General features: G+C 36.9%; 7 protein-coding genes and 1 long non-coding RNA gene across 16 annotated transcripts; 5 read left to right on the plus strand and 3 right to left on the minus strand.

The window, feature by feature from the left end:
- Positions 1–711: 711 nt before the first annotated feature.
- LOC140154085 (serine/threonine-protein kinase Nek7-like) lies at positions 712–18,453 on the plus strand (the record flags this gene model as incomplete). The annotated part of the gene is made up of 7 exons (XM_072176694.1): positions 712–776; positions 9,983–11,030; positions 11,549–11,596; positions 14,578–14,625; positions 15,876–15,917; positions 16,736–16,813; positions 18,272–18,453. Coding segments are annotated over exons 2-7 (1,215 nt in total), but the record flags the coding sequence as incomplete, so codon positions are not given.
- Positions 18,454–37,531: 19,078 nt separating this feature from the next.
- LOC140155267 (serine/threonine-protein kinase Nek7-like) lies at positions 37,532–43,534 on the plus strand. 3 transcript variants are annotated; one of them, XM_072178025.1, is made up of 4 exons: positions 37,532–38,509; positions 39,585–39,632; positions 40,764–40,829; positions 42,107–43,534. In XM_072178025.1, the coding sequence occupies exons 1-4, from the start codon at positions 37,678–37,680 to the stop codon at positions 42,406–42,408; spliced, it is 1,248 nt and encodes a 415-aa protein (XP_072034126.1). In that variant the 5' UTR covers positions 37,532–37,677; the 3' UTR covers positions 42,409–43,534. The 3 variants fall into 3 exon arrangements, with proteins under 3 accessions (XP_072034126.1, XP_072034127.1, XP_072034128.1); XM_072178026.1 differs by having other exon boundaries at positions 40,764–40,820; XM_072178027.1 differs by lacking the exon at positions 40,764–40,829.
- A 1,141-nt stretch (positions 43,535–44,675) lies between these two features.
- LOC140155268 (uncharacterized) lies at positions 44,676–47,864 on the plus strand. The gene is made up of 2 exons (XR_011859365.1): positions 44,676–45,031; positions 45,102–47,864. It is a non-coding gene; the product is annotated as an uncharacterized lncRNA (long non-coding RNA).
- A 6,392-nt stretch (positions 47,865–54,256) lies between these two features.
- LOC140155269 (uncharacterized) lies at positions 54,257–69,763 on the plus strand. Of its 6 annotated transcripts, none has more exons than XM_072178031.1 (5): positions 54,257–54,653; positions 57,512–57,643; positions 59,923–60,048; positions 63,641–66,195; positions 67,070–69,763. In XM_072178031.1, the coding sequence occupies exons 1-5, from the start codon at positions 54,542–54,544 to the stop codon at positions 67,403–67,405; spliced, it is 3,261 nt and encodes a 1,086-aa protein (XP_072034132.1). In that variant the 5' UTR covers positions 54,257–54,541; the 3' UTR covers positions 67,406–69,763. The 6 variants fall into 6 exon arrangements, with proteins under 6 accessions (XP_072034132.1, XP_072034133.1, XP_072034130.1 ...); XM_072178029.1 differs by having other exon boundaries at positions 54,258–54,653; positions 59,920–60,048; XM_072178030.1 differs by having other exon boundaries at positions 54,259–54,653; positions 57,515–57,643; positions 59,920–60,048.
- LOC140155270 (uncharacterized) lies at positions 69,652–77,642 on the minus strand. 2 transcript variants are annotated; one of them, XM_072178036.1, is made up of 3 exons: positions 77,277–77,642; positions 72,512–75,027; positions 69,652–71,570 (listed from the first exon to the last, which is right to left on the minus strand). In XM_072178036.1, the coding sequence occupies exons 1-3, from the start codon at positions 77,362–77,364 to the stop codon at positions 71,226–71,228; spliced, it is 2,949 nt and encodes a 982-aa protein (XP_072034137.1). In that variant the 5' UTR covers positions 77,365–77,642; the 3' UTR covers positions 69,652–71,225. The 2 variants fall into 2 exon arrangements, with proteins under 2 accessions (XP_072034137.1, XP_072034136.1); XM_072178035.1 differs by having other exon boundaries at positions 77,271–77,642.
- A 348-nt stretch (positions 77,643–77,990) lies between these two features.
- LOC140155271 (uncharacterized) lies at positions 77,991–93,995 on the plus strand. The gene is made up of 9 exons (XM_072178037.1): positions 77,991–78,532; positions 80,527–80,606; positions 83,029–83,157; positions 84,287–84,425; positions 86,764–86,930; positions 87,764–87,896; positions 88,949–89,276; positions 89,582–89,914; positions 92,008–93,995. The coding sequence occupies exons 1-9, from the start codon at positions 78,520–78,522 to the stop codon at positions 92,369–92,371; spliced, it is 1,686 nt and encodes a 561-aa protein (XP_072034138.1). The 5' UTR covers positions 77,991–78,519; the 3' UTR covers positions 92,372–93,995.
- On the minus strand, positions 84,481–86,194 carry LOC140154086 (uncharacterized). The gene is made up of 2 exons (XM_072176695.1): positions 85,325–86,194; positions 84,481–85,200 (listed from the first exon to the last, which is right to left on the minus strand). Exons 1-2 carry the CDS (start codon positions 85,550–85,552, stop codon positions 84,481–84,483), a joined length of 948 nt encoding a protein of 315 aa, XP_072032796.1. The 5' UTR covers positions 85,553–86,194.
- A 2,569-nt stretch (positions 93,996–96,564) lies between the features above and the next one.
- Positions 96,565–114,375, minus strand: LOC140155273 (uncharacterized). The gene is made up of 9 exons (XM_072178038.1): positions 114,237–114,375; positions 110,847–111,024; positions 110,012–110,317; positions 107,585–107,670; positions 105,718–105,776; positions 104,885–105,015; positions 102,018–102,085; positions 101,306–101,367; positions 96,565–100,520 (listed from the first exon to the last, which is right to left on the minus strand). Exons 2-9 carry the CDS (start codon positions 110,981–110,983, stop codon positions 100,335–100,337), a joined length of 1,035 nt encoding a protein of 344 aa, XP_072034139.1. The 5' UTR covers positions 110,984–111,024; positions 114,237–114,375; the 3' UTR covers positions 96,565–100,334.
- Between the last annotated feature and the right edge of the window lie 13,628 nt (positions 114,376–128,003).

Raw genomic sequence — 128,003 nt, forward strand, 5'->3', positions numbered from 1 at the left:
TAAGGCGCGGAGCGCACCAAAACTTGAGGGCGAAGAAAGTGTGTTAAGAAGGAGCGCGTAAAAGTTTTTGCATAGATTGTACGCACATTTTGATTGTGAAGATAAAGAATGCTTGCGCAGCGCGCGATGATTTGAAGTCACCAGCTGCAGCCCTCAATAATTCTATAACCCCCCTATTTTGGGTGTTAAAAAAATTATAACCCCCCTATTTTGGGCCTGAAAATTCTTCAGTATGACCCCCCCTTCCGAAGAAAATGCCAGCCCCTAAACACACTATCTGCGGTCCAGGCGGGCTGCGGTCATACCGTAAGTTTTGCCCGAAGTTTTGTCTGTTTTGACTCCTGATCCTACATTTATAGGCCTCCTTTTTTAGTCATCAAATATTTTATGACCCCTTTTCAAAAATTTATGACCCCCAGAATATTTGGGACCCACTCCCCTTCTGAAGAAAATGCATGCCAGAGTAGGAATTTTCCGGGGGAGGGGGGAAATTCCATGCCCGGATTCCATGAAAAGTAATGGACAAGTTAAAATTGCCTGAGTAATTGCTGGATTTTGACATGACGTCATTCTCTAGGATAAATCCCTTCAATATTACATGATTACGGGATCTTGACACCGTTACCAAAAGTGTCTTTACAAAAGCACCACTGTGTTGAGGCCCAAAGAACTCAGGTTTGCCAAGGCAAAGGGAATTCCCGTACAACATCATGTACGTACGCCTTGGTAGGGAAATGAGAACCGAATAGGCCCATATCTTTTGGTAAAATTTACAGGTAAGCAACCTCAGTTTTAAGTTTCAAATTAATTAAAATCATTAAGTGATAGTACAGATTGAAAATTGCAGGAAAATTGTTCTGGAATTGTAGTAACTCCTGAGTGGATGCAATTGAAGCTTCCTTGTCCACGTCAGGTTTTTGTTCATGTGTTTGGCATTGTTTTGGTTCCGAATTTGGCATTATCAGCAGTTTTATTATTTTTGATCCTCCCTTCGACATGTTCGAGTTTCATGTCTTAAAAAAGAAACCAAAAATATATGTTAAAACTCATCAGCTAAAAATTACCATGGCATCTGGAGTTATATTGTTAGCTATTGTTATGTACATGATATGGTACATCCAAATTGACCATGTTGACTACTATAGACGGAAACAAGACACTTCGCACCCTTTCAATTTCGGACCCGTGCACTTTCGCCCCTTTCAATTTCGCACCCGTGCACTTTCGCCCCCCTTTTTAAACCGGGGGTAATGTGCTGCTGTTGATTGATGATGCACGATCGATCGCTTCAACTCCCGGCGGTACAGTGGGGTGTTGTATGTGTATAGTATTGGTTGACTGTTGAGTGTTGATTGTCTGTGTTTGCAGTGCTGGGTCCAGCGTGTACAAAAGCAAATAGTATGTTGACCGGGATGTTGATGGACTCTCCGGTTCGATTGAATGTAATAGGTCTATATTATTACAATATATTAAATGGGCTTCGACTGAAGATTGGTATTCATTATGTTTTTGACTTGTTATTTTATTTAAATACTTAATAGGCCTGAATAGGATTGAATGTAATAGGTCTATATTATTACAATATATTAAATGGGCTTCGACTGAAGATTGGTATTCATTTTGTTTTTGACTTGTTATTTTATTTTACTTAATAGGCCTATTCAATTTAATTTAATTTTTATTTTATTTTAGGCCTATTTTTTATTATTATTATTATTATTATTATTATTATTATTATTATTATTATTATTATTATTATTATCTTTATTATTATTATTATTATTATTATTATCATTATTATTATAATCTTTTTATTATTATTATTATTATTATTATTATTATTATTATTATTATTATTATTATTATTATTGTTATATTATTATTATTATTAGAATTATGTTACCTTATTAGTTATTATTTATTTATTTATTTGTTTAAATTATTTATGCCTTACAAAATTTATATAGGGCCTAATATTGATATGGCCAAAAATTATAATTTATAATTTTATCCCATCTTTATGTTGCCGAATTGATCTTCTTTGACATGAAACTAATGGAAAAAAATATTTGGCAAATTTCTCAAAGACAAATGCTTATTACATGCAAAACAAACTCCTGTAGCAGCTTTGCGATAATGCTGTGCTGACTTTCGCCCCTTTCTTCACCGCAATTATTAGCTGCCACCCACGCCGAAAGCTACCGGTGTAACATGGGTTCAATTAATGCAATGGTAGCCTACTAGCCGACGGTGACTAGGCAGTAGCACGCATTATTCGTCCCAGAACACACCCGTACCGGATCGATTGCTTGACAAGTCCCCGGGACACTCGGCCGCGTAGTAATGAATTGACTTACGCGAAAGCGCCGGGTATGGTGTTGGTTCAATCAATGGTACCGTAAACAGACACGCTAAAAGTGCCATATGCCTAGTGACGACGATCGATTGCTTGACAAGCCCGGGCCCGCGCCGGTATAAACTTGTCAAGAAATACATGCATACAAAGATATTTATTTACGAACAATATGTTACGATTGCACATTGAGAAATATTACAATTGCATCCATATTCTTTGCCAAATATAAAATATTGTTAATCAGGAAAGTTTTCTGTTCGTTTTAATAAGAAATGTAAATAATGAACCAAATGTTTTAACTTTTATGTCTTTTAATGAATGATGTATTTTGTCTGTGTTCTTAATTAATTTAATATATATATTTCTACAAGTGTTACGTAAATTGTATAAAACAAAGAAATGTGAATACTTTATGACTTTTAATGAATTTTGATATACTTGATGTATGATTTTTTGATGTTTATGTTTTTAAAAAATTCTTACATATATAGGGCCTATGTATAATTCTACAAATTGTTATGTATATTGTTTTTATGACACAGGGCCCCTGTAATAGCAGATTTATCTGAAGGGTAACCCTGTATAAATATGGTTTTAATAAATAAAATAAATATAATTATTTGTGGAAAAATGCTATCCAATTCTGCATTGTAAATGATTGACATTAAATATTTATATGTTCATGATTCATTTTGTTTACTGGCCTGTCAATCACGGACTCATTATGACAATGCTTTATTAACACCACGGCACATCTTACGTGGTATCTTAATCCGCTAAATATGCCGACAATGTTAAGGCGGGATCAAGCGGAACTCGAAGATGTCAATAATGTAATAGCAGAGAAGATTTTCTCTGGTAATAGCATCTATTTCTTAGATATTAAAGCCATAATGTACGATCTTATAATATGAAATTGGTTAATTTTTTTCAAACCTGATTTTTTTTGGGCATATTTGTAATGTTTACATGCCCCAACTTGCACCTAAATGGAATCAGCCAATTTGTTGTCTTTGTAGGTCAACAGAGCAAAGTTCGACATATTATCATAATTTAAAAATTATGATAATATGTCCACCCATAGAACTGCGTGTTAAATGGTCAAAATAACCAGTGGAGTTTCTTGTACTTTACCTTGTTATTTCAACCTAAAATGGACAGCAACCCTTCTCGTCAGTTAGTGTAAGAAAGAAAGAAGAAAGATATTAGTTGAATAAAGAATAACAAAATCAAAATTTGACGGAAATCGTACATTAAGGCTTTAATAAAAAGATCGTGTAAAGGGGATGACTTTCTTTCTTTATTTTTCTTTTCTTTTTCGTTTTTATAGTGCCTTTTTTTCTTTTCTTTTTATCAAGAAAGCTGATTTGTCTTTTGAAACCTGTCTTGTTTTTGGATGTTACTGCACATAATAATTTATTTCTATCAATTATATTTGTTCAGTTCATTTTAATTTCTTTGGATTTAGTTTTTTTTTCTTCTTTTTTTTCTTCTTTTTTCCCCTTTTTTTCCCTTTCTTTCTTTCGTTCTTTCTTTCTTTCTTTCTTTCTTTTTCTGTTTTTCTTCTTTCTTTCTTCTTTCTTTCTTTGCTTTTCTTTCTTTCATCTTTCTTTCTTACACTTACACATTAAAGTATTTATTTTGGAATCAACTTAGCTACAAATATTATGAATTGCAACTAAACACAGAAACGCATGCATTAAAACACAGAAATATATCACAAATGAAATTCAGATTTAAACGTGATCTTATATAGTCGTACAAACCCATCCGCTCCCCCCCACATACCCCACACGCACCCCACACATCATATATACACCCACACATACACCCCTACCCCCATATACACAAAAATGTGAACACTGAACACAAATCAGCTAAAGATATAGTTGTTACATCATGTCAAAAACAAGTTAATGCTATACTGAAGATAGATGTAGTTTATCTTTTTACATATCCATGCGCGTATTTTTGGGGGGGGGCTTTGGGGGCGCCAGCCCCCCGGGGTAAAAGCAGGGGGCGGCGAAAATGAAGGGGCGGCGGAAGAAGAAGGCGGCAAAAACAGGGCGGCAAAAACGAAGGCGGTAAAATGAATTAGTAAACAAAAAAGGCGGCAAATATTGAAAAAATGGTACTATACATCGAAATGTGGTGCTTTTTGGCGCCCGCTTGAAACCGTTTTTTTTTTTTTTTTTTTTTTTTTTTTTTTTTTTTTTTTAATTTGCTCTTCACTTTTTCAAACGACCGAGAAAAAAATTGGGTCAACCTTTTCGGGGCTGTTGAGGAAGGGGCGGCAAAATTGAATTTTCTTCAGCCCCCCGGGGTTGGCGCGGCCACGGTACGCCACTGATATCGTAACGTACATGCGGTTTACAATTAAATTAAAACTCATTTTTCTTTTCTCTTATTTATATGTTCACGACTCATTTTGTTTTTTTCTTAATTTCTGCAACTGGCCTGTCAATCACGGACTCATTATGACAATGCTTTATTAACACCACGGCACATCTTACGTGGTATCTTAATCCGCTAATATGCCGACAATTTTAAGGCGGTATGTTTGAACTCGAAGATGTGAATAATGTAATATAGCATCTATTTCTTAGATAATAAAGATCGTGTAAAGGAGATGAAATTATTTCTTTCTTTATTTTTCTTTTCTTTTTCTTTTTTTTTTTCTTTTTTATAGTGCCTTTTTTATTCTTTTTTTTAATCAAGAAAGCTGCTTTGTCTTTTGAAACCTGTTTTGTTTTTGGATGTTGCTGCACATAATAAACAGTTTTAAACAATTAATTTATTTCTATCAATTCGATTTGTTCAGTTCATCTTAATTTCTTTGGATTTTGTTTTTCCTTTCCTTTTCTTTCTTTCTTTCCTTTCTTTCTTTTTTCGTTTGCATGATCAGGCTATAGGGGTCCGACGCATAAATGACATCTATCTTAAAGGAGTATTTCGTGATCCTAGTAATCATCTTTTTATGACATACATTTTCAGTAGACATGGTAGGTAGATATGCTTGAAAAAATCTTATTCCCAAAATTTCAGTTGATTCCGATTTTGCCTTTATGAGTTAGGCATGACTATGTGTATTACACTGCTCCACAGGCCACTGGTGTGTAATTCAAAATTGATTAAAATTTTTGCTAGACTAATTAATCTGCAAGAATTTTTTGGACATAAACATTATGTAGCCAGAGGTTTCCAGTGGTATAAAAATCTCAACTTTTTTGAGGGGATGATGCTGTGGATCACGAAATGCCCTTTTAAATAATTGCTTCCTTGTTTTTATTAGTATTATTATGTTTCTTTCTTTATTATATCATGTTTATGTTTCGTTTCTCTATGTCATTCTTTCCTAGATTTTTGCCTATTAGGCCTATATGCGTGTACATCATATTTCTTCATTGACTTCTAGCAAACACCACAACTCTAAATATACATAATTATTTCTGAAAAAATTGTGCAATCTGATTCTGATTTGTAAATGATTGACAGTTATCATAATTCGTTGTTTTTTAAAATTTCTGTAACTTGCCTGTCAATCACGGACTAATTATGAAGATTAATTTAAACACCACGGCACACCTTATTACTGAATATTATTATTATTATCATTATTATTATCATTGTTATTATTTATCATTGTTATTCTTCTTCTTATTATTATTATTATCATCATCATCATCATATTATTATTATTATCATATTTATATTATTAAATTAACTTTGTTTATATTATTATCATTATTATTATTATTATTATTATTATTATTATTATTATGATTATTATTATTGTTATTATTATTATTATTATTATTATCATATTATTATTATTATTATTATCATCATCATATTATATTATTAAATTAACTTTGTTTATATGTTTTGTGTTACTCCTCCATTGGATGTTGTGTCATACTTTCATTGTTTTTAATTTTAGCCATTGCTTGTTGACACTTGTATCCTTTTGGATCCATCCTTTGGTCGTCAGTTGGAACAAATTTTCCCTGTTTTTATACATATTATAATTAATAATTAAATATAAATTTATTATTATTACTATTTATTATTATTACTATTTTTATCATTGAATTCTAATTATTTCATTATTTTGGGTAAGCCTGCTGCTAAAATATCTGGCCTGTAATATATACTGAGAAAAAAATCGTTCCTCTATTTTGTTATAGAGTATCCTTTCTGGCCTTCCGTGCCGGGGTTAGCATGACTTAGTAAGTGCATGCCCGACGGCCCTACTATAAACATACTACGCCGCACCGCCGAGTTCAAGCAATCGATCGTGCATCAATCAACAGCAGCACAATACACGCGGTATAAAAAGGGGCGAAAGTGCACGGTGCGAAATAGAAAGGGGGCGAAAGTGCACGGGTCCGAAATTGAAAGGGTGCGAACCGTCCAGCATTCCTATAGACTACTACTAGACTGCGGAACTCAGTCCTCAATGATAGTCAGTCATTTATCTTTTGGTCGTTATATGACTATCATTTGAGGGACTGAGTTGTTATAATACATCTTCCGAGGTGCAATTTCAGACAATAGCTGGGGATTAGTTGGGCAGAGGTTATCAATTGAATCCTTTCATCATGACCACTGAAGCATAGTCAAGTCTGCCAAGGACACTCGGCATGAATTGAAAGACCATGTCAACTCTCGACAAAAGAATGCATGCATGTCAGGTCATACGACATCAATTTGGTGTTTGTTATGACACCAATTTGGTGTTTGTTATGCTCCTCGAAATTAGTACCTTACAGTCTATGTCTGGTTGACTACCAGCCGTGCCGGTACGCAAAGTTGTGATTTGAAAATGGGCCAAAAATTAGGGGTTCATTCATATATTTTCATGACTAAACGGTTGTTTATGCCCGAGGGCCGCTTGCGGCCCGAAGGCATAAATAACCGTTTAGTCATGAAAATATATGAATGAACCCCGTTCATACATACCTGAACATTTTGTGATTCTTATTTCATCAAAATAATAACAAAAAACTACCAGTAACATTATTAAAAAACACGATTTTCATGCATTTTCCCTACCCGGCGATCTCACATCCGGGATACCGGGCATAAACGCTGTTTATGCCCGGCTCTCGACCAATCACGCGCGCTGTTATATAGCGTGTATGTATGAACATGCAATTTTGTATGTTTTCTTTGGTGGCAAAATTTTACACATTCCTACACCTCAATGGTACCTCAATGGCAGGGTCCCCGTCGGGTCCATCCCACCTGAAATGTGAAATGATGCGGCCTTGGTGGAGATTTTAAACTGCATTCCATCACCCGTGTTACTGTTACTAGTACGGTGTTACACATAGACAAAAGTACACCCATCGAATGTGTGTCATCGGCCCTCAGAAACACACATACAGGCATAGAGTTCTGCAGTAGCATGTTTTGTTGACATTTTTTATATTTTTTTATATATATTTTTTTTTAAACATTTTTTTTTGTACTGTTTACTTCATTTGACAAAACTAATCCCATGCAATCTTAATGTTACGGTATGCAATCAAGTTTACTGCCAGTCTTACAATGAGGTAGAAAGTCACTGAATCATGCCATTCAAGTACCAATAATATTGATTACTTCAAGTGGCCTGCTGTTATGACCAGAAATGACCTGTGTGATTTTCATGTTATTTTGTAATAAACAAAACCATGTTTTCCTTGATTTTGGTATGAAATTGAGCAAATAGAATTCAATGTCTTGTCAATTTGGAGTTATAATTTAAGGGCAACTAAAACTGATATTAGGTAAGTTTTATCTGTTTGGAATCTGTATTGCCTGTTCTGAGGGAATTAATGCAATGTAAACAAACCCACCCATGGCTGATGTGGTGGACATTGTGTAGTGCTTTTCAGTACCCTGTTTTCCAATCCATGTAAGACAAAAGAGTGATGAAAGTTTACAACACAATACGATATAAAATTGATTTTTAAGCAGCTTTAATCCACCCAATTGAGCGGTCACAACACCAGTTTGGTGCAGAGGGGACCTCGTTGGGTTCGTCTATAGGCAGGTTTGATGTACGCTACGGGTCACTAGAGGCACAACAACAATATTGGAGCATGTGAAAATGAAATATCACCCACAGAGTGCTAGTATTCCTTACAAAGCATGGGTTTGAATGACGCGCCAAAGATTCACAGAGGATGATAATAGTTTTTAGTTAATTATAAAGTTCTTTGCCAAGACCAAAGGAAAAACTTACGTTTTTCTGCTGACAGTTTCGCCAGAAACCTTCTGGCTTTCTCAAAGCGATTGATGTTGTTATTGATCCATCTGCTTGGAGCGGGAATCCCGGCCGGATGTTATTGTTTTACCGGAAGTACTCCTGTCTCCAACGTTGGTCTTGAGCAGAGGATCAAAGATGTGGCTCAGAAAGAATGTCCCCCCGTCTCTGTTTACATATGAGGAAGAACAGGAGGGGAAAATCCCGTTCCTGGACACCATGATCGTCAGAAAGCCGGACAATACCGTGAAATTACTTTTGTATAGAAAAAAGACCCACACGGATCAATATCTGTCATACTCTTCGCACCACCCCTTGCATCAAAAAATTAGGTGTTATCATGACGCTGCTTGATAGAGGTGAGAAAATAATCACAGAGGAAGACGATAAGATCGCGGAAGAAAATCATATCAGAAAAGTGCTAGTAGCGTGCGGATACCCTAACTGGACCATAGACTAAAGTAAAATCACAAAGAGCTAACAAGGTCAAAAACAAGCCAAACAAGAAAGACAAATCTAATACGGACAAGAGCAAAGGTAGCATTGTAATTCCTTATATGGCGGGAGTCTCTGAAAAAATTAGTCGTATTATGAGAAAACACAACGTCTCAACGGCCATGAAACCCCATACAACCATCAGAAATGTGCTCGTTCATCCAAAGGACAAACAAGACAAAGAAAAAACAGCGAACTTGTACCGAAATTAATAAATCAGCCATCACAGATCACGTGTCAAGGGCTAACCATTTTAAATAGACTGGGACAGCTCATCAATCCTTGATAGGGAAGAAAACCGCAGGCACGATGGGTCAAGGAATCAGTATGGATTCGCAAGAGAGGAGACAACACCATGAACAGAGACGAGGGGACATTCTTTCTGAGCCACATCTTTGATCCTCTGCTCAAGACCAACGTTGGAGACAGGAGTACTTCTGGTAAAACAATAACATCCGGCCGGGATTCCCGCTCCAAGCAGATGGATCAATAACCACATCAATCGCTTTGAGAAAGCCAGAAGGTTTCTGGCGAAACTGTCAGCAGAAAAACGTAAGTTTTTCCTTTGGTCTTGGCAAAGAACTTTAATTAACTGTTTTTAAAATCAACAGACCTGATGAACCTCTTCAGTCAGATGATAATAGTTTGTTTGTCCTCCAGCGTCACATGACTGACTCTCAATGCAGGTCATTTTTATCAACCTTTTAAAACCTTTTGTGCAAGCTCCAGAAAGATCAAATGGTAAGAGTTTTGCTACCAACCAGTTGTACCAGTCCCCAAACATGTTTGTAATATGCAGGAGTGTAGAGCACCCTTTCTACTAAACTTACAAAATAAATTATAAATTGCTTGTCTACTTATAATTTTTTTTTTAACAGATCAAAGTAAGTTGGAGAATATAATGAGGACAACTATGTAGTGAGACCTGGATTGAAGAAAGTGGACATAATGGGTACCAATAATTTCAATACATTAGGAATCCAATTGGTTTGCATTGTTATGTAGCACATCTTATGTACATGCAATGGTACTTGTATAATATATTTATATTGGTATAAATCATTAAGATTTAATTAAAGATCCGCCGCTTCTTGGTGCAATTTAGTAACATGGCAGAAATGGTCAGAGATAGTTTTCTTTTTGCCCCAAATGATGTTGAACTGCAGGAAGAAATCGGCAAGGGGACGTACTCGCGTGTGTTTGCAGCTGCCTACAAGAATTCATCAGGCCAAAGGTGTAACGCAGCTGCTAAGAAAGTTAGAACTAGTTCCATGCAGCACAGAGAGATCCAAACAATGCAACAACTTGATCACACGAATATCATCAAATTTTACGGGGTGTATATTGTTGGGGAGATGGATGAAACATACATTCTTATGGAACTTGCAGAAAGAAAGGACCTGCGTTGCTTTCTCAATGGGTATCGAGTAGAAAAGCCTAACCCGGTGCGACTACCTCAGGGGCTAGTGTGGAAGTGGGTTACCGAAGCCGCTTCTGCTCTTGAATACCTTCATGCGTTGCATCAAAGTCATCGCGATATCAAATCCTTGAATTATTTAGTCATGTCTGATTTTACACTGAAGCTAGGGGATTTGGGACTCACCAAGAAACTGTTTCACACCGCTAATACAAAAGGTGGTGGGACATGTCAGTGGATGGCTCCTGAAGTAATATCCAAGCAGCTGAGATCACCAAAATCAGACGTCTTCTCCTTTGGAATAGTTGTATGGGAGACTGTCACGACAGATATTCCATTCTTCAGTATCAAGGGTGACTTTAAAATAATGAGGGCTATATGTGATGGAAAGCGGCCAGAAATTCCTGACGATTGTCCGAGTGAACTACGACATCTTATGCAGTGTTGTTGGGAGGCAGATTACAATAAGAGGCCTACAATGGAAGAAATTTGTGCAGCTCTAAAGCCATGTGAGTAGTTAACATTGCAGCAATTTAGATTTTTAAAATTTTGATGCTGTTAAAGAAGAGAAAACAAAAAGGATTAAACTTGTGTATTGAGTATTGAGCCAATTCCTAACATAAAAACAGAGCCAATATCAGCGCCGCCAAATTTAGACGCAAAAGGATTGTGACAGTATTCTTCAAGCGATCAAAAGTCATAACTGTAGTGTGGAGTTGATGAATTATGATGAATATGTAAAATCATATTTATTACCAGTCCAACACTGAGTATGAATATGAATAATATACATTGTATTTATATGAATATAATAATATAATTATATGAATATATAAATGCAACACTTTAATCACTTTGCTGTTTTAAAAGTTGGTTATTAAATATTCTTAAAAGAGAGTTAGATTAAACTTCAGCAGATAAAATGTCTTCCTTGTATTAGCTTAATTTCAAAATTCAAATTGCCTGACTTATCCTCAATGATGCAGGTTACAGGTTAATAACCAATTGATTTTTGTTTTGTTTTCAGGTATAGCTGGCAAGCCAGTATTTTCACCAGCAGATGTGAACCTTGAAGGTAAGTTTTATTCAAGGGTTGAATTACACATGCTCAAGTACAAAATAATCAAACATAGATTTGCAAAATATTTATGTACATGTAAGAGGCAAAGGTTGTGCCATATACATGTAGCAATATATGCTGACAGGCCAAAGTGGTAAGTGCCCATCCCATTTTCCTTGTTATTTTGATCAAACTCATCCGTGTAATTTCTTTTCAGGTTCGACACTCTTGCATACAATGACTCTGTTTAACTTTCTAACACTCTATGTCGGCACCCATTGATACACCTGTTGGAGGAATAAGGCTTTGTCAAATAAGTGCACAATGGCACAATCATGAGTCCAAGTCTGAATGTATCTCTATGTCACTTTGCCTTTGTTTATGTATCTACAATCCACAAAAAAAAGGTTGGCACACTTTGCCTGTCTTTTGGTATATCTCTTCCCCCGCTCCCCCAATTCAATGTTGGACTAAGCCATGTTGTCAACAGGTCCGTGAGACCCTCCAACATTGAAAGATGGGGAGTGGGGAAGGGTGAGATACTAGAAACCACAGTTGTGTTTGACCAAACACGAATATCTATGCCCGTGGCCCACACTCTCTCTAACACCCCACCAGACCATCACTCTCTTATACTCCACCAGACACTCACTCGCTCTAAAACACCACCAGACTGGACCACACTCCCTCTAATACCCCACCAGACCCGCACTCTCTCTTATACTCCACCAGACACTCACTCGCTCTAAAACACCATCAGGCTGACCCTTACTCTCTCTAATGCCCCACCAGACCCCCACTCTCTCTTATACTCCACCAGACACTCACACGCTCTAAAACACCAACAGGCTGACCCATACTCTCTCTAATACCCCACTAAGCCTTCACTCTCTCTTGTACTCCACTATACACTCACTCTCTCTAAACCACCACCAGGCTGACCCATACTCTCTCTAATACCCTACCAAGCCTTCACTCTCTCTTATACCTCATCAGACCATCAAAAACACCACCAGATTGGACCACATTCTCTCTAATACCCCACCAGACCCTCTCTCTTATACTCCACCAGACACTCACTCGCTCTAAAACACCACCAGGCTGACCCAAACTCTCTCTAATACCCCACCAGACCCTCACTCTCTCTTATACGCCACCAGACACTCACTCGCTCTAAAACACCACCAGGCTGACCCAAACTCTCTCTAATACCCCACCCAGCCATCACTCTCTCTTATACTCCACCAGACACTCACTCGCTCTAAAACACCAACAGGCTGACCCATACTCTCTCTAATACCCCTCCAAGCCTTCACTCTCTCTTATACTCCACCAGACATTCACTCGCTCTAAAACACCACCAGGCTGGCCCAAACTCGCTCTAATACCCCACCAAGCCTTCACTCTCTCTTATACTCCACCAGACACTCACTCGCTCTAAAACACCACCAGGCTGACCCCAACTCTCTCTAATACCCCACCCAGCCATCACTCTCTCTTATACTCCACCAGACACTCACTCGCTCTAAAACACCAACAGGCTGACCCATACTCTCTCTAATACCCCAACAAGCCTTCACTCTCTCTTATACTCCACCAGACACTCACTCGCTCTAAAACACCACCAGGCTGGCCCAAACTCTCTCTAATACCCCACCAAGCCTTCACTCTCTCTTATACTCCACCAGACACTCACTCGCTCTAAAACACCACCAGGCTGACCCCAACTCTCTCTAATACCCCACCCAGCCATCACTCTCTCTTATACTCCACCAGACACTCACTAGCTCTAAAACACCCCCAGATTGGCGCACACTCTCTCTAATACCTCACCAGACCCTCACTCTCTCTTATAATCCACCAGACACTCACTCGCTCTAAAACACCACCAGGCTGGCCCAAACTCTCTCTAATACCCCCACCAAGCCATCACTCTCTCTTATACTCCATCAGACCTTCACTCTCTCTGAAACACCACCAGACTGGAGAATACCCCTTTAATCCCAAAACATTGTGTCCCTTTAAGCGGTTAACCTCTTAACCCCATTATGCGTCTTGGACGTATATTTGAAGCCTTCATCATTGCAAATACAGGTAGCTACCAAAATGCTACCTATTGCGATACACTGTGTTAACCGGTCGTACCTATTTTGCTTTTTAAAGCAAATGAACTTTGACCTCTGGGGTTGCGGCTAGCATAGCATACTTCTAGGGTCATAGGCCATCATTGTTCCAAGTATGAACCCTGAGGGCGCTATAGTAGTTGAGCTAGAGCTGTTTGAAATTTTACACATATTGCCCCCTGTAGCCCATGACCTTTGACCTTTGGTAATAGGGGGGAGTCTGTACTTCACATATATAGCATGCATGTTTCCCTCGCCTCCCCAATTTTAATAGGGCACGCATTTCCATTGTTTAGTGCAAGTGTGCCAACTATTAATTTCGCGGATTGTAGACAGTAGCTAGATCAAAATCAGACCATGTTTTCCCATGAACCCCAGCAGGGGTGTAGCAAGTGGATGGACAGGGTGGATGTGGTCCAGGGGGCCAGAGGGTTCAGGGGCCCCTAGTAAAAGCGAAAATGCAATGAGGGGGGATAATACTTTAATAGAAAGAAAGAAAGATGTTAAAAGGGCCCTGCACTGCTCCTTGTCCATGGCCCCCAAGACCCTTGCTATATGCCACAGTCCCCCAGGACTGGGTGTATACACAACCAGGTATTGATCTGATCAGGATTGGCTGTGAATACTCTGACATGATCTGCTCCACATGCATTAAGTTACCTTCTCTTTTTCAAGGAGTAAATTTCCTATCTTCAATGTATACAAAAGATGCATTCAACGATTTTGAACTGGGATATTCTTCTGGAAAAAAATCATCAAACTGTTTTTTAAAGATTGCATGTTCAACGTAGGCCATTGCATGTAATAACCCGATCCTCATAGTTTTTGAAAGCATTTACTACCTGTTCTTTTTGTGTGTGTTTGTTGTTACAGTGAAAACTACTATGGGCCCACCAGCAGCATCAGGAACACACGGTACTAGTAAGCAAATGTCTTTTTTAATATTCATATTATACATGTACCAGTAAGATGTGTATGCTGAGAGAGGTAGTGTTTCCTTGGAAGATACTCTCACTTGATGATTGACAACACATTCACACACTCTCACTCTATTTTTTTAATTACATCATTTTAGTACTTGAACCTGTGATTATCATCTCTCTTCTGCAGTCATTTGTTAAATGTTTCATCCATGGAGTCTACATTCCTTGACAAAATGTGTTTGATCAATCAATGTGTTTTTGAAGCTTTAAATGGCCTCACAGTTACTATGGAATTCACTTGTGAAATGTGCAGCTTAAACCCATTCTTATTCCTCTCCAATCAATGTTTGTTACTTCCATGACAGCAGAAACAAAATGTCATGATTCAACATTGAAGTAAGGGGTTGGACCAATGACAAACCACAAGTTCAAAGTGATCCAACAATGTTGGATTTCTACATGGGCCAGGATCTAGAAGTTTGTTTCTTGTTTGAACCTGTAGTACTGAAGATTCAATGGTTAAAAGGCCAATAAAAGTGGATTCCTTGTTTCCCAAATTATATTTAAAAAAATGATTGAGTAGGTCACTATTTCATTATTCGATAGATAAATATGTGATGTATCATGTAATCATGCAAAATTAGTCAGAAGTCGGGAAATATTGATCTTGAGATATAGCCAAACAAAGGAAATATTTCCTTTTGTTACCTTTTGTTTTGGAAAGTATCATATCTTTTAAACTAGTTGTCTAATTTCAAAGCGGTTTGCTGCAAAATATAGTTTGCAGATGCTTGTTACAATCCAACAAGAAACTGAAAATTGAATATGACAGACTCAGACTGATTTTGTTTTATCACACCATATATGTTCATACTTTCATAATATTTGTCACTGGAACTCGCATACATGTACATCCAGCAAAATAGAGCCCATCAAGAAGTACCTTGCATGACCGATCACAATTACCTGTGCAAAATCGTCAATTGATTGAACGTACCATGCAGTGAAGGTCTACAGAGGTGATAATAATAAAATGTAAACATATCAATGCAGACAATTATAATTAGCAGACAGCGATTTTTTTTGCTGATAGTCTACTCTTATGCCCATTTGAGTATCAAGTAATGAAATTGATTGAGAATTTATTCTGACCAGAGAAACTTGCATTCAACTTCCATTAGCCCAAGTCTAATAAATAGTTACTGTATTATTTCTAAGTACTTGTATTTATATACATTTTTTTTTCAGATTCTTTGATGATGGACTTGGGGACTGGATCTGCTATCCAAGGTAATTTTGATGTGCCAGACAAATGTAAATGATTGCTTGCTTGATTTGCTTGAAAAAAAAAAAGCAACCCCAAAACATCTAGTTTTATATAAAAATTAAATATTTCCTCCGTATCTGCAACTTAATATATTGTGGATTTTTTGTATATAAGTTGAATTAGACTTAGAGTAGAGAGTCAAGGCTCACAATTAACACTATAGTAAAACTGCCATTTTGAATTGTCAGGAATAGGGACCAAAATGAGTATATATCTGAAACCTTTGCAATGCTCAAGTTCAAAGATACCAATCAAAGTTCAACAAACAGCTATGGCCTAATGTTGAAGTTGTTTTATTAGTTTCTTTATAGCATGAACATTGCAAAGTTCTACATTGATGAGGGTGGGAGGTGTTTTTTTTAACTGTATGTAAAATTAGCATTGTTAGTAGTTTTCTGTCTTTTCCAACAGTGCTTGTTGGAAAGGAGGAGGCCGTTTTCTTTTTTTCGTAATTTTGGGTTTATACTGGGGGAGGGGCAAGAGTTCTGACTGGGGGCATTTCCCCTCCAATGCCCCCCAGGTGCCACTACTGGCTCTAAACATTTTTATGTTTTGGGGAATTTTAGGGGGAAGTACCCGATCTTGTCTGTGGAATGGATCCGCCCCTGATCAGGTCAATTAGACTCTCATTTGCGCATGTGTTTTTTCGAGTGATGCCTTTAAGAAGAATCACTCTTGCTCCTCTTCAAAAGACAGTGCCTGCATTGTAATGTGCTGCTACTGAGTTGTAACAGCTGGAACTGTTGAACTGTATGTAATTTCTGATATTTGATATTCCCAGATGTTCACATGATGACACAAAGTCCTTGTGCTTCAAGAGAGCAAATAGATGGAGGGGGCGACACTCTACCTGGAGCAGGTGAGTTAAGCTATACTGGCAAGGTTAAAATTAATATAATGCAGCCTTTGAAACTTGATTTCCTGTTGCCAGTCACTTTTTTCAGCTCAAAAAGTCATAACGAGACAACTTTTTCCTTACTCATTATTATTCATAAGCAATACTTTGGGCGCCACCCATACATGTACATAATGCTAAAGTAAGCAAAATGAATAGGGGATCACCGAAGACTGAATTGTGTATTCTCTGCTTCTGAAATAATTTTGCGGCCTGTTTTCACTTCGAAGAACACTGAAATATTTAGAAAACTTTTTACAAAAAAAGTACAATTTTACCAAGTAATGATTCTTGGTTGACAAACATGGGCGAATTTTCATAACATGTGCAAGGGACAGGAAACAGGAAATCAAGTTTCAAAGGCCTAGTGAACAAAGTTGACCCTCCATGGTGTTAAATGGGCTGTAATGTTGGCAATCCTGTGTGTCCTACAAGAACCTCCCCATATACACCATAGAAAGCTAGGATTTTGTAGATAGTTCATGCATTGAGTGATAAATTATCTGGCTACAAAGAAGCAGTAACATGTTGTTTTTAATCTGTAAACATTAATATGTAGGTTAATATGCTTGTCCAGCATTTCGGATTCAAGTAATACATACCTCACAACCCATCTTGGTGGATTCATGAAGAGCACAAATTTAATATGTCATTGCACGGTATGGGTTATGAGCACTAAATGTGAAATAAAAGGGCAAAACAAGTCAAGTTTTAGTGAAGTACTTAAATACACCGATGCCTACAGTCTGTCCACATAGAAGAACAAAGTAAATAGACCTCGGAAACTGAGGGTATGAGAATAATTATTTCAGTGCAATGCTTCTTTGGCGCGCCAATTGCTGCGCGATTTGTACTTGCCGAGCGCACCACGCTCTTTACGCGTCGAATCGCGTTCATGTGTGACGCAAAGCATCGACCCCCGATGCCACAGATTTGGTTTGTACTTCTATGTGGACAGACTGTATACTATCATACTGTAGGTTCACATTCATGGATATGTTGAAGGAAATTGAGGTTAAAAGTGTTTGGTTTTCATTCTTTGCCTTTATTTATCCACACAGATTACGACCTTTAAAAATACCCAAAATGGACTATTGCAGTTGAAATCCACACACCCTCAATGGAAGACATGTTTTTAATATCCAGACAGGGAGTCACGTGGCCATTCAGGTAATCCAATTTGAAAGTCACACTCCCTGTGTATGAGATTAAAGTCATGTCATCTATAGGTGGTAATGGATTTCAAATGAATCACCCCAATTGTAAAGCTGAACTACAACAGAAAGTATGACTTCAATCCAGTATAACTTTTGAAAAGAGTGCAGTATTTTTACTCGCTGTAAAATGAGGCCTTGTGGGGTTTCACAGCATGTATGTACATCACCTGTGTTGCAATATAAAGTGTTATATACTTTCTTGTAGCTTCTATGCCAGGCCCACTTACTAGCCATCCATCCACAAGCCGGTCCATAAGTCATGTATCACTAGGAGACCAAACACCTATACAGATGCCTGTACAAGATACACTAGCACCTGGAGATTCAATTGACTTGGGACAGCATCAACAACAGCTGCAGCAGCAGCAGTTTCAACAGCAGCTACAGCAACAGCAACAACAGCTACAACAGCAACAGCAGCAGCAACAACATCAGCAACATCCGTTTGGATTCTCTTCATTAGCATCGCAAGGTTTGTCTTTGTTTTATTTTATTGTTAGTTACCAAACTAAATTTTAAGATGTCTTACTCAAAATTTCTAGAGAAAATGGAGATAAAAGAAAAAAACACACTATTAATATCATCTGCAGACCTGCCAACTGTCCCTCGATTTTGAGACGTCCCTCATTTTGAGGGACTGTCCCTCATTTGGGGTTTTCCAAAGTGAAAAAGAGGGTCAGTCCTGCTTTCTGAAAATTTCAGTGATGGCAAATTTAAATGTAAGAATACATGTACCAGAAAATGATGCAAATTTCACTTTAAAATTTTGCTATAGCATTCACTTTAGTCTATTATTTTGATAAATTAAGACCTGCAAAACCTTCCCTGAATTCTGAAAGTATTGCACACCTCAAGTCTTTGACTTTGTTGGTACCTGGTTTATGTACATGTACAAGGTTTTGGCCTCAATGTCCCTCTTGCTGACTTTGTTAGGCTGGCAGGTCTGCATCTGCAGTGGTGATTTATAAAAAAATGAGGTATTTTAAACTTATTTATAAGTTTTTCTGTGTAATTGATGTTTGTTGCTAGTTGTTTGCCCAGCCTTGTAAATATGACCTACCTTAATTTTAGATGTATGACATCAGAAAGTATGACTTTCAATCCTGTGCAACTTTTTAATGGGAGTTCAGTATTTATACTTTCTGGAAAATGATGTCTTGAGGGGGTTTTGCAGTATCTACTTACATTATAGATCACCAGTGTTCAGGTGATGCAAATGAGCTTTTTGATCATCAGAACACATGTGATCAAAAACGTCATTGTTTTGAGAGAACAGTTGATGAAGGTCATCTCCATTGGGGAGCTAGTCTCCATTGGGGCTAGCAAACATCTAACAAAAAAATGGGATACTCTAACATTATTATACCATTCAGCAAATTACTTTAGCGGTGTCCGTCTGCCCTGTCTGATTTCAACGTAAAAAGAACAAGGTCACACGTTGCTACGCAGCTTGACCAGCGAATGAGATGCAGATATGATGATGATATGATTCAATTAGCCAATCAGAATACCACTTCCGTATACGCCATAAACTGTGTCAAATTTACAGACTGCTGAAGTTCTCTGCTGAAAACTATAACACTGATTTCACACATTGGAAAGATCAGGAGTTTGATTATTTCACTGGTGAAGATATTAACATCACATATGATGCGATCAAGCAAAATCAGTCGGAACTCGGAAATATTAAATTTTCAGCTTCTTATAAGTAAGAGGCATTTACAAAGCTGCATTTTGCAGAAAACCCTATTGAAATTGAACAACCAGTTCCAAAGATATGAGCAATTTAAGAGTTTCCAAAACAAAAGGGAAATAAAAGGAAATATATCCTTTGTTTGGCTATATCTTGATCGCATCACATATATATTGAGATAAGAGCTAATGAAAAATGAAATTTTGACTTTATTATTCTGACTTTTTTGATAAAACATTGATCAATTTTATTTGAATTCTTTAACAGAAAGAAGAGTTTCGGCATCAATAGAAGATGTACTGAGTGACTTGTTCTTGTTAGATCTAGCCAAAGAGATTGGCCCTGAATACATGCAGTTAGGAATCTACTTAGGGCTTTCTTATCAACGTGTCGATCGCTTCAAGAATGAGAATCATAGCATTGCAGATGCTATATTCAAACTGTTAATTCATTGGAGACAGAAACAGGACAGAACACGGGGAACTGCAGCAGTTGTTGAGTCACTTGCACTGGCTTTGATTCAATCTGATAGGCACGACCTTGCAGAAAAGGTCAGAAGTCTACCTGTATAATTCAAGTGTTTACCTTGTCATTTATGGTGATGACATAGTTTAAGCTATAAAATTGAGACCAGGACATAGCTGGTCAGTGATGAGCAGTTGAAGGCCGATGCAGCCTGTCACTCAGAAGACCCGGTAGTTAAACAGGGATGTAAGTTTTCTGTATTTTTACAGAATTCAGGTTTTTTTGTAGTCAAGATTTACGCAATTTCTTTTATTTTCAGCCCATTTTGGGCTTTTTAGCCCGAATTTACGCGCTTTTTCCGTATTTTCCGTAATTTTTCTTCAGGATTACTTACATCTCTGGTTAAAAGACCTGCTATTCAGAAAACCCATTATTCAGAAGGCCCGCTAGTCAGAATTTTCTGAATAGTGGGCTTTTTGTTAAGTTTTTTATGTAAAAGAGATTTTTTCCTGACTGGCGAGCTGTATCCAACCCTAACCCTAAACCCTCTAACCCTAACCCTGCAAAGGGCCCGTTAATCAGAAGGCCAGCTACTCAGAAAATATTTTCTGAGCAGCGGGCCTTCTGATTAACAGGTTTTCTGATTAGCGGGTCTTCTGGTTAGCGGGTCATTTAAAAAAAAACAAGCCTGCTATTCAGAATTTGATGTTTTTTTTTTTGAATAGTGGGCCCTCTGAGTAACGGGTCTTCTGAGTGACGGTTGCCCCCCTGTTGAAGGCATGTGTGCCTTTTCAAAGTAAATGACTGAAGGGTACTTTCCCAAAACTTACTCAGTATGCCACCACTGTGTACCTCACAGAAGAGTGACTATATGTCACAATTTTAAGGTAAAATGTAACTACTATTATAGTGACTGTATTCCATAGGAGCATGGTCGTTCAGCAGTCTAAGACTTCAACTCATGATCACAAGGTAGCTTGGGTACCGACTTGATTGGGTACCGACTTGATTCAATGCCGGGAAGGTAACATACTCGCTGTGGAGGAGGTGTGGCGATCCCCTCATAGCAATATTGCATAAAGGAATGTGGCCCAATTACTTCTAAAGAGATATGGGCACTCCAGCCTGGGAACACAGGTTTGTCCCCTTTACATTTTTTTTATAAAAGAATTCATTTTTGATAAAACATTGCCTTGTTTATATTATCTATGCCTCTAAACAGTAAATGCGAAATATGGGGGTAGTGGTGGACTGAGCAAGTTTTGGAAAAGAACTCTTTTATTGAAAATAGACATGGTTAGAATTTGTTGCATGCTGTGTGAGAATCAGTCTTGATTCTATTACAAGTATAGGCTTTTCAAGTTGGTGCAAACCAAGTTTGATTTGCACAAGTCTGTTTACAAGAAACTTTAGCGAGAATCTTATTGTGAAAGTGTGCCAACATTCTAGCCCTGATGGATTGATATCAAAATTGGTATCTGTCCTTAAACAATAGCCTGTTGAAAAAAGGTCAGCAATATCTCAAATCACCATGATCGCAAATTTATCATCTTCTGTATCTGAAAGGTACAAGGACCTGTTGCTGTGTGTAATTTCCATTCACTTGTAGCTAATATTTGAGGGTACTAAAGTAATATTTTTATTACTTCTGTGGTCTGTTATTACTTTCGTGGTCTGTTCTGTGCGACGAGCATAAACACAAGTGATAAACAGTCATGCTGATCAATGGTCTTGACCACAAGCCGGTTGACCCGTTGGTTGTTGGTTGGTATAAGGGGATGAAATCTCGCCACTTTTCGCAATCGCCGATCACCAGCACGTACCCGGACCACGGAGGTACTAAAAAATCTACTTTATAGTGATGAGCATCTTGGAATGATTGAAGGGATTCCCTTGGAGTGATTAATTAAAGGGATTGATTCAGATTTTGCAAAGAGGATGCTGTCCCTGAGTTTTTACCAAAAATGTCTGAATGTAGCCCACCTTTGTTTTTTCTTGGATTTGACTAAATATATGTATGGGTTGGGGACCACAGAATTAAAAATAAAACAGAGAACCAGGACTCCCTTATGTGCAAATCATATTATGGGGAAAAAATTGGGGTTATATGGGTCCTTGCAGATGGTACACGGAAATTAATGTAAACAATTCTGTGTGATAATCACACTATACCTATTTGTCCCTCCTTAGACTCATCCACATCCATATTCCATAATTGGCCTAGAAAAGGGGTCATTGATATACCAAATGGACGAAAATGCAACCCTTGTTTGCAGCACATCCCCATATGGTCATTTATACTGAGAACCCTTCAGCTTTGCCCTTGTACTTAGTAATGTAGTAAACATAGCAAACCAAGGCCCTCAAACACAAATCTTATAAATGATTTGGATCCTCTATGGCCCGCGAACAAATATAAATGAGAACTCATGCACTAGTACAACATGCTTAAAGATCCCAATTATTGTTCTATTTTGGGCCTTGCCTTTAGTATTCCAGACTTATTTCTTTTCTTCTTACAACATGTGCACAAAATGAATATCAACTCAAACGAAGAATAACAACTAGAATTTAATTTATTTTCACAGGTATGATAGTACTTTGTGTGTTGTTTTAAATTGACATCTTGACCAAATTTTGTGTAATTATCTAATGTATTATTTGTATAATATCAGCAGAAGAAAGAAGACTAGTGTTTTGTTGCTGCTTCCAAGAACTTGATGGATCTCTTATTAGGCCATTGTTTTCATTGAACAAAAAAAACAACTACTCATCAGCTTTGAGACAAATGTTTTTTATTAGTACCCCACCAAGAATTGGCAAGGGGGGGGGGGCTATAGAAATGTCAGGTGTTTGTTCGTCCATCCATCTGTGCATCCCTACCTTGTCAATGTGATATCTCTCATTCTAAGCGAGTATGGGTGTCCATCGTCGGAGCATTAATGTATCTCAAGTTGGTGGTGGTCGAGTTTGGAGGTCGGTCATGTGTCATATGTCAAAGGTCAATTGCTATCATCCTTGTCAACAGGATATCTTTGATCTAAGCAAGTATGTGTGTCCATCTTGGCATCATGGTTGTACATGTATCTCTAGTATGTGTTAGTTGAGTTTGGAGGTGGGTCAAGATCAAATAGGGTTAAATTACAATTAACAGTGTCAAAGCGATATCTCTTGATCTTAGCGAGTATGGAGATATAGCTGAATCTCAGGTAGAGTTTGGAGGTGGGTCAAAGGTCAAGTATTAAATTGTTAAACTTATAAACCTTGTCAATATCTCTTGAAGTAAGTGAGTATGGGTGGCCATCTTGGCAGCATACATGTAGATGTTTCTGAAGTAGGCAGTGGTTGAGTTTGGAGGTGGGTCATGTGTCATGGGCAAAGGTGAAATGGAGTCAAATAGCGCTGTTAACCCTGTCAACACGATATCTCTTGATCTAAGCAAGTACATTGTATGGGTGACATGTCTATCTTTGCAGCATAGATGTATCTCAAGTAGAGATTACCCAGTGCCCACCTGATATTCACCAAATCACTCTCAGTGATGGTTTATCTGCTTTATCATTATTTTGAAGTGTTCTGTGATATTAGCACAGGGTGAAGGCTGGACTGTATTCCAAAGGTTTGATGGATCTATATAGATTTCTTCCATGGCTGGAATGACTACAAGAATCAGTGGCATATCGTCATCACATGATTGGGGGTGGGAGATGGGGGTCGGGCATTGTGCACCCCACCATCAATTTGAAAATTTAGAAATCCCACATGAAATTTGCCAAAACTAGCTTGTGTAAGGCCCCCCCATAGCTGGCCCGGTGCCCCCAATCATGGTCAGTGCCCCCCATAGGATGAGTTATGCTACGCCAGTGACGAGAATGGATTTGGTGATGTTCGTGGTGAGCACTGGGGGCAGGTCTAAGACTTCTGTATCTACTGACATCCTTAGGAAATCACTCAACCTTGCGTGTAGAGTTTGATTTTTTGGACATTGAGAAAACTTGCATTGAATTCGCCCTAGAAGTGATGATGTAACAGGAATAACTAGGAACTACCATAGCAATAAGTTAAAACAATTTTTGAATAAAACACACTTCATGCGGTACCTCTGCATTGAACCATAGATGTCAAAGAACAGGGATAAAGACTAGGATCATAATTCTATAGAATACCGGTATTAATATTATCCTGATCACTCACAGCTGTAAGATTAGTATCTTTGATTAGATATTGTATTCAATCTATGAATGCAGACATACACAGGTGATGAGTACAACCTGCTTGTAGTGCAGGACGATATATTAAAAAATTGTTTTAACCTATTGCTATGGTAGTTAATCCTGTTACATCATCACTGCTACTGCGAATATCAATCATGCTGTGGGTGATTCGTCATCTAACTATACACTTACCATTGCGTCATGGGTTATCATAACAACATGCCATAATTATGCCTTAACATATGATAGGGACAATGATCCAGATATGGCTGATCGCAATTGTGCTCTAATCTACCACAGTGCCTGGTGATATAATTCCTGTTTTGTTTCCGACCTCAACGGTACATACTTTTAAGTATACCGTTACTATCTATCTAAACTTTTAAGTATCTTCTAAAAGTCCAGTAGGTATGAGTGCCACAGGAATAAGATGGGATGGGTGGAAATTGCCCCAATCCCTCAAGGCAACCACAATGAAGATTTAGACACACATAGTAGACTGAATCGAACCCACTATAGGCCCAGGGGAACTCACAGAGTAGCATAGCCAGCAGTAAGTGGTCTAGATAGTAGTTAGTGGTCTAGATAGGAGGTACCCTGGTGTAGGATTACTCTGGTGTGTTGTATGCATGCCGCAAGTTGTAAGTCGTACTCCGGTGTGTTGTTTTTTATTGAAACCTTATTTAGTTTTGTCTCGCCTTGGATGGAGCATTAAAGGATAAGGGTGGGTAGGCGGGGCATAAGTATGGGGCAGGGACTCGTCAATACAATATACACCACCTTTTCACCTGTTTTATCTCATAGAATCAGAATGGTTAGCAATCTTGAAAGCAGGAGAGACTAGTGGTTTGAGAACCGCCTTGTTCTGTATAATTATCTCATAATATTAATTTGTATATTAGCAAAGTCTGCTTCCAAGAATGTGCTGGACCATTTAACAGCCATATACAATAGAGGTTATCCATGGTCTATAAGCTGCATATCCTATCAGCGACTGCTATACCGGTACCTTGATTAGGATTTTCAAAAGAAGTACCTGCATGTGCAACTATGACTGGTTCAAAATAACCCACCAAAGTCATGCAAGTTACTCTGAGGTAGTGTATTGAATTATTTGAATGAGGAATACTGCGGGCACCAGCACCTTTTGATTTACAGTTAAAATGTCTGAAATGGTTTCATTAACATTTTGTATTTTACTTTATAAACTATGATTATATTTTACTCCTTTAACTATAAATTAAAGCTATATTAATTTTAAGATTTGGAAAAGTATGTGATACACTTGATTTGATAACTAGCAACATGAATGTGTGGTATGTATTGTATTATGTGTTTAGTTTGGTTGTTTCAATTTTCATTTGTAACATGAACTGGTCCATGGAGGCCAAAGGCGGCAAATTTGAAATTGGGATAAAAGCAAAAATATGGCGTAAAAAACAATAAAATACATAGGAAAATAAACATCACAAAACTTTTAGAACCAAATATGCTAGACTTCTGGTGTTTTTAGTATATGATAGCATGATCTTTGTACAAGGTAATACATGTAATTATATTAACTCAATTTTCAAAAATGCCTCCTTTGGCCTCCATGGACCAGATTGTGTCACATTTGAAAATGTGGTCATGTTTTAAGATGTTAAAGATTTCAAAATGCTGCATGAATCTAACAGGATTTTCTAGCTGAAAACTCCATTTGAATACATATAATTATGAAAACCTATTCAATTACAGGCATGGGTGATGTAAAATAAACATATTTGAGATCTTTCTTGTTTATTTTGTTGTTCTGGAGAATTGTAGATTATTTAAATGATGTGAGGTATTTAAAACAAATATTAAATGTTTTTATTTATACAATTGAAAGAATATTTTCATTTGATGGAGTATGAACTGTTGCATTTAACTCGGTAAAGTACTGTTGAATAGAATAGTCCATATTGCATGTTATGAACATATTCTTAGCAAGTACTCATAAACATTCAATATATGTGACCCGCTCTGACAAAACCAGGACCAAGTCGCATTTTTGATATTTCATGATTTGAATAAAAATGTAAGCACTAGACCATAAGCTTTAAAATGATACCAAAATTATATAAATAGCATCAATACTTTTCAAGATATGGATAATTTTGTAAATGATACCTTGATATTTTTGCCAAACTGCTATTCTGAGTAATGAGCCAATTAGTTTCCTCGTTACACAGCATTGAATAGGAATTATCATAGTTCAACTGTTATTTATTGATTAATTTTTTTAATAAGTACTTTCAAGGATTTGAAAGTCCACCTAATCCCACAGTCAAATACCACAAAATTAAGAATTCCAAAATTGAATTGGGAATGTCATCAATAAAGGCCTATAACTCAAAAACATGTCTGGTGACTTGTTCCTGTTTTTGTTGTAGCTGGTCACATATATGTGTGAGTATACATTTTATGTCACAGTACTTTAATGTCAAGTCAAGTGTGATATTCAAATGATGATACCAATGTATTCTTATCCTGTTTTCCCCTATTAAAGCCATATTATAACATTTGCTGAGGAGAACGCCCTCACAAAAATGTTAAATTCAGGTTTTTACACGATTGTAATGTACTTTAGTAAACAAAGATTCTCTGCAAAAATCAAGACTTTAGGTGCTGTAGTTTTGTCAAAATCCGAGATTTTGAATAAACCGCCTGAATCAGCGTTTTATTATTACGATAGAAATATTAGTCGAACGTGTATGCGATGTCAACACAGTACTACGTACACGGCGTGCGGGACACACACACACAACGCCAGAGGGTCGTACCATATTACAACCGCTGGCGTGACATGCATTGTAAATTCCGATTTTCTTTGCTTTACCTCATTTGTTCGGCTCAAAATTAAAAGGGGACATATCTGACAGTAAATGCTAATATTTTATTGAAAATTAATACTAATCTATTTTCAGGGGTGTGATTTTTCCGGATTTTTCCGGATTTCCGGATTTTGGGATTAAGAAAAAAAAAAAAAATCCGGATTTTCAAAAAAAAAAAAAAAAAAAAAATTTTTATTTTTTTTATTTTTTTTTATTTTATTTTTTATTTTTATTTTTTTTTTGGAGTGGCCCTGGACCAAGAGCTAAATGCTTAACAGAGATGTCACATTTCCAGAATTTTCTGTTCCGGATATGAGAAAATCTCCAATTTTAAAATGAAAATTCCTTAGAACCCTGACTGGATGATTTATAGACACACTGTACTGTGCAAAAATGGTGATGCAATTTCTCATGTGTATGTGAATGATGTGATACTGGAAGTATGTATTCACAGATAATAAATGTTTTTATACTATAAAGTGAAGTATTTTAACAGTTTCTCATTTTGCATTTTACCCCATGAAATTGCATCTCCAGTGGTGCTCAAGTGTGTAAAACCCCTCTGGCTTGGGGCTTCGCCCCTCGCCCCTCACCGGGCGTTGCCCCTGGACCCCACCAGGGGCCCTTGAGCGGGCCCCTGGACCCCCCCGCCGCAACAGGCGAGAGCTCCGCTCGCTTCGCTCTCTCCGCTTCGCAATTTCATTGCCTTGGGGGTTTTTTCAGAAAGCACCAATCACACCCTGTATTTTTAAAGAAATGTTATAATATGGCTTTAATGAAATAGACCCTTTCATTTTATTATCATTAATATTTTTATATTTCTATCATTGTGAATTACAACATTGTTTTGCATGGGAAAAGTTTAATATACTTCCATAACACAGTAAACATTAAGTGAATCCCAGCAAACACAAAAATGTTTTTAAAACATTATGTGTCTTGGTTTTGGTCAGAATGTTTCTAAATATTTGTTGGGTTGTATAATGGTCATGAAAATGTTTTATATGAAAAAAAATCTACAAAAAACATCAGGTGATATAAAGGGTATATTAATGATATTAAAATGTGCTTCAAACATGGAAAAATGTTTTGCCAAAAATATTTTACAATCATATTTTTAACAACATTAAATTGTTGATGAAGATGTAGTAATTTTTCATATAAAATGTATGTTTGCAGGTCATTCATGCAATTCCAATTTTATTGTTGATTTATTGACTTTTAGGCACCAGAACCAACTTTGTTTGATCTTTGGATCGACGGTCAATGCTGCTTCGATGCTTGTTATTAATGAACTAACAACTATGGTAATTAATCAGAATTAACGCTAAATTTATGTTGGTCAATAATTTCAATACAGGCAAGGATTCATATGTTATCACAATTAACAATAGTCAATTAATTGATTTAATTAATAGTAAGGATCGACCAAGCATTGATGGTCAATCCAGTGGCGAGCGTGGGTCATCACATTGGGGGGCACCGACCATGATTGGGGGGCACCGGGTCTGATGGGGGGGCACAAGCCATTTTTCGGCAATTTTCCTGTGGGATTTAAAAAAAATTCAGATCGATGGGGGGCACGTGCCCCGCGTTCTCTATGACGCCACGCCACTGGGTCAATCCATAGATCAAACTAACTTGTTTCTATTGCCTGACTAATGTAGTGTCAGTCAGTGTGATCTTCAATAAATTTAATTTGGAGGTTTGATGTTGTCAATTAGGGGCCTAAAGTTTGAAAACAAAAAAACAAGAGCAAATGGGGGGACCGGGGCTGTGGCTTCATGGGGAATCAGAAGCTTATTTGAAGGGTTGACCCCCATTGGCTGCAAAGACCACCCTATACCATTTTTCACCCTGATGCGACATGTGTGCGCATTCATGCTGCACGCTTGCAAAAAAGCGTGCCATTTTTGTAAGGGATTGCACATTTCATTGGGCGCAGCTTGAAATCACTAGCTTTGCTCAAAGCGCAGGCATACATATGCACACGCTCAAAGACGCTGTATAGATGTACGTGTGAAACAGCTGCCTCAGCGCATTGACATCATTACCACATCAGAATAAAAAATGGTATTGTGTGTGTTTTGTTAGCAAAGGCCTATAAGAAAGTGATTCCTTAGCTCTGAAGAGTGTCCAAGGTCTTGTCTTAAGTATATGACAACTATTTTTTCATGTGATTCAAATCATGTAACATAACTTGTGTACAAATGTTTGCTATACTTCACCACAAGTTGTTGATGAATGTACTGTACTATATATCAATAATGTACATATATTTATCTGAAATAAATATAGAGGCTATTGATTCCAATAAAATTTACTTGATGAAAAGCACTGCTTGTGGTTTTCTGCATAAAATGTATTTCTCTAATATTTCTCTGAAACGTGTTGCTCAGATTTTTTTTAGCCTATGATATCACCAACTACATGTACAAAAAAGTATGTTTTTATACTAATAACTTCAATACAAGCCTAAAATTGAGGCAACTTTTGCCTTCAACAACCCACCATTGCATGTGTAACATCTTTTTCGATTATTCACAAATCGAGGTCATGTTTTTTGTACGGTAACAATCCCTGAGCCAAGACATGCTAGTTAAACAAATACATTTTATATTCATACCAGCTAAAGAAAATAATGTCAGGTCTAAATTTTTCTGGGATTATGAGAAAAAGCTTTCAAGTTCAGATGCCAGTTGTGATCAGGTGCTTGTAGGGTATGTGGGTCCCGGATGTGGGTGGGGGGTAAGGCTGGCATTTTCGGGCGGGCATGCGGGTACCCGCCCGAGATTACATTTTTTTTAAAAAGTTTTTTATTTTTTCGGTTTTGTAGTGTCGGTGGACCTAGACCTAAATGCTAGGATCATTCATGGTTGACCTTAGGTCTAGGTCTAGGTCTAGGTCTAGGTCCACCGACACTACAAAACCGAAAAAATAAAAAACTTTTTTTTTTTGTTGCAATTTCGGGTACCCGGTTACCTGCCATAAACCATGATGACGGATTTACTTTGATAGCTTTAGGGGGCTATGATTTTCTTCGGAAGAAGGGGGGTCCCAAATTTACAAAAAGTTGGGGTCAATAAAATTGCGACCCCCCTATTTTGTCAACAAAAATTTTATGACCCCCCACCACCGATACACCTTACCCCTAAACAAGCTAAAATTGTATTGAAATCAGTCTTTTTGAATAAAATAAACACACTATCTGTGGTCATCTTGTGACTCCCTTCATTTTTGGTAATCAAAGATTTTATGACCCCCCTGTTTTTCTTTCCAAAAATTTATGACCCCTGCCACCTTCCGAAGAAAATGATAGCCCCTTACGTTTGAGTCGGTATAATCTTTGGGTATAAATACAGACTTATATATCTGCCAAAGGTTTAGTGCAAGGCAAGAGCAGAGCCAAAGTATGCACTGACATTGTAGCCAAAATTTGCATTATAGTTTGCAAGGTTCTGGGGATATTTTTATTTTGGCTATAGAACAAATTTGAGGACCTTGCTGAAAATTGAGTGGGCAAATCCAGTCTCTCAAAATTTTGTTATTTCCTGAATTCTGAATTTCTAAACTATAAAATGTTTGCATTTCTGGCATTATTTCCTTTCTCAAAATGTATACTTTCATATAACGTTTTTTACATTAAAAGCCTATTCAAAAAAATTAAAATTGTTTATAAATTGCTAAAAAGTGAAGGTTAAGGATAAGTCATTCAAATTGTCATTTGGTATTTTTGAAACGAAAAATTTGGCAAAAATTGAAGGAAACAGCAGTATTGACAAAGTTGAAGCCCCATTCAAATACATGTAGCTAATTTATATACTCTCATTATATAAATTACAGATTCATGTGAATGCCTAATTTGTCTTAAATACACAGGTTTCGGCTGAACCACTAGCAGGCTATGTTAGCACATCTATGACAATGACAAAGGTACCAAAATCTCAGAAAAACAAAGTTTATCTCAGGAAAACAAAGTTTATCTCAGAAAAACAAAGTTTATCTCAGGAAAACTAAATTTATCTCAGAAAAACAAAGTTTATCTCAGAAAAACAAAGTTTATCTCAGTAAAACAAAGTTTATCTCAGTAAAACAAGTTTATCTCAGAAAAACAAAGTTTATCTCAGTAAAACAAAGTGTATCTCAGTAAAACAAAGTTTATGTCAGAAAAACAAACTTTATCTCAGAAAAACTAAGTTAATCTCAGAAAAACGTAAGTCATCTCAGAAAATTGGGTTAATCTTAGAAAAACTGAGTTTGTCTCAGAAAAACTGAGTCATCTCAGAAAAACAGTACATCTCAGAAAAACCAAGTTTATCTCATAAGAACCAAGTTTATCTCATAAGAACCAAGTTTATCTCATAAAAACTAAGTTTATCTCAGAAAAACCAAGTTTATCTCAGAAAAGCTAAGTTTATCTCAGAAAAAGCCCCCGCGGCCAAATTGAATTTTCTAACAGCCTACTCAAACAGTAGGCCCCCTATGCCAGCTACACATTTCAAATTTTTGGGATCCCAATTTGCAAATCTTAAAATAAATGGTCTGGATAGGCCTAATTATTGCCAGCGCAGGTATGATTTATTGAAAAGGCCCCCGATGAATGTGTGCCAAAAATCACTTGCCCCACCCTCTGCCAAAAATTGCTTGCCCCCACCCTCAGCTGGCCAAAATAACCTTTCCCCCTCCCAAACCCCAGGCTCATAATCAGTTATTGCACAGCCCCTAAGCACTTAAAGAGTGCTGATTATAAAGTTGTCAACACTACAAAAAATATTCTCCTGTGTTGCCAAATGAAACACAGCTAAATCCTAATCCTTAAGTTAATTCTATGATAAACTGGCAATAAAAGTCAAATTCCAATATTTTTGCAATTTGAGGGAAAATGGGCCAAACACGTGCAATTTGTTTTTAGTCTAGTTGGTACAAGTCTAAGCACTCAAAATTTTGAGTATAGGCTAAGAGTTAGCCTTTAATAATTTAAATAATGTTAATATTTTTTTGTTGGTTATTTTAGATAATTGGTTTTGAAAAAGTGTAGAAAATGTCACGGTGTTTTCCAAATATTAGAATGCATAACTTTAAATTAAGTCTTTGTACAAGTCTGTGGGCTTGATTGTCACAGCATACGAAAAACGCCCTAAAAATACATGTTTTCACCCTTATTTCCAAATGACCAAATAAAATTTGATTTTTATTGCCAGTTAGAATTTACTAAAGGATTAGGATTTAGCTCATGATTTTTCTTTATTGTTTCAATTGGCAAAACAGGATTTTTTTTTTTTTTTTTCACAATTCAAAAACTGTATTTTTCTGTAGGCTACTAGGGACCGTTCACAAACACTTGTTGGGGGGGCTGATGCAAAATGGGGGGTGCTTAAAAGTTTTGACCCTCCTAAGGGGGGGCCCTGAAAAATTGACCACAAATTTTCACGGGAAAATTGAGTTTAATTATGCTTTTCTATGGGGTTGACCCATAATTTTCATGTCAAAAAGGGAGGGGGAAGGCCTGAAATTTTTGAGATCTGAAAAGGGGCCCTGAAAAATTTTCGCGATGAATTTTTTTTTGCATCAGGCCCCCCCCCCCCTAAACAAGTGTTCGTGAATTGTCCCCTACTACCCGGGACTACTACGTTATTTTTGGCGCCCTCTACGGAGGCGCCAAAATATAGGCATGACTTAGTGATTCTTCTAATTTCACTCTTGCTAGATTGACTTCGCAATTGTTTTGCTAAAATTATGCCCAGCTCAGAAATAAAACCACAATTTGCTTGGATTTTATTTTATTATTGTTTTCTGATATGCACAGGATAAAATGGTGAGCCTATATTCTTTGTTTAAAATACAAAATTAGGATTTATAAAAACACCAAATAAATCCTGACCTTTGTACGGTGACATTTGACCATACACTAGGATCCACAACATGCTCATCTATCATGGGAACAGTTCTTAAGCCCTAATACATTTGTAGGCCTACTTTCATCCTTTGAAAATTTGGGTACACAAACTCATACTCTGCAACTTGAGGTCAAATTTTGCACTAGGCCTATGATTATGTAATTGAGGTTATTGGACTATGCCATTGGGATGAGACTATTGTGGTCCATAGTGATAAGATCAATTAACGAGGACTCTACTGATGGCTTTTGTTTGCTAATTACCATAGAATCTATATAGCGGTTATTGCCAAAGTTGCAATATGCTGGCACAATTGGGCGGAAAACTGTATGCAAACAACACGGCATATTAATTATACATGTTCTACATTGTTGTATTTTAAAACACTGAAGACCAAAATTGACGTTATTGCCATGATTGGATCATGGAGGTAGTAAGCCTACTACAACTCTGGCGGAAATTCGTTGCCACACCAGGGCCACACCAGCACGTTCTGGTGTTAAAAGCACGCAATCGAAGCTAAATATGGGATAGTTCCGTACTATTTTGTATAATAGTTGCAAATGCACATTCAGATTACACTTGCCCCTTCCCCACCCACCCCATTTTCCAATGTTGGGAGACTGTAATGTAGAAATGATGACGATTTTGTCCAAATCAACATTGCAATAGGGGAGCGGGGAAGGATGTTGGCCAATTAACGCTCAGGTGTGGCAACATTTTTCGCCAAGGTTGTAGCTATAGGCCCTACTACCTCCATGATTGGATTAAGTAAATAACTAAATCCTGTTATCTACCCAGCAATGTTTGCTTATCATAATAATTGTAACAAACTGTAGACAGAAAAGGCAAACAGACAGAAATTTAGAGTTTTAAATTAGAGAGTTGACAGGAAGTTGTAAGAGTTAAATTGTTATGGATATGATTGGTGTAAGAACGAAAAAGTTGAATGTCAGATCAAAGTCATCCGAGGTGAATTAAGTAATGTCAATCACAAATTGTTACAGGTCATGAGGTGGACTAAGTTTATATTTGGATTGTCAGAACACCTTCCCCAATCAGACACATTTCTCTTGTTTGGCTTGACTTTGCAAAGAGCGTCTAATTTCGGTCTTGCTAGATTTACTTCGCAACTGTTTTGCTTAAAAGTATGCCCAGCTTAGAAATAAAACCACAATTTGCTTGGATTTGATTTTATTATTGTTTTCTGATATGTTAGGGATAAAATGTTGTGCGTATATTCTTTGTTTAAAATACAAAATTAATGGACTTCTTTCTATGCTAATATTACATTATTGTTTTAAAGAGAAAAAAAAAGTATCCAAACAGTTGGGCGCCCATTCCTTTTTTAAAGGAATTTTTATTAGGAGATTAGGAGATAGTAGGAGTAATCAGCCCGAATGGTCAGACGGACACACACAAAACTTTTGCCTCATATCTAATATCGCCCGAACGTATACAGACGTACCGGAAGTATATAATGAATACCGCCCAACCCGAAGGGACGACCTTTTCACCTTTTCAGGAAAGGGAATTCCCGAAAAAAGCCACTGCTTGCCAAGAAGAAAACTGTACAGTAAAACTACATGTAAAAGCCTAGGAAAGAATGTCGATTTGGACTCCTGCAGCCACGAACAATGTTAGTATACTATCATGACAAGAATACTGCAAATCATGTAAACGATTACAATTTCTATTATGTTTGACATGCCATTGCATGACTGTTTTTCATTTAAACGTTTTCAGCATCCACATCAGACATGATCATATTAGTCCATATCCATCATGTCCATTCAGTTCAGTCATTTGTCATTGCCCATTTCATGAATGAACTTGTACTCCACACAGTCAAAGTCTCAGCAGCACCCGATAATGATATGAGGGCCGATTGTCCCATGAAATGCGATCAGTGACAGGGGAACCCGGGGGGGTCACTCCCATTGTGGCCTGTACACCATCCGCGATAATCAACTTTTGAAAAGCACCCTAAACAAGGATTTAACCCTTGGCTAAAACGACATCCTAAACAGGGATTTCATTCCTAACATCAAATTTCATACCCTAAATTTCATTTCCGCGTATTTAGAAATTGCAATTTTGATACCCTTTTTCCCCAATTTTTCATGTTTTTGACACCCTAAACGCGACACGCAGCGTATCGTGCCTACCCACTAAAAAACGACCCTTTTACGCGTTTTCATTATCGCGGATGGTGTACAGGCCACAATGGGAGTGACCCCCGGCAGGGGAAGTTGCTACGCACGTACTGCATATTTTTACGGGCTTTTACGTAAACGCGAAGACATGCAAAGCCAAGGTCTCACGCCAAGGTAGTATAATCTCACGCCTAGGTAGTAAATCTCACGCAAAAAGCTGGAAAATGAGTAAAATCTCACGCATCATCATGAATAATTTGTTGCTCCTACCCCCCCCCCCGCTTTTCTCATTCCCGAGCGCCGTGGCTCAAATATTCATGGTACAAAATGAACATTGGAGTCGGCAAATCCTGGTACGCCTCTGTCTCACGCCAAGCAATTCCAAAAAGTTGACAGCCCTGAATATTAACATCCATTGCAAAAAATGTCAACACTGTCCGACCGAAAAACGATAGCAACGTACTCTAGCATCGAATGTGTAACTATTATTATAGGAGAGCATGGCGCAATGGTAACTTACGGTACTTACCTTTAGTGCATGAAGTCCGGGGCCCAATTTCCGGAGGTGGTGATTTGCTGGGATATTGACTTGGGAAAAAAGTCTTGAAATTAATTGGCAACCTCTGTAGATTATTTAATCTAATGAAAGTCGATGTTATAATGTTTCCCATATTAACATTTATTAAAACAACAATGAGGCAATTATTTCATCATTCATTATTTTCCAGCATTTCATTATTTACAAAACATAGGCCATTTCATTTTAAACACTTAGCAATTAGCATGCTATATACCCTCCAATGTTGTGTTTAAAAAAACACAACCCTAAGCAACTAAATATGTAACCCACTCTGATAAAACCAATTTCATAATTTGAATTAAAATGTTAGCACTAGACAATAAGCTTTAAAAATGATACCAAAAGAATATATTTAAAGCATCAATATACTTTTCAAGATATGGATAATATCTAAGAATTCCAAAATTTGATTTGAAAAATTTGAAACTAAAAAACATGTCTGGCGACTTGTTCCTGGTTTTGTTGGAGGTGGTCACATATAGGGGCCTATATACACAAGTTCGTATTTATTTATATCTTTCATGGCATCCAGTTATTTATAAAATAACAGATTTTATTTTATACCAGGATTTCTAGTTAGTAAAAGGCCATAAATTGTTATGCTAGTTGTGGTGTAAACATGATTGACCACATAGGTTGATTTATCATTGGTATTTATGTTTGTGCTTCATGATTGATTTCTTACATTTTTGCTTGTGACCCTTTTTCAAATGATCCCCAGTTTGAGCAATGCTGCAATAGCCAATGAACTCTAAATTTGATTGAGCGATACAAGATGATGAACACTTGTATTCAGTTTTGTGTCAAGTTGCACATGAATATTAAATGACCTTATTAGCATATTTTTTGTATTTGCAAACCATTTTGTGGAGGAGGGGCATCCTTGCTTACGAACATTTGTCTCTTGATTTCTTACCCATCAATATATACCTTATTTATTACAGGTTGCCAATTGATTGTACTTCATGCATATGAGATCAAGTTCACCATCTGGTTGCTTATACTACACATCAGCTGCCTGCTGTCCTGAATAAAAAACCTGAGGTAGAGTATAAGATTGTGTGACGGATCAGGTCCTTATCTGAATCGGACAATTGTCCGATCAATTCCCTCTTTGATCAGCCGATCCCATCACCGTTTACCAATTCTCATTGTAAACAATGGCTGCATTGGGTCATGAGTAAATTTCGCCTATCGTAGTCCTATGTTGAAAGGGTACTTGTACGCAAATAAGTACCATGCTTATGTATGCACTGAGCATAAAAACAACACTCCCATATTAATTTAAAATACTTAATTTGACCATGATTATTTTAAGTTCAATTACCTTTTCCCCCTGAAGCCCTGATGTCTTGAGTCCGTCGAATCATTCGATCACCCCCATTTAATATCGGTGCATTACATCGGTGGATGAAGGAAAAATTGGCCGATACCGATCACCATTGATAAGCTAATAATCAGCCTGATTCGGAAGCTACCAATCTGATCGGTCAGGCACTAGATTTCATTTTACACCTTTCCCATCCGCACGTGACTGAGAGCCTGATAGTCTCTTGGATATCCTTAATATTCTAAATTGTCTCTTTTTATTTATTTTTTATTCAGGTGTTCGGCATATTTGAACAAGGTCTACCCATGGTACAACAAGGAGAGGATTACCTTCTGACTTTAGTGGTCAATAAAAATGGTGCTTTATGATGATACATTAAGTTTTGATTCAGTATGAAAAATATAGATGTAGGGTAGCATTAATGCACTACTTAATAATGGCCGAAGATGTTTTGTTAAGTAGTAAAGATTATAAGCTGACTCTATTTGAGAGTCTTGCTGTAGGTAGTCATTCCCAGGTGTTTAGAGGTGAGTTAATACTTGCTGGTCAGCAACCAATACAGGTTGCGGCCAAAAAGGTACGTTTAATGTCCATGGAGAATACAGAATTAAGAGCGTTGAAGAGTCTAAATCATAAAAACATAATCAAGTTTCATGGCGTATATGCATTTGATGAAGTCAAGACCTTTATCATTATGGAACTTGCAGAGGAAGGTGATCTGTATCACTTTCTGATCAGATATAGGCTCAACAAAGAAAAATCTGGGGAAATATCTCGTCTTCCTGAGCCTCTTGTTTGGAGGTGGGTCCTTGAAGCTGCTTCCGCCATTCAGTATTTACACTCTGGTTCTAAAATTCACAGGGATATCAAATCACAAAATTATTTGATATCAGCAAATTTCACTCTTAAACTAGGGGATCTAGGCATGGCAAAAGTGATGGATGCCACCCAGCCAACTTTGGGGAGTGGTACTTGCGGCTGGATGGCTCCTGAGGTTATTCAGCACCAAAGAAGGTCTCGTAAGTCAGATGTGTTTTCCTTCGGGATTGTAGCCTGGGAGATATGTTCAACAGACGTGCCATACTGTGATATCAAGGGCGATTTCAAGGTGATGAGGGCAGTGTGTGATGGCGCAAGACCTACGATTCCTGGGGATATTCCCGAGAAGCTTGCTTGCCTCATGAGAGAATGCTGGGAGAAAGACTACAACAAGAGGCCTGAAATGGATGTGGTTGTTGTGAGATTACTACCTCGTAAGTTATTCTTGATTTTGTATGACAGCATATTCTTGGTATTAGAGTATATGTGACATGATCTCGTCCATGGAGTCCAAAGGAGGCATTTTTGAAAATTGAGTCACTATAACCATATCATACACTGAAAACACCAAAGGTCTAACATACTTGGTTCTAAACTTATGAAGTTTTGCAATGTCTATTTTTTATGTATTTTATTGTTTTTTACTCCATATTTTTGCCCTTATCTCAATTTCAAATTTGCTGCCATTGGTCTCTATGGACCAGATTGTGTCACATATTAACGTTTGAGAAAACGTGACTGAAAATGTGCAATGTTAGATAAGTAGCAGCAGCAACATGGCACATCAATGCAGGTTTTGAGTTATCATCATCTGTGTATAAGTTTTTATAGGTTTGTGAGTGTTTGCTAGACTAAGACACCTATAAGATGTTTTCAGGAAGCAGGAACCAAGCCAATTTGTTTATATGATTTACTGGATGGTGACAACTCTCTAGTCCGAAGGTTCGTTAGTCTGAAGGTTCGCTAGTTTGAAGGTTCGCTAGTCCGAACATGTAATTTACCATTCGCTAGTCCGAATTCTGAAAAAGGTTTGCTAGTCCAAATATCGGGTTCGCTTTTCCGAGGGTTCGCTAGTCCGAATAATAAATAAGGTTCTCTAGTCCGAATATAGAATAAGGCAGCTGACGCTAACCCTAACCCAAACCCTAACTCTATACCCTATCCCTAATACTAATACTGACCCTAATTCTATATGTGGACCAGAGAACCTTCGAATTAGCGAACTTAATTTGTTTTTCGGACTAGCGACCCTTCAGACTAGAGAACCTTCGGACTGGCGACCCTTCAGACTAGAGAGAAGTCACGTACTGGACAGGACTAGTCTTATTTTTTCCGCCTTATATATGCTGAACAAACTTAAGTTTACATAACTCCCCTTTAACTCACTGGTGATACTATGATAATATTTAATGTGACAACAACATCTGATGTACTGATTTTAATACATTATTATCAAATGTTGTCTATTTGCTAACAAAGTTGTTATTTTTCTCCTTCGTTATTTTTTAGACCAAACTGAAGTGGACATTCCAAAAATAGTGGAGACAAAATTGCAAGGTAAGTTATAAGTTGGTAAAAGCAAATTTAGAATAATGGTTGCCATCTCAACCACAATCCTGGCTGTGACCCCAATCTTTAAATCATCATGATCATTGCCCTAATCCTAACCTTCATCCTAACCATAAACCTTTTTCCTAATGCTAGCATAAAAACCTTACTCTTGTCTCAACTGTTTGGGGTATGTGGTAGCAGTTATTCTAAAAGTAATGTCCCACTGTTTTAAAATTTTTTTTAAAGGGCATTTCGTGATCCACAGCCTCATCCCCCACTTTTCTCAAAAAAAGTTTATGTACCAAAAATTTCTTGCAGATTAATTCGTTTAGCAAAAATATCGTCAACTTTGAATTTTGTTCTGGTATACCAGAACGAAACTACAACAGTGGCCTATGGAGCAGTCTAATACACATAATCATGCATAACTTGCAAACGCAAAATCGGAATCAACTGCAATTTTGGGAATAAGCTTTTTTCGTGGATATCTACTGAAAAATGTCATAAAAAGAGGATGCTAGGATCACAAAATCCTCCTTTAAGGCAGCGAGCTTTAAAAAGACTGGCAGTTTTTTGTTACCGCAATACTTTTGCATTGTGAACTATGTGGCAGGGACTTGTAGAAGAGCATTGATAAGCTCTACTTGTGTCTTCAAGGAGAGCTGTTTAAAGCATTACAATAGAATGTAAGTAGAGAATGGTCAACTAGGAGAGGCTAAAAATCACTCTCCTGTATCAGATTTAAGGAGAGCAGTAGAGAGCTATCGATGTCGCTCTCAAAAGGCAGTCCCTGATGTGGTCAGTCTGTCTAGGCAGGTGGATGAATATAGACAGACTTTTGCAGACTTTTAAGGATAGCCAGTGCATGAAAACCCTTGGCCTTGTAACATACATTACTGAATCCTTAATAAAAGTAACTATGTTAAAGTCTGGATAATAACATGTTTTCTTGCACCACCTTTCCATCAGCTAACAACAAGGTACCTTTAACTAGGTTTGATTTCTAGTCTTAGGCATATTTTGCAGGTCTTTGCTGCATGTGAAAAAAACCATTAACCATCCTGGTTTTTCTTTCCGTCAACTTCTATGCATGTATTTTCATTTCTATTTAAGTTATTTTGTTTTGTTATTCCTTAGATGCACTGCTCAAAGCTGTGAGCCCTCCTGCTTCCATCACAAGACTTGAGCCCGATGGTAAGGATGGTAAGGCTTCTTTAATTTGCCACAGCAAACCCGGCTACAGATGCTTTTTTGAGTTATTCATATGTCAACTTCATACCATATATACATACCAACATTTATATTGTGCCATAAAGTGCTAACAAGAAATTATATATGCAAAAAACACCATTATACCTGAAAGGTAGTTATCAAAATTAAGAGTCTTTACCTTTTTAAATCTCCGTATCAAAATAGGACATAGAGGATAGGACCAAGTATCTTGTTCTTTTAGTACACAATATTTGCTCAAATTTGATGGTAAATGTAAAATAAGGCCCAAATCAAGTGTTGCAGGAGCATTGTGCTATCCATTTATATGACATCATTTTTGGCTCATGCCTTTCCTACAATGTATACCCATGACCATGAAATGTTAGCATGTTGCCCGTTGATCATATCATGATTACAATCATATTTTTATAATCATTGTAAACATATTTTTTGAATACTGGCTTGCATGTATCCGGCCTATAATTGTTATAATATGCATGCAAGCTTGCATCAGATTGTTTTGTCTATGTAGCTTATTCTGTCTAACATTATCATCACTACTTTTGAATCTAATTTCAGCGATTTATTTTTACCAGAAACTAAAATCTTGATTTTGTTTGGCTATAAATATTAAACTACATCTCAAATTATAACAAAGGCTGAAAGGCAAACTGAATTGGATGCAAAGGGGGCAGGGTGTGTGAGTTGTCCACTTGACCTGTAACACTAGAACAAGATTCTGGCCATATCAGGATATACATTGTACATGTAAGCATGCATGCATCCCAAGAAGTAAGCAGGAAAATAGGGCCAAAAATGATAAAACAACTGTTGTCAAGTCATTGAATTTAAGGCACCAGAGCCAAATTTGTTCAATCTTTGGATCAACCGTCAATGCTGCTTCGATGCTTGTTATTAATGTTAATCAGAATACTGATAAAATTGTATTGAAAATCTATGACGTACAAATATAGCTGATTAATTGATATATCATAAATAATAAGGATTGACCAAGCATCAATGCTCGATCAAAAGATTGAACTAATTTGGTTATATTGCCTAAGTAACTTTACAATTCCATGCATGACTTTTCACAATATTAAACAAGTGGTCAGGTGTCCAAACATTCATGGTCAGAGTTGAATATTGTTACATTCATGGAGAGGAAGCTCTAGACGTCTTACTTAGTTCAAGCTATGTGCTATGATCTTGTCAGTACCAGATTAAATTAAAAACTTTTCTTTAAATTTTGTTTTCACATACTACAGAGTCTTCAATTGATAAGGTGCTTACTGACATGTGCTTGCTAGATCTGGCTGGGCAGCTTGGCCATGAATGGGAGCAGCTTGGAACCTACTTAGAATTTGACAGCTCTGAAATCTACCGCTTGAAATGTGAAAACCAAACCAACATTTTGACCGCTGTTCATAAGATGTTGATTAGTTGGCGACAGAGACAAGACCCGGATCATGGTGTCAAGCAAGTGGTGGAGAATTTGTCACAAGCATTAGGAAGCTGCGGTAGAAAAGATGTAGCACGGAAAGTTCTGAAGGTGATTCCAAAGAGATAAGCATTCAGAAGTATGCTGAAGAAGGTACAGTGTGGTGAGCAGAGCAGATGGTTTTATAAACTTCAGAAACTTTATGGTACACAAAACCAGGACATGTATATAACTTTCAGTTCCAGATCATTGAAAGATTTGAAATATTGGGTCACAATCTTGCATTATTCTATTTGACCTAATTAATGCACTTTCCTAATTTAGTTAGACTTTTCTAACTTATGAAGATGTTAAATTTGAAGTATTTTAGCAAACACAAAACGTTTAACAGAGAACTTTTAAATGTTGGGTTATATAAAGGGTTATAAAACATTTTGATAACAAATGTTTTGACCAAAACCAAAACACATTTATAACATTAAGCATTTTTGTGTTTGCTTAGTAAATACAAAGGCCATCTTTAATAGGTCATCTTAAAGCCCTTCCCAAGTTAAAAGCCTAATGTGGAATACGTTTTTTTAGCTGTGGAATGAGCTTTTTACCAAGAATAAACCATCTTTTCATTTCTCAAGGAGGTTTTACTGTGGTGAAGATGAAGAGTTTTATTGAGGTTTACGATTTGGGCTATTTTGACGTCTGACGATGTCAGACGTGAGATTTTTATGTGGTGGAATTGGAAAAAAAAATAAAACAGCAAAAAAAAAAAATGAATAATGCGCAAAAAGTGGGCGATTTTACTAATGTGTGCGGGGGCTTTGAGACAAATGTGAACAGACCTCAAAATAACTATTCCAACTTGTGTCACCATATCCACTCTACTTTTGAGTTGAGGTGCAATGTCATTTGAAAATTGCAATATGATGTGCAAAAGAATGCTTATCATTTAAAATGAACTTGTTGTATTGCAACAGGCCAATTTTGGAGTGCAAATGGCAATGCGATACAGCTGAGCTTAAGTTGGGGTCTGCACGATATGAGCCCTAAGGTCCGTATGCACAAAAGAGTTAGACTGGGTCTAAAGTTAGACCTGGCCTAAGTGGAATTTAGTTTCATCAGGAATGATTCTTAACTCCTTATTTATAGCAAATTCTGAAGATTTGAATGCATTGTTAAAAAATAATACAAAATAACTTAAGCAAATGTAAAGGCAAATGTCCTTTCTCCTGGGACTAAATTCCACTTAGACCAGGTCTAACTTTAGACCTGGTCTAACTCTTTTGTGCATACGGACATACCTTTGTGGTTGAAGAATCATGTGTAATATTGGCTATCTTCGAATCAAATGATGGTGCTTGTTAATTTCTGCCATTTTGTACCATGTGTAATGAAATTGCAACTCATGTCATGGTTATATCATGTAATATGGCACATGTTTTTCATGTTATGTTTTTATACACCCCTATGTACTTAAATGCTAAACTACAGTTATGGGAAAATTAGCTCTGTATTTGGGCTTTATTTCCACGATTTGTAAATGCTGCTTTCACTGGTGTCAATTATAAACCCTTCCCAAACCTTTAACCTCCCCACTGTCAATGTTGGGTACTACTATAGCGTTTTGGGTCAAGCTGGGAGAAAAAAATCCCAGGTCGACCAAAAATAGCGTATCGCACACGATAGACCACCTAAGTTATCGTAAACCGGTTTCTCCCAGGTCGACCGTAAATGTTGGGTTGCCACATTCGGCCCACAAACGCCAGGATTTTTAGCCAGGTCGACACATGACAAGCATGCAAATAGCCCTACATACGTGCCCCGACCATGGCGATATACATTGTGATGAGTATAAACCATTGTACGGCATGATTCATTCATAACTTTGTGCAAGCGCCGGTGTGACTTTTACGATATCAGTTTCAGTGTCTTGGCATTTAAATTAATTCAGTCATAGGCCTACTCTCATTTTCGTATTTATTTAATAGAGTAGGCCCTATTCTTGTTTTAGTTTGCAAAATACAGAGGCAGATATAGTCCCAGGATATAGTCATACTTCCAAGTTTTCTACTTTCTTGAATTTGCGTCAACATGTAGGCCTAAGCGCTCAAGTTAAGCTTACATCCAAGCCAGGCATCCAAGTTCGCATGGTCGGACGGTATATACGACTCGATGTTTTACTTGTGAGAAAAGGAAAGTAATAAATAATTATGAGAAGAGGTCACAAATAGGATCAAATAAAATAATCCAACAAAGAATCACCCTGCCTAAGTGCCGGACATAGGCTAGGCCTACATGTTTTAAACTGTATTATTATCCACCACGAATGGAGTGCCAATTTCTATTAGCCTAGGCTGTCTTTCTATCAACAAACGTGGAATCTCCCAGCTTGACCAATTTGGCACTACTATACTAAAAATTTCAATTGAATGAACACAGCCTGACGATTTTTCCGTTTACACTGCGCGATGTACGCCAGCATGTGCGACTGTGCGTGCGTAATGTGGAAGTGAATGAACCATGTCAATTGTATCCAAGGTCGTGCATTCATGTTGTAGTTTGAAATATGCGATATTTGATCGCGGTTGGATTGCGTACAGCTGTTGAAAGCTGTGTTCATTCAATTGAAATTTCTGAACAATCACAAGCAGGATTCAATGTTGATAAGGAGGTATGGGGAGCCCTATATAAATTGTGCTATTCAATCACGGTTGTCAACTTTCACGCATTCAGCGTGAGACTCACGCTTTGCAGGGAGGTAAATGTTCTATTCAATCACGGTTGTCAACTTTCACGCATTCAGCGTGAGACTCACGCTTTGCAGGGAGATAAATAGCAAGTGAAATTATTTTCATCTGGGTGGGCAGCACCATTGTTGTTGCCCATGCAGTTGAAAACATCTCAAGTGCTATTTACCTGCTTGATGCTTTGGGGCACTGTCTCACGCTCTCACGCCAAGGTAGTAAAACCTCATGCAGGGCTGTCAAGTGCCAACTCTTACGTATTTACGTGCCAAGGCAGTAAAATCTTATGGCAAAATTTGTTTTTACAAATTTTAGTCTGCAAACAATATTTTCGTCCCTGTACGCCCTTCGACAATATTTTAATTCCAAAAAGTTGACAGCCCTGATTCAATGCATCCCAACACTTCTGTTGATCAACTATTGTAGAATTCAATTACCCTTATGCATTATAATGTGCCTGCCCCAATACAATGTGCCTGCCCCAACATCATTATGATGGATCAATCAAAAATGACCTACTGCTGGACCATCAAGTTTACAGTGCATATTTGAATGAACCTGTAGATATGATCTGTATAAATATTGGAACCTGGTTCTGATTTTATATTTAGCTGTCCAGTGTGTGCCATTTTCCAGCAGCTGATAAACATGTATATAATAGTGTCCTAAAACTGTTTGAAATAGCAATTGATGGGATTATATATGTGATGCAGCACATCAAAAGGGGGGACTTTGCAGGTGAAGTCAATCTCTAGTTCAGTATTTCTGCTTTGAAAGCATTTTGCAAGCTTTTAAATGACACCTGTCTATCTTTTGTACTATATATATCTTGAAACACACTTTGCCGCAAAGTTCCCCCTTTTGATGTGCTACATCAACTATGCAGACTTTTAAGTCCTTAAAAGGGGTATGTTGTGATTTTAGCATCCTTATTTTAAATATCCACAAATAAGCTTTTTCCAAAATTTCAGTTGATTCGGACATTAAATTTGCAAGCAGCACATAATGGCTTGTAGACCACTTGACATCATTGTTTATCAGGAGAGGGACTGGTCTATCGATATGTTTGAACGAACCGCTACACTGTTCAGTGGTTTTCTTGTACTATATGAAATGTGGTGGGTGATTTAAAATGCATGTGCCTTGAGCAAACTACAATGCGTACATGCACACTGCAGGGCAAAGAACAAGGGAAATTGCCATAATTCGCGCATACTGCTAGGCAATGATGTCACGTGTCAAGTGGTCTATAGGCGAGGGAGATGAAGCTGTGGATCACAACATGCCCCTTTGAAATAGGACGGACAAATGAGTACATTGACTCAAAATACTTGTAACTCTGGGTTTGGAGTTATATACATATATTTTTGTAAATACAATACTAGCTTTATAACATATTGTCACAAATGCCAAATTTATTGAATTTTGGGATCAACCGTTGATGCTGCTTCGATCGGTATGGTATAATTAGACAATAATAACTGCGCACCATCTATTTTGAGGTCATTGTGTGAAATTGGAGGGTTTTGTTTTGGGCCGAGGTATTTTCAGAGGGCGCATTTAGTTATAATTAATGGCGATGTGTTCTTGGTCAATATTTTAAAAACAAAGAATAAATGTTATCACAGCCAACAACATTAAGAGGACAAACCAAGTGTTGGTGGTCAATCAAAAGAGCTAACAAATTTAAGTGGATAAATGAGGCTGATGCCAAACAAACCCAAGACATTTTGTTTTTTGATTTGGTCTGTATTGGTCATATCTCAGAAATAAGTATTTCAATTTAATACAATTTTCAGCAATGAGTGTATGAATATGTCTTCATATGTTGTGTGTGAAAATGTATTTTAAGGAAGGGAATTAGAAATAATAACTTACAATTCAGGAAGCAAACCCTATCAAAATTCAAACCTTGTCCCAGGGATCTGATAGCAACATTTACACTGTATTTTTGTGAAACATGAGAGCACATCAGACATCAAATTGCATTATGAATAGGAGGAATGTCATGATGATATCAAATAATTTAGATTTTTTGAAATTTGTGATATAATACAAATTTTATCGCCAATTATTAAAAATTGATATTTCAGATATTTTACAATCCTTGAAGTAAACTTTATAAATCTAATGATATGTACTTAAAGTGTATGTAGCTGGGAGGAAAAGTCGTCCATCATTTGAAAATTACACTTTAAGAACATGAGATTTATAAAGCCTTCTTTGGGGACTTTTAAATTTCAAAAATATCAATTTTTAATAATTTGCCATCAAATTTGTATTTATATCATGTATTTGTATCAATTATTTGATATCATCAGGACATTCCTCGTATTCAGAATGCAATTTGATGTGTCGGATGTGCTATCATATCCAACAAAAAATACTGTGCAACATCCATTGCTATCCGATTCCTTATCGGTACAAAACACTATAATAAGGATATGCAAATGTAATTATTTTGGTACAAACTTGTTACAAATCAATGTATGAAATAAGCCAAATTCTTCAAAACATAGGTTTGAAATCTGTGGATCCTCATCAATTTTCACAGCCACAAACTCAACTTGTAAAATGTTAATGTTAAACTGGTTCATATAATGTGACAGTTTGTAAGACACAAGTCAACAGATAATTCTATGAATCGATGATTTGAAGTCAGCGTGGAGTCCGTTTTGCTATTGGTGGCAAAGTTTCATAAGTTGAAATTATGGGTTTTCATGGCTCATTAGCACATTGCAATTAACAGAAGTGTGAATCATCAAATTCAAAATGTTTTTATTTTAAGGACTTGATGAGACAACAAAATATGTTAAATGATTCATTCATTAACAGTTGTGTTTTACTGTCTATGAGCTTTCTATGTTCCTTTTTAATATGACTGACTTGATATGAGTTTCTTCTAGTTTTGTTCAGTTTTTGCTACACTGCCTGCAAGTGCAAAAACAGGTTTTTGCTGGCAAAAAACAGAACCCTGAGCCTGGAACTGGATATGTTTTGTATGTGGGCATATAACTTTTGTATGTGAGCATATAACACTTAAAGGAGTATTTCGTAATCCTAGCATCCTCTTTTCATGACATTTTTCAGTAGATATCCACGAAAAAAGCTTATTCCCAAAATTTCAGTTGATACCGATTTTGCGTTTGCGAGTTATGCATGATTACGTGTATTACACTGCTCCATAGGCCACTGTTGTAATTTTGTTCTGGTATACCAGAACGAAATTCAAATTTTCTGATATCTTTGCTAAACGAATCAATCTACAAGAAATTTTTTGTACATAAACATTATGTAGCCAGAGGTTTCCAGTGATGTAAAAATCTCAACTTTTTTTGAGAAAAGTGGGGGGATGATGCTGTCGATCACGAAATGCCCTTTTAAGAATTAACATGACAAATGGTTCAAGTTTATAAGAAAGTAACTAAGAATAAATTAAAGTGATTAATTTCTTAAAGTTTGATTCTAAAAAACACCCACCAGCATTTCATTTGATTGAACACAGGTTTAAAAGAGAGAGGAGACTTTTGGGACATACTTGCTATAGTCTGTCTTGTCTCAAGTTGAGAGTAACACCATTTTGGATTTCGCAGTGCCGGATTCGAATCTCTGTGTGCAAACCTATTAACCTAATACTGCAGGACATAATCACAGACAAGGAAGGCCAATTTGTCCATTCGCTGGTGACGCAACCACTTAAATGCACTGATTAGAATCTACTGTGAAATCCAACATGGCGCTACTCTGAACTTGAGACGAGACACTCTATAGGTTCAAATCTTTCATTTTGAATAACAATAGTTTTGTAACTTACATTGGTAGGTTCTGGACTTGCTAGACAGGGCCCATGTGCTTGGATGCATGAAACACAAATATTATGCCTTTGGCTTAATATATTTTGTTACTCCTTTGTCTTAGGTTTCGAATTTGAGGTACCTTCAAGATCATTTTGTCAATAGCCTCATATAAAAGCATCCTTTTAAATATGTATATAATATATTTATATCAGAAAAGGATAATCAGGTAGGACTCAGTGGCGGTGCCAGGATTTTTTTTGGGGGGGGGGATGGGAGAAAGTGAATTTCAGGGGGAGCAAAATCAACAAATTTTGTGCAAAATTGCAGCAAAAAGTTGAAATTTTTGTATAATTTTGGGTTGTGTGGGGAGGGGCAACTGGGGGAGCATTTGCCCCCATGCCGGGCCGGATGCCCCCTGGTGCCGCCATTGTCTTATTTTTTTACATAGTCGTTGTGATTTTATACAAATTGAATATGTATATCATGATTTCAAATTACTTGGAACTATGTTGTTAAACTCTGTGGAAAATAAATACCATGGGTGAAAACATCTAGCAAACAAAAATATTTTTGGAGTCCCACACAAATACCTTTACACATAAAAATGACATGATGGTACAAATTCCTGTTCCTGATAACTTTTTGTTAATGAGGTTACACCGTGTTTCACTTGAGTACTTATGATGTACTGTTGGACTAGCCAAAGTGTATTGCAGAGGTATAGTGTACCTAATGAGTATCTTTGGTGTACCTCTTGAATTTGGTGAATCCTTGAGTACCATTTGTGTACCTATTGATTATTCACATACAGGCACCTCTTACCTGGAGTACCTTTGGCATACATTTGGAAAACATTTTGTGTTCTTTAACAGTACATTTGATATACCTCAAGATTGCATATTTGTATGTCTCTGTTGTGTATCTCTGAGTACCTTTAGTGTACACATGGAGTACCTATGGTGTACCTCTGGATGGAGGTGATGGTGTACTCATGGAGTACCTTTAGCATAGGTACCTTTGGAGTACCTTCAGTGAACAGATGGAGTTTCTTTGGTGTACCTCTTGTGTTTCCCCACATACTACTGTCAGTATATTTCTTGCATTACCTTTTGTGTATGCCCTACCCTAGTAAATTATATTAAACCAAACTAAATTCCTCTTCGATATATGTTTCACTTCTTTTCTGCATTACGAGTACATTTGATGTACATATCAGGAGAACATTTGGTGTACCTGTTGCATATATCGGGAGTACCATTGCTGTACCTCAGGAGTACCATAGGTGTCCCTCAGGAGTTTGTTTAATGCAGCTGTGGGGTGCCCCTTTAGAACCAGCAGTGTATCACATAAATTTGGTGAACATTTTAAGTACTTTGGGTGTACCTCAGGAGTACCTTTGATGTATGTCAAGAGTACATTATTTGGTGTACCTCAAGAGTATCATCAGTGTATCCATGGAGTACCTCTGGATTAACTCAGGAGTATCTTTCCAACAAACACAAAAATGTTTTGAAAACGTTACAATCTTATATATGTTATAAATTTGTGTTGATTTTGGTACAAATGTTTAATAACATTTACATGTCAGGTTATATAAAGGTCATGAAAACAATTGAAAATGTTTGGTATCAGGGTTTTCTTTAAGCATTTTGCTGAAGGGGTATTTTCAAATTTTTGGACCCTTGAATTTTTCCTCTGAAGGGGTCACAAACATTGCTCAAGGGGTATTTTCTTTTTATTTTGGAAAACTTTAACAATATTGGGTGTTTCTATATTCAAATCTTGTAATATTTGAATGCGTACGTTTTCAAGGTTTTGTACGCATTGGACTTTGAACTTTAGATTTGAAGGGTCTGCAAAGTGTGTGAACGCGTAAATATATGTGTTGTGTGTGTTAAAGTAAACCCTGAGTGTTTGGTATGCAAAAACACTACAACAAGATGTTTAGAATATTGTTGAAATGTTATTGCAAAATATTTGTTGGCAAACATTTTTGCAAAATAACTTGTCAATACTCAAAAACGGTTATGTTGGACTGTTTTGCATCAAGTTTTCACAATTGATTTCTGAATGTTATTGGTTGTTGGTGGTGAGTTGCATCTGGGTATTTTGGGTGAAAAATATGCAGTAAATTTAAGTACCTAATTTATGCAAAAATCATTGCAAATTGATAGCAGAGTTTGTGAGGTGGTGGTATGGGTGGTGGGGGTATGGTGGTGGGGTAAAAGTAGGTGGTGAGGTAATAGTGGGTGGTGGGTAAGGGTGATGATTAGGTTGGGTGGTGGGGTAAGGTGGTGGTAGTTGGGGTACGGTGGTGGGATATTGGGAGTGGTGGGGTAGGATGTTAGGGTAATAATGGGTGGTGGGTAGGGTGACTATGGGGTAGGGTAGTAGTGGGGTAGTTATGGTGGTAGGGTGGTGAGGTAGTGGGGTAATAGTGGATTTTGAGGTGAAGGTGGTGATGGGGTAGATATTGGGTGGTGGGGTGGGGTAACAGTGAGTTGTAGGGTAGATTAGTGGGGTAATATTGTGGGTGGTTGGTAATAGTGAGTGTTTTGGTACTATAGTGGGGTAGTGGAGAGGTTAAGATGGGTGGTGGTAGTGGATTGTTGGGTAGGGTGTTGAGGTTAAAGTTGTTGGTGGTGTAATAGTGGGTGGTGATGTAAAGGTGGTGATGGGGTAGATAGTGGTGGGGTGGGTGGTGGGTAATGGGGTAAAAGAATGGTGGTGAGGTAGAGCTGGTGATGGGGTAGATGGTGGTGGGGTAATAGTGGGTGGGGTAGTGGGGGTAATAGTGGGTGGTGGGGGGTAATAGTGGGTGGTGGTGTAAATTTAGAGGGGATAGGGTGGTGGAGGTAATAGTTGGTCATAGGTTGTGGTGTTGGGTAATAGCAGGTGATAGGGGTAAATATGGTGATGGGGTAGATAGGTGGTGATGGGGTAGATAGTGGATGGTGGGCTAAGTGTGGTGGGGTAATAGTTGGTGGTGGGGTTGTAGTGGGCAGTGAGGTAAAGGTGGTGATGGAGTAGATAGTGGGTGGTAAGTGTGGTAGGGTAATAGTGGTGGTGGTGCGGTAATAGTGGGTGGTTGGAGTGGCGGGGTAATAACAGGTGCTGGGATAAGGGTTGTGATAGGGTAGGGTGGTGGGGTAACGTGATGATGGTGGGCTAGGGTGGTGGGGTAATGGCAGGGTGGTGCTGGGGGTAGGGTGACTATAAATCAAGTGGCGAGGGGTGGTGCGGGGTAGGATGACTGGGGTAGGATAGTGGTGTGAGGGTCTCGCTGGAGGCTCCCACTAGGGGTATCAAATTCCAAAAATGACTCTCTAGGGATATCATATTCCAAAACTATAAACGTCTCGCTAGGGTCTGGATATCAAATTCACCTCTTCTAATAGGGGTATCAAATTTTCCGATGCAAACGTAGGCCTATCTTATTTTATGGAATTTAAAACAAATGTGACAAAATGTGACTTTTTGACTTTAAAAAGTCATTTCTGGTACAATAATTGTCGTAGGCCTATTTGTAGGCATACACTTGACCTTTATCGACTGTCACCGAAACTCCTGGTCAAAACTACCGTTAGAGCTATAGAAATCTGGTTCCGTTAGGGGTATTTTACAAGAACAATGCTTATGTTTCGTGACCAAATCTTACAACAAAGGTTTGAAAGTGTTTTTGGCATGCCTGAAGGGTACTGAACATGGATTATTGTATTCCATCTCTCCCTTAGGCCTATGGGCTATGTAACGTAAAATATCCAACCCATTGGCATGCAGACCCATAGCCTGGATTTGTGGGGGGGGGGCTGATTTTGACAAAGTGGACTTGTTTTCCAAGGTGGGGGGGCAATTTTGTGAAAAGTGGACTTTCTTCCCCAAATTTGGACATTTTTTGACCAAAAAAGCTTATATAAAAATCAGAAATTCTTAATTTTGGGATTTTTTGTAGGTCTATACTTTGCAAATTTGGGTGGGTGGGGGGTGCGTCGCACCCCCTGGCTACGGCTCTGCATGCATGGGTTATTCATATGGTACCCAGCGTTTGGGGAACCCAATGTTGGGTAAAAAAAAAAACTTAGGCTCAACCTGTTTTTCCGCAGGTTTTTACCATGTTTACCCGGCTACCGGTTCGCTATCTCTAAGGTTCGCTATCTCTAAGGTTCGCTATCACTAATTACTAAAAAGGTCCACTATACCTAAGGTTCGATATCACTCATTTGAAACTGATAAGGTTCAGTATTTCTAAGGTTCGATATCACTAATTTTAAATAAGGTTCGCTATCACTAATTTTAAATAAGGTTCGCTATCTCTAATTTTAAATAAGGTCCGCTATCACTAATTTATTGAAGGTTCGCTATATCTAAGGTTCGCTATTACTAATTTTAAATAAGGCCCGCTATTCCTAATTTTAACAAGCCCTGTATCCCCAAGGTTCGTTATCTCTAATTTCAAATAAGGCCCGCTATCTCTAAGGTTCGCTCCCGGTTCGCTATCTCTAAGATTCGCTATCGCCAAGGTTCGATATCACTAATTTTAAATCAGGCCCGTTATATCTAATTCAAAATAAATAACTCTAATTTTTAAAAAGGCTCGCTATCTCTAATTTAATATAAGGCCCACTATCTCTAATTTAAAATAAAGTTCGCTATCTCTAATTTAAAATAAAGCCCGTAATATCTCTAATTTATAAGGCCATGGGCCTATCTAATTTAGATTAGATAGTATAGTGAACCTTATTTAAAATTAGAGATAGGCCTAGGGGGCCTTATTTAAAATTAGAGATAATGGGCCTTATTTAAAATTAGAGATAGGGGGCCTTATTTAAAATTAGAGATAGTGAACCTTAATCAAAATTAGTGATAGCGAACTTTAGAGATAGCGAACCTTAATTAATTAGTGATAGCGAACCTTAGTATAGAGAACCTTAATTGCAATTAGTAGCTATGGGCTCCGGGGGGGGGTCTTCCTGGTTGAAGGTATACGGGGATGTGCCACGGTTTTGGGGTACCTTTTCAGCGATTTTGGTATATCGATGGGTGGGTTTTCAGTGGATACCAATGCGCCCAATTGGGCGCATTTGGGCAAAAATGCCATTAAAGCGCCCAATTATGGCAATTTTGGGTGCTTTTTCTTGAAAATTGGTATACTGATGGGTAGCAAAAACAGCAAAAAGTAGGTATAGAGAAAGTCAGCATCCGAAAGTCTGCGTGGCACACCCCCGTACAAAATTTTTTGAAGAACCCCCCCGGGTATGGGCTATTAGTGATAGCGAACCTTAGATATAGCGCGCGAGTGATAGCTGATTAACGGGCCTTCAAAACCGGGATTCAAAATTAGTGATAACGAACCTTAGAGATAGCGAACCTTAGAGATAGTGGTCCTTACAGGAGTTACGGGAAGTTGCGGTTTACCCAGTGTTCTAACGGTGTGATACTAGCCAAACCGCTTTTCGCGTAAGAAGTACACCACCACCACCACCATGCAGCGGTCGTACATTGCATCACTGCTTTGGTGAAAGGTGAAGGTCAGAATTTTACTTCGAAACCAGTTTCAGGTTTGTGATGAAATGGAGTCAGTTTGCACAGTCATGCACAAGTCGTGTACTCACAACACCTACACCATTGTACACTCTAGCTCTGAATGAGTAAGGTAAACAAACGAAAACATGATACACCAAACCCGTCGTATAGCCTACCACTGACAATTCGTTTCAGAAGGCGAAAATGGGACATGCCGTTATCAGCGTGGTGTTTATGATCGGGATTTTGACCACGTTGAATTTGTCCATATGCTTTGGGCAAATACCACCAACAACAAATGCTGTCAACACAGAAGGTAAGTTACTACATGTAGGCCTATTGTGCTCGGCTTTTGTGATTAATTCAAGTGGGAATGACATTGTCATTGACATGGTGCCCTTTTTTTTTTTGTGGTAGAGAGACATTGGACAGAGTTCAGTTATAGCTGACAATTTGGCTGTATTGGGTTTGGGTTAATCATTGTAAAGGTCTTTGGTGTACCTACGCAGGGCCTACGTGTGTTCAAAGCATTGCATATTAAAATGTTCCAATTTTATACCGGGATTTTACCCGGGGATTTTACATAATATCAGATCGGACGGGATACCAACATGCATTGATATCTCTTTTCAATGTTTAATTCCTTGCGGCCGGAACCTTAAGGCCTAGCCTATTGCCAGACCTATATACGCCGGGGGGGGCGGGTGCATATTTAGAAAAAGTGGACCTTTTTCGTTTCGGGGTGAGGCGATTTTGTGAAAAATGGGCCTTCTTTACAAAAGTTGGACCCTTTTGACCAGAAAAAAGCATGAAAAACTGCAAATTGGGATTTTGGGGAACTTTGTGTTTGGGGGTTGGTATCGGCCTAATACTAATAATTTGATTGGGTTTTATGCATGGTATGCCTATGTCCCGGGGGGGGGGGGGGCACCCAACTTTGGAAGTGACGGTTAGTGCCTGTCAATAGGCCCTCTCTATACCCGATGACCCCCTTTTTATAAAAGTCATACCCGATGACCCCCCTTTTTTAGTTGCAGCTGCCAGCTACCCAAATGACTCCCTTTTTTTGCTTGCGGCTTACCCAATTGGCAATGACCCCCTTTTTTTTCTAAATAGCATCATCAAAATGCCACAAAATAATGCCAAAACTTTCAAATTCTCTTATTTAAACAAATTTGTATTGGAAATTTGGAAAATTTGAAACAAGAAAATAGAATTTTGCTCCAGCTCCATTTTTTCAATAATCATATCAAAACGTTAGGGTACCCTAAGTGCCATTGACCATTTTCTTATTTCATTCCATTACAACCATCCATTGACATCAACAAAAATCAGACATTTTTTCAAAACATTTGTATTACTAAAATCATAACTTTGAAATTATTAGTCCTATATCATGCTTCTTTACACCAAAACAAACATGAGAATATCCTGCAATTTATGATCGTATCGACAATAATGTAGATGATATTGTTTACTCGCAAATAATTTTTATTCACCTTCACCTATGCATTAATATTGCTTCATTCTCTGCCTGCAATCCGCGTTTTTCAGCTTTTTCACTGCTTTTCTATGTATTTTGACCATTTGTCTCAAAGCCTTTCAACGTCATGACACCATTTGTATACCTGCTTCCTGGTATCCAATTGGAGCTTGGGATGTTTCCAAGCTTATCATCTAAGAAAGAATCTGATTTGCCAAGTATCTCACTCGCAAACAGCGGAAAAAAAAACTAGTATTGAACTTTTAATACAGCAACCCCCAAATCACCTCTGCGTGAACCAGATACCACTGGTCTTTCCGCACTCTGTACACAATACGTGCAGTGAGGCGGTTGGTATAGTGAGGTTTCAAAAAGGTTAAGACTGGTAACATGAGCCTGCACAGAACGATGTGCACAGATCTCGTTTGACCTTCTGATCCCTATAAAGAGTGTTGGAAATAAGTAATAAGTCGCAGTTTGTAAAGGGTCTATCACAGCCAAAACGTTTTGATATGTTTTTACCCGATGACCCCTTTTTTGAAATCTTATACCCAATGACCCCCTTTTTTCAAAGTATTATACCCAATGACCCCCTTTTTTATTTTGCTTGTACACAGTGACCCCCTTTTTTAAATAACGTTTTGTACCCGATAGGCCCCTACTTCGCGACTCCGGTAGGCACATACCCGTCACTTTTAAAGTTGAGTGCCCCCGGGGCCTATGTATTGGGATTTGAAGGTCCAGGTTGGGTTTAAGTACGGATTATTAAAGGGTATGGGTTAGTAGGACCTATATTTAAGGGTAGGCCTGCAGATTGGGGTTTAAGGGTACGGGTTGATGGAACAGCTCAATCAATTCTTTATACGACCTACTAGTAGGCCTACATATCAATTTGTAAGCGCTCTTTAGCAAAGTCATAGTTCATTGAATTTACAACCGTATGACAAAACAGGCGAAAACACTAACTTTTTGCACAAGATTTGCAATTTAAAGAGAATTGGCCATGGCCAAAGTGTGTTCTTTCATTTAATGACATACAATTTGAAAAATATTGTAAGGAACACTAGAGGTTTTGACTTAACCTATACATTTTGCGCGCGTAAATTAACCTTCGTTTTGAGTTAAAAAGTCTAAGTATGACAATTTTTTTCACTTTATGCTTTCGCCGTCAGCCCGTCAGTGCAAAACACGACAATATTTTTAAATCCCCTCAGATTAGTGCTGTATTATTGTGGAATTGGAAGACATAAAAATGCATTGTGAAAACAAAAGTTGTTTTGAAGCTAATTTTCCTAGCCTTGATTGCGTTCGTTGAAGCGTACAACAAACTATACATGAAAAATGTGGACCTTTATTATTCTGGCCAGGGTCACCGTACCGATGGAAATCTTCATTCAAACGTATTAGGGAACAAACCCAAAGATTGATGACGTCCTTTTTAAAAGTAACTGGTTTCGTTTAGGGGGGGGGGGTAAAAATACTCGATTACGTTTGTACAAAAACATCGGTCTGAAAAAATGTGTCATTATTATTATTATGTCAAAATTTTCAACATTTTATTATTACGTTTCTGGCAGAGAGGGGGTCGGCTGAGAAACGAAACCAGTTACGTTTAAAGGACGTCATCGATCTTTTGGTTTGTTCCCTTACGTATTATTATCGTGATTGAATGTTTGATATTTTTTGCCCAGCAGCCTCTGCCATACCGAATGAATGTTCAGACGGGTATATTAAATGCCCCGAAACAAGACAGTGCATCCCTCCTGGCTGGGTTTGCGATGAATATGATGATTGTGGCGACAACTGGGATGAACTTAATTGTTGTAAGTGGTATAGAATATTAAAATATCATCACCATTATCATCATCGTCGACGCGTCAGCCATCAGCATCATCATCCATCATCATGATCATGATAATCATCTTCCTCCTCATCATCATGATAACCATCTTCCTCCTCATCATCAATTTTAATCATCATCATGCAACCCATTCTCATTCTTAGTTTAGCTGGAGACTGGTGAAGAATGAGTGAATGAGCTTCATCATCAACATCATCATCGTCATCATTATCATCATCATCATCATCATCATCACTCATCATCACTCATCATCATCATCATCATCATCATCATCACTCATCATCATCATCATCATCAGCAGCAGCAGCAGCAGCATCAGCACCATCATCTGCATCATCATCCTTAGCTTCACAACCATCATTGACACGCTAATTATAATTGAATAATGAGTTAATTTCTTAGGTTAATTGAATGCGTTGAAAGATAAAGATGCAAAACATGCATCACTCCTGTCATGGATATGGTATCTATCGGGGTGGTACTGGATGCTGACAATTTGTGGCAAACGATATAAAATCAAATGTAATAAGAACGAAACACTAGTAATCCCATTTTGTAGAAAAAAATATTAAAACAAGATTTAAAGAAATAAAATAATACATCAGAAGAGAGGTGAGAAAATGGGAGAATTAAATTATGTGCATCCTGATTTTCTTCACCCTGCGCCATGCGCGCCATGCGCAACATACAATCTTCACAGTAGGCCTATCATAAAATATTTTTAAAGTAAAAACAAACAAAAGCCTACCTTTTGCAAAATGAAAGTGAAGTTTATTTAAACGTTACATTCATAGTATAGTATTGAGTTAACAACATGTTTATTGTATTAGTAAACATAAAGTTGAAAATCTTCTAATCTAGTATTAACCACTACGTATCAGGTTTAAATATCCAAGTCTATTATTAAGGGGTACTACACCCCGGTGTTAAATTGGTGACTATCTTTGCATTTTTCTCAAAAATAATAACACACTGGTAACAAAAGTTATGTATATTATAGGGGCAAGGAATCCAGTTACTACTCTAAAATTGCAGTGAACCAAGATAAGCGGTTCATTTTATATGATAGGAAATGAGGTATCTAGCCATACCTCATTCCTTATCATAAATAACAAACCGCTTGTCTTGGGTCACTGAAATTCCGGTGTAGTAATTGGATTCCTTGCCCCTATGATATACATAACTTTTGTTACCAGTGTATAATTAGTTTTTGAGAAAAATGCAAAAATAGTCACAAATTCATCGAGGGTGTAGTACCCCCTTAAGTTACTGCCAGAATTCAACATCAACAAATCAACGTGATGGCTGAATAACAGAAATTATTCAAATGTCACAGCCATGACGGACAGAGATCGCAGATAGGCAAACGGCAATTCCCTGTGCAATTCTTACGGTTAATTATGGTTGATTAAGGTCACGATCTGAAATAAATTCTTTGAAAAATTACATTATATTAGTGTCGTCATCATGATCATCATCATGATGATGATCATCATCATCATCATGATCATGATATTACCACGTTCAAGAATCTCAAAACTCACCTCTTTCCCACTGATTAGCTCTTTTTCCTTTCTAGTCTTTCTCTCTTTTAGCGCTTTGCCTACTTTTGTAAAAGGCGCTTAATAAATCGCATTGTTTATGTTTATGTTTATCATCATCCAGGTCTTCATCATCATCATCCTCATTATTTCCAAAGAATTCATTGAATCCCCATTCATTTCAGACAAGCTTATTAAATAACACATCAAAAGTCCCTGAAAATTCAAGTAGTGGAACAGTGCCTAATTTGCATAAATCCAAAATGGACGCTAAATGCAAGGGGTGGAATTTCAAAGTTGGTCAAATTCCGACAAGTGATACTCATTTATTAACCTATGAAAACATTTTGAGTTATTCTAAAAACTCTAGGGGGAACTAAAAGCGTGTCCTGGAGCTTGTGAACCCTTTAGGGCTGTGCAATAATTTTGTGCCCTGGGGAGGGTAAAATTTGGGGAGGGCGGCAAGAATATTGCTCATAATTATTGTACAGCCCCTTACAATTCTAACAATTATACGATGACTGTGAAGAAATCTTTAACGAACCTATTCATGTATTTTACGTTCAAACAATAATAACTTATCAGTTCTCACATAATTTTAAACATGCATAAAACATTTGGGCTACCGATGAAACACATCGTTATTTTGACGTATTGCTAGTATACTATCACTTAATTATTTGTATTTTTTGTACAGCAGCCTCTGTAGCAAGTGAATGTTCAGACGGGTATATTGAATGCCCCGAAACAAGCAAGTGCATCCCCCCTGGCTGGGTTTGCGATCAATATGATGATTGTGGCGACAACTGGGATGAACTTAACTGTTGTAAGTGGTAATATATCATCATCATCATCATCATTATCATCATACATCATCATCATCATCATCATCATCATCATTCGACGTCGATTGCGCGATACCTTCATGAATATTGATTGGCAACAAGTTAATTCAAACATGTCAGCTTTCAAATCGGAACAATAGGACAAGCAAAGCTGATGTCCGTTGAGAAAAATCTTTTTTACCTGTGAGATATTTTAATAGGACCATGCTTTCATAAAATACCAAAATTAGCTTATTGTACGCCAGTTGCCATTTCCGCTGTTTTTACAGCACTTTTTGGCCATCTCCTGCTCACCTAAAATAACAGTAATACATAACACTTAAAAGTAGGTCAGCTTTTCTGATGAAATTCCTTCTTAAATATATAACACATAATTCCATTTAAAAGTTTAATTACTGTTTCATTAACAGTGTTTAACACATTTATTTACACAACTTTATAGGCTCGCTGTTGAAATTGACCCCATGATGTTCTAAAACCGCTGGTGAAACAAACATGGTTGCATTTCCATCAATAGCTTTCTCTCCAGGATCTGATTCGCTTCACGTATGAACGATATCATGATATAATGGTGTCAAAATATCAGTTACATCCCCGGGGTTACATCTCAGCACAGATATTGGAACACACAGTCGATATAGAATTACACTACAGGCCAATAGCCATATAGCCCTATATTTCACAATATGCAATAATTATTTAGCTTTTATATCATATCGTTAATAAAATCCCATTTGACATAAAACACTGAAAAGAAGCATGCAGAGATAAGAAGTTCATTAGTACTAGTAGTGCGTGGTTTTAATTTTCATGAATGGCTGAGTTTCATTATTACACGTCCGTCAGCCTGCTAGCTACAATAATTGCCCAAGATTTTTTTGTTTGTTGTAATTTTGAGAACAAAACTTGGTTCAAGCATGCATCAGTTACGTAATCACTTAAATGTTTCTGGTTATTCCCTTTAATTTGTCGGTATATCATTTTTTCTTGTGAAAAGATGGGTGAAAAAATATGTTTAAATGCATGTTTAAAGCATCAGCTACGTAATCACCTATTTCTGATTATTCCCTTTAATTTGTCGGTATATCATTTTTTCTTGTGCAAAGATGGGTGAAAAAATATGTTTAAATGCATGTTTGACCCATATTTTGTACTTTGTTCTCAAAATTATAAATTCTCAAAAATTAAATGAGGCAATTATCGTACCAGGCTGACGATGTGCATTAATATAATATATTAAATCACCAGCCCCGATTCGACAGAATAGCCCTTTAATTACCTGTGATGATGCGAAAGGCATCAACCCAGTATTATAGCTATACTTTGATCATAAATCATCATCATCAGAAGTGCTCTTGCGAGTCAATTAAACTATCATTGAGTTACAAAATTTTGCATGTCTTTATATGGCGCTGTATTTTCTAGCTGCACTGTTGAATCGGGCAAACCTGCCAGCACTTTTCTGTGTTTTTTTTTTAAAGAACTGGAAAGCAACATTTAAAAATCCACCATATCATATTCGTAAAACAATTTCGTATTCAAAAACAAAAAAAGCATTTGATAAATATGCTAGCCAAACTTTGCAGTCGGGTAGAATCCCACTGGAACTTAAAGCAATATTATAACATTTTCAAACAAAAACAGATTAGCATTTCTTTGCCATAAAATGTTAGCTTTTACTGTCAGATATATCCCCTTTTATTTTTGAGCCGAACAACTACTTCAAAGCAAAGAAAATTGGGAATTTACTACCAGCGCACATGTCGCCAATACGTACCACTCCTTCGGTCATGTTGTGGTACGACCCTTTGTTGTGTATATCACCGTCGCGCACGCCGCGTAGTACTGTGTGTTATGAACATCGTGTATGCGTTCGACTAACAATTCCATCGTAATAATAAAGGGCTGAATCAGCCCCGGGGGGGGGGGGCACTCCAACTTTGGAGGTGACGCGTATGTAGGGCTGTTAAGACCCCCCTTTTCAGCATCGCTGTCACCCAAAGACCCCATATTTTTTACGAACACATGCTCTGTCACCCGAAGACCCCATATTTTTCCATTTTACTGTCACCCAAAGACCCTTACAAGTTCAATTTGAACAGCAACTTTCATTTATCACTGATTTTGTTACTTATTTTGAAAAAACAATGAAATTTGAAGCCATTTAGAACTAGAAATTCGATTTTCGAGGTTTTTGCGGCGCTGTTTCGGCTCTCACCCAAAGCTTCCATTTGAAAAAAAGGTCATGTTCTCACCCAATGACCCCATATTTTTTACATTTTGCTCTCACCGAATGCCAAAAATCATGCTCTCACCCAATGACCCCATATTTTCTACGTTTTGCTCTCACCGAATGCCCCTTAGTGCGAAAGTGCCAGCCCTACACCTATATCCATTTCATATTGAAGTGCCCCCCCCGGGGAATCAGCCTTTATTCAAAATCTCTGATTTTGACAAAACTACAGCACCTAGAGTCTTGATTTTTGCAGGCTATATTGGTTTAATAAAGTACAATTTAATCGTGTAAAAAATGAATTAAAAAATTCAGTGAGGGCGTCCTCCTCAGCAAATGTTATAATATGGCTTTAAGTATCAACTGCAATGGCTAATAGATGTTTTATTCTACCTCGGATTTAATACCAAGTTCTTATTGTTCAGATTTCATCTTCATTTTTAGATCAGAAAACACGTATTGAACAATGATAAATGGTGGTAGGACAGGGCCCAATGTTCATACTTAACATGCTGAACCTTTTTTGTACCACGAACCCTAACAGTACTCACCCAGTAACCACGGTCCTTCAATAAACATGATAAACGGAAGGATGTAGTTATGACAACAATCCTGATAATGTGTTCTTTCAAAACAGTTCCCAAAAGTTGGTTCAATGACTTATAGCCTCTTTGTCTATAAATTAAAGAAACAATAATGGAAATGTGTAACTTTTTTCTTAGTTTTGCATGAACCACCAATTCATTTTTTTAGTCTTTTGGGAAACAAATGTGTATCTTCAATACGAAAGGTCAAAATTTTCCAATGATGGTCGGCTTTTCCTCCCAGCTACATACACTTTGAAGTACATAATTGGATTTATAAAGTTACTTCCAGGACTATTAAATGTCAGAAATATGTGCTCGCAGGTCCCACAAAAAATACTGTGCAAACGTTGCTATCCGATTTCTTAAGCACCGTCCCAGATAGCAGATTTCAAACAGAAAATGAAATGAAATTATACAATACGCAGAATGTACAAATAATACCTATATAGAACTAGTTCTAGTTCATCGCCGGGGGTGTGCGAGAATTGCGCACGACCGAAGCGGCTAGCGCGGCAAGCCGCGCCGCAGGTTAGGACTGGGGGCTTTTGTAATGTCAGGAAGGGCTTATCATGGTCTCCTACGCACTGAACAATGGCTAGGGTCCCACAAAATACTATGCACACGGCGCTATCCGATCCCTTAACTGTATTTTCAATTTAGGTTACTTTTAGTATATTATTATACAAACACACAAACACATTTCAGCAATTTTTAGTTTATCGAAAATGTTTATTGTTAAATTTCTCTTTTCAGCTACATCCATCGCATATGACAATGTAACTGTACCACTATGTACCAGAAAACACTTGTGCAAATCAACAGGATGTTCAGAAGACCACCAAAACGCCCTCAAATTATGTCACTGTGATACAGCTTGTATTTTCTTTGACGACTGTTGCATAGACTACAAAGATGAATGTTCAGATCAACAAAGCGGGAAATTTCAAAATATGTTAGATTCACGTGATCTTGTCATCGCCGATCGGCAATGTGTGACTTTAAATGGGAATAGCTACGATAGCTATTGGATGGTTTCAAAATGCAATAAGGATCTTGGGGTTGTAAGTAAAAGATGTCAGGAACCAGTGTGTAACGATACTTTGTCTATTGTGCCAGTGATTGATTCGTTTGGAATTACGTACAGAAATGTCTATTGTGCTGTGTGTCACAATGTTCTTACATCGGAATTAACTGCCTGGGAAGGAACGTTAGATTGTGAAGAGTCTTCCCTTGACCAAAATGAAATTGATGGGAACTTCTTATGTAGTGCTTGTAGTTTGACTTTGAATCCTCCGGCAACGTTTTTATCGTCTGCCACAGCGGCAAGAAAATGTGAGCCACAAATGCTATCCGGATGTGTTAATGTATCTGATGATGCTCTGAAAGGAGGCTGCGAAACGTACACGGCTATGATTAATGTAAACGGTGAAATATATAGAAACCCTCATTGCTTTTTATGTAGTATCAATAACGATGTGAAATTTGATAATGAGTCCGATGTGAATTGTGGAGGCACAAGCATTCCAATGTATAATGTGCCGCTTTATGGTGATTCCGGGGGTGATACAAACTATTATTCATCCGTAGTATTAGGAGCACCAGCCGCCGAGATGCCTATTCTGAATGATCCAGTCTATGCATCAGACTATGAGCAATTTGATAACCCCATTCCACCTCCTCAGCCAGTCGGTGTCCCCCTGTCAATAGTTCTGGATTTTGGCTCCTCAAGAAGGGACAGTAGCGTCAAGATTTTACGCAATACTGAGATCATCAAAGAAACCATTATTACATGTCCTGAAGGCGAGGTGTATGTTGAACATCGAGATGGTAGTTGGGATTGCATACCGTTGACATGCGCTGAAGGATTCAAGCTCCAAGATGGTAAATGTTTACCAAAAGTGTCCAATATACCATGTGGAACTAATGTATTGAATAGTACCGTTATTTTAACGATAACATTGCACACGCAACTCTGTAAAGATAGTTTGTATAGAAATGTTAGCGAAAAATTATTGCCACACTTAGTACACACAGATCTGTTAGAAAATGCCATCATAGCAGATGTGTCCATAACATGCAATAAGACTTTGCCAAATTCGATTGATATTTCATACACAATAAGTGGTGCAGCAGATTTGTTTGAGATGGTTCAGGATCAATTCAAAATTGAAACATTTAATTCCTTGCAATCCTTTTTAAGAATCCCAAGTAAGATCAGTACAATTGAAATCACCAAAAGTTGTCTGAAATCGGGGTTTGAATACACGTGTGACACGGAGTGGATATCTGAAAATGATCATACAATTTCATTACAAAATGGTAGCTACGCTTTGTTTCTGAACACATCAGCAGAATGGATTACAGCCGATGGAGTTGTGTTTAGAGTACGGTATCAAACTCATAACGTAACTAACAAATTCAACAAGAAGTTTGATGTTAAAATTTGCCACATGGAAAGCTATCTCAACTGTCCATATGTACGAATGAATTTGTCCTCATTCGAAAATTGGAATACTTCCGATGGAATGATTAAGTATATCCCAAACGGTATTATTTTGAAACCGTCAGAGTACTTCATCACTTCAAGTGATGAAGCGTTAGTATGCAATTTCCTCAACCAAAGTGTGGTGCTGAATGTTACGTATACGGTATCGTTTTTTGAATACTCGAATGCGCAAACGGTCGTAAGCATAATCGGCAGTGTGTTGTCACTGATTGCCGTAATATTAACGTTTCTTACTTACGCCGTATTTGCTAGTCTTCGTAACCGTGCCAGCCGCCTCATCATGAACTTAATTATCGCTCTCTTTTTAGGTCAATTTTTACTTCTTTTTGGTGGCAACAAAACTGAGAACGAAAATGCTTGTATGATAATAGCTGTGTTGGCACATTACACATGGCTTGCAGCGTTTGCCTGGATGAATGCTTTAGCATTTGATTTAGACAGAACGTTTGGGAATCCGGACAATTTACAGAAAATGAGCGAAGGAAAGAAGTCTATGTTTTTGTACATGATATATGCATGGGGCTCACCTTTCCTAATTGTCATACCGTGTCTTGCTCTTCATTTTTGCCAATGTACCCTAGTGAAGTTCAATTACGGAAGCGCCAGTGCTTGTTGGATAAGCGATGGTACGGCAAACCTGCTGACATTTGGTGTTCCAGCTGCTATATTCTTGCTTTTTAATGCCATTCTATTTGGACACACCGTTGCTGGTATAAGATCTGCCAAAAGAGCAACTGCCAGGATTCGCCAGGATACGTCTAAATTGAAACGAACTACCAACGAACTTCTTATTTATATAAAGGTAAGTTCCGATATCGTCACTGGGCGGGAAAAACCTCATATGTACTTTTGACCCTTGAACATGGATTTGGATAAAGCCTGGTAGGTACGTGTAGACTTTATATTGAAGCGGTTGCTTCGTCCATGTTCAAGGGCCAAAAGTACATGCAGGAAACACCTGTTTACTTTTGGCCCTTGAACATGGATAAAGCCTTGTAGGTATAGACTTTATATTGAATAGTTTGCTTCATCCATGTTCAAGGGCAAAAAAGTACATGTGAGGTTTTTCCCGCCCAGTGACGATATTAAACAGTTAAAGGTAATGATGTATTTAACAGCTCGAAAGCAACTTACGATTTTACGAAAGCAATTAATGCTGTTACAAAATTACAGGTAATACAAATCCTCTGGTACGGTTATTTTAACACATTACGTTGGCAGTGCCTTAAAAAACTGTAGCATCAAGACCAGCGAAAAAACCAAAATCGCTGGTAATATTAAATTCGTCATCTTCATTTGTCACCTGTTTTAACAAGTCAAGAGCACATCAGGGCTTGGTACTATTGTGCTATTGACTGGTTAAAACAGGTGAAAGATTAGGATAACGAACATAATTATACGACCAGCGATTTTGTTTTTCCGCTGCTCTTTCTGCTACGGTGTTTTAAGGCACAGTGTCCACGTAGACAATTGGAGCAATTTGACCATGTATCAAATTTGATGACATTTCCCCGCTAAAAGCTATGCTGGTTCAATTGCTATCATGCATACCCCATGTCAGGATGTGAACTATCTCTGGTCGCAGTGCAGCTTTGCCCGCTCTCCGAAGTAACCCCCCCATTTCACGTGATCTACACCTCACACACAATGAGTAATGTATCGTATATTTGTTTCAGATTGCCAGTCTTATGGGATTTACCTGGATATTTGGATATGTTGCCGCATTTACTGGCGTCGAGGCTCTATGGTACATATACATTATTCTCAATTCACTCCAAGGAGTGTTTATTTTCATATCTTTTATGTGCAATCGTCGAGTAGGATTATTATGGAGTAAAAAACTGAAACTTTCTGGTCTGATCACAGCGCCAAAATCCTCTACAAGTGGCGCAACAGGTGGACATCGAGCTTCGTCTGCTCCTGGGACACAAATGACAGGGTATTATTCAAGTAGGCAATCTGTCCAACAAGATGGCAGTGATCAACCGTTGAAAAAAGAAATACATGTATAGACGATGGAAAGCAAGAAGAAGAAAGTGGATCCACAACATTAGCAGATGTCCTGAGATTTATATCATGCAGCGTTGCTGCAATTTTCATAGAATTAAAGCCTTTTTAAATCTTTTTAAATTTTTAGTTTCTTTTTTCCATCCAAAATGATAAAATAGTTCATATGCAATCATCATGAAAGTTCCCAATACATGCGAAAAACATTGGAAATTTGCAAAGAAACAACATCATAAACTTCACCTCTATCACTCGAAATATCTCGCACTTTTTGGATTAGGACGGCGAGTGCGTCCTCAGAGTTAGTCTCCCACGCAGCCAGTTTGGTTACGGTCCCTCCACATGTGTGAAGGGAGCGTAACCAAACTGGCTTCGTAGGAGACTACGATTTGTGATCGTCCTGACATATTATCATAATCTGAAAATGGTGATAATATGTCGGACCAACAGAAAATCATCCCGTTTTACTACAAATAGGGCGAATTTGACAGTTTGCTCATAGATTTAAGTTGGAACATGTGTAAGTAAATTACAAATATGCCAAAAATCGGTTTTGAAAAAATAATGGTATATTTTGAAAAAGATCGTACATTAAGGCTTTAATGAATACTGATTAAAGCCTAGTATTCTTTTCCTTTAGTCTTATGATATTCCCTAGACATTTGCTAATATTGTGGATACATTTCCTTCTGCTGCTGTCCATCTGTAGCAAAGATATGAAAGGAGGATAGTAATTCCGCGACTCATTCACATATCGCAACGTAGCAGGCGGCCAATGTTTAACACGTCAGCCTTGCTTCCGTTTCCGAAAGGCGGATTGTTTTAACCAAAGTTGTGTACAATAGAATGTTACTGCATTTTGTACTCCTTAAACAACACAGGAGTGAATGTAATTTTTAACCAACGCTTAATTTTTAATGAATTTTGTGTGGTTTTTAACGAACTGTAATATATGGTTTTATGTTTTAACAGTGTATGTATTAAAAATAAAAATATAGAGAGGTTGTGATTCCCATACGCCGTGATCGTAAGTATCTCGAACTATTCAACACAACTCTCCTGTGACAGTGGCAGGGTCGCTTTAGATATTTAGCCAGTATTGAAGATTCTGCACGTACGGAATAAACGTACGAACAACGCAGAAAATGCACACAATTTATACACCGTCAGCCTGCTACGCTAATTGCCCAAGTCATTTTTTTGAGAACAAAGTATAAAATATGGTTCCAGCATGCATTTAAACATAATTATTCACCAATCTTTGCACAAGAACAAATGATAATGATACAAATGAAAGGGAATAATCCAAAATAATTAGGGTGATTATGTAACTGATGCATGCTTGAACCACATTTTGTCCTTTGTTCTCAAAATTACAAAAAATGACTTAGGCAATTAGTGTAGCAGGCTGACGATACGTTGTACAATTATATTAAAGACAGTCGAAGATAATGAACATACGAGGGAAAGACTATTTTGTTTAAAGGAATCAAAGTAACAGTGAGGTGTGCAAATTTAACAGTTTTTACTTCAGTCATACGTGTGGTTCACATTCGCAGATTTTCCATTGATATGTATAGAAAAGTGGTTGCGATTGTACCGGCCGGAAGATTACTTATTATCTTTTGATACTGTACTTGATGCAACGTGAATATTTTTCCCCACGAAAAAGTACAATTTTGATAATAACATCATCATATGCCCCGTCATATGCACATAATGGTCCTTAATCTACCAAAATGTGGTTTTTTTACCAATCACAAATGTTTAGAAAGCACTGAATTATATTTGATTTTCAGCGGTATGTTAGCCCTGTTTAGTCAACATCAAGACCAGGTTGAATTAAGTGGGTATAGAACAGGCTTAATTTCTTCGAAACGAGCACAAAGCTTGAACCAAGACTAGCGATATGTACGCATATATGAACGCCCGTAAGGCGCAAGGCGTATGGAACATTGCAATCTCTCTAATGCCCATACACATTAGAGAGGTTGCGATTTCCTAACGTATACGTATCGTTCGCACGTAGATCTTTTCAAAATCCCGTCACACGAGAGTGATTTTGAATAGATGTACGGGCGTATGATACGTACGGTTGGAAATCGCAACCTCTCGCGTACACACAATCCGAACAACATACAAGTACCATTTTAATGCATTAATTATGTTAATCAACTTCTGTGTCTTATTTTATTTGATATGTGTAATTTGTGTCAAATCTATTAATAACATGTACTTGGAGTATTTATTCTTTAATTGCGGAGCTCATTTGCTCTGCACTATGCAGTAGCCCACACAAGTTTCTGCTTCATATTTTGAGCAATGGTGGCGGTCAAAAGCTCTTTATAACCATAGACCATTTTTTTTTAAATGGTCTATGTTATAACCCCGAGTTTATAACTTAAGACTCGTAAAACATTTTTCCAAACTTCCAAAATCATTAATCATGTTAATATTATTAGTCAGTGTTAGCGTATCATTGCACGATAAGACTGTAACCTATTAAATCATATATTATTATATTTACTACATGTATTGCATAATGTTCTTCTTAAATAATTAGTCCAGTTCGCTCAAGCGTTAGACTCGGGTCCGTTGAGAAGTTCAAGTTCATGTTCATAATGCTTGTTTCAGAGTTTACGAAATCAAAGCTATCCTACTGTGAAACCCCCTACAATACTAGAAAAAAATAAGTTGATGACCAGCCAGGACACATCAGATAGGTCATTCGCCTCTCTTTACAGTTATTTTACTTCGCCATGAGACCATTTCCAATGGAATACAATCATTCGCCGTACAAGACCTGATCAGGTAGCTGATCCTGGCTGACTGTGACTGTTATGGTTTATTGGGATATGACTGATTCTTAGCTGCAAGTCTCTGATTGTTGTTTAATAATGGTTTATATGATTTGATGGTTTGTCTGGGGTCATAGTGGTCAGCGAATTCTTGTAATGTAAGGTGGGTTAGCGGTAAAGGCTTTCACTCATAACTATGGGGTAGCTCGAGGTTATGGGTTTGAATCCCTGCAGCGCCATTGTGTTGTTCACTTGGGCAAGGCGATTTACCTCATCACTTGCCTCAGCCTCATCCGACTCATGCATATGGAATGGGGAAGCTGTTCATGATGTTAATGGATAATTACAATGTACAAGTCATGATGTAAGTGCTGAGTGGAGTTAGAGTTGCGCTACGGTTGGCCCTTGATGAAGCGAAATCATTCTGATGCATGTACATCACAGTGGTGGTGGTGGAAAGTTATCCGGCGAAGTGCACAATAAATCACAATCTCTCTCTCGGTGTCGGGTGGTGCTCTTTGGCGCTGCTGTGGTCTTCGCAAGAGTACGCCATCTCACTCGATCTGATGTCAAGTGTTTGCAATCCTTGGCTAGAAACCAGCTTCACGTCATTTGTCGCAAGATGTTGGTGGATGTCCTCTGCCTCGTCGGCCTTCCATAGCCCCTTGCAAAATTTGTATTACCTCCACGTTTCCTGACAATATGGCCAAAGTACTTCAGCTTTCTCTCCATTATTAGACTTGTACATCTTGTCTAGGATCAAGGAATTTGTTCTCATGTCTTTCCATGTCAGTTGCAAAAGCCTCCTGTTACACCATATCTCAAAAGCATCAACTCTTTTACTCACAATCACAATCATCAGGTAGAAAATTATATGTGATGTTCTTGTTACCTCTCTAATGATTATGAGCCGGTTGACGGGAAAATGAATTGACTAATGACTTTGTACTCTTGTGTAAAGCTTAACACACTGAATGTGCCTTCTTTCTGTCATCATGTTCATATCAACTCCATCATAGTTCGTCCATCACCGTGAGCATGAACCAATTTGATTTACTGCATCTACGTAAGCTGCTTTATTTGAAACATAAGAGTAATAAGACAATGTAGTAACTTTGTTTGAAGTACTCGAACTACTTTGATCATGTTGATTCCTCTCATTTCCGAATCTTAAATTTAGACGTATTGGTTGACCACTCCATGTTAGTTTTTTCTTCCACAATGCAGCGACTCTTCTGTTGAAGGTGAAAGACATGAAGATGAAGAGGCCTTGTAGTGAGTTCAATATGATGAAGATATACCAGATAACTTCAATTCCTGTGAAAGAGGCTACGTAGCCAAAGATCCACGTGAAGCCCATCAATGTTGAGAGCTGGAAAACAAAAGCATAATGAATTTATATTGATTATTTGAAATAATGTTTTTACCTCAATTTACTCGAGTGTTTATGAAATTTCACTATTGCAAAACAGTCACGTGTGATCATTGCCATGTTCCTTACAAAATTGATGGTTTCTTGTGGATCTTTGTGATGGTAATGGTGAGTTCTCGATTTCCACGACGGATGGTTCTGCGACGGTAAAACACTAAACGTTGTCGTCGTCGACTTTGTAATGCGTACGCGTCATCGTCCAAATTCTACAACACGCAAAAAGACTGATAACCATTACCGTCGCAGAACCATTCATCGTGAAAATCGAAAACTCCCTAAATATTGCTATGTGTAAACGGGCCATAAAACATGTAACGAGTATGAATAGACAACATGATATGAATAGACAATATTGGTAGGATACACTGATCCCGAAAGTATTTACGATTGCAACCTTGTTGTTGTTTCATCGATTCGCACATCTTCACGGGGTTTCAATGGCAACTACTTTTGGGATTTACCAACATAGTCTACTGACCATTCCTACAATTGGTACGTTCTTGACGGGGTGGACATCGAAATCACGACCCTTCGTACCGTAAATCAACAATGTATTGCGTGGTTATTTCGGGTTTTTTTACGATCACGTGATACCCTTATCTTTTTTATAGTTTTATGGTACGCGATATTGATGTTCACGCCATCAACGGCAGGAAGGTGCCAGTTATAGGAATGGTCTATTGTATAAGCCATTTACATGTAACATGTTTTGGTATGCTTCAGCAATCTTGCTGGAAACATATTTTCTTTCTACGGCGTCCTAGCCTTCCTCCTGTCTTCCCTATACTTGCTCCTACCTTCACACGGATGAAAATTTTCCCGCATTGATCATATCAAACAAATTATTTTGATTGATTTTTGAATTCGAATTCCTGACCTACCTTGACATAAATACCGAGTTCCTTGATAATTGTCTTCATCGCTGATCCGTCCTTATTAACCCTGTTTGTTGCTCGCTTTGTTGCCCATATCCCTGACACTGTGTGAGCATATAACAACAAATTTACCAGGAGAAGAGTCCCCGCTGGTGTTGCAAACACGACCAGATTAGCAATGCCATTGCTGATCCAACAGACGCCATTACCGCCGTAACGAAGTTCGACGCGAGGTGTACATTGGCAGTAATGGATAAATACACATGGTACGATCGCCAGTAATGGTATACTCCAGGAATACAGAATGTACATCGTTGTACACTTCTTATTGTTACTGAGTGATTGCAGATTCTCCGAGTGCCCAAACGTTCTGTCCAAGTCAAAGGCCAACGCATTCATAGAAGCAAAAACTGCAAGCCATGTGTAATGAGATACCACAGCAACACCAAAACAAATAACATTATTATTGCTAGCAATTCCAGCAACCAACAGAAGAAGCTGGCTACTAAATAGTGCTGCAGTTAAGTTCATGATTAAACGACTTGTGGTATTTGTAAGACTTGGGAACACAGCGAATGTGATAAAGGTTGCCGCAGCTGCTATCATTGATATTATAGTTCCAATCATGCTTACTAATGTCTGGATTTCTGAATACGTAAAGAATGACTCGTATCTGGTTTCATTCTTCAACGACCATTGATCTAGAAAATTACATACTTTGATATCACCGTTAGAGGTTATGGTATATTCTCTTGCACCAAACTGTCTGCCATCGGGTAGATATGTTATAGTTTCATTATCGTCATCTGATGTTGCGAACAAAGAGGAGTTCAATGTCACCAAGGGGCATTCAAACAATGGAAGGGTATTGCATAGTTTCATTTCCGAGTGTTTTCTTATTCCAGATGAGGTTATTGTATAAATGTCTCGAATAACAAGGTTATTGTTTTCATGCCACGTTTGTGAGACATTGTGGTAAATGTATTTGGTATCATTGATTTGTCTGATAGTAATATCATCACTAGAGATCCAGACAGAAGATGAACAGGATTGTAGATCATTTTGATCAAGACATGATTGCATCAGGGTTAGTTTTGATATTCCACAGAGGTCGATCTTTGTGATATTACCAAATTGTCCTGCAGAACTCATTTGGTCAAATGAATGATGGATATTACGAAAGGTTGTGTTATCAATTTGAAGTAATATTTCTGAGATGTTACTTTGTGGTTGCTTGCAGCTACGCGATGTCTCAGGCAAGTGCAATATGTCCAAAAGACAATCAGAATTCAATGATTGGTCATGGCAACTAAATGGAGATATCAATGTAGCGGTGAAAGTGACAAAGTCACCAGATGTAATAGCCTCACACCATTCGATGTCATTTCTTTCTGGTAATTTGGATGGAAGAACTGGGACGCAAGCTCCGTCAATATATGTTGCTCCTAGCGGACATGATAATGCAAAACATTCTCCTCTCCCAGAGACTTCCGCGTAAACTTCACCTGGTGGACAACTGACAAGTGTCTCTTTGATGACTTTTCTCTTGTGGTATATACGAAGGCTGCTACTTTCACCGGATCCAAAGTCTAATATTATAGACAACGGTATGCCATTTACTGATGGTTTATATGTTTTAGTTCCTTGTGGATTTTTGCCGTTTTTGCTTGTGTCCACGCTTGACGGAGCTGTCTTAGTACTCTGCATCATAAACTTATCATCTCTTAGTTGAGGAATATCGTCACCATCACAGTTGAGAGTCTGATTTTGCCATCTCTTCGTGGCGTGGTTGCACATGAAACAATGTGGATTCTTGTATATAGTTCCATTAATACTGATCATAGCTGTATAGGAGTCACACATCGCCTGGACTTTAGAATCTTGTACAGCCAATTCGGTTTTATGACACGTGGATATCATATTGGACTTACAGATCCGAGATGCGATTGGATTTTCTATCAAAGTTTGTGGTACAGATATCGATACTTTGCACGTTGAACATATAACATCCATATCTGGAGCGGAAAGGTTGGAGTCTTCGAGGAGCAGTTCCATTGCTGGATCACAAGATGCTTCCACTTTCCAGGCAGTTAAATTTGGCATCTCTACATTATGACACATGGCGCAATAGACGTTTCTGTAAGTGATACCATTCGTATCTGTTACAGGTACGGATGATAACGTATCGTTACAAACAGGGTTGTGACATCGTTCTGCTATGATGCCAGTAACTCCTGTATCGCACCGAGATACAACCCAATAACTTGCTTGGTTTAATTCTAGGCATTCCCAATCCTTCAACTTTATCACGTGATCATCAAAGATGCTCCTTCGCAACGCATTTTCTATCTTTGCGTTATATGTTGTGATGTAGTCGTAACAGCAGTCGTTAAAGTACTGACATGCCGAGTCGCAGTGACATCCTCTTCTGCTGTATAAGTTGGATTGCTTGGTAGTAGTATTACATGTGTGATGATTGCTACAGATTGTTGCCGTTAGGTTACCAGCATACAAACTGACATCTGTCGTGAAAGAAAGAACATAAACACAGAGTGAGTTTTAAAATAGGCCTACATGTTTGCCGGGCATGTTTGTTCATTATTGCAAGGTAGATTTGTAATAAAAATGATAAACATACCGTAGTATAGCCGAGACCACGGTCACTGACGCATGTGATCTTACTAAAGAATAGCATCATATTAAGTCAGCGTGGATACAGGGACTATATTTTTGCACGATTCCAAGAAAGCGAATGAGGGGCAAAACAAATTCCATAGCCTGAGTGGATTTCTGACACGTTACGCATAAATTTCAAGAAAGCAGCCCGTCTATGGAAGCCGAAGATTTTTGATTGAACATGTTGAATAACCAAGTTTTTCACCGATTGAAAAACTTGGTTTATCAGCGAAAAACTTGGTCTTTCAACGAAAATTCAAGTTTTTCACCGATAAACCCAGTTTTTTGATTGAAAATCCAAGTTTTTCGAATCCAGAAAATCAAGTTTTTTCAATTTGAAAACCCAAGTTTTTCAAACCAAGCTTTTCAATTATTGAAAACCAAGGTTTTTCAAATCCACTTGAAAAACCAAGTTTTTTGATTTGAAAAACCAAGTTTTTCAATTTGAAAACCCAAATTTTCGGTGATAAACCAAGTTTTTCAATTGAAAAAGCAAGTTTTGCGGCGAAAAATCATTTTTTTACGAATCCATTTGGAAGTTTTTCGGTGATAAACCAAGTTTTTCAACTGAAAAACTTGGATTTTCGACTGAAAAATTTGGTTTATCGACTGAACAATGATATAAAATTGGATCGATTTAGCCCATATTTATTGGTTGAGCTATGAGTTAAAAAAAATACTATAAAGATAAAAATTTAAAATATAAAATATAAAAATTTAAAAATATTATAAAACCCATAGCGAGACGTAAAAACATCCAATATTTTCACACACTTTGATTCATCAAAACATAATAATTTAAAAACTTGGGATTTTCGATCGAAAAACTTGGATTATCAATTGAAAAGTGTTTCAATGTCCAGTCGATAAACCAAGTTTTTCAGTCGAAAATCCCAAGTTTTTCAGTTTGAAAAAACTTGGGTTTATCGACTGAGCAATTGAAAAACTTGGATTATCGATCAAAAATCCAAGTTTTTAAACGCTCAGTCGATAAACCAAGTTTTTCAATCGAAAATCCAAGTTTTCAGTTTGAAAAATTTGGATTATCGACTGAGCAATTGCAAAACTTGGATTCTCAATCGATAATCGAAGTTTTTCAATGCCCAGTCGATAAACCAAGGTTTTCAGTCGAAAATCCAAGTTTTTCAATTTGAAATACCACAAGTTTATCGGCGAAAAACTTTGTTTATCGATACAAATTCGAAAAACTTCGATTGAAAACCCGTTTTTGAGGGAAACACTTGGATTTTCGATTGAATAACCAAGTTTTTCGATTGACAAACTTGGTTTATCGGCGAAAAACTTGGGGTTTCATGCGAAAAACTTGTACTTTCGAATTATTGCACATTACGCCTTCCATACCCGCCCGGAGTGCATTGCCTGTCAATCATGTCCTTTTTGAGGCAAACTCTACACCCGATGACCCTATCTTTTCATCAGCTTGCACCTTATGACCCCCCTTTTTAGAAGTTTACACCGAATCTGCACATTTTTGCGCGCTTCTCGCGTATTTTTAAATTTTTGTGTGATAAATTTAGCTTCTAAATAAAGTTTCGCACATTTAAATTTTTGAAGAAAAAACGGGGTCACAATCCGGGGGGGGGGCACATAAACATATGACCTTGCGAGACCACGCTTTTTGGATTTCGCAGCTCCGAAAGACCCCCTAAATTTGACCAAAATAGAGCTACGAAAGACCCTTGATTTTGATATTAAATGTCAGCTAATTTGCCCATTCCTCACTAGAAAGCCATGAAAGACCTTTGCTTTTGACTGTTCGCAGTTCCAAAAGGCCCCCTTTTACTTGTTCGCAGCTCCGAAAGACCCCCTTTTACCGGTTCGCTGTCAGCTCCCAAAAGACCCACAACATTCCGGGTGAACATGTGAACATACATACCAAATATTTTGTGATGTGCCCCGTGCCCAGTCCTACTCACTTTGCCGCAATTTTGGTAGTACCCCTTGCCCAACACTATTATATCGTATAGCTTTATATCTGAATGAGTCAGTCACCAACGCAAGTACTAGATCAATCAAATTCAATCATACATAAACTTAAGAATTAAGCGCTAAAGCGAACTATACTTACACTTACTTTTCACGTCTTCTGTTTGTCCCAACGATGTATCGATATGTCCGAATATTATCGTCATGAGAAATAACAATGAAAACCTTTTACGCATCTTGAAAATATTAATATAGATAATAATAATCTAAATAGATTTGTTCAGTCGTCACCACAAACCATAGACCCCGTCATACATCATTCAGTCAGTAAACTGAATACAAGGGGGTAAATATAGAACTTGGTCTATCCACTTCCCTGGTCTATCATTTATTAGGCCTCTTGCGGCCTCGTTGCCGGATATGCCAGGAGTCCTTATATCCGCACTAAGGGGAAACACCCTTCTAGAAAAGTTTGCACTTCATTATCAGCTTGTAGAAAAGTGATATTTTTGTGACTTTTATTTCCGGGCGAAAGTTCAATTTGAAGGCCCTCATCAGTCAGAAGTATTAGTGGATTAAGTCAGTATATAGACAATGGTAGAGTTTATTTGTTTGTTTGTTTGTTTGGTTATTTATTTATTTATTTATTTATTTATTTATTTATTTATTTATTTATTTATTTATTTATTTATTTATTTATTTATTTATTTATTTATTTATTTATTTATTTATTTATTTATTTACCAATTTGTATATTTATTTATTTTTATTTATTTTTATTTTTTTTTCACAGCAAAGTTAAAGACACGTTGTAAATTGAAAATAAGGAGAAACTCATTTCTACAAACAGACACTTCCTTTTTCTCTTCTTAGTTTCAGTCAGGATGTCTTTATAAATGTGACAATTTGTCACAGATTTTACTGACGTTAGTATATTTAAAAAGTCAACTCGCAAACAAAAAATAGGCCTAAAGCAAATGAAATTGGGTGTGAACCCGGAGATCGTGAAGCAGGCTGACAAAGATGGAGCTGTGTAAATTAGATTTTGTCATCAAATTAAAACCAAATCTGAGTGATTAAAAAGCTTACACCTAGTCCTAAAAAGCTCTAAAAATAGTCTCTTCTTGTCTCAGGCCACACAAGTCATGGTAAGATCCGTCTGCACACACCTGGGACCCAGACGAACAAAAATAGAGCGACACCTGTTTGACCTGCAACAAACTTATAATTGTTCTGAGCATGCGCAGAAGCTCGTTGCTAGACGCAAACATGGAGGACGAGCTGTGCGTGCAACCTGTCGAACCGATAAAACCCAAAGAAAATAGATAGATTTTGTTATCTTGCAGAGAAACTATCATGTAGCCTGTTAACTTGTAGCCTTGTCAGAAGTGATGGAATATGCTGGTGAGTGAGTCGAGTGATAACTAGGTTCATCATGAGTTCAAAAACATCACACTGCAACTGCATGTACTGACCAATATGATTATGAGTAAGCTTAAAATTTATTAATGGCTCTCAGTCATGTCAGTGCAGTGCAATGCTAATCGGTTCCAAAAAAGTCAGTCTGGATAGAGTTGCATATCTTAAAAAGTTGATTTAAAGTGTGAGTGTGAAATGTAGCATTTCTTGGAGTATTGCTGCAATGTTTGGAATCCTTACATCAAGAAAGAAACCACCTCAATTGAAAACATCCAGCGCCGTGCAGCGAGATTTGTACTGAGCAACTACCAGCAAAGGGACAGTGTAACATCAATGATCAGCAAACTGAAATGGGACTCCCTTGAGAGAAGAAGACACATCTCCAGTCTACTTCTGCTGTACAAGATTCAAAACCAGCAGATTGCCATCAACGCACAGCACTTCCTGACCCCGATGCCACCTAGACCTAGTAGCACAAGATCCTACCACCCAGGAAGATACCAGATCATTCCAGCTCGCATCCTTCTCTACAAGAACTCCTACTTTCCTAGGACAGTCATCTGGTGGAACGCCCTCCCAGTAGATGTGATAGCCTCACCTACCTTTGAGGCTTTCAAGGGAGCTGTTACATCTGGCCCGTAATTGGTGGCCCATGTTTTTACTTGCACCCTGTAAATAAGCACCAACACGTCTGGCACCGCACATACGCATCCGCATCCATTGGCATCACATCCAGACTTATGGACTCTGCCAATTACCGAAGTAGAAGTAGAAGCATGAAGTTAAACATCCCTTACCAAAATTTAAGCCATTTAAGCAATATACCTAGCAATATAAGAAGGCTTCAAAGCCTTAATATCCATATGCCTTATAAGCAATATTTAAGGCATACTTTTAAGGCATACCTTAGGCATACCTTAGGCATACTTAAGCAATATATTAAGGCTTCATTTCTGATATTTAGGCATGTGATTGCTTGTGATATTGCTTAAATATTGTTTAATAAGGCTTCAACATTGGTAAGGGATTACATGTCCCACGAGGCCACGAATAGATCATCAGACTGATCAGTAGGTTCATATATTATAATCAAAATCTTTTTTCTATCAAGCAACTCCCCAATTTGGAACAACTTACCGTCCCATATCAAATCAGTTCTGGACAAATGTACTTATATACTAGTCCGAATAATCAGACCCAGAACAAAATATTAATTTCTGACATGATCCTGTTCTGGGTCTGAACTGTTTCTATTCGAAATCTTGATGGCAAAGTGGACAAAAGAAGCACATGGTCCTACTTCAGTTTTTTAATCCCCTATTCATGTTGCGTGAATCACTCTATTGTGGACCATCCTTTTGATACTTGAGTATTTGTACAAGCGGAACAGTTTTGACAGACCCTTTGTCTACCTCTCTGTTTGTAAACAAACGAGGAGGTCGAAATCGTCCTCCTCACCGAATAGGAAAGTCGGCGTAATAGTACAGCACTGCTTATAAATATACATGCTATGAAAAGATACCTGGCTAGAAAGGAATGGCAGAACATGGCAAAGAATTACATACTTAAGTTTTACAAGGCAAAACACAATTTTTCTAGGCATTGTTGACATAGTGCCTTCGCAAAAGAAAGTTTCCTACTATAAAGACCTAACCTTTGAGATGGTTTGTATGTTTGAAGATGCAAAATTAACAATAAGGCGCTCGCTTTTACCTCCGCGTTCAGCAACTCATATCATCACAACATTTGTAAACAAACCGTGCTCAAGTTTGATTGACAGATGACGTCAGACACAAACTAGTCTTTTTATCTATGTCTTCCAGTTTAGCTCCTACTTCTAGTTGAAAAATGACTGGAAAATTCAGAGTGCTCACTCTTATCGTGTGTGTAGCTTGCTTGATTAGATTGATTGATCAGATGATGAGAGAAGCACACATTTTATAGCTGTGTTGTTTGCTTTTTTATTTTTTTTATTTTAGCATTTTCCAGCTCTGGAAACAGCAGCACTCAATTTGGATCATGCACATTTTGTGGCCGATCTTTTAATCCAGAAAGCTTGGTAAGTATATGCGAGTAAGTAATATTTTGAAATATAAATTAACATAGTCTTGCTTGTTTCTCTTGTGCCCACATTGTATGATGTGATGTGTGCTTGATCAGTATTAAAGTTATACACAAATTTCACGGTAAAGGGTGTAACTTTGGATTTTTAACATTTTAATCCGTAGTGTTCTAATAAAGCCACAGAATTCCATAATTTTTGGCCACATAAGTCATCTAGTTAGCAGCTACCTTGGGTAGCATAATCAGCTTTGGGAGTTACTGCGTTCAGTTTTAGCAGGCTTAAATGTACTTAATATTGCCATTTTGAAAAACTATAAAAAACAGTAACATTTTTGTAAAACCCTGTGTTTTCTTCAGTTAGTTCATGGATAATTTTTCTTATCCTGAAAGTACAGTCATATGTTCAGTAAACACTGCCACATTAGATTTAATTGTGAACGGCCCTGTATTTTTGTGAACCGGACTTCGATATTTATCGTTCGGAGGCTTCATTTTCCGTTAACAATTGTTAACAAACTTTGTGGGTGTAGCTTTGGTTCATAATTCTTGGTTATTTCTTCACTTCTTCTTGATTCCTAACAGTTGTTATCTTAACTTGAAATGGGTAACAAAAATTAGCCGATTTGCAAGCTTTTAAAATTTTTATAAAATCTTGACTTCAAATAGCCGTTTTCCGTTAACTTTTTTGAAGCCTCCGAAACAAACTGTTCAGCAAGCTTGTGCAAATATAAATAAAAGAGCTCATCCAATCTATTTATTAAAATGTAGCAAACTAGATCCTCAAGTCACATGTTTTTAAATCGTGGAGATATATATCACCGTTTGAAAATGGGACCCAATACAAACTTTCCGTTAACAATTGAAGCCTCCGAAACAAATGAAGCCTCCGAAACAACAGTAAACTTAATTATCATCTATGCATATCTAAATTGGTGTGTTTCATACTGATATCTGCATTGTAATTATTACTTGATATGTGCAGAATGTCATAAATTAAAAAAAATTGACATTATGGTTAATGTTTGAAAAATATACTGATACCTTAAAAAGCCTGTTTCGAGGCTTCACATGCAAAAAACACCATACTTAACAAATGGGTGAAAAAAATTAATGTGTGATAAATCTACAATATCTGCCGCATAGAATCATTGATTCAATACACACAAGAAAATAACAGCTTAGATGATCCCAACACTGTTGTTTTCAAAAAACTACTTCTGCAATGTTTAACAATTGTTAACATGAAGCCTCGAAACAAAAAAATGACTTGCTGTGATAATTTAATTTTTGTCACAACTGAAATTCAATACTTAGAAGCAAAGCATGAAAATTGGTAATTGTGATATTTTTTACCTATTTTTTTATGTCAACTTGTAGTAGTTAGCTAAATATTTTACTTTTATGATCACCTGTGTTGTTAACTGAAGCCTCCGAAACACAAATCGCTTGAATTGCCAATTCTAAAAATAACTCCAATTTCTGTGAAACTTGGCTGGGAGGTTCCTTTCATCAAGTAGTATTTGTACATGAAGTTAGACATTCAAATTATTTTAGGAACCCAATTAAAACTTAAAAAATATGTTTAAGGTTTGGAAATTTCCATTGTAAATGACACTTGATGTTAAAAATTTTCAAAACTGCAATTACAAACATAGCAAAACATGGTATAAAATTTAACTTATATCTGTTGACTTACTTTGGAATGGAATTTCACATGTATTCCAGCTTTCATGTCAAAATTTTCTGAGGTTATGTAAAATACATTTTTTCTTAGATTTTAACCAAAATGTTATGCAAATGTCAAATTTTTATTAGAAATCAAAAGGTTTAAGCCTTGAAACATTATTTTACTTGAAATTAAGTTGCTTCTATGCATGATTTCAGTAAACAGAAACATATTTAAGTGGTTTGAAATTTTGGCCCTAAAAATCAAAAGTTACACCCTTTACCGTGAAAATGACCATATGCAAGAGTACATTGCAGTGCCAGGATCATTTGGGGTTTCCCCTCTTCAAATCCATTATGCTTCTTTCTGGTGATCTAGTTGAAGTCTGTCTGCCATTTTTGTCCTCTTCAACCAGTTCCCTATATAAGGAAAACATAATAGATCAAGATTGATACTAAAAAAGTAAGCAAATGAATTGCATTAGTAGGAAGCAGTAATACATCAGTCAACAAATGTGTTTCATCCTTGAGCAACCCTATTGTAAAACTGCATGTTCCATCTCATATTTATTAGCATCAGTTTATTACAGACTGTTCTGATTGATAGTACCAGTAGATTTGGGTTTTGCCCAATATTTGTAGACAGATTTTGTTTCTAGGAGACCAGAATTTTTGGTTCATTTCCAATCCTATAAAGACCTTATGAACAGAAACCATCCTTATTACTTGTTTCTTCTTCTTAATAATACTAGGCAAGACATGAACCTATATGTCGGAAATCTCAGACTAAGAAGAGACGTGTGTTTAATTCTGGAAAGCAGAGAGCTGATGGTACAGGGATATCTATCACCAAAGTAGAGAGACCTGGACTACAAACACAGGTAAGTACCCAGCAAACACAAAAACGTTTTAAAAATGTTTTAAATAAGTTATATTTTGGCTTTTGGTTTAAATAAAAACGTTTTAATAACATTAAAATGTCGGGTTATATAAAGGTCATGAAAACGTTTTAAAACGTTTTGTATGAAAACACACTACAACAATATTTTAAAAATGTTTTCAAAATTGTATTGTAAACTATTTTTGCAAACATTGTTTGCAAAATATTTTGCAAACACATAACATTGTGTTAAAATATTTGCACCCAGCAAACACAGAAATGTTATTAAAATGTTTTTTTGAAAGCGTTTTAATAACATTTAAATGTCGGGTTATAAGGTTATGAAAACGTTTTTAAATTAAACGTTATTGCAAATATTTTGGGCAAACATTTTTCGCAAAATATTTTTTAAACCCCAAAATAACATTCTGTTTAGAATATTTGGTATCAAGTTTTCAAAAATGTTTTTGGAATGTTATTAAAACGTTTTTATACCCTTTACATAACCTTGACATTTAAAAGTTTTCTGTAAAACATTTTGTGTTTGCTGGGCAGTAGATTATAAAAAAATGTTTTTCAATATTACGAAAACGTTTTATACCCTTAATATACCCTTTATATAACCCGACATTTAAACATTTTCTGACAACCTTTCATAGCCTTTTGCGAATGATTGCGAAAACGTTTTGTGTTTGCTGGGTAACAACATAAAAAAATGTGTGACCTAGCTCTAAGCTGTTTATCAATCAAAAGAAGTATTGTATAAAATGGACTTAACACAAGTAATCACATAATGTATAAGACATATGTCGTAGGCATATTTTACACATTTGTTCAGAATAGTGAACCATTTTGTCAAGGATGTTGCAACTCATACCTTGGCCACGTTCTTTAATATGCAGTGATCTCGTTTATAGTGCAATCCAAGTCATAACTGGAAGTCTTTTTTTTTCCGTCTTTTTCTTGATGTGTTTCTATATCTGTCATTGTTTCAAATTTGTTTGATCACTGAGTGCAAATTTTGCAAGTATAGCAGAAAAATTAAACAAATATAAAAAAAATTAGGTCTGAATTTATATGCAAACAATTTGTTCAACAGTTTTGTGTTTTGTGTGTGATTTTCTTTGCAGACACAGCCTGCGAAGATCACCAACTGGCGTCAGAATCATCTGGACTTTGTGAACAGTATCAGGTCTGCAAGAGCAGCTCAAAAGGCAATAGCAACAGGGGCGCCATTACCACCTCCACCACCTCCTTCTCTTAATCCAGGTATGTAGCAAATTGTCAGGTTTAGTAACCAGGTTGGCAATATAATATAGCCTGATTAGGTTCTCAAGTTTGCGCGTTTGATTGATTGTGCGTGGTTGGCTTGACTTGGTGACTTGTGCTTAGGTTGACTTGACGTCTGCGATTTCGTATGTTTAGGATGATTTGGTGAGGTCGCGCGTTTGGTTTGTGGCGATTTTGCGCGTTTGTTGGAACATTGAGTGATGCGCGAGTCTTGGAGAGTTTCTGGATACCCGAAGAACTTGTGTTGAGCAATCTCTAGATCATATATTTGCGATCCTTCAAAAATAGTGCCTTTATTGGATTCCAATGCTCTCTCTTTAATGTCTGGCCTACAATGAAGTCTTGGATATTCTAAAAATGTGTCATTACTAACATCATGTTTCTGTTTGACGCTGTTATCATTATCTTTGTTGTTGTGCTTTTCATGCATGTGTGACGCATTTGTTGGGCAATCCCGTCTAATGTGACCAGGTTGCTTGCACTTGTTACAGGTGACCAGTTCTTTACAATCACGCCGATTATGTCCTTTCTGTAGGCAGTTTGAGCACGCCCTTTCGAACTTTCCCACTTGTGGTTGACCACGGTAGGACAGGCTGGCTTGGAATGATCCTACCATTATTTCTTTAGGTAGGGGATTTTTAGGCATGTCTATGTTTACAACACGAACTCCACTGAACGTGTGTGTAAGTTGATTATTGATACGAAGTCGTTGTTTTGCTACCAATCTTACCGTGCATTTCAGCTTTTCAAAAGCCTGTTTGACAAGTTCATCGGTGACACCAAGGGGTACTCCATAAACGTACACAGGTAGAGTTGTTTCCGATCTTTCACGATGATTTGCATTTACATCATATATATATTGGGATGGCGTTTTTAACTCTGATATTGATGCCTCTCTTTATAAGCAAAATCCTGTCTTCCCTGTCTAAGTACAAGTTCCAAAGTCCCCTTATTCTCTGGATGCCATGTATTGTGGTGTTTCCTGGCAGCGACCTCAAAAGTGCTGCGTAGATCTCTTTGTGAGTCAGATTTTTTTCTTCCAGCTGGACAGCATCCCTATTTTTCAAATAAACCGGCTTTGTGATTTCTACCCCGTTCGCTGCCATTTATGTGTGTGGGATATGGAGTCCAGTCAAGTAGAATACAGTTCAATATAATCAATATAATCAATATCCAGTTCAACTGTGTGTTATCAGTATAGTCCAAATGTAGTATCACACACAAAAATATGATCATAAAATTCACCAAAATGCAGTATCATCCGACAAAACAGAGTTGATAATGCTGATCTAGAAGCTTAGCTCTACACACTGACTTTGGTGACCATAAATTATCATTGAACATATAAAATCTTATCATGTCTTCAGAAGTAATAACCAGTGCAGCCACACTGAGCGCACTATAATAATACATGAAAAGATTTGATATGGAACATATCTAATTAAGTGATCCTTGTAATATCGTTTAACAAACCTTGAATGAGTACATGTATGCTGGTGAGAGGCTGTGAACCAAAACAGCTGGTCAAATGGGCAAGTTGGTCAAAAAGATAGGGATGAGTACCTTCCTGTATCCATGAATACATGCACAGTACATTATAAAGCATGCAGTCATGCACTGAATCTAGCAATGTATGAATTGAAAGTGAAATACAACAACAGGAAAGTACCAAATAGATATACTGCAGTGTTTATGCACTAAATAGTAATTCAGACAGCACAGATATAATAGCCCTCAGATACAGTAGACATAGATGGATAAGAGCTGTTTAAAGCAAGTTTTCCCCAGGGGGGCTACTGGTCATTGACAAGGGGGTATCATGCGTGGCCACAAAGTTGCAAATAGCACCCTACAAACAAGTATTTACGAGGTCTCAAAAGTATGACAAGTGCAATTTCATACCCTAAATAAGTATTGACATTATTTTTACCCCCATTAGAAGCAAGTAAATCAGTCATATTTTGACTCTAAAACCCTTCATGATAACTGGGAAAACACAAATTCAAAAGTTCATAACTTTTAAACTTTATTACATACTACATTTGACTCAAAGGACCCTAAACACTGATTTATTGTACAAGGTATACCCTTTTTCTCAAATTTCCTTGTTTTAGATACCCTATTCATGATACGTAAGTACAGTGCCTGATCATGAAAAAAGACCCTTTTTACTTGAATATTTAGCCACGCATGATACCCCCTGGTCAATGACCAGTGGCCCCCCTGGGAAGTTTTCTTTTAGTAGATCATTCAGTTGGATAAGAGATACCTGTTTAACAGGCATTATATTGCATTGTAATTCCTATTGACTTTTCAGACTATATACCATGTCCCTATTGCAATAGACGTTTTAACCAATCAGCAGGAGCAAGGCATATACCATTGTGCGGTGAGAGAACCAAACTCCATGGAGCCCCTGTCAAACCACTTCATAAACGAGCTGCGGCTGATGTTGGCTATAGTGTAACAGGCATCAGGAAAGCGGTAGGTGCAAATAGCAACATTTCTACAGTAGAAATGTTGTTTGAATGAACACAGCTGTCAACAGCGTGATGATTCAACGTGTGCACTCACTGTGAGATGGACATCCGTGTGTGCATAATAAGTGAATCCAACCATGTCAACTTACTCATGATTGGCTAGTATTTTCATTATTGTATCCATGGTCGTGCCTTTGCATTGTACTTTGAAATACGCAAAATACAATCGCAGTTGGATCGCGTACAGCTGTTGGCTGTGTTCATTCAAATGAAATTTTTTACTATAGTGTAGCTACATTATATGAAGATGCTCAAATATTATCACTTTTAGTCTGTCAAGTCTAACAACATAACAAAAGTATTCGTTTTTCACAGGAAAAGCATCAAGAAATGTAAAAACACAGAATTGATAAAAAAACTACAATCAGTCTTAATATTTTTTGACTTAATATTGACGGATTAAAACAAATTTTTCACTATAAAATTAAGTAATTTATGGTCAATTTGGGCAATAATTCATAATAAAACTGATATCTAAAAAATGAAATGTAGTCTAAATATTACGAAAGAAGCGCCGAAAGACCAACTTTTGAATGAGCAATTCTTTTGATGTTGTCACAACAGCAAAGTGAGACAACAACATGTTGGTAGCTTTGAAAACCGAATGTATTTTTACATTAAGATTTCTGACCTGTCCTCCACTTCCTGTACTGCCATGTCTGAATCTTTATATTCATGTTTTTTCGAAGTTGCACACGCTGTGTTGCTTGTATTTCAGTGTTTATGGTATTACTATTCCAAGTAATAGTGTCTTGATTTGATGTCTGTTGCTTTCAGTATGACAACAAGGTAGTAAGAAGGAAATCCCAGGGTAACCCTTATGCATATGCAAGAACAAGCAGTAGTGATGTCCCTCCAGCGCGTATGTATTCATCAGCATATGGTGGTAAAGGACCAGATGTTAGGCAAGGTAAGTCATATTGAGCAAACACACAAACAAACAGCTCAACCAGATTTAGTGCTAAAAAAAAGGAAGGAATTGTTACAGTATTAAACCAAATAGTTCATGAGCTTTATGAATACAATACACCTGGAGGAACATATTATATGTGACCCGGCAGCACAAACGAGCCGTAAATTCCCTAAATTGTATTCTGTGTTACGGTGTAAAATGTATACGAAGGTCGTATTCATCGATAACTTAAGCTGGCCCGACATCGTCTTATTTTGATTGTCAAAAACTAATCAATAATCCTATTGTTGAAGTGGATAATAAGCTTCTACCTTAGATGGCCGGCTATAGAACTTTTAATAGCTCTGGTCTTTGTTTGCTTTTGCTAAATCCTGTTCAAGTGGTGGGTTACCAGGCATTGTATTTTGTACAGGTATGCATAACCAACAATTAACAATGAGAGAACTTTCTTAAACCTCGTTGACTTTATGACTGTTTGATATATATTGCCAGCAATGTGGAAAAAGAGACACATGTAAAAACGTAAAAAGCTATAATTTTGTTGAAGGAGCAAAGTTTAACAAACCATAACCCCGCTTCTCGATATCGTTTGAAGTCAAATGATATACCATTTTTAAGTTTATGATGTTTATTTTTTAAACACGAAATATAACAAAATTAACCGGGGGAGGAATTTACGGCTCATTCGCCGTGGACGGTCACATATATTCATTAAGACCTGATTTGCACAAAATTGTGATGGTAAAGGATTTACCAACTTCTGAAAATCGTGTTTTTGAAAGAGCCTACATGTATAAGTCACCATAAATACCAATCGTTGAATGCATTTGACTGTTATTGAAGGCATTATGATAGCAGGTCAGTGGCACAACTATGTAATTTTATCTCCTGAGAAAGTTCTTTTACTATGCTACTATCTCAGTAGCATAAGATTCTTCATTATTGGCAAAGAACTGGGTGCATTCTTTTGTGTTATCAAACTTAACAACTGAGAGTGTAAATTGCATATCAATCAAACACCATGTATCTCTAAAAACGTTTGTTTTCAGATATCCAACCTAGAAGACCAAGTCTTCCAGCTTCAAGAAACAACTCGGCCCACCAAGCCAGTCTTCCAAACAGGAATCGGAAGTCCGCTAATTCTTCCAATTCTCATAGCAGTGTACTAGATTTTCGCCAGGGTTCTTCCTCATCAAGCATACCACAAGATAAATTATCTCATGGTCCCATCGGACATCTAAATAGGTCTTCAAGTTTTGATCAAAATGGTGCTATAATAGGTCAGCCACAGAAGGTTGTTGGGAGATCCTCTAGACCAGTACGCTCAGCTGTGGCTGGTAGCAGACCTAAATCTAATAGACCAAAGTCAGGTGTAAGGTAAGACTAACTTGATGCGTGTGCAGGTCTCATACGATGGCTTGCTGCCACATTACTCTAAGCATTAAGTCATGTGGGATTGTGTTGAGATGAATTGATGAACATCTAAAAAATTGATAGGAATCAAAGGAATTTTTCAGCGTAGAAAATTTTGCATCCATTTTAAAATCAGATTTACTCAGGCCAAAGGCAGGAATTGTGAAATTGCCATGCAGGCAAAATATGGAGCCAAAAGTCGACAGAATTTAAGAGAAAATCTGCATTATATATCACTGAATAGTTGTGTTGTTTTTACCTGTTTCCAGGTTTGCTGATAAACTGGAACGAGTTGAGGGTCAAGACCCACCGTCACCACGTGAGCCACACCCACCACCCCACCCTCCTCCCAGTTATAATCAAGTTCAATCTCAAAGTAATGGAACCAGCCCTCCTCAGCCTCCACAACCAATTAACAACCAGTCAAATGCAGGGGGCAGTGCTACAAGTTGGTATGGTAATCAGGGGACATATCGTACAACCAAAGCCAGCGAGATGAGATTACAGAGAAGACAGATGTCCAATCCTGGGATCAGATCATCACCAAGATTATCTCAAGAATCGGGATCACCTAGAGATGAGGAAACGTCAAGCTTTGAAGTGTAAGTTGAGAGTACTGCTGCAAAGCTTGATTGATACTCAATTCACCAGCAAGAAGCAGTTAATTGAATTGTGATTAGGCCAAAAACAAGTTGCTTGCTTGTCCTCGTCCGACCGACCGTCTCGGCAGTCCCGACTGTAGGAAGTTTTTTTTCCCCGAAAATATCATGAACTTTTCGTCTGAAAAACTGAAGATATAAAAGAAATGTTGTAAAATAAAAAGCATTTCCTGCATGTTTCCCCATCCAACCGTACCTGGCTGAGAATTTTGATATTTCGTATTATCATTCTCAGTGTCTACACAAGTAAAACGCTGTTGAACTTAAAAATGCAGTATTTTAAGTCTGCCAGACATGTACATGTCAAATAAAGTGGTTGAAATTTTGTGATCAGTGAGTGTTTTATAAAACAAGTACTTCACATACTTTTCTGACTGACCGACTCAACTATGAGTTGATCTATGGACAAGCAAACGATTTATTTTTAATGAAATGAATTGTTCTTTACATAGCTATGGTCTATTCCAGTTGAAATCCATATACCCCCTATGGAAGACATGACCTTAATCTAGAGTCCGCAGTTTACCGTTTTCTAAAATCCATTTTCCGTGTTGTAAAATTTGTAAATCCGTGTCATTAATAAAGCTTAAAATGTATAAACAATGATATTAATATCACAATAAAGTGTTCAATATCACGATCAATATGCTCTGATTGGAATATTCTCACGATAATAGGCCGACTATTAAGATGTTTGGAGAGATATAGGGGTTCATGCCTTGGTAATATACCTTTATTTCGTATATCAAACAGTATTTTTATCATAAAATTGACATACACAACTCATGATTGTTTTTAACATTTATTTCTCTTATCTTTTAACAATTTTGTCACATCATACAAAAATGTCATTTTCCGTGTTGTATGTCCGATTCCGTGATTTTCTTTTCCGTAAAACGGAAAACTTCGGACTCTACCTTAATCTTCCGACACATGGAGTGTGAATTTCAATATATAATGGGTGATTCCATTTGTAATGTACACCCCTGTGTGGGAGATTAAGAGCATATCTTCCATTGGGGATGTATGGGTTTCAACTGGAATAGCCCAATCAAGAAGTAATCTGTTTCATTGGCCTGTCCAAATCTCAAATATGTAGACTTATTGACCCTTTGCCAGTCATATCTCAAAACAAGGTTCTATTCCAAAGTGTATGACTGTATGCTTTCATACACATGCTTTATTGTGTACACTTTGCTAAAGTCTTCTGGGGCATTGCTAGAAAGGCGCAAAAACACAAATGTATACATAAGTTTAAAAAGTTACCTTTTATTGAGCAGTGACGTGGCTACAAATGCATGCTACAAATGTATGTGTTTAAAGGGAGAACCTAATTTTAGTCATTTGATGGCAGATCCATGCAAAGGTTGAAGCATATATAGATTTAGTCTGATCAAACAACACAATTGAATGATGCTTTGCTTCTACTTTGATCTGCATGTACACAATACCATTTTGAACTATCCAAGTCTAATGGGCAGTGAAGAACTGTACATGTATTTGTTGGAATGTTATATATGTTAATAGTGGGTTTGTACCGAGGGGGGGGGGGGTGGCACTCAAATATGAAAGTAGTATACCTATACCTACTGGAGTATGTCACTTGGTGTAGGAATGTTTTTGAAAAAATGGGTTCATTCAATGTGGGCTCCCTAGCAAATAGGAGTCATTCAGTTTGAGACCAAAGAAAAATTGGGTGCCATTGACAGTGAAAAATAGTTTTCTGGGCAAAAATGTGTAACATTTTGCAAGAATTTGCAATTTTGAAGCTAAAATTATCCCACAATATGTTCAATTGGTTCAAAATATGTTTTAAAAGGGGGTCTTTGGGTGTAAGCTGATGAAAAGAAGGGGTTGATCATTGGGTGAAAGTGGGGTCTCTTGACAGTATGGGATTGCTCCTCAGGGTTTAAACCTATGATTTTGAGCATCATTTTAAGGTTTAAATTAGGATACACCCTTTGATGTTACGCACAAGCCCTGTTTAAAGATGTCCTTGTAATGATAGTCTTTGGTTGTTTTTTCTATGTATGCAGTACTTCTCCTCTAAAGATGGGTTACCAACGTAACCAGAGTCGGACAAGCCACTATGGAACACCACCGACGAGCCCCAATTCTCCATCAGCAAAACAAAACCAGCTTGATAGAAACTCTCCTTCACAAAACCAAAGAACAGAATCAACACAACGATCAACGCACACATCTGAATTATCCAATGGTCACATGATGGGTTCAAATGAACAAACTCATCCAAGAATTCTAGCATCACTTGACAAATCTGCCGGGCATTTGGCTGCACCGTTTTGTTTTTCCTGTGGGACACAGTTCCCTGTGTTGGATGCTAGGTTTTGCTGTGGTTGTGGTATGCAACGAGCTTTCATATCTGAGGCACCATCGTGACATGAAGGATGTTAGTAAGTTTGCTGTATATATGAAGAGATTGTTTCCAAACCATGTTAAGTCCACAAACACATGTTTCTGATTTACCAATGCGATATTGCAATGGGTTGTATGCTATAGGTATAGTAATTTCAGTTAGATGCACCATTACAAAGCAAACAGTGGATGGATGCACAGTAACAATACTGTGTGAGGTCTTTGGTTCCCAAATGAGAACAATAGTGCATATTGTTAAACAGCATTGTTGTGATAAATAATGGCTTGTTGATGGTACAACTCATTGTTGCTAATGTCAAACTTGTCAAAGTAATTGTGATTGTATCACATAAGTAAATGAGAAACATGTGGTTGTGGACGATCGACTTAACATGGTTTGGAAACAAGCTCTTCATATATTGTTTTTGAATAAAAATATGTTGATTTCATCATTGGAATTGATGTGGAAGTAATATGGGAACTAACTTTCAAGTATATCATGCTCCATGTCATCAAAATGGATGTTTAAGTATGCTGCTGTTTTTTTAGTGCAATTTAACTTTGCAAAGAACAAAAAAAGGCAAAAGACATTGTACGGGAAGCCATCCAATTTCAAAATGCAGAGAAAAAAATCGCAGAGTACACAGAGAAAAACTGTGAGGATGGACATTGATTGGTACCCATATTGTCATGCTGCATTATGAAGAATCAAAGCAGGGCTGCTGCAGTGAGAGGTATTGACCATCACATCAATCCATCCTGTAAGATACCAAAGCATATTAAAATGCTTGTGTCTGTAAAATGTGAGTAAGGTAGGCATTATGAAGAAATATTTATTCCATTTAATGGATAGTGGAGTGGGAAACAGTGTGACAACATTTTAATATATGGAATAAAGCTTGACCTTGATTCAACTTCCTTCCAGCGGCACAATTCATGTTTGTTCCATTGAAAAGTGTTGTTACACAATTTCCCAGGCGACTAAACTGTAAAGCTGATCTAGTTTGTTTTGGCTCCTCAGTTTTGAAGTTCCTATCAAAGAAAGCAGGACTGTGGTGAATACCATTGAAAGAGTCAGATTTTATCGTATTGACTTCTCTGTGCCAGAAGTGGCGGTTGCAATAGCTGCCATGTGTTGCTGCCATGGGTAGATGAGTACAATATACTGTGTGTAATTGTCAAATGTTCACAGGGCAGCTATTGCACTTACCCACTTCTGGCACTGAGCAGTCGATATGCATTATATATTTTTAACTATCACTACCAGATTCTTATTACTGCCAACCCCAGGGGTGCACTACTGCTCAGCTACTTCAGTGGTATATTTACAGCAGAGTACCTGTATGGGTACTCGATACACAGTACACATTGGTGTCGCATGTAGAGTAGACACACATTTACTGCATTAGAGTAGCAACAACATAGCTGGGCAGCAGTGTACCTCTGGAGGGCACAGCAGTAGGAATCTAGTAGTGTATATTTGACAATCCACAAAATATTTTGAGTCATTTTAATTGTAAAGACATAATATATAAAAACACTGCATATTTTATAGTGTCTATAGTTCTGTACAAAATGAAATGTATTGTCTTTCTTAAGATTTTAATGCAGTGTGGATGTGAGTGTCTTGACATTTATAATGTAGGTAGGTGCAACATATTTTTATATACCCATTTCTGGGTATTATTATTACCTTCACGTAAGCATCATACTTAGAGTTAGCCTATTATCAAGACAGGGATTATACAGCCTACAGAATAAAGCTGTCTAATCCCTCAATGAAGTCATGACAATAGGCTAATGTTGTGTAGGCGTACATGAAGGAAGCCTATTTCTGCCCAATTTTGTAAAGTGTGAAGCTAAAAGGTAAATTGAACTGCCATATATTACATTAGTTTTAGAAATGAAAAAGTGTTCAACAGATGACAAAATTTTTTCTGTGCAATTTGGTACCTTGGCAATTCGACTTAATTTATAAGCCGAGATATGACAGTTTACATCAATAAAGATACGAATTGCTCGCTCCTCCAAAGCACTTTCCCGCTCCTTTTTAAAATGGTTGTATCATTGTGATGATTTTTATTATTGGATGAAATATAATTGACCAGAACAACCTACATCATCACAATCAATGATACTAAACACTTCAAACAAGAGTTGAGGGAACCCAGCCTGGGTTTGATTGAGGGGTACTCAGGGATGTAAGTTTTCTGTTTTTTTTTGTTTCTACACATCTCCAGGTTTTATTAATAAGGTTTTGAATAAAAAAATATATATTTACATTTCCAGAATTGGATGATGATATTTCATCATAAAAGAGCAAAAAAAAGAATTTTAGTCGGTGATACCCTCATAGCCTATTCCCCGATCCCTAGCAGTCGATAAAAATATAATCATCCAATCAAGCGTTCGGCTTGCTCGCTTCATTCGCATCATTTCAGGTGGGTTTTTTTCAACAGCTACTTACATCCATGGGTACTGACCATTTTTCAACAGAAATTTGAAGTTCTTGAGGGGGGGGAACTAAATCCCCTACGATGCTATACCTATACCATTATGAGCTAGCCAGGGGGAATTTTTTGGCATGCATCTCAGTGCATATCCCAGAATCTGTGAAATCGTAATTTGATTGCTTTTTAAATGCTGCATGTTTTACAAACCATGTTTACATGAATCCTAGATCAAGTGTTTTATGTTAATATTATTATGTTTCCGTCCAAACCACAAAACATGTGCTATAACTTATTGTAACATTTTGTAGTAGATAAAGGGTGAGAAACAGACCATTACCATAGATAATCGGTGTCTTGTTGAGGTATGGTGAGCATGTTAGACCCAAGGGCGAGCCTTCCGAAGCGACTAACATGCTAACCATACTCAACAAGACACCGATTATCTATGGTAATGGTCTGTTTTGAACCGCTTATCTTACATATCTGATGAGCCAAAATAAACGAATTTGTTGTTGTTATGGTTTATTCATTTTCCAAAAGACAAACTGGAAAAGCTGATATGATTATCTTGTGTAAGTTTAGGGTATTCCAAAAATAAAAACACACCGAGACAGTGTAATATTCTTCCCGTGTGTCCTGCGTTCGAGTCTATAAGTCTTATAGCTTCTTATCGAGTGTCAATTGCAAGTGATTGAATCAAATCAATACAGCATTGATTTTAACGGGAGATTCTATTCAATTCACTTATGGTCCTGTCCCACTCGATAGCCTTATTAATTCTTTATACATATTCGTAATATTAATAATGAATATGTAAATAGTTCAAAGGTCAAATGATCAAAGTGGGTGTGTTTTACCTAGACATGACGGTAACTCATTTAACACCATAGAATTTATATTTATCTTTAATATACTTATAGAACAAATGTCCTGAACCGAATCAACGCATATTCCTGGGTACCCTCCTCGACCTATTTTGGTTGGGGTTAGGCCGCAGATTGTTGTAGTTTTTCTACATCTAGTCTTGTGGCCTGTAATGTACTGCATTTTAGGTGCAAAATATCCTTTGTTGAACTTGATTTGTAAGACCTCATGGCTCTTGTTTTGTTACCTACTTTGTCGGAATCTGCGTTAGTTGGGAGAGGGGGACAAAGGTAGATTGACATCCTCGTCCTAATTATACAGGCTTTAAGAGACATAATACAAACTAATTTGCATTATTCAATAAAGGTGTTCTTGGTGTCATTCAATACACACAAGTATTGTTTACCATCTTCATTTAAATCTAATATGCATAAACTTGCATAATGATTTATGCTGATTGTGTAAAATATATTAAACTTTGATGCATTTTAAGTTTGTTGAAATGTCCAAAAAGTCAAATAATGTGGCCAGTGTTTCTAAATATGAACATGTACTTCTCTTGTTCAAAATTTATTGACCTGTCCAAGATTATCTTGACCTGTCCAGATTATCTTGACCTGTCCAGATTATCTTGACCTGTCCACATTACTTGATATAATCGACAGTTGACCAGACTTTGAACAAAAGAAATACAATAGATAATGGAACAAAAGAAGAGGGCTAGACGTATATATGTAGATAGAAACACATTTTGAAAAAACAAAAGTATACAAACGATAAAGTAAATATGCTTCCATCCAACAATGCAATATTTTCATTCTTTGTGTGCCTTTATTGTTCCTAAAGGACAATAGCAAACTACTATGACACCGGTTAAGACAAAAGCACATTGCTCAAACATTGAAACTTTTATATTATTATTATTATTATTATTATTCTTTCCCCCAGTACAATAACATCTTGTTCAAATCTGAACTCATCTTTGGTGTAATGTTACAGCCTTAAGCTGAATTTATACTTCATCGCCGAGCGATTGCAATGGAAAGTGATGGGCAATCGCCAAATTTTGCGATGCATCGCTCGTCACTTTTGCATTTATATTTATCACAGCGATAGCGATTGCAGACGACAATTGAAATATTCTAAATGCCACAAAATACATTTTTAAAACATCCATTCCTGTCAATAATTATTGCTTTGAATTAATTCATCACCAAAAGTAAATAATCGAGAAAGGTAAATTAATTAGCAAAATAATAGATCCAGTTGGTTGTATATGATTGGTTGATGCATTCACGTGTCAAGCGATATCGCTGGGAAGTTGAGATTTCTTCAACTTGCAAAAGCGACGTCATTTTTGCCTCTGCTATTTCAATCGATTGATCGGCTCAACACAAGTAAACACTGAGCATGCATGCTTTTCTGCAAAAGCGATCGAGTATAAATTCAGCTTCACAAGACAGTTTTAAGACATGAAAAATTATTTTTAACATAAAAAATGTCAATAGCTGTTTACGATTGCAAACCTGCTTTAATGTGTAACTTAAGTAGTAAGCTTAAACAGGAGAAAAACAAAATTGAACATCAAATGAAGATGTTGCATAAATTTGCATATATATTATTCCACAATTAGATTTTGCATTGATAAGAATAAAGATTAATAATACTGTCATAGAGGAATATTAAAGATATCTATATTTTTTATTTTTAAAGAAAAGATATACAGTTTTTATACACCCTTATTGGGTCTTGGAAGTAAAGTTTGGAATGTAAAGAATTACATTAATTGTTTTGTTTTAAACAAATGTATGTATTAATACATTAAGCATGTTTAAATATAATGTAATGAAATATGATTGCATGTGGCAATTGCTATTTTAAGTTGTCTTTAATCATTGAGTTGCAATAAAGAATTTATTTATAATGTTCACTTAACATTGGATTAAATATTTGTCTCTTATTTAAAACTTAGCAAGCCGGATCATTGATGCGAATCCGACTCTGCACAAGATGCTATAATGTGACATTGCGCAACCCCATACCAGTCATCTTGGGTGTGTCGGGAAAGTGAATTTCAAACCTGCTCATGAGAAATAAACATACGCAATGTTTATGAAGTAATATCAGTATGTTTCCCTCCTTACTCGCATATCGAAGATGGCCGCCGTCGTCCTACGTGCAGCATGCAATATTGCATGGTCTGCTAGCAGATCCATACTTGTTCCAGTGACAAAATAAATATTTTTTATGAAATCAGGAAAATCGGGCACTGAGTGTACCTTACAACTCTACAAGATATACATGATTATACCATTGTATACTTTTAAAAACTTAACATACAGTACAAAATACTCTCAAATTAAATATATATAATGTATAAAATGGTAATGCTACTAAAAAGAACATTTGAAACTATCTTGCATATATATGTCATAAACTCGTACACAATTTAGGTGATGGGGAAAACTTCCAAAATACACAAGTTCCTTATCATAAAGATTGGTTATCACCTTCTAATTATTGATGTTATCATTATCATCATCATCACCAATTGAATCTTGCAGGTATTATAAGCACATAGCTAGTCAATATCAGAGCTGCTAACTCTCCAGAATTCTGTGGGAGACTCTCGGATTTAAATGTAATCTCCCGCAAACTGGTCAAAATCTCAGCACTTGAGTGACTCAATTCTAACAGAGTCATTTAAGTAAATTACTACTGAAAATATAACTTTATATAGAAATATAGCAATGTGTTTGAAAATGCTTGGGGAAATTAATCTCAGGTAGAACAGGTCAACAGGTTTTCACATCATTAATACTACTAATTACAGGTCACAATAGGAGCTTTAGTACTAAATGTATCAAAATGATTCGAACCGATAACCCCCAGGTTGATGACTTATCTTTTTTTTTTCCAGTATGTTATGTACTACTTTAGGCTCAATTTGTTATAGCACTATTATCGTCTCTAAGAATGTTATACATCATGAAGCAAATTACGTCCAGAAGTTACATGCTTTTAGAGAAAGTGAGATATTCAGAGCATGTTATGCAATAAATATTTTGAGCACTGAAGCTATTGAAACTATGAATATATTAATCTTTATTTCAATGATAATTGCTCCCAGATGTAACAATGTATTATTTGGCTTCAAATTATAAGATCATAAGATCGAACTTATATATGCCCCTTTCTATTAGCAGCACAAAAATTACTAACAATTTTATATTTTAAACATTTTTTTGAAAATGTCAGATATCCTGCATAGCTGGTTCCAATTATTTTGATACACTTTGTACTATACTACTAGCATATAGCCTACTCTTTTACCATATTTTACAATAGTTCACACAATATTTGAGTTGATTTATCTCTATAAAATATCAAACATGTCCTTTACAAGTATTTAAAACACACAAGTCATACAACTACCCACAATTTTTTTTCAGTAAAAATTTCTGAATATTATATATTAGTAGAATAATATGGTCATTATCTTTGACATAAAAATTGATTCACTGTCAGTATGCTACACAATACACACACCTATCCACAAATATTAAAAATTTATTTACAGTAAAAAAATGTTTACAAGAGTTGAAAAGTACTAAGGTCAATTTGGTATCAGTGGTGCCAGTGGTTTTGACAGAAATACTGGCACCGACTTGTTTGAAAAATAGTACCTAGATTTAAAGGCACTCAATGTTAAAAGCCATCAAAATTAACATTACGATACAGAACTTTACTTGCAACAGCGCAATATTATGCAATTATAGCCTCACAACATTATAGCCTCACAACATTATAGCCTCACAACATTAGGCCAACAAAATTTGTTTGGTTGCCCTTCCGAGACACAAATTTGGAGGGTCGGTAGGTCGATCCTTTTTTTTTTTTTTTTTTTTTTTCCCATGGACTCTTCCTCGATTTTTCCTCCATTTTGAAAAGGTTAGTATTGACAAATGCTTGATCATTTTATTGAAAAAATTGTGTGTTTTTGGACTGGATTTAATCGAAATACTATAACAAATATCAAAGTCCTTGATTCTGTCCAAATTTAAGGTTTCTTCTAAAAAAGTGATGGGGAAAAAAAAACCGACCCAAGATTTCCAATTTTTTGGGTCGGTCGGTTCAGGGCAACCAAACATATTTTGTTTTAGCCTTATAGCCTCACAATATTATAGCCTCATCAAAAATATCAAATCTGCCAAATCATGAACAAAATCTAGCAAGGTCTTATCTGCAATAGCTGCCACATGTCATATTTGTACAATATAGAATGCAGAAATTATCAGATGTCTATAGGGCAGCTATAGCCTTATAGCCTTCTACCTGGTTATTTGACCTATGGATCCACCCTATCTTTCACATGTAGAAGCTCACATAGAAGTCTTGCCTTGTCACTCAGTCATATGACTCACAATTCAGAAATAATGATATGTTCTGAAATTATCTAGAGTTATCTTAAGAACCACTGAACCAATACTAGGCTTGTTTGTACTCATTTGAATGTATTTTTCATGCAGATTCCAAATATGGTCATGAATATTTACAATTCTGAAATGTTTGAATTAAAAAAAAAAGAAACTTATCGTCTGCAGTCGACACCCACGTGGAGAGAGTTAAGTTTCTTATCATTTCAGTACTTTTATCCCAGTTGATACCACTTAATTTTCTAATCCTTTTTCTGTGAAGAAATCTCTGAGGAGTTGCAGTATGTATTGTAATCCTTTGTTGTACTGTGCCATATCCTCCGCTACAATCTCATCAAAGTTAGCGATAGTCGTATCTTCTAGGTTCACAGCTAATGTTTTGAAGAAATCATGCCTGTATGCTAGAGTTGTGAAAGCAAGCTGTAAAGAAAAAACAATAGAAATTGAAATGTAGAAAGATAAGTTTTGTGTGGTGATTGAGCAAGGTATATTAATGTAAATGGTAATGCGGGTGTTAATCAGCATCAATTTCTTTATGTCTGAGCATTTGTTTTTATTAGGTTGCCATGTACAGATTTTGCTTCTCAGTCGCTGAAATATTATCATCATTATAAGAGACCACATTAAACTTAGTTTTGAGAACACTATTAACAGTAATTCCTATATATACTGCAAGATATGTTTATTGTTTATAGTGAATCAAATTTACCGCACCAGAAATGTTGAATGCTCGCGGTCATTGCTACAAATTGCGTTATTATACACAATACCGCACTTAATTTATCATGGACTGTTTAAATACGCCAATATCCATCCATATAGAAGGATATCAATGTGCAGTACATTCCCGATACGGCTGGTGAACTTTATAGTGAGATGTTTCCAGATAATTTGTAACTGCACAGAATTTATAAGCCAAAGTACCGTACACGCATCTGATGAGATATATTCTCTGTGACTCTTTTACAGGCTGTATCAAAATGATTGGTAACCATTAGTTTTGTTAGTTATAAAATCCTGCTTCTTCCAAATGTAACATAGGGTCCTCTTGAAATGACAATGATTTATGATTGTTTGTAACATTTATCAATAAAGTATGTGGATCCTATGTTGCATTTTGATGTGGCAGTCAGGTCCATATTACTAGAAACTGATGGATACTTATCATTTTGATACAGCCTGTACAGGGTCTTGTATGGTCTTACCTTAAATGTTCCTCTCAGAATAAAATTATGGTGGTGGCCCAGGCTATTATCATATGCCTTGTCTGTGGAAGAGAGGTTTTGTAGATTAAAATAAACTTGCTAAAATGCAACTGTTACAATCAAAGACAAAATTAAAAAGACTACATGTAGTTTGCTTCTGATATCAGGGCAAAGGCGCAGAGTGATTGGTTGTTGACCTGTGCAGTTTGGTATTTTTGGTCTGGTTCATTGGACGTCATATGCAAACTAGTCATACGCAAACTGTTTGTGATAACTATAATAGATTTGTGACCAAGAACAAACTCTCAAGCCATTTCTGTTGGGCATCCAGAAATGTTCCAAATTATGAATCACCAGCTGGCTAAAAGCAGTGGATTTGAAAATGTTTATTAACATAATATGTGTTTAGGATAATACTAGATGTTGCTGACCTCCCATCACACCATTTGGTATAAATTTGCTGCACTGAATAGTTGTCCTATATGTACAAGTTGTCCTCAGCCTTCAGCTTCATGAAATACGGCACAGACAGATATTTTCCCATGTTTTTTTGAACAAACATTGGGTATATATCAATATAGTATTGTGAACAATATTTTTAACTCCTGGAAGTGCCGTTTGAGGATATGTAATGTGATCAAGCAAAATCAGTCGGAAGTCGGAAATATTGATTTTCAGATATAGACAACTTTTGTAAATCTGATGTACTTACTTGCCGCAACATTTGTTTCTTCCCCATCCGCCAACCGTTGAAGAAATTCAGCCACAAATTCAAAGCCTCTGAAATTGAAAATAATAGAATTCCAGTTTACCAGAATTATATGCAATTATGCAAAAATATAACAAGTTAGCAAGGTTTATTATTATTATTTATATCAGGCTTTTGAGTGATACAATAAAACTGTATATTGTACAATATTTTCAAAATACCACGATGCAATACAATATTTCTTGAATATTGTATGCAGCGTATCGCTGCGTTACCATGGTGACGGCACCAACACGCGTCATGATACAACAGCACAACAATATACACTACAGACATCGTAATGGCTCACAGGAGATTTCGTACTGTATAAAAACAAGTAAAATCACAAACTTAATTCGCGGCAATTCTGGACGATGATAACCTTAGGAAATATAATCCACATCTACAAATAAACCTATATATAATTATTCCGAAATTGTCTTTGGAGAGTAAAGAGCAGAAAACAAGAAGGTCTAAAGGTAAGCTTACATTACAATACACATTAATGATTGGTTAAACCCGGTGGCTAGGTAAGCTTAAATTTTCATTTTACCGCATAGCAAAAGCCTGATATAAATAATAATAATAATATTGAATGAAAGCTTGTTTTATAGTGTGATACAAGAATATATTGCACTCGATAGAAAAATCTTGCACTCGTCTTCGACTTGTGCAATATTTTTCTATCTCGCAATATATTCTTGTATCACACTCAAAGCCATTCAATATTATATAAATAGTCATCAGGTCACCTAAAGGTAAACCTAGACTGTGGAGTTAAATGATTCTGCATTTTTTATTGTACCCCAAAACTTGGACTGTTAACATTTAAATATGCTCACACACATTTCAATCAGATCATAGATCTTATTTTTAGACATTTTGTAGCATATTGCCAGATTATATAAGCTTTTACCTGTTTTTTTTCCAGGATTATTTTTTTGTTCAGAGTGTTTTGTCATTGAAATCAGCCTTGGCCAAACTTCATTTGGTAAAATTAACTTTCATGTCATTTTTTTAACAGCAGTTATCTATAGGTAGGTAGATGGGGTGTGTGCCAATATAGTTGTTTGCCTCCTGCTTGAATTCTTAACTTTTTATCACCTGGTGTAAATAAGGGCCAAACACATGCATTCTTAACATTTTTTTTTATATTGAGTCAATTTATTCTTGCAGAGGCTTATATAAATCTATGCACTCTTAATTTTAGCAAACACTTTTTTAAAATTTATTTTGTAACAAATTATTAAAAATTAACATAAAATAAGATTCAGATTAATATATCCTGGCCTATACTCAACATTCTAAATGTTTAGACTATTATAGATAGTCTATGAATTTTGTGACTACGATTGTATGAAAACAATGTAGGTTTTCTTTCACAAGTTGCCAAATATCAATTCCCTTCAATTGATTAGGATTTAGATGTGTTTCATTTAACACAATAACATTTTTTCCAAACAAATTAGCACTGTATTTTTCCAAACAATGAGCAAAATATTAAAATAAAGTTAATGCTCTAAATCTACTGTGAAATTTGGTTGATTCAGTATGTATATAGTAAACAATGAGCAAATATTAAAATAAAGTTAATGCTCTAAATCTACTGTGAAATTTGGTTGATTCAGTATGTATATAGTAAACATAATTTTTTTTTAAATTTAGGTTGGGAATCAAGACTTCATATTAGAATATTAAAGTTTTCCATGGAAAATTACACAAACTGCAATCAACAAGATAACATACAATTGCACAATTTCCTAAATCCCTGTTCTAGTTTCATATTTATATTGTGGTCTGCATTTATGACATGCACACATACAATACAATATTGCACAATTTCCTAAATCCCGGTTTTTGTTTTCAGATTATATTGTGGTCAGCATTTAGGACATGTACACATACAACAATGAAATAAACAATACCCAATGAGGCCAATCCTAAGTTTATCAAATTACAAAGTTCATGATTTTATGAACTTTGTCAAAGTTTGTTGCCTTTGTGCAAACTTTGAATATATACATGTAGGGTATAGGAACCATCTTTGCAAATAAATGTACATATGTATACATCTATATTTCATGTCCATTAATTACCACAACAATTATTATGATGCATTGTGTATTAATAATTATACAAAATGCATTAAAAAGCGTGGATGGGATGGGGTGGGGCACTTGCATTCAGTGGTGGCATGCTCATGCATGAACTTTCTTTTTTTTCTTCAGATTTTTGACCTTTTTACATCCTAAATAATGTAATATTTTGATATTTCATGTTTGAGGTCTTGTCATAATGTACCTTTTATTCTGATTAGTTGCAGGGTCAGCAAGCGGGTAGCCAGGGAGGCCATTGTTCGCCCACTTTTTGAGATATTTGTTATGGTTTTTCTTTATATCTTTATTTCAATTTAGGGATATATTTTTATTTGGCCACCTCACATTTGTGATGACCACCCCACATTTTTCAACCTTGCTACAGCCCTGTTTATTGACTTTTGACACACCCCTCTCCCAGATTGAGCTAGCAGTGTAAAACAGATCGGAAAGGTGAGGCATAGCGACTGAAATGTTTGTTTTTTGGCCTAGAAAAATTGTTTGATTGGCGCAACATAAAGCAAAACTTAGGGTCAGTCGGTATGCATTTTTTTTACACACAAACATTTTTTAAGCTGTAAGTTGCCATCGATAAAGGCCTTGGAACTTTTTTTTTTTTTTTAAATTAAATTTTTTTTTTTTTTTTTTCCATTTTTTTAAAGAAAAAAGTCTAGGTCAGGCCTATTTTTAGGGTCTGTCGGGTTACTTCAACCAAACATTTTCTTTAAGCCTTACCTTTTTAACCACAGCAATGATATGGTTCCTTTCCCATCCACTTCATAATCCCCATTTTCAAATTCATGTAGCACCATTTTTTGTAAAGTCCAAGATACTTCTGTGTCAATTTCGTACACTGCATGGATTTTCTGCTCATAAAAGTGAAAACAGATACAAAACAAAAACATAACTCAGTTATCACATTATAATGAGGAGCTGTAAATAAGCAGTCAAGTGAGTGTTCGGGTGGTGCAATAAGTATGTGTACCCTTGGAGTGGTGAATCATGGGGGGAGGGCAAAGATTTTTTTGGCAGCCAAAATGGAGGCAAGCATTTTTTGGGGTGGCAGGGGACGTGTCCCCCACCTTTTGGCGAAATGACCCATTTTTTGTTCTTTTCAGGCACTTTTTGACAATTCAGGCCGATTGTGCCCCGTGATTGTGCCCCGTACATTTCAAGCCAGATTGGCGCTAATGGCCCGGAGAGGTTCTTCCTGGTTGAAGGTATACGGGGATGTGCCACAGTTTTGGGGTACCTTTTCAGCGATTTTGGTATATCGATGGGTGGGTTTTCAGCAAAAATGCCATTAAAGCGCCCAACTATGGCAAATTTGGGTGCTTTTTCTTGAAAATTGGTATACTGATGGGTGCACATAATTGCAACACCACTTGGGTCCCATTTAGCAATGACAAACTTTTTCTACAGTCCATGGACAAACCTTGTTTTGTTAGGGGCTGTGCAATAATTATGAGCCCAACCCCTCCACATAAATTTTTCAAATGGCATGCCAAAAATTGCTTGCCAACTAAACAAGCAATAAGGTAAACTAAAGATATCACAAAGAAACTTACCCTTGCATTCCCAGATAAATCATTGTGAGCAAGATTCATACTTGTCTTTCCAAATTTATCTGAAATAAATACAGAATTTGCAGAAAAATCACATTTACATTTTTGCGAGTCTGATAGCAGCTATTTTATCACTCATACATAAATTCTAGACAGTTCATTGGTTGATTACCATTTATCATTTTTACTATCAGCCTCTCCGTGTGATAGTTTTTACCATCATAGTGCTGCGCCATAGTGCGCTTGCGCCAAGTCGTAAGCTGACTCTTAGACTCGCCGATTTAGTTATGGGGTGGACCCCAAAATGTGAAGTATATCACGGCAAAACATGGTGTTATGTTGATGAAAAAATGTATTTCCTTTCCGTAAATAATGTTTTAGTAATAGAATTTATGTATGAGTGATATAAAACAAATATTAACTGTCTTAAATTCATGTAATGGTCGAAATATAATCACTCGGTGAAAGATGTGTTGTTCCAATCTATCTTTCACCTTGTGATTATATTTCGACCATCACACTCAAAGACAGTTAATATTTGTATACTATAGAAAAAATATTAAATTCGTGGACATCGTGGAACATTCCACTCCCCTTGTTACACCGCGACTCATCACGCTAAGCACTCCCGCGCTCAACGCTACTCTATGCATCCATATTAGCAAGGCTATCTGCGTACAACCGCTTACTACGCACAGCCACGCAAAGAGTTTGTTCCATGATGTCCACGAATTTGATAATTTTTTTATCTAGCATTGGATGACTGTTTAGTGTGACGTTTCAAAATTTATCAAGTCGAATTGGTTCATGGTCATACCTACCCCATCTCATCCCCCACTTTATAACATCAAAATGCAGATTTTGATATCAAATAAAAGATCATATTTTTCTAACATATTGAATTATTAGGCTTTACAAAATTGTCATGACTGTTTATGACATTAATTAACAAATTGCAGATCCTATGTTGCATTTTGATGTGGTAGAACATCATGTCCATATCACTGGAAACTGATGGGTACCAACTCTATAATATTTTGATTCCACCTATATCCCCGGCCTATCCATGTTTTGTTTGTTTGTTTTGTCTCAGAAGAAAAAGAAATGGGGAAGAAGAAGTAGGAGGACAAGAGGAAGAAAAGGGCGGGGTAAACAGAAGGTTGGTGTTAAGGGATCCAAAATGAGCGTTTATTGCGTTTCGACAGTATTTTTTGTGGGACATTAGAGCACATCAGACCTGTCAATTGCATTCTGAATCTGAAGCATGTCTTTCTGATATCAAATAATTTTCATTTTTTAAAATCACAATATAATACAAATTTTATGACAAATTATAAAAATTTGATATTTTTCAAATTTTTGATATATAACAGTCCTCGAAGTAAATTATATAAATCTAATGATATATTCTTAAAGTGTATGTAGCAGGAGGAAAAGCCGACGGTCAATTGAAAATTTTGACCTTTCATATTGAAGATATGGATTTTTTTCCCAAAAAGACCCAATTTTTTTGGTGTTTTGGGGAAAAAAATCCATATCTTCAATACAAAAGGTCAAATTTTTCAATTAATCGTCGGCTTTTCATCCCACCTACATACACTTTAAGAATATATCATTAGATTTATAAAGTTTACTTCAAGTACTGCTAAATATCAAAAATATCAATTTTAATGATTTGCCATAAAATGTGTATTAAATTGCAATTTCAAAAATCAAAATTATTTGATATCAGAATGACATTCTTCGTATTCAGAATGCAATTCGATATGTCTGATGTGCTCTAATGTCCCAAAATAAATACTGTCCAAACGCTCATACCCCAGCCCTTAAAGAAATAAGAGAAAATACATACAATAATACAAATACCTACTTAAAAATGGAGTCAAGTCAGTGCAAGCATCTAGAAAAGCTTTAGTAGGAATCCCATTTCCATCTTCTAAACGCAGTGCTGCAAAACTAAAGAATAAACATGTTTATAATTACATGGAAAACAGTGGCATGATCAACAGGAATTATATTTAAGGGAAAAAAACACATTTTTCCCCATTTTTTAAGCTGGTGGTTTTTTTATTATTTTATGATTATATGAATTCAAGGCTGTAAAGTATGTTTGTTTGCCCGGGTTGTTTGCACCACTTACCTCATCAAAATGCTGATTTTGGTATCATAAACATATTGAAATTTGGCGTTCCATATCGGTGTATTTCCAAAGAAATCATCAAAAAACTGCAGAATTAGTCTCAACTATGGTATACCGTAGTTGAGACTAATTAGGCAGTTTTTTGATGATATCTTCAGAAATACACCGAGTTCTAATTTCAATATGTTTATGAGAAAAATAGGGCCTTTCACTTGAAATCAATATATTACATGATCATGATGATTATCATTAATAAAAACACTGTAGACTACCAATATCACACTGTATAAATGTCGATAATTCCATTAGGAATTAGTCACATTTACATAAAACATAAAACATTTACATTTTCTTTTTGCATGAGTGCTTTAAAGGGATGACATTTTATGTTATAACGTAAGTTTTAAAGAATTTAATTTTCCAAATATATCAGGTCACCTTCCTTTAATATGGTCATCCATGCAGTTTCAACAATTGAATAATAAACAAAGTTGATGACAGTTAAGCCCATTGTCCTAGCATAATGTCATGTCAACAATTGAATGACAAGGACACAGTAAACAAGTAAGTCATCTTCAACAATTGAATAACAAGGTAACTGGTGAGGTCAGGTATAAACCACAGATATTGGAACACACAATATTTGTGTATAAACTGATAAAGACAAACGAAACAGGTCATCATTATCAACGACTGATAGTAATCCCAGATACAGATTTATAACTTGAGTCAATGTTAATATTTCATGAAAAATTTGCATGTGAACTATAAAGAATTATTAAGGAGATTTAAGGCAGATGTTGTTTCTTTCTACTATGCCTTTCTCCAACCTATGAAAAGGTTTGCATAAACAATTCTCTTATAATTGCATCTACGCACAGTTTCCACCTCGATACACCCGAATATGCAGATATTTCCAAGCACTGCGAGTCTATGCAGTCTGTGTTTATACTACACGGTTGGGTGCATAGCATCATAAGAGCTGTGTGAGATCTAGTAGAAAATACGCATCTGTGATTGGTTTTTGTCAAAACCTTGTGTTCCCTTCATCCAATTTAGACATTTTTTATATAGAACAAAAGCTAGTTCCCCTAAAAACACTTTTTTTCATTACGTCAACAGATAACGAAATTGAATGTTAATAGCTAGGTGAATGTGGTAAATCTGTTGAAAATGAGCTATCCAAGCACAATTTATGATCAAAATGTAGGTTTTAAAACTCAAAACATCAAGTGTTCCTTACAATATTTTTCAAATTTTATAATGAAAGAGCACACTTACATTGCCCATATACTAGCTTTCATATCAATGAGTAATGGCCAATTCTCTTTAAATTGCAAATCTTGTGCAAAAAGTTACTATTTTCACCTGTTTTGCAATTTGTCATATGGTTGTAAATTCAATGAACTATGACTTTGCTAAAGAGCGCTTACAAATTGATATGTTTCTTAACATGTTGGCCCAATATTTTGTGGAAAACAAAGCAAAATAATTGAATATCTAACCTGAGACCATAGTATTTATGGTCTCATATCTAACTCAAGTTTGCTGTTATATTGTGTTGTTTGTTTGCTCATGGTGGTGGGGTGTGGGCACCCCAATATCCTATTCTGGGTCACATTTTCAGCCATTTGATATATCAATGACCCTTTTTCTAGACCAATTTTGGTATATGGATGGGTAATGTTTTCTAAATGTTCCCAAACAGCTGGAATTTTTCCTAAATATAGCAAATCTTTTGAAATTTTTCAAAAACTAAGGGAAATGTTATACAAACATTTGTAATTTGACCCCTCTTGATTTTTGGTATATCAATGGGTCAATGTTTCTTGGAAAATTGGTTTATGGATCTGGCCACTTTCAAATTCTCAGCAGCACCCTCCAACCCAAACTATAAAACTTGAGTACCTTCCCAACGAAACCTGCACCCACCTCTTACCTATTCTCAGTGGTGGCTCTATCCCCCCATATTTTTCTTCACCCCTCCCATTAAAAAAACCCAGTAAACCCAGAAATGAAGGATTTTTTGCAGCAATTTTGACACAAAATTGGTTGATTTTGCTCCCCCCCCCATGGCCCCTGAAAAAATTCTGGCACCTATCCTATTATAAAAATATTATTACCTGGTAAATTTTAAATAAAAAAACTATACTGTACCTGGTTGGTAGTGCTGTAAAGAATGTTTTTATTCTTTCCCCATCATCCTGAGTGTTGCCATTGTTATTACCCTGTAAGTCTTCTTGATCATCCTGTTTCTCTTGTAGATCATTATCATCACTTATTTTATTCACTTGAGGGGCTTCATTACCCTCTTTATCTGTTCTTTGATTGGAATCTTCTTGTGATTCCTCAGTTTTTAAAGCAATCTTTGGATTGCCTTGAAAGTTTTCAGCCTCTATGTTTTGTGACTCTGTACTTTCATTATCAATATGAGTTTCTCTCTTCTCTTCTGCAATTTTACCCCTGCAAGAAAGGAATATGATACTATGAAGTAATGAGTTTACACCCTCCCCACACTCACACCCCCACAAACATAGAATTCACAAAATGAATACACAACAAGAACTTTCTTTAAAAAAGACAACACCACAAATGAAAAGTTTCATAATTTTGCATTGATGAGTGCCTGGAGTGCTGATACTCAAGAACATGTTTCATTTTGAGAGCTGAATTTCCTTTAAAATGTAATCTAAATTACAGTTAATTCAGAATTGTAACAAAAAGCTATTAAGCCAAATATCAATTTTCAGTTGACCTTGGAATGACCGTGCAAAACTTTGTGATCACACCCACCAACTTTCATGACAATACAAAAGTTGGTTTATCCTTAGTGTAAGAGAGCACAAAATACTAATAGGATTAGACTTAGGGTTAGGAATTAGGGTAAGGGTTAGGGTAAGGATTAGGGTTAGGATTAGAGTTGGGATTTGTTTGGTATTCTCTTACACGAAGGATACACCCAAAAGTTGACCTCAGATGACCTATTCCTTACCGTAAAGGTTGTTGTAGGTGGGCGTATGGATTTCCAAAATCTCTGGACCAACTTAAGAATGCAGCAAAAGCTAATGTTGCCACAATTAACACAAGCAGCTTGAAGGAAAATCGTGCCATCTTGGCCTCATATGTCATCACAAGTTACTGCCTCAATATCATCTTTATAGAGTGGATTTCTGTAAAACAAAATTGAAATTATTTAATACAGGGCTGTAGCAAGGTTGAAAAATGTATGATGGCCATCAAAATGTGGGTTTGTACTGGTGGAGGGAGAAGAGTTCTGACGGGGGGGATTTTCTACATGCCCCCCCCTGCATGGTGCCACCACTGAATAAACTTCAGACACAAATATTGACATTGAGTATTTTTGTAATAAACACATGAGTTACATACATGCACAGCATGCATCAAACTGTTCAAATCATGGATCATGCATGTGGGAAAATAGTATAAGGGCTGTGCAATAATTATGAGCCCTGGGGAGGGTAAAATTGGGGGGGGCAAGAAATTTTGGCAAGACGAAAGGGGGGCAAGCAATTTTTGGCAAGCCGAGAGGGGGGCAAGCGATTTTTGGCACGCATTTACGGGGCACCTTTTTTAATAAAATGCTTTAAAAAGGCTTAGGAAAACGGTACGGAAACGCTTAAATATGCAAATTTTCCTGCTCGCTGGGCTCGCAACATACATCTAGATCATTTAAAGTTTGGAATTTGGGATCCCAAAAATGTGGCATGTTCAAGGGGGGGAGCAAAGAATTTTTGGCGGGCCAAGAGGGGGGGCAAGCGATTTTTGGCGGGCCGAGAGGGGGGGCAAGCAATTTTTGGCGAGCCGTTTGGAAATTTTACCCCCCGGGGGGGCTGATAATTATTGCACAGCCCCTAATCACTATATAAAATCAGGTGGTGGTCACCGTGCATTCTCTAAATTCAGTAAATTTTCATCGTCAACCGTGTAATTGAATGGGATTATTTTGAAATTTTAAAACGCTTGAAATATCACAAACATATAGGCCTATGTTAATAAATAATATAAATACAAAAACTGTTGGGGTTCGATAATGAACCCCACAAAACTAACCAAGTATATGGAAAATGCCATACGGCAGGGCAGTTTCACAAGTTGCCGGGTCGATCATGCCATTCGCCGCCTGATAAAATGGCACTTAAAATGCTTTTAATACATTTAATATGTCTCTATATTAACCTGATCTTAACAATAATAACTTTTGCCTGTACATGTATTAAGTTAGATGACAAATAAATTCAGATAATAAGCCACAATATGTATAACTAGACATGTTGCGCAATGAACTTTGATTGATCGATTCTGATTACAAGGTGATTTCCTATTAAATGGTAGCTTGCTGCAAGTGATAATTAATCACATTATAAAACTGAGAAAAAGAGGATGAGAAACAAAAGATAGAGAATGGGGCAATGGAGGGAGTTGGATTTATATGCTAGATATGGGCCTCTTATAATAATAATATTTATTTGAATTACTTGCAAAATACAAAAGTAACAAAATAACAGTACATTTACACACTTTACATTTCTTACACATGACAAAAGCAAGTAATTCAAGATGAGTGAATGAACACAGAATGCAATTATATGTGAAATTGCTCACCTCAAAAATGGCAAGCTTGCAAACACATCAAGGCTTTTGACATAAAACCTACCTTACCAATATTGAATCCTGTGCTAATTTTCAGAAAACAAATGAAAATCCAATTCATATTACATATTGTAATGACGGTATCATTATGTCCAATGGCAGCATGTATGTACAGGTTTGTGGTAAGTCCAACTGTTTACTGATTTCAAGCATACATTTCTATTATACCGGTAATCCAAACTTATCTTATCTATCAATCAGTTCACAATTATTGTTTTCTTAAGGATTACACTGGAAGTATTTTATCGTATTTTATCATACGATGTTCATTTATATCTGGTATGTTTTAAGCAAGGTATATGGGCCTATTTAGTTTGGGTCATAATTATCATACTGGAAACTATCATCACCATGGGATTTGGAAGAATCCAAGGTTGTTGACCTTGATTGTTGATGTGAATCTGTGAATAGATGACTATTTTCTAATAAAATTGGATCTAAACCACACAACAACAAAAAATCCACTGACCATCCAGGATTTGAGCCTGGGACCTTTGGTTTTCTGCATGATAGCTAAATATAATTGTCTCATTTTAGAATTGTATTTTGTTGAGAGATTGATACATCCAGTGCAGTGTGATACTCAGGAGGATACTTAGTCCGAGGTGCTCTGACGATAACACTCCGATCGCCAGGCAATCTACGTTTGTAGTAGGCCGGTGGGACAACGAAAACGCTACGTGAACGAGCTAGAGGATACTGGGAGCATATAGGCCCTATATATTGTATGTAGTTATCTTTTTTTTTTCATCACATTGAATGAAAATTTCATTTCAGGTATGGAAAATACCCACTTTGGAGGTGACGTGTATGTGTGTTAAGACCCCTAGTATCGCGGTCTTCCAATGACCCCAAAATGAGCTTTGTTGTTTCGTTTCGCTTCAGTGGTCATTCCCACCAAATGACATGAATTGACCCTGGATAACCCCAAAATGACTGTGACATTTTTGTCTCGCTTTGTTGGTTGTTAATATCAAATTTTATGAACATACATGTATATGCATCAAATGAATATTTTTGTCTCGCCAGTGACGGTGCCAGGATTTTCTTTTTTTTGGGGGGGGGGCAGGTATTGGGGGAAAAACTTAATTTCAGTTGATTCCGATTTTGCGTTTGCGAGTTATGCATGATTATGTGTATTACACTGCTCCATAGACAATGCTTGTAATTTCGTTCTGGTGCACCAGAACGAAATTCAAATTTCACAATATCTTTGCAAAACGAATTAATCTGCAAGAAATATTTTGTACATAAACATTATGTAGCCAGAGGTTTCCAGTGATATAAAAATCTCAACTTTTTTTGAGAAAAGTGGGGGATGAGGCTGTGGATCACGAAATGCCCTTTAAATTTTAATATAATAAATAATAATATTCTAGAAGTAGACTCAATAAGAAAGATCTTTGTATGTGCAGTAGCAGAAACTGGACTTCAATCAATATTGACTCTCTATGCATGTACATTGGAAGCTATTGTATGCAATGTTGAGAACTGAGTCTATACACAAATATTGCAACACACTCTGTGGTCTAGCTTGTAATTTGATTCTATACAGCCATACGCAGTAGCCCAAAATAGATAAACAGCATCGAGCTATTATTACTGCACTGGATGAGATAGTACGTACATGACCATGATGAAAGCTGGAATGAACATTATTAAATGTCAACAATATATCAATTATTATAATCATATAGAATGCAATACTTACGGTATAATATGCGACTTTAATTTCAGGTTTGCAGCATAAAAGACAAAGGCCCTGGAAGAAATGGTTTATATAGACTGCGCCACTACATGACTACTGCCATTGTTCGCTGAGGTTGCCAAATATGTGACATTTAAAATTGTAAACAAAAATCAGCTGATTGAGCATTTCACACACCACTAACGCGCAGAGCTAAGGGATTTCCCTACTACGATTTTGGTCAGGGTGGTGTTGGTGGCGTTAAAACGTCTTAGTTTAAGCATGGAGGTATATAAATAAATGGAGAATGATCGCCAGAATTCTAATCTCTTAAGTGGCGATTATCCTATTACCTCTATTCAATGAGTCACCAAACTTGAATGACTAGCCACTTCAGCCAAGCTATTGATCTCCACGATGGTTATGAGACTCTACCATGGTTCATTGATCGTCACTCCCAAAATTTCATCATATGAATTGACCCTACATTGACCCGTACCGGAAAGCTTGTAAAAGAGACTGTATAATGACGTCAGCTAGTCAATTAGCTGTTCAAAGTCGCCAGTTTTTATAGCTTATAGTTTCAATGTATGATTGTGCGAAAACCCGATGAAATTTGGATGTTCTGTTCTCAAGTTATGAAACTGTTTTCAACACTAGTTGTGCCGTAACTTGACAAATATACTTAGTTTTCATGTTCATATATTAAGCTTTTAAGGGGTCTGAGGGAGTTCAAATATAGTGCAAATGAAAGCAAAACGTTTTTACCTTCCGATTGTGAAAAAATTATGTTGGGCCAATTTGGGCCAATTGAGTTAAGAGCGAGTAAAATTTACCGGAAGTACTTGCGGAATTCAGCTAAAATCTTTTCATCATCATTAAACTTCTCATTTTATAATAAATAATTATCAGTATCTAGGCCTAAATGATTATTAATATTATTAGGGGCCATCATTTTCTTTGGAGGGGGTCCAAATAGGCCTATACCGGGGGTCATAACTTTTGGAAAGAAAAATAGGGGTCATAGCCTAATTAAATTTTTCAAGAATCATGACCAAAATGTAGGGGGTCACAATATGACCACAGATATAGGCCTACAGATAGGGTGTTTATTTTATTCAAAAAGACTGATTTCAATGCAATTTTTTGGCAAAAATGACATTTTGATATTAAATTTTCTGAAACATGAGCACTTTCCAATAAACATTATAAGTAACTGCATTTAGCACCCCATTGAAATAAATGACCAGTGAAACAGACTTAACAATGTAATCAGCTTAGCATAATCAATATCCCCTGAAATTGCCTATTCAACAATAATTGGTCATAACCAACGTAGTACAAAAGATGCTTGGCTAGATCATTCTCCATTTATTTATATACCTCCATGGTTTAAGGGCTGGGGTATGAGCGACCTTGAAGTACCGGTATCTGGAGAGGGGAAGCAATGAGTTACCCCAAATCACAGCGGCAGGTAGTGACTGGGCCGCCGAGTGCTAATATATATTTATTTTGGAAGGTTCGTGTTTGTTTTAAATTTTGGGGCGTTTTTCCAAAATTTGATATTTTGGTAATATTTCAAAAAAGCGACATGCCAAAGACAACTCTTTGGGCACATAGTTTGTTATTGTTATTGCAGTTCTTTTCCACATACCTACGTTAACATTCGATTGGGTGATTTACTAATATTATATATTTTATGACTGCAATTTGGCGTTTTCAATGCGTATTACACGTATCATGAAATTAACGCAAATATCTAGTCACGCTGCTTTTTGAATTTTTACCTGATCGTCGGCTTTGGCAGGCAACAGAATGCAGATTGGCTCACGATAGATGTCGTATTCCTCTATGTGGTTCACTTATTGATAAAATGAGTTTGCATTCCTTGTAACAACACACACATTGCCGTCTGGAAACTGGGCCTGGTACTGATTTTGGGACAGCCATAGACTTCAGCGCCGTATCAAATCTCATAAAAACCACACGACTGACGACTATGTGTTTATGTTTCCCGCACGAAAGCTTGTGTCTACATCTATTACTATACTTCTTTGGAAACGTTGACCTTTGACCATTCTTTGTATAACGCCCTGATATGACCTTGATATGTTCGCTTGATTGGGTACGTTATAGCATCCATTTCATTAAGATGTTAGGACTTGGTCAGTAGATAATAATACAGGGATACAATAGTTTAACATGGTGTGTGAGCATGGTGAAAGACTCATTATTGATTAGGCGCGGACATATTAAAGGCACAGGTCCTTTGCGTGTATAGCAGAAAATTATAATAGAATGTGTGAATAGAATGTTTGGAATTTTGCAACTAAAATACTAACTGCATTATGTAGGCTATTTATTTATTTATTTAGGCCTATGCCTATTTATTTATTTACTGACTTATTTATTTATTTTATTTATTTGGTATATTAGTTAGTAGGCCTAGTTAGTAATATTCCATGATAGGCCTACGTCGGTTTATTATTGATTGTTGATAACTTGACAACTTGATTGATTGATCGATTGATAGTCATTTCACATTATATTCCTAGTTTATAGGCCAATTTGAATAGCATCGTACATTAGATAAATAGACCTATCAGTATTGATTTATTCTATTCAGCAATAGGCCTATCAAGGATTACTATCAAACTTCTCATAGCAAATTGTCAGTTGGCTCAGTGGTAACGCAATAGGTTTTACAACACGGAGGTCCCGGGTTCGATTCCCACCTGTGCCTATTTTTTGCAAGGCTGAGAAAAAATGAAATTTCTGGACTGCAAACTTATTTGGCGCGCGATCTGAGCTGGTCCTTTTCTGGTGGCTGTGTCTGTTACAGGCACACTCCCTCTGCATCCAAACCAGGTTCACGCTCATTACACCTCCCTTAAAGTCATAATAATAATCAGGTTTGAAAAAAAATTATCCAATTTCATATTACAAGATCGTATAGGGCCTATTATACGATCTTGTAATATGAAATTGGATAATTTTTTTCAAACCTGATTTTTTGACATTTGTAGGCCCTGGCCTAATGACTAGTTTACACATGTCCCAAATTGCACCAAATGGAGTCAGCCAAATTGGTTGCTTTTTCGACAGAGCAGAGCAAAGTTCGACATAAAGCAGGTCTTGCCGTCTAGATTTTAAAGGCGAGTGGTCAATGACTCGCTAGCATGATGCTAGGCGAGTGGTCGAATTACTCTCTACATTTTAATCGAATCACTCGCTTGGTCTGAAAAATCATTCATAGGCCTATATAGGCCTACTAATATGAAACAATATTAGGCCTACACACTGTTCACAAAGCTGTGAACACAGCCTTAGATTTCTTTCGTATCCAGGTTTAAGGCTACGGTAGATCGGATACAGGATACACTGAAGTGCTGAAACTTGCATGTAAATTGATAGGGGGCCTATTGGATTCAATTTTGGGCGATTCGCAGCGAGTGATATTTAGTGTCTTTTGGTGAGTTGAAAATCACTCGCTAGAAATTGAGTTTGGGCGAGCGGTGGCGAGCGAGAGTGATCGCTCGCCTCAAACGGCAAGGCCTGATAAAGTCATAATTCATGAATTTATAATATGATTTATGCTCTCCTTGATCCTACAGAACCGCATAGGCCTATGGCCAAAATAACCATTAATTACGGTTTCATTCTCTTACCTTGTTTTTTCAGCTCAAAATGGACAGGAACCTTCCTGTAAAATGATCATAGGCCCTACTACATGTAATATTATTTCAGCATTAGGAATAACAAATTTAAAATTGGAAAGAAATCGTACACTATGGATTTAAAAATCCTTGTATGTTATAAAGTGTAACACTATGAAAAAGTGTATAGTATGTAGTATTATTTCAGCATTTTGAGTATAGAATAACATATTCAAAATTTGAAGGAAATGGCTTTAAAAAAAGCCTTGTATGTTAAAAAGTGTAGGCCTAATACAAACTTTTGAAAATGCAAGAAATTACTTAAACACTAAGAAAACGGTCATTTTTTGGCCAAATGATCATTGGCCCAAATTGAGCCCAAATTACTAAAAACTTGCATTTTATGCCTGAATTTCCAGGGGGGCCGGCCAAGATTGACTGAATTTTGACGTCGTCATTGCTTTAACACGTAGGCCTAAACACGAAAATGTCTCAAATAATCAGTGTACATGTATGTTATCAAGCACTATTTTTAGCTGCGGGTAGCAGCTCTACATGTATAAGTCACCATGTCTCTCCGTTAGTCCATGGAAGAAAGAGATAAGAAGGAACCACAACGAACGCATTCACTTTGTCCACTCCCTTTACCGACATTTAATTGACATTGTTATTCATGAGGATTTACTTTGATCAATACCCCGCGTTAAATAGGTGATTGGTATTGTATTCCATGTATTTGCATGTCTTCTGGAGCGTGTGTGAAGGATGATTTGAACTAATGACCTTCCGTGCAAGCACCCTATAGGATTTTCTCTGGTGACGTGATCATCGGTCATTGATGGCCTACATCTTTTTCTTCCATTTTGCCCAATTTTTCCGAACTTTGATGACTTTTTTCTCAGAGTTGGCAGTCTTTGGCACTGAAACGAGTTAGCTAGTTACGATTATACACATATAAACTATTAAATTAAACAGGTTTTATGTACCGGACTCAACCGGAACATTGTGCATTATTTAAGAACATTTTACATCTATTTTTCATCGAAAAAGTCACCAAAATCTTACCTTATTTGCTAAAGATGAAACTCAGCAAAAAACGGCCGATTTTGATTACCTTTTCGATGTTTTATAGGACATTTTCTACACAACACGATCAAGAAAACAGTTTGACTGTAGATCCCAAAACAAAGCTACTATACATGTTCAGAGCATCAGTGAAATTCCATAATCTTACTTCTGGTTGGCGTTTGTTTGTTCGTGGATGGGTTTGTTATAAATTTTTTCCAGTAATGATTTTGCCAAGCATCGATCGCGGTAAATGGATCATACATGAAAGTAAGTACCATTGATAGCTTTTCTTTTCATGCGTCAATAGATAAGCGGATTAAAACTTGGCCGATCGAAGTCGTTGTGGTTCCTTCTCATCTCTTTCTTCCATGGTTAGTCCGTCCGTCCGTTAGTAACAAACGCTAAAAGATGCTGTTACGTCAACATCGTTTGTCGCATGGCTATGGTACTTGGTGAGGGGGAGGGCCTATACCGGCCCCATACTGGAAAAGAGTTTCGTCCCGAAATATGCTAATTAGGTCATTAAAGGGGCATTACACGATTTTCAACAATTTCTAAAAAATGCTGTTACGTCAACATCGTTTGTCGCATGGCTATGGTACTTGGTGAGGGGGAAGGCAGGTACCGGCCCCATACTGGAAAAGAGTTTCGTCCCGAAATATCCTAATTAGGTCATTAAAGGGGCATTACACGATTTTCAACAATTTCTAAAAAATGCTGTTACGTCAACATCGTTTGTCGCATGGCTATGGTACTACTTGGTGAGGGAGAGGGCCTATAGGGCAATTAAGGGAAATTTGGGAAAAGTGGGGAACATGAGGGAAATTGAGGGAATGGGGAAATTAAGGGCAATTTTGGGGAATTAAGGAAATTGAGGGAAATTCAGGTGAATTAATTGATTTTGTGGGCAATTAAGGGGAATTGGGTAAAATTAACGAATTAAGGGAAATTTGGGAAAATTGAGGAGAATTAAGGGAAATTCAGGTGAATTAAGGGAAATTTGGGAAAATAGAGGGAATTCAAGGGAAATTTGGGAAAATGAGGGGAAATTGAGGGAGAATTGGGAACATTGAGAGAAGTTAAGGGAAATTGAAGAGAATTAATGGAAATTTGGGAAAATAGAGGGCAGTTAAGGGAAATTTGGGAAAATAGAGGGCAGTTAAGGGAAATTTGGGAAAATGAGGGGAAATTGGGAACATTGAGGGAAGTTAAGGGAAATTGAAGAGAATTAAGGAAGTTAAGGGAAATTGACAAGAATTAAGGGAAATTAGGGGATTTAACACTTGATGTCAAGGCGCTTTTTTCCCGAAAATCGTGTGGACATCAAAAGTGTCCGAAATCGGTTTCTGAACACTTTCGATGTCAAGACGCTTTTTTTCCGAAAATCGTGTGGACATCAAAAGTGTCCGAAATTGGTTTCCGAACACTTTTGATGTCAAGACGCTTTTTTCCCGAAAATCGTTTGGACATCAAAAGTGTCCGAAATCGGTTTCGAACACTTTTGATGTCAAGATGCCTTGTCCCGCAGCGACCGCTACGGATCCGACGGTACTTGTTTTAAGTCTAAACCCTTTAAGGTTCGACAGTGAACCTTACCTCACATTGTAGGTATTATAATTTATAGGCCCTTTTTGGTTTTTTTGTATGAATAACACACGATCGATATGTAGGCCTACATGAAAATATTGTCTGTTTTGTTTACGCTATTGGCTGTTGCGGCATTAAATGACTGTCGGCCACCATCGTCTGTGAATTTCAAGAGTTGTGATTAACTCTTTTGATTCAAACATCCATCTCAATCAATTCGTGATGCTTTCCATAATATAAGTCAAATAATTTTTCAACAAATTTTCCATGTAAAATTGTTGCATGTTTGGGTCAAAACTGGACAAAAATCACCAAAACGATGTCATTTTCACTAATAAAACAAATGCATGAATGAAATTATGTCATGTATTCTGTATGCGCACCAAACATGAAGTTCCTACATTTGGTTTCAAAGAAATAGCTAGAAAAATGGTTCATCGGGTAGAAAATTTACCTATAAATTTCCTGAAATAAAAGGATTTTGAATTATTATAAAATTCTAGACAAGAACAGTGGGGTAGGGCGACGTTTACACATATTTTTGTGGGACCTGAGAGCACATCGAATTGCATTTTGAATACGATGTTCTGATGTAGGCCTATATGGAGTTGATGGCGTAACAATAAAAGGGGTCTTTCGGAGCCTTTCTTGGTCTTTTTGGTTGAAAATCACCGGAAAAACATACTGTGAAGAATTATCCATTTTAGGGATCTTTTAGAGCTATAACATATAGGGCCTATTACCAAAATCATGGCCTTTTATAAAGCGGTTTAAACAGGCTTTCCGGGGGGAGCACATGCACCCATTATGGTCGCTTTGTGTTAAGTGACCCCCCCCCGCCCGCACTTAGTGAGTTTGACTGCACGGCCGGTGGGCTGAGATAAATAGCCTTTAACAAATGTCATCAAAATAATCCATACATTGCCAGGATAAAAGCTCACCTTTCAATAAAATTCACTGCAAAAGTGATTGGCGTAATACAGGCCTACCGGTATTTTTTTTAAATTCGAATTGACGCATTAAAAAAAATTAGATGTTGCGGAGTATGTGTTTGTTCGCATCTACCGCAGGTGGTGGTGTGACTATGATTGTATTCACCAGTGCAGTGATTCTAGAACAAGAAGTGAAATGAAGGACAATGATGGGGCTAGAGAGTTGCACTTAAAGTTGCACTGTCGTCTTTACAGAGGGTGACCGAACCGAAGCAAGAACCAAGCAGTGTAACCTATTATTTCCATTATTTCCCCGGATTATTTCAAAATGCCGTCTCTATTTTTGTGAACAAATTCTAGGCCTACCGTCAAATAACTTCAAAAGACCGTCCTTCAGATCAGGCCCGCGACTAGGGGAGATCGAGGGGCGGACAAAGGCCAAAAAAGAGGGTTTTTTGCTAGTAGGCCTAACAGCAAAATAGATCAAGTAGGCCTACCATGGAGGCCTAATTGACCTTGACCTATTTTGTAAATGCTAGGTAACGGAACATCCTAGATGGTGCCTTATTTTTGCCACCTCTTAGTGCTGCAGAGGCGTGCCAAAATATTGTGTATTTTTTTTTAAATGGAAAAGCACCAAATTTGGCTCAGTTGTAGCTTTTGATGTGGTGGCGAGCGGTGGCGAGCGAGAGTGATCGCTCGCCTCAAACGGCAAGGCCTGATAAAGTCATAATTCATGAATTTATAATATGATTTATGCTCTCCTTGATCCTATAGAACTGCATAGGCCTATGGCCAAAATAACCATTAATTACGGTTTCATTCTCTTACCTTGTTTTTTCAGCTCAAAATGGACAGGAACCTTCCCTAAAATGATCATAGGCCCTACTACATGTAATATTATTTCACGTGGTTGGCCCATATCTTTGGAATCAGCTTCCTGTTGGCATCAGAGAGACGGCGTCCGTCCAAATCTTCAAACGCCATCTGAAAACCCATTTATTCCCTAAAGTTTAGGGATTTGTTTATTATGTGCTTCTTTTTGATTTTTGCTTCTTGGTTTTTTTGTAATTTTGTATTATTGTAAGGCGCTGTGATCTCTGTAGAGCGCCATATAAGTATTCGTTAATAATAATAATAATAATAATAATTAGCAATAACAAATTTAAAATTGGAAAGAAATCGCACACTATGGATTTAAAAATCCTTGTATGTTATAAAGTGTAACACTATGAAAAAGTGTATAGTATGTAGTATTATTTCAGCATTTTGAGTATAGAATAACATATTTAAAATTTGAAGGAAATGGCTTTAAAAAAAGCCTTGTATGTTAAAAAGTGTAGGCCTAATACAAACTTTTGAAAATGCAAGAAATTACTTAAACACTAAGAAAACGGTCATTTTTTGGCCAAATGATCATTGGCCCAAATTGAGCCCAAATTACTAAAAACTTGCATTTTATGCCTGAATTTCCAGGGGGGCCGGCCAAGATTGACTGAATTTTGACGTCGTCATTGCTTTAACACGTAGGCCTAAACACGAAAATGTCTCAAATAATCAGTGTACATGTATGTTATCAAGCACTATTTTTTTTAAGTCTAAACCCTTTAAGGTTCGACAGTGAACCTTACCTCACATTGTAGGTATTATAGGCCCTTTTTGGTTTTTTTGTATGAATAACACACGATCGATATGTAGGCCTACATGAAAATATTGTCTGTTTTGTTTACGCTATTGGCTGTTGCGGCATTAAATGACTGTCGGCCACCATCGTCTGTGAATTTCAAGAGTTGTGATTAACTCTTTTGATTCAAACATCCATCTCAATCAATTCGTGATGCTTTCCATAATACAAGTCAAATAATTTTTCAACAAATTTTCCATGTAAAATTGTTGCATGTTTGGGTCAAAACTGGACAAAATCACCAAAACGATGTCATTTTCACTAATAAAACAAATGCATGAATGAAATTATGTCATGTATTCTGTATGCGCACCAAACATGAAGTTCCTACATTTGGTTTCAAAGAAATAGCTAGAAAAATGGTTCATCGGGTAGAAAATTTACCTATAAATTTCCTGAAATAAAAGGATTTTGAATTATTTTAAAATTCTAGACAAGAACAGTGGGGTAGGGCGACGTTTACACATTTGTGTGGGACCTGAGAGCACATCGAATTGCATTTTGAATACGATGTTCCCCGGAAGTTCTGATGTATGGAGTTGATGGCGTAACAATAAAAGGGGTCTTTCGGAGCCTTTCTTGACCTTTTTGGTTGAAAATCACCGGAAAAACATAAATGTGAAGAATTATCCATTTTAGGGATCTTTTAGAGCTATAACATAGGGCCTATTACCAAAATCATGGCCTTTTATAAAGCAGTTTGTTTTAAAATGCCGGGGTCTTTTGGAGCTGATCGCGCACAAAACAAGCTTTCTGGGGGGAGCACATGCACCCATTATGGTCGCTTTGTGTTAAGTGATCCCCCCTCCCCCCGCCCGCACTTCTCTTGAGTTTGACTGCACGACCGGTGGGCTGAGATAAATAGCCTTTGACAAATGTCATCAAAATAATCCATACATTGCCAGGATAAAAGCTCACCTTTCAATAAAATTCACTGTAGAAGTGATTGGCGTAATTAGGCTTACAGGCCTACCGGTATTTTTTTTTAAATTCGAATTGACGCATTAAAAAAAAATAGATATGTGTTTGTTCGCATCTACCGCAGGTGGTGGTGTGAATGTGATTGTATTCACCAGTGCAGTGGAACAGGAAGTGAAATGAAGGACAATGATGGGGCTAGAGAGTTGCACTGTCGTCTTTACAGAGGGTGACCGAACCGAAGCAAGAACCAAACAGTGTAACCTATTATTTCCATTATTTCCCCGGATTTAATATTTAAAAATGCCGTCTCTATTTTTGTGAACAAATTCTAGGCCTGCCGTCAAATAACTTCAAAAGACCGTCCTTCAGATCAGGCCCGCGACTAGGGGAGATCGAGGGGCGGACAAAGGCCAAAAAAGAGGGGGTTTTGCCTGGTCCCAGGTTAGCAGGCCGCTAACAGCAAAATAGATCAAGTACCATTGGAGGCCTAATTGACCTTGACCTATTTTGTAAATATAGGTAACGGAACATCCTAGATGGTGCCTCCACCTCTTAGTGCTGCAGAGGCGTGCCAAAATATTGTGTATTTTTTTTTAATGGAAAAGCACCAAATTTGGCTCAGTTGTAACTTTAGATGTGCTAAACAAATATGGTGTAAGAGCCAAAATCATTTCTATAAAAGATGACCGCCAAATTCAAAATGGCTGCCACTGAGTAAAATTGCAACAAATTGCATCTTCTTCGTATTCGATTGTGCTAATTTCTAACCTTTCCATTTATATCGCTTTGCGTTTCTGTGGCATCCACGTACACATCTCTCGCACCACATTATTAAATAGTATTAGGCCAAATAAAAAAAAAAAACATGTTTCACGCCCCCCCCCCGCTTCCTTTTTGAGGTTTCCCCAAATATTTTTTTATTTTTTGAAATTCAGTTATAACTTTTCAAAAAACATGTCTAGGAAGTTGAGATGCTTTCTATAGCCTTGTTAAGATACAAGAAACATTTTAGGAAGGTTTTGTGATCATTAGAGGGGGTGTAACTCTCAGAACAACAAATAAAAAAGGGCCTCCTCCTTTTTCCAGGCATTATTGTATACGCTAAAACAGCTCCAAGTATGGGTATTTACACCAATTTTGCGATAAAAAATAGAAAATAAAAAGTCCCCTCTTCCTCCTTTTTTTCGAAAACCCGGACGTGAAACATGTTTTATTTTTTACTTGGCCTTATTTTGTAATATTAATAATTAGGCCTATTAGTATCTCAATTGTAAATTATTTGGCATTTCCCCGGGGGCATTGCATTGTTACTAATTTATTACAAAATGTGTTCTCCATATCATATTATTTATGTGTATGTGTGTTGAGATGAAAATAAAACTGAACTGAACTGAAATGAAAAAGACACAATTTGATGATTTGACTTTTAAGCTTCAGTTCAAATCCAAAATGACTCCAATTATCAGCTCACAAATGTTCAAATTCGTCGTATAGGCCTATGTCTCATATCCAGTGGCGGTGCCAGGAATTTTTTTCGGGGGGGGGGGGGGGCCAAAGTGAATTTCAGGGGGGCAAAAATATTTGGGGGAATGCCCTCGCCCCCCCCCGTAGCGCCGCCACTGCTCATATCCCTGATAATATGCTCTTTGATCACGCTGAGTTGAGTGTTGAGCAGTAAAACTAAAATGAATTGACCTTCAAGTCCAAGATGGCTGCCGTTTTCTGCTCGGAAAGGTTAATTTTTCAAAGTCGTCGTAGAGCCTTCAAGTTGAGTTGTCAGCAAACACACTAATGTTTTGCAGAAAATGTTTTATTGCCGGGTTATATGAAGGTATTAAAACGTTTTAATATATTAAAGTAGATGCAAAACATTTTAACATAATGTTATTAAAGAGTTGACAAAATATTTGGCAAAAATGCCCCGGGGGCCACTTGTATTTCAAGGTGGACACCATGCTCGTGTAAAAAAACAAGTAAAAAGGGTTGTTTTTCAGCATTGGGCAAGTACAGCGCTGTACCTGTTTAGGGTGTCAAAAACGCCAAAAATTAGGAAAAAGGGTATACTTTTCCAAGCAAAATACTTGCTTAGGCCTTTTTAGGGTACCAAAGTTTAATGGCAAAATAAAAAAGGGTGAAATAGGCTATGTTTGGCTTCTATCAGAACAAATCGTAGGGTAAAACATTAAGAAACATCAAACTACTTATATTAAACAAGAACCTGAACATGCAATTTTACTTTCTTAGTGTTAAAAAATGGCAAAATACTTGTTTAGGGTATGTTTTACATGCGCTGAGTAATACTAGTTTAGGGTGCGTTTCGAGAGTCCATACATGAGCATGGTGTCCATCACGTAATGTAAGTGCCCCCGCCGGGCAAAAATGTTTGCTAAAATAATTTTACAATAACATTTTAAAAACGTTGTTGATGCAGTGTTTTTTCATATAAAACATTTTGAAAGTACTTATTAAAAAGAAGTTTATTTAAGGGATTTGGAATGAGCGTTTTGAGCGTTTCGACAGTATTTTTGTGGGACATGAGAGCACATCAGACATATCGAATTGCATTCTGAATACGAAGAATGTCTTTCTGATATCAAATAATTTTAATTTTTGAAATTCACGATACAATACAAATTTTATGACAAATTATTAAAATTTGATATTTTTCACATTTTTGATTTAATTATATCAAAAATGTGAAAAATATCAAATTTTAATAATTTTTGTCATAAAATTTGTTATATTATAACAGTCCTCGAAGTAAATTTTCTAAAAATCTAATGACATATTCTTAAAGTGTATGTAGCTGGGAGGAAAAGCCGACGATCAATTGAAAATTTTGACCTTTCATATGGTATGGATTTTTGTCCCAAAAAGACCTAATATTTTTTGTGTGTTTTGAAAAATCCATATCTTCAATACGAAAGGTCAAAATTTTCAATTGATCGTCGGCTTTTCATCCCACCTACATACACTTTAAGTATAAATCATCAGATTTATAAAGTCAGGGAGCTCAGGTTTCTAGTAGCACAGTCTGCCTTTACACAATCTGTCCATTTCTTGGCTGGTCTTCCACGTGGTCTGTCACCATGGATATTGGAGCTCAGGAGTATGTTTGGGTATCTTGATGGTTGCATCCAATTGACATGGCCAAAGTATTTCAGTCTTAATTTTGTGGTCACTCTGTCTTTTATCGTCTCCTTCAGACCTAGGCTTTCTCTGATGACGGTGTTCCTGATTTTGTCTTGTCTGGTGATACCCATGCTTTTCCTGAGGCAGATCATCTCAAAGGTCAGCAGTCTATTTTCGTCTATCTTTTTCAGAGTCCATGTTTCTGAGCCATACAGTCATAAGGATGGACAGGACAAGTACTTTGTAGAGTTCGATTTTTGTTGAGCAAGTGATGTCTTTAGCATGCCAGATTTTGTTGAGACTTTGAATCGCCCCAAGCGCCTTTCCAATGCCTGATGTCTTCTGAGCATGTTCCCCTCTGAGTAATGGCACCTCCAAGGTATATGAACTTGTCTACCTGAAGAAGTTCAAACCCATTAATGTTGATGTTTAGGTCCCGTGGCTGCTTGCTGATAACTTGTACCTCTGTCTTGTCGATGTTAATCTTCAAGCCAAAATTTGAGCTGTTTAGGTTCACTTTGTTGGTCAGCATGGTCAGTGTTTGCAGATCTCTTTCATTTTCGGCTATCAGTACAATATCATTTGCAAAGCGAAGATTATTTATCAGGTGTCCTTGTATGTTGACGCCAATTGTAGTGTCATGAGTTGCGTATAGCATTACGATTTCCAGAAGGATGTTGAAGAGTTGCGGGGACAGTACACAGCCCTGACGTACACCCACCGCTGTTCTAAACCACTCTGTCAGTGACCCGTTCACTCTGACTGCACTTGTAGACTGATTATACAGTGCTTGAAGAAGTTGTATGTGCTT

This window comes from Amphiura filiformis, chromosome 6 (genome assembly GCF_039555335.1).
Source record: "Amphiura filiformis chromosome 6, Afil_fr2py, whole genome shotgun sequence".
Classification (NCBI taxonomy): Eukaryota; Metazoa; Echinodermata; class Ophiuroidea; order Amphilepidida; family Amphiuridae; genus Amphiura; species Amphiura filiformis.

Bases quoted from the DNA above. Each gene is read 5' to 3' on its own strand.
- LOC140155270 (XM_072178035.1), bottom strand. From the start codon at position 77,364: ATGCGTAAAAGGTTTTCATTGTTATTTCTCATGACGATAATATTCGGA. The intron at 75,028-77,270 runs GTAAGTATAGTT...CTTTCACGACAG, and splicing joins AGAAGACGTGAAAAGTAAGT to ATGTCAGTTTGTATGCTGGT. The intron at 71,571-72,511 runs GTAGGTCAGGAA...TTTGTTTTCCAG, and splicing joins AACTCGGTATTTATGTCAAG to CTCTCAACATTGATGGGCTT.
- LOC140155267 (XM_072178025.1), top strand. From the start codon at position 37,678: ATGCACTACTTAATAATGGCCGAAGATGTTTTGTTAAGTAGTAAAGAT. The intron at 38,510-39,584 runs GTAAGTTATTCT...GTTATTTTTTAG, and splicing joins TGTTGTGAGATTACTACCTC to ACCAAACTGAAGTGGACATT. The intron at 39,633-40,763 runs GTAAGTTATAAG...GTTATTCCTTAG, and splicing joins AGTGGAGACAAAATTGCAAG to ATGCACTGCTCAAAGCTGTG.
- LOC140155269 (XM_072178029.1), top strand. From the start codon at position 54,542: ATGGGACATGCCGTTATCAGCGTGGTGTTTATGATCGGGATTTTGACC. The intron at 57,644-59,919 runs GTAAGTGGTATA...TTTTTTGTACAG, and splicing joins CTGGGATGAACTTAATTGTT to CAGCCTCTGTAGCAAGTGAA. The intron at 66,196-67,069 runs GTAAGTTCCGAT...TATTTGTTTCAG, and splicing joins AACTTCTTATTTATATAAAG to ATTGCCAGTCTTATGGGATT.
- LOC140155271 (XM_072178037.1), top strand. The intron at 86,931-87,763 runs GTAGGTGCAAAT...TGTTGCTTTCAG, and splicing joins TAACAGGCATCAGGAAAGCG to TATGACAACAAGGTAGTAAG. The intron at 87,897-88,948 runs GTAAGTCATATT...GTTTGTTTTCAG, and splicing joins AGGACCAGATGTTAGGCAAG to ATATCCAACCTAGAAGACCA.
- LOC140154086 (XM_072176695.1), bottom strand. From the start codon at position 85,552: ATGGCAGCGAACGGGGTAGAAATCACAAAGCCGGTTTATTTGAAAAAT. The intron at 85,201-85,324 runs GTTAAAAACGCC...CTTGTCAAACAG, and splicing joins AGAGAGGCATCAATATCAGA to GCTTTTGAAAAGCTGAAATG.
- LOC140155273 (XM_072178038.1), bottom strand. From the start codon at position 110,983: ATGACATATGAGGCCAAGATGGCACGATTTTCCTTCAAGCTGCTTGTG. The intron at 102,086-104,884 runs GTAAGGCTTAAA...TTTCAATTTCAG, and splicing joins TCATTGCTGTGGTTAAAAAG to AGGCTTTGAATTTGTGGCTG. The intron at 100,521-101,305 runs GTAAGACCATAC...TTTTCTTTACAG, and splicing joins TTCTGAGAGGAACATTTAAG to CTTGCTTTCACAACTCTAGC.